The sequence below is a fragment of the Triplophysa dalaica genome, chromosome 1 (assembly GCF_015846415.1).
Source record: "Triplophysa dalaica isolate WHDGS20190420 chromosome 1, ASM1584641v1, whole genome shotgun sequence".
In the NCBI taxonomy this organism is placed as follows: domain Eukaryota; kingdom Metazoa; phylum Chordata; class Actinopteri; order Cypriniformes; family Nemacheilidae; genus Triplophysa; species Triplophysa dalaica.
This window is the reverse complement of record NC_079542.1, coordinates 30,506,194-30,628,089: the sequence shown is the minus strand read 5'-3', so window position 1 is coordinate 30,628,089 and position 121,896 is coordinate 30,506,194. Positions and strand designations below refer to the sequence as shown.

The window sequence follows — 121,896 nt, the reverse complement described above, 5'->3', positions numbered from 1 at the left end:
ACAAACATAGCCTGGTGTACTTTCAGTGTGCTGTGCACTGGAAAAGGAGACACTGTCCTTCTAAAGATGCCATCATACCATGCATTATGAAACAAATATACAAGCTGATTAAACATTTTCACACCACAAACGTGTGGAGTCAAGGGAAAGTAATGTTAGATTATGTGTTTCGCAGTTTATTTCCCTGATGCATTTGGTGTTTATTGATTTGGGGCAAAGAGAGTTTTTCATAAGCGTTTCATTCACTGATGGCTTCACATTCTATCTTTGAGCTGCTAGTGAAGACATCATTTACTGAATGTAAGAATCGCCTTCATAACCAGTGTCCTTTCCTTGTTTTAACTGAAAACAGGCTTTGAACATCATGCATTTGCCTCATAAGAAAATTGTTGAATTAATAATATTTTAGAAACCGACAGATATTCATACTACATAATGAATATCCCAAAGTTCTCTCTCTCTCTCTCTCTCTCACTCTGTTTGTCTCTGAATCTCTCTGTCTCTCAGGCCGTTCACCTCATCAGAGCTGTATTTTTTATTGCTGTTGTAAAACTGCATGCTGCCCTCTGTCTTAGCTCATTATTAACTTGTCATACTTAAATCTGATTCATTCAAACTTCCAGAAATGTCTCGAAAATTATAACGCACACACACACACACACACACACAGACAGACAAACACACACACAGCATCTGATTACTGAACAAGCGGCTTGCCTCGTGAGTATTTTCCGCCTTGTGTAACACACACCAACTCACCTGTACTGTAACCATAGCGATTGCACAGAGCTTATTTGCATACTCTATTGCTTGGGGAATGGGGAGAGAGAGACAGAGAGAGAGAGAGAGAGAGAGAGAGGGGGGTAGAAAGATAGAGTAAAGACGATCACATGCAGGTTTGTGTAACGGGTTGCCGGTTGTCTTGTGTGTAGATAAAGTACCTGTGTTTGGATGATATTGAAGGGAAGCATGAGAAGCTGACAGGCAGATCTGCTACAGTTACGACACAGGTGAGTGTTGAGTTCCTGAAGTTTCTGCCTCTTGAGATCAGATGTGTATCTTAGTACTGTACACACTGTGTTTGGATGCCTGTTAAACAGTTTTTACATTTATTAGTTTATTTAATTTGTTGGTGAACACACAAACATCAAAGAGCTGACAAATAGCACTTTACCACATCTACATTTTTTATATATTATTTGACAACATTCTGTGAGGAAAACGGGTCTTGTTATGCTATTTAACATATCTTTAAAATTATATTTATTTGTAATTTTTTTTCATTCTGAAGTATGGGACACAGTTTAAACAATGATATACAGTATACACATGAATGGGATTTGAAAAGTAACAAAATTCAAGCTATAACGAAGACGTCCATAAAATACAAAAATATTTTTCAAAGAAATAAACCTCTGGGGCGTATACTGTATGTGCCTGTAGTTGAAGCAACACCCATGTGTTGATAGTTTATTGACTCTAAATATTATTTATTTATATAAAAATGTATTTAATAACACAGCTCTGTCTGGCTGGGAAGTGACGTTGAACCAAACCTATTTCTGGGTTGATTGATGTTTGCTTCTTTTGCGTATGTCAATACATTCAGAGAGATTATGCAAAACTACGAAAAGTTGTTTATCTAACGCAGCAGATGTGGGGTAAAGAAATCTAACAAAATGAATATGAACAGAGCTGAATGTTTCTACTATCTCCATCTGTCATTATTAATGTCAAGTACTGATTAAACTGTTGTGAATAAAACTTTTGGCCCTTTCACACTTGAAATTGTTAACCCAGGGTTATTCTTAAACCTGGGGAAGCTTAATTCTGGTTTTATGTTTCATACTTTTCATGTTTAACATGCTAAATGTTAAAATCACTCACATTGTTTTTCTTACCATGATACGACGATATTCTCAAAAAATATTTATACATTTCGGTATTATTACTCATACGCAGAAAATATAAGGTACTGGCATAACAGCCAGCTCTAAATAACAGTTTAACTAAAATTTCATAACATCTGATCGTTTTTGTCTTTTATTGTCTCCACAAACCAAGTAACAGACGTATTCACCAATCATTGCTTCATCCCACCTTCCCTGTGCTATACAGACATTTCTAGAATTTTCTGAAAGTGACAATGGAGAAATAATTTGTAAAATATGTGAAGATTTTTACAGTTTGTTTATTTGCAATATAACAATGTATCGTAATAACTGAAGCTCAAAATGTACTTACGTAAATATAGCCCACACTAAAACTTTAATGCTACATGAAAATAAATATTACCACAACAAATTAACACCACAGAATTGTACAAGAATAAAAGGTGAAACGAATGTAAATTTGTTGCATTGTGTAATGAATCTTGGTTATTCTGATGTCACGATTCATGATTTCAAATCTACATCAGTGTTTCCTAGGTTAATGCTCTAATTGTACATTAATGAGGTCAATAACATTGACAAATGGACTCACATATTTTTTTAAATAGTTACTTGTCTGTTTGTAAAAATGATAGTCCATGCTGCTTGTTTATCTCACCTTAAACACTCAATAACAAAGCAACAGAGTTTCATGAACCAGGGATAAAACTGTGCCAATAACGTTCAACAGTGTGAAACGTTTCTTTATCCAGGGTTAAAAGTGGGGTTTAACAGAAGATAGGCCAGGTTTAAGTGCAGTGTGAAAACTCTTAAGTGAGATACGGTGGCTGCAAAAAGTATTTGGACACTGAGAGCACATTTGTTATTGCAAATGAGAAATCAAAAAGAAATAAATAATTTAAAGGGATTTCAACACACACTCTTAAAGGGATAGTTCAGCCAAAAATGTCAATTCCTACCTTATTAGGGAGAATTAAAATGGTTGTCAAAGGTGAACCAGAACTGTTTGCTTTCCTACATTCTTCAAAATAGAATTTGCCCACAAAAACATACAATATTTATAATAATAACTATGACTGCGATAGTGATATAAGCTATAGTATATTGTATTTTAAGACCGGAGCGCACAGCCATAGAATATATAGTGTAGGACCTAACGAAAAAGTAGACAGGAGACATTTTTTTGATTCACAATAGAGTCACATAATAATATAATATATATAATACACACGTTTAAAATAATGTTGTGTGAACATCTGGACTAACGGGGTATATTGTAGTGTAGATGTTTAATGTAATGTAGAGTAAATTAGTGATATGTATTGTCTAGATAATTAAAGGAAAGTGACTGGACAAATTTCTGAGATAAAATATAATACATTATATGCATTAAAATGTATAACGTGACATAAGCGTCCAAATGGTTTTGGAGCTCTGCATATATTTGTGTAAATTCAAGCAATTTCACACAGGCAACAATTTATTATGCCTATTTATCAACACAGCTAAGATTTGTCTGCCTTGATGGATGTCTGCTTGCTTTGCATGTGGCAATACATTCAGAGTGAATATGCAAAAATGTCAAGTATTATTTCCAACACATAAGATCGGAGGGACCAAGAGTAATGTAAACTGATGACGTGAGATGACTCTCTGTTTTGGCTCTTGTGTTTGTCATCGTTATTAATAATGAACCTAAGACAGAACTTATAGTTGCATCAGCCGATAATAAGGTCTTAAAATGAGAGGTATTTACACTTGGGGCCCAATTAGTATTATTGAACAGTTTGTTACTAACTCTTGTTCTTAAGAGCAAGTAGCTCTGGGTAGGGATAGTTTACCCAAAATTGAAACTTCTGTCATCATTTACTCACCCTCAGGCTGTTCCAATCCTGTGTACGTTTTTGCTGGATGCAGAGGAAGATATTTGGAAGAATGTCAGTAACAAAACAGATCTTATCCCCCATTTACTGACATAGGGGAAAATAAATACTATGGGAGTCAATGGGGGATGAGATCTGTTTGGTTACTGACATTCTTCCAAATATCTTCTTTAGGGTTCAGCAGAACAAAGACATTTGTACAGGTTTGGAATAAAAGGAGGGTGAGTCAATGATTATCAAATCTTCATTTTTGGGTGACCTTTCCCTTTAAGCCATTGCACTAGACTGTGACCAAGTGGTCAAATTTTGCAACTATACTTCCAGCCGGTGTTACCAGCTTTTCATTATGGTCACGCTGGTGCGACTGCCAAACTGATCAATATATATATAATTTTATGCATTATAAATGTAATGTGCAGAAATGTTATATTGCGCAATCGGTGCCTCCAGACATTTCATTTCAACTCCCCTCCTCCAGCTATTCGCTTATCTATCAGTGCCCCCATCCCACAAAGCCGTAACACACAGGTTAGAGGGACATTCAATGCATCGACTTCTGAAGAGAAGGACCGACATAGCAAACGAGTGAGGGTTCACTCTTGCAACTAAAATCGCAAGAGCGATACGAGCAAACTACTGAACTGAGTTCTGAGCTGGGCATTTGAGCCACAGAATGTTTAAATCTGTGCTCTTACCATGAAATCATTTTTACCGCTGGTTAAAAGTATTTTTTTTGCCTAATTGCCTAGGAGTAAAAGGCCAGACGGGACGGTTTGGGGTCAGGATAGGGAAATATGAGTATTGGATTTGAGAGTTGACAAGAGAGGCAGAGCTCTGCATCCTGACATGGGCTGAATCCAAAACAAGCACATACGATGGCCCTATTCAAATAGGACAACACATTAAAAATTTTGCATCTCATTGATTCTCTGTTGATTTTAGATTTAGAATTATCGACACGTGGGTAAATTATCTAAATTTTCACCTTTGGGTGTACTATTCCTTTTCTTACTACTAAAATTCATTTCTTATTTAAACCCTTGGCTCAGAGTATAATATTCGTAGAGTATACTCCAGGTTTTTGCATGATAAACTGCATTATTTGCAGTTATGAATTAGTTGTTTACATTTTGTGGATTTCAGATAAATAAGTTGTCACTACCTGAAGATTAAGGGTGTTACAAGGATGTAGTAAATCTGATTTTCGCTCCTGTAAATAACCAAAATTTGTGTGTCCAGGTCAGGATGAGATTAATGACAGGGTTTATCTGCAGTGTGAACATGATCTTAGATTAGCGCACTCAAAAGCTTGTGAAAGAGCTGCGTGTCTGGATTTGTGACATGTTGAGACGCTCTTCTCAATCATTTGACGATCATTTGATGAATTACTGCTGTCGTTAATAAAAAATGTACACAAATATCTCCTTTACAAACTGTTTAACATCTGATTTTAAAAAATGTGTGACATTAAAACTTTAAGACAGTACATTACGGTAAAGTTGCTTTAATGTGTGTGAAACCCGCAATATGACTTTGTGCTAAAAACAATATTTATATACAATGATTATTTAGATTTAGAATTCAAATAAGTAATCAAACTGAATTAATTTGTTTTCTTTTACCCACGCAATCTTACGGTAATTTACTTCAAACTTGCTTCTTTTCCACCAATCTTACGTTTTCTTACTCTGAAACTGACATATAAACACAAAAATATGTAGAAATTCCCACGTTAGCAAGTACCCTTGTAAAAGCAGTAGTGTTTCATGAACATAGTTGGGAAATAAATGCATGTGTCACAGTATTAGATCCTTATATCCCAATCCTCGCTCTTAAAGGGGGAGCAGCATAATATAGATCTCTGGTATTTTGTTCATTGAAGAACAAAGGACGTGCCCAAAAACACTTACTGATATTAAAGGATTGTTTTCTCTTATACGAGTTGTTCACAGCAGATGAATGAAAATAGTAGCATACAATAATTTATTTGTTAAAGATGTGGCACAGTATTTTATCCGTATATCCGAATCCTCTCCCTTAAAGGGGCAGCATAATAAAGATCTCTGGTATTATGTTCATTGAACAAGGACATGCCCAAAAATAGTTTTCTCTTATACCAGTTGTTCACAACAGATGAATGAAAATGGTAGCATACAATCATTTATTTGTTAAAGATGCGCCACAGTATAATATCCGTATATCCGAATACTCGCTCTTAAAGGGGCAGCTGCATAATAAAAATCTCTGGTATTATGTTCATTGAACAACAAATGACGTGCCCAAAAACACTTACTGATATTAAAGGAATTGTTTATTCTTATACGAGTTGTTCGCGACAGATGAGTGAAAATAGTTTTTTAAATAAGGTAGTGTTAAAAGAAAGCTTATGAATAAACAATAAAAATGTATATTAATTTACAAATCATTATTTATACATTTTTATTTTTGTTTGGATGTTTCTCTTTAGTCTTGTCTCACCCCAAGAATTAAGGGCTGGTGCCACTAGCTGTATATTTTATTTATATTCTTTATAAACACCAGAGCAATACCATATGTTCAGCAAATAACCATGGAATATACTTAGTAATAGGGCAAAGGTACTCTATACATTTTACAAACAGTTGTCATTTCTATTTCTCTCAAAAAACGGATATTTGAGGGTTAGTAAAGACTGCTTATGGCCTTTTATGAGTTTGATTTTGGATGTAGACACAAAGCCAAAGATCATCACAATGTGCCAGTGTTATATCACAGTTTAACAGACAATAGAAAATATTTAAATACCAAAAGAAAATGTTTTTAAGATATCACCTGCAATAATCATGTAACATATCAAAAGAAAACACAAAGAACACAAAATAAAATATTTTGAAGTGCCGGCAAAAGACCAATGCATGAGAATGATTGCAGGTTAACAACATTCTACAAAATATCTTCTCATGCAGATTTGTAATGACAGAAGCATGTGAAAATAATATTATATTAATATCATTAACATGATTTTCATTTTTGGATGAATCATCACTATAAGTGTCAAAATAGTTTTTGCACCGCATCTGTGATGTGTGGTTCAGTTCAAAACTGAATTTCTTTAGTGGGAGAAATATGCAAATATAGTTTATGTAAAGCAATAAACCATGGAGTAATGTCCTGTCTATCGAACACAAAGAGAAGTTAATCTGTGTCCTACGACTTTGATTTCAGTATTTGAATAGTGGTTGGGTTGAAAAATTTGGTCTGATGGTTGGTACAGTAGATTTCAGGACCAACTTAAAAATGGTTAGGTAAACAGCTAATTATTTAGTAGAAACTGCCAAATAATATTATATGTATGTATATGTAAAATAGAAGCTGGTAAAAAGGGCTGGTTTCTGCGTTCTTAATACAAAATACAGCATTTTTTTAATACAAATTACATTGGCTGTATTACAAACTAAGTGAAAACATTGAGACATTTTTTCTTAATTATATTATAAATTTTCTTTGGCATCAAACCCTGTAACTTTTTTTTATAAGGTTTTAAATAGTGTATAAAAATGTGACTAGCTTGTGTGTGCTGACCTTTTGTACACAGAGAATTACAGCTGTAAATGTTGTTTATATTTTATGAGTGACCTCGAAATTTTACTGTAAATGTTTCCCTTTATGTCACATTTTTATGTTGTTGTTTAATCCTAAAATTCCAGTATATGTTCTCTTTAATTTATTTAAAAATAGTAAATTTTTAACTGGAAGGCAATTCCAGCGTTATGGACGTGACATTTTGCGTTATGGATGTGACATAAAAGTGCTCAGAGTATGAATTTGTAACAATTATATTGAACTATGTTTATCTTTTACTGAACTCATGTTGATACAGTCTAAACATCAAAAAATGTCAGTCTATAAAAAAAAAATGGAAAAAGGAACATTAAATTGCATAATGGATGTGACGTTTTTGGGAGACGATAAACTTTGTAGGATTTCTGTAAAATAAAATGCACAAGCCTGAAGCAATAATACCCATTGAATGGAGAAGGGATGCTTCTTTATAGAACTTGAAATAGTTACTTTATATTAATTTTCATGTGTCCATTTATGAGGAATATGTTGCGTTATGGATCTGACAATCCTGATGGCACTTACCCGACTATGAAAAATCATGCACTAAAAATAAAACAAATGCTTTACAGATTTGAAGAGAGATCTTACATTAGGCATTTGGGCCACCGAATGTTTAAATCTGTGCTGTTACCATGAAATCATTTTTACCGCTGGTTAAAAGTATTTTTTTGCCTAATTGCCTAGGAGTAAAATGCCAGACGGGGAGGTGTGGGGTCAGGATAGGGAAATATGAGTATTGGATTTGAGAGTTGACAAGAGAGGCAGAGCTCTGCATCCTGACATGGGCTGAATCCAAAACAAGCACATACGATGGCCCTATTCAAATAGGACAACACATTAAAAATTTTGCATCTCATTGATTCTCTGGTGACTTTAGATTTAGAATTATCGACACGTGGGTAAATTATCTAAATTTTCACCTTTGGGTGTACTATTCCTTTTCTTACTACTAAAATTCATTTCTTATTTAAACCCTTGGCTCAGAGTATAATAAACGTAGAGTATACTCCAGGTTTTTGCATGATAAACTGCATTATTTGCATTTATGAATTAGTTGTTTACATTTTGTGGATTTCAGATAAATTAGTTGTCACTACCTGAAGATTAAGGGTGTTACCAAGGATGTAGTAAATCTGATTTTCGCTCCTGTAAATAACCAAAATTTGTGTGTCCAGGTCAGGATGAGATTAATGACAGGGTTTATCTGCAGTGTGAACATGATCTTAGATTAGCGCACTCAAAAGCTTGTGAAAGAGCTGCGTGTCTGGATTTGTGACATGTTGAGACGCTCTTCTCAATCATTTGATGATCATTTGATGAATTACTGCTGCCGTTAATAAAAAATGTACACAAACATCTCCTTTACAAACTGTTTAACATCTGATTTTAAAAAATGTGTGACATTAAAACTTTAAGACAGTAAATTACGGTAAAGTTGCTTTAATGTGTGTGAAACCCGCAATTGTTTTTATAAAAACAATATTTATAAAACAATGATTATTCAGATTTAGAATTCAAATAAGTAATCAAACTGAATTAATTTGTTTTCTTTTACCCACGCAATCTTACGGTAATTTACTTCAAACTTGCTTCTTTTCCACCAATCTTACGTTTTTGCACAATTCACATCACACATATTCATACAAATTTGTCTTCCGATAGATCTGTTTTTTTTCCATTTTGCTCCACTTACTGTAGCAACATTATCACACACAATTCTAAACGTTCTGTGCTTTCAAAAGTCCCAGAAACGTTGACTCTTGGAGAGTTTCCTGCGTTGGCAGAGCAATTGAATCTCCAAAAAAAAATTGCTGGCTTTTCAGTGTATGCAAATTCTGCAGACCCAACGGCCTTCAATTCGCTTTCTGACCTTTAGCTCCAACACATTCATACACCTTCTACTTCCGTGCCACGCGCCGTAATTGGCCCCTAAAATTAGAGATAAGTGTGTATGTGCGAGCAACCCCATTTTCAGCAGAAATAAATTCTCCGGTGGAGATAGAAAGGCAGACAGTGATTCATAAATAGGAAATTACTCCCTGCATATTTCATACAAGGTTCCTGTGCTGGTCATTTTTCCTGCATGACGTTCTGCCTGATGCCTGATGAAATATTTACTGTAACTGCAGACAATTACGAGAGAAAGAGAGAGAGACAAAAAAGACTCTTTCTGGGTAGCAAACAGGAAATGAGTCCCCCTTTAGTAGACAATCCATATGCACACTTTATGGGCTGCTCTGATTGTTTGAACAGGAACATGGTGATTCTTTCAGAAAAAAACAACTTGGCAAAAGGCTGATATGTAAGGACATGAGGGTGAGCATTCAAACAGAAGAGTGATGCATAAAACATGGCTCATCTAGCTCAAGTGATAGAGCATGGCCCTGGCAACACTGAGGTTCTGGATTCAATTCCGATTGAACAATCAAACTGGTCAAATGTACCTTTAATGCACTTTACATCGTTTTGTAAAAAAGCATCATTGACTAAATTTACATGCGCACCAATAATGCGATTATTTCCAATAATCAGAATAAAGACCTAATAGCAGTAGCATGTTAACATGACATGAGCGACCCTCTTCACTCCCATTAACATGAATGTTCTAGTCAGATTATTTGGTATCATACACAGCACAAATCATGATCTCAGATAAAGTAGTGTTACTTGCAATCATTTTGATATATTCACGTCAAAGGCAAAACATTTATGTGGACATATTTTGCACGTGTTACGATCGATTATGCTTACTGCGATAATGAGCTTAATCACATTATTTAGATCGAACTATTACGTTTACATGAGGTAAAGTGTAATCAACTTGACACAACATAAAAACATTAAAAAAATTAAAATAGTAGTATGTTGAAATGACTTGTAAAGTCAATTTGGTTGTACTTACAAACCTACGGCAATCACAGGATGCATGTGGGATAAAAATCCCGAGATGGGATTTTCCCCAATGAGTGTGTTGTGTCAAGAGAATTTTTTTTCAACTGAAATGCGAGATGCGACACTTGTTTCTTACTGTTCCAAATGTATTTCTGTTTTACATGAAACTGCACTTTCGTTTAACAAGTCACGATTCACCTACTGGGCTTTGTTGGGGTAGAACGTGTCTCCTGCTGAATTTGTACCTCAGAGATTAGAATTTGTCCTCTGAAAAAATACATATATTCCCTAAGCACAAAACTACAGTACGTATCCTAAAAAATGGAACAGTCCTTCGCCAAAGAACAGTGTGTCACTGCAAGAGATGCAATTGATCTGACAGCTGAATCGGCTGCGTTACAAGCGCGCACATGTCCTATGAAGAGATGAATATATACTGTAACAGAGTGAGTGTGAACTTTTAAGTATGTTATCTGTGTGATAAAGAAATGGGCTGGCGACCCAAAGGGTTGGAGGTTAAAAATCTTGAAATGGGTGATTCATAACCTGCTGGGTAACTGAGTTCCCCTGTCACCATTACGTCCTTGATCTAGGCACTTAACTTCAAGCAGATCCATTGGGACTATTCTGCGAATAATTGTACTGTAAGTCACTTTGGAAAAGACAAATAGCTAATTAACTTCGATGTATTCCAGTAGGGCAGAATAATCTCACATCTTTTTTATTCACCAGCCCACACATTTTCTTTAAAACAAGAACACAGTTTCAGTTCTTCATACAGAAATACAATACCTATTCAGAAAGGTGCATCATGATGTCACAGAAGAACCACTTTGACTGAAGGTTTCTTTGAAGAACCTTAAAGATGAGAATAACCCGTCAGTTTTACACAATATGGATTTATAGATGGTTTCATTTTAACAACATAAAATAACGATACTTTTTTGACCCCAACATAACATAACATACATTTAATTAAATATAAATAGTTGTATTGTAGATAGTGATGCATGATATTTTTTCGATATTTGATATTCCGATATTTTGCCAATATATGTTAAGTCATTTTAGGCAATAGCCGATATCGATTTACTGTAAGTCTATAAGTCTTGTGTGATGATGATAGAACAAAAGGTCTATCTTATCTTCTATCATGGCATTTCCAAAAGTGGTGCTCTAAAACGATTTATTACCCAAAATTGTTAGTCTATAATAAAAAAGCAATTATTTATTTATTTGCGTGTCTCTGTTATATTCTAACTTGTGTAATTATCTGCAAAACTGTTGTCTAGTAATATCTAATAAAACCCAATCGTCAAGAAATGATCAAAGAACTCTAGCTTAGCATCAGTGTATAGACTGCTGTTTTTACAGTAATGGGCGACACAGAAAGCCTTTACACAACAATGTGCCATAAACAATGAGCTTTTGTCCTATTAATATACAATCATAAATACCTGCTAACCCTGCATTCCAACTGGGACGTATCGCCCTCCGAAGGGCCCTTCGGAGTGACAACAATCATGGCCACCACACTGAAGGGTTGTTCCAAACCGAAGTGCACATAACTGGCCACTTCAAAGGGCCCTTCAGAATGAATGGTCTGAACTGATGGTCACCTAGGCCTCCCATGATTCTTTGAGCCGATTCTTTGCATGGTGACACCGCCTCTGAATGGGCGGGGGATGATGAAGCAGAAGGGCACTTCAAAATTTTGCCCAGTTTTACCCGAGAAACTATGCGCTGTTGGAAATCAATTGTGACAGATGTTTTTTTCACAAAAAATCCAAATCCAATGTACTCAATGGGAAATATAATCACACTTCTCTGATTTATTACATTTGTAGACTTAAAATGCAAATGGACGTTATATTGTGAATGTTTGGCATGGAGGGCTTAGCATTGTGAGCTCGTCTGTATTACTGAATGATGTGCAGTATCATAAAAAAGCGCCATATTGAATGATCTGATTTGCAATCCTCAGGCAAATTATTAAATAACTGCTGCCAGAGCATATATTTTATAAAACTGTGTTCAGATATCAATGCAAAAATGTGTGTGATGTAACTACAGTCATTGAACAAAAACACGTGGTACATTAAAAAGTTAAGAAAACAAAAATAAGTGGTTGGCTCTTATGGTCGCACATATTGTCGGAACACCAGCTTAACTAAAAACCTTGTGTGTGTTTTAACACAACCCTGTGTTTACATGACAATTCAGACGCAATAAGACACGGAAATTAACTTCAGTGCTCATGTGCTATGTGACAGCTGCTCACTTTGGCAAAATATCGATGCAGATATTTAATTTATAAGCCAATATCGGCCGACAATATCTGCATACTGTAAATGATAGAAAATTACATAATAATGCATCCCTAATTATAGACACAAACCAAACTAACAGGAAGTTAACTGATGGTCAGGCACTACAGGTCTATATTTAGACCTTTTTCCTCTTCTTATCTGTTATGCTTATTTATGTTTCTGATACAGCTGATATAAGTATTTTTCCAAAGTAAAAACACTCAGTACAGTACAGATAAGTGAAAATGAGAATAAAAATACTCTGGACTAGACCTCTGTATTAAAATATGTGTTTATTTTATGTGAAGTCATGAACTCTCCTGAACTCTCTCATCTGGAAGGTTGTTTTCCTGGACCAGTGTATGTGTATGTTTACATGTTTGAAGATAATTGTGTGCTCATTTCCAGATAAACAAAGGTGAGCTTGACTCTCACCTTTCCCCCTTGTACCAATTAGAGTGGAATCCGCCGCTCCGTTAAAGACGTTCCCGTCCTGCAGTGCGCTTGCATCTGTTCTTTAAAGAGCTGTTGGGAGTATTAGAAAAGATTTTAAAGCTCTCCTCTTGTGTGAAGTCTTGTTATGGTGGCTGTGTGGTGTGAATGTGTGACTGATTGTTGTTTTTGTATGGTGAGAATGAATGTGTGAGAATGGCTTATTCTGTTTGCTCATGAGCCGTACACGTCTCCACAGACTCATGTACTGTACATAGTGACATCAGAAAACAGCATGTAGTTATTTTAGCCTCGAGAGATAAATATCATTTTCAATGGATTTCTACTTAAAAATGCAACAGTTTGCAGCAATATTTTGTTGTGACAACTTCTAATAAACGTAAGTTCATCCAACAAATTACATTGAGTTAGACAGATGACTTTTTCTCTTAAACGAAATTCATTTTTAATTAACACCAACTTAAAAAACTTGTTAATTATTGAAATTATTAAGTTGTCCAACTAGTTTTAAACAACTGAATTTAGTCAAAGACACTGGTTGAACAAAACCAAAACCATCCCACTGTTCTTAAACAATTCTATGCAAATTAAAAGCGAGAGATCTTTTCTCTAGCCTCCCCAATGAGATGACTGAGTAAACAATGAGTAAAACATCATTCATGCTTATTTTCTTTGAGCCTAACCTAAGCAAATGCTCTATCCTTTAGTAAAATGTCATGAAAACCACTAACATACCCAAAACATCTGTAAATGCCAAAAGAAGCAAATATTAAACATTTTTAAGTCTCATGCTGTTCTGAGGTTGAAGAAAATCCTTAAAATAGCACTTTATTTCTAAATTTACTATCATCATATACTTCCATTCTAAATATGATGGGAACTCCTCAGCAATGCTACTCTAAAGAGCTTAATTCATGTAGCCTCAACATTAATAGGTCAACTTATGTGACTGAACATGTTGAACACATTTATTTTCAGCTTTTGAAAGAGCTGACACACAGAGTTTGAGTTTGTTTACATATTTTAGGAGTCTTGAAATCCTGAACCCAATTTCTGTGGAAGCATTAAGTTATCTAGCCAATTGATTTGAGTAAATGCCAAAAATAACACACAGTTAAACTACTTATCAACATTATTAAGTCAGCACAACTCGTCAAAATAGAGTTTGACACTTAAAGGAGGGATGAATTAAAATCACAATTTTAACCCAAGCTTTTGTTATATAAGATTGAATCGTAGTCACGCGAACATTATGTAGGTGTGAGAACTGAGAATGCCCTTGTTACTGAGACAACATCAGTTATTGACACCAGCCCAGCGAACGCCAGGTTCTGGCAACAAAATAGCAGTTTTTATTTCGTGGTTCTGTATGTTTAAGGGTGTATTTTACCTCAGCCATTTAGTTTATCAAAACAAAACAGACCGTGTGGTCAGACTTCTACTACTTGACATGTCTGAATAAAACAATATTGATTTGAATTAGATGTTAGTGTTTCTCAGTAAAATAATAGTTATTGATCAGACACCCACTCTAAAATCAGACTGCATGATCTGATTATCACATTCCCATCAGGTCTCCCATTGGTGGTCATTACAAGTTATAGTTAGTAAACACCTGCAGAAGGAATGAACCGGGCAAATGATATTGTATGCTTAACACAGGACTGATCTGTCAAGTTTCAGGACTGATGCATCGTTTTATTTTGTTCATGTTTAGCCTTAACTTTAACATCCTCTAGTTAAGTGATTCTTAAGAAGTCTTGGTTTCAAAGATGTCAGACCTGTTTTTTATGCTTGCATTGACATCAAACGTTAGGGACAGGGAATCTAATGCTTGAATTAAAGTTCCTTCCACTCGCATCAGGAGACAGGGCTCATGATGAGATTTGGGATGGTTTACTCTCTATTCATAAGAAATTTCTCTTTTTTGTCTCCATAGGGGTAACTGGTTGATTATTCCCATAGAAACATTTGAAGCTGATAATGGGTCTCCTGACACAACTACAACTGTTACTGTGGAAAAACTTTACCCTGCGGAGAAGACAGAAGGTACACACACACACACACACACACAGTGAAGCTCTGTAGTTAAATGGACTACAGTACTTTAATGATGTCTCGACTAAATTTCTGCACTTTTAGTGTACGTTGGTTTACCGTCTATGGGAGGGCAGAAAGCTCTCAGACCTCATTAAAACTTCTTAAAAAAAGCTTAACTTGTGTTGTGTCGCCTAAACTAAGTCGAACACACCTATTCCTTGAGCTCTGCAGGAAAGTAAGTGAAAACCTTTGGTCTGTGTCTAAAACACTGGACCAAAAGTATTTTTTTTTCCGTATAAAAATAAGCCACACTGCTTGAAAGACAATAATCTGACTGGTTATGTTGTCTAGGAACACTTGTTAGTTAAGTTAGATAAGAAATTGAAAAGCGATTGTTGGCTATAATCTAAAGTAATGTACTGTATATGGGCTTTGTTGTTTACACAAAATAAAGTTGGCTGAATGGTTGCTTATAAATATTGGTATATTTTACAGTATATAGTGGTATGTTAAGCTAAATGCATTTTGTGTTTGTTAAAATGTTTGTTATGGCTCGCTCACATTAGACGAAGCCTGCTGTGAATGATAGCTGGGGCTCCTGTGGCATCTTGTGTGGCACGATTTGACTGAGCTGAAAGGGTTGTAGCCTACAAAGAGTTTTTCATTTAGTCACTTACGTATGAGGTTATTTTTGATAAAGGATGTTGCTGTGGAAGGTAGATGTTTGCACTGTTCTAGATTATAGGCTGAGCCCCTGCCCCATCCCCATACACTTAGTAGTGCAAACATACAACTATTACAGTTGTCCCCTTTCAGATGACGGCTCAGTTTCTATTGTACTACACCATTGTAGTAAGTACAAAATAAAATGCAATGGTTTGGAACAGTAAATATGACGCACAAGTACACAGTATAATATTCATGTATCATTTACAATATACACAGGCTACACAATGAACATTCTGATATCCACACACACTGCACATACATCAAAACATGTGCAGTGCTGTATTGATTCTGGAGGGAGAAAAGCTCGACCTGACCTAAAACAGGTATGAGTGAGAGAATCCAGATTTCACCGGTCTCACCTTCACAAGGACTGTGAGACACACACACATGAGCACATGAGTTGTTCATCACCTTGGGCAACTGTTCTATCTCAGATCCTCTCTTTAGAAACCGACCAGTGATGAATGAACATCTGTGACATTTTCTTAATGAAAGGAACCCAGAAATCAAACACAGAGACCTATAGTGAGATCACAATCTAATCACCGTGTTCAGTTTATGCACTGTAGCGCTTGGTAGCTTAGTGTCATCACTGGGCATCAGATTGTCAGTAGTAAACTACAAATATAACAGGTATAGTAATACCAATGATGGGCAGCCTAATGCTAGCAGTGGATACTATTGTTTACTAGTTAACAATGGTGCTGGCACCTAATTCTGTACATTTAATCATAATGAAGCTATGCATCCTTCTAGAGAAAAATGAGAAGCCAATAATTTGACGGATCCGATTCAAAGTTAAGGGGCTTGCTTGCCTCCTTTTTGTATTTTGAGTTTGTTAGGGAGACAGTGTAATTGGACGATTTTAAGAGACAATGCACTGGCTCATTCTGAGAAACAGTAGACTGGATAGGCTAGAATACAGTATTGGATAGGCTTATTTTTGGAATTAGTTTAGCTCAAAGGATAATACGTATAATAATCGTCATTACACATACTTATTTTACGATTCTGATTAGCAGTATAGTGATAAAAATCCTATATGTATTCGTCCAGCAAATGCATTGATGATTTTTACACTAAGATTATCTCATGACCATAAGTAACGTGACTTTACCAAACAGAATTAAGAGCAGAGGTAGCATGGATCGAAACACAGTTTAAGTGACCTGTTTGTGAGCGTGAACACAGAGAACCAATCACAAATGCATTTATGGTTTTTATTAAACTCTACATGGTAACATAAATGACGATCGCATAAACACAAACAAATAGATAAGACATGTAACACAAACGCGCTAGGAAGCGCAGAGAGAGAGAGAGAGAGAGAGAGAGAGAGAGGGCATGGCTGCGAGGCAGGTAGAACATGTCTGAAAACCAATAAAATCATCTTTAACAAAGAGGCATGCTCTTAACGGAGCTATTCTATATATAGAATTGGATACTTGTTATCTCAGTGTTGGACCAATATTCATATACACGTGGATGGAAATCTTGAATGGTTTCAGAATTCTGTCCTGTTGAAACGCTGAGTTTAGGTTCTGTGTCCGAAGTTCCATGGCCTAATCGGACTCCCCAGAGGGAATTCCTAATTCCAAAAAGTTATATTCGAAGTGGATCGGTGATGGTGTTTTAAATGCATACCTGCCCTGGCCCAACATGGTCTGTGGGCCAATGCCATTAAAGTGATAAGTTTGCCAGAGAAAGTTCCTTTGTTTCTCATGGCGCCTCATTTGCATAGCTCTGACAGGATGGTCAGTTTGTATTTAATACCTAAATTTAGTTATGGGCATAGTATGATGCATCCTATGTTTTTATAACATAGCTCATCATATAGGGAATTCAGAGAGCTGTTGTAAAATATGAAACATGCAAGGCATTGAACTGTGAATCATCCCAACGTATGAATATATCAAAAGAACCCTAAATCAAACTTGTATATTTAATAATTACACACGAGCGCCAACACACAACCTAGACATTTAGATACATTTACAGGAAAGGATATTTTAAATCACATAAGTTCCTATGTGTTAGAGAAGTTTATCTGGTTAGCCTCAGATGTTAAGTTAGAGATGAGAAAAAAACTTATCACCAATGCTTTGAAGCCTATGAGTCGAAAATATCCTACAGAGAAACCAAATGGTTATCACACTCTAGGTGAGAGTTCAAAACCTAAAACCAGAACTCTGGAGGCAGGCTTGCTGTGGTCTTTTGATGATGGCAACTAGAAACCAGGACAAAAGGGAGTGAGGGGGTTTATGGCTTTCCTCTCAATGATCCAGTCACTACAGGGTAAAGGGTGATAGGACACGCTCATTTGAGGGGACAGTAAGATTAGACAGGGTCATTTGATAGCGATTGTAATCAAACAAGCACATTTTGGTGCTTAGACTGATTTGACTGGGTCATTTTGAGAATCGTAGTTGACAGGCTTAAAATAGGATACACTGTGTGACTGGACATGCCAACACCAGGACACAGTGTGACTGGATAGGCTCATAATAGGACATTATGACTGGACAGGGTAATGTTTGGACACAGTGTGGGAGGTTGTGTATTTGGACAAGTTCGTTTGGTGGAACAACGTGACTGAACTTGGTAACTGTTAGGAAAGCTGTGATTAAACAAACTGATGTTGGTGGGACAGTGTGATATAGAACACATTTAAAAGTGTGTGATTGGACTAGGGATGAATGTAATTAATAGTATGTAATACTAGTGATGTCAATCAATTAAAAAATATCAGATTAATCACGATTCACAGTGAATCGCACATAATAATTATACTAATAATTCATTACATTTATATAGTGCTTTCATGGAAGGGGGAATCTCATCAACCACCACCAATGTGGATGATGCAACGGCAGCCATATTGCAACAGAACGCCCACCACACACCAGCTTATTGGTGGAGAGGAGACAGAGTTACAATGCCATTTAGTACATATGAGGATGATTAGGAGGCCTTGATGTACATAGGTGAATGGGCGAATTTGGCCAGGATGCCAGGGTTACACCCCTACTCTTATTCAAAGGACATCATGGGATATTTAATGACCACAGAGAGTCAGGACCTCAGTTTAACGTCTCATCGGAAGGGTGGTGTTTTTTTACGGCATAGTGTCCCCGTCACTATATTAGGGCATCAGGACCCACATAGACCACAGGGTGAGCATCCCCCTGCTGGCCTCACTAACACCTCTTCCAGCAGCATCCTAGCTTTCCATTAGGTCCCCCATCCAGGTACTGACCAGGCTCAGCCCTGCTTAGCTCTAGTGGGCAAAGAGTCTTGGGCTACAGGGTGATATGGCTTCTGGCATTAATGTTTTTAAATATTTAACATTTATGTATATTTAACATTCTAATACTTTCACATTTATTCACCAAATTAATGTAGAAACAATCGATTTCTTTAACAGCATCATTTTATGAATGAAAGTCAACATTCTAATATTAGTAGTACTGCAACTGTGGTCTCTATTAAATTGATTATTCTTTTAGTAATATTAAGATTAATTATAGCCATTCAACAGTAGAATTGAGAGCAATCATATCTAACAGGAAGGAAATATACAGACATTGAATGAAGTTCTCAGAAATTTACTGAAATTGAATTAGATTCTCAAACACTTTAAGGTCTTTAAGGCAAATTTTCTAACTAAGTTATCTTTATACTATATTTTAACTATCTTATATCACAATTATCACTGACAAAAATAGTGCAAAACAAACACAAACTAAATTATTGTACTTATATTTCGAGGTAACGTCAAAATCCCACACCATATTTGTTTCAAAATGCATCGCGAGAACTCGTTATCCAAGGTCACGTGATCACAAACCACGCTCACTTCCTTGAAGTGACCATGGCATGTACCCTTCGCTAACGGAATTCTGAAAGGGCCCTTTGCGAAGGGATTCAGGTGTTCTCTTTCGTTTGAACACCTCTACAAATGGCGTCCCCGAAGGGCCCTTTAAGGGCGCATAAATGCCGTTTGGAAAATGCTCAGTCTTTTGAGGCATTTATAATGACTAATCTGACCAAGGATGTGATTGGACAAGACTGTAATTTGGCAGAATTTGTAATTGGACAGTTAGAGACTTTGCAAGCATCTGATTGGATGCGATCTGTTTAAGTGGCCATGTGCAGGTTAGAATCCTCGCTCACCCATGCTGCCCCAGGTGGGCAGAGATTGTACTTGATTTAAAAATACCCTCGGCTTGGCTTTCTGCTCAAGATTCTGCTCTGATCTGCAATTATGAGATTGAGAGAGACATCTACAGTGTGCAAGTAATGAATGTGTTGAAATGTGTCCTGATGGTTCAAAAATATGAATGTGTTTAATGAAAGACTACACTAAGACAACAGTCATATTACAATTTTTTAGTTTGCAAACTAGTGAACCCATGAACTCCTCCCCTGTAACTCAGCGTCATTGACCATACAATACAGTATGCATACTGACCAAATCATTCATCTTAATTATCTCATATACAACAGAGAGAATCTGTTATGACAAGAGTTTTGTGTGTGGTACAGAAGGAATTCTCTAAATGTGTGTAAATGATGTCATATCCAGGGGATTTATCCAGATTTATCGTGGGTGTGACAAATATTCACCAGAGCTGTTTTAATGGTGTTTTGAGCGTGCTCCCGCAACACCACTTCCATTGTTTTCCACCGGCTAATAAAACGGAAGTGTCAAGACAAAAAAGTACGTCACATCGTTTACTTCTGTGTTAAAAAATTAGGTGGATAGAGTCACTGAACCACTGTGCTCTTCAATAGAGAAAGAGACTTGTTGTGTGTGTGGATGTATTGAGCCGGATGTCAGTGGATTTTGCACTTGAGGTAGAGTAGACTCTACAGAACTCTAATAGAGTGCCACATCTCAGATAAAAGTATTAGCCACATCTCTCTCCATCTATCTCTTCAGGCATCTGTCGTGGTTTATTACTGTCTTCTATTTATTCTTGTTACTGATCTGATATAGTAAAAATATGGAGGGATTACATTAGAGTGCATAGCATTGGCACAATTTATTTGAAATAACATTAAGGTAGACAATTGTTTTATATAGATTTTGATAGAAAATACAAGCTTTTCGTAAAGCCATGAATAGGGATGTAACAAGTCACCACAAGCTGGTTGAAAATCAATTATAATATGTGACCATTTAAGTCAGTTGAGATGTTAATTGAAATGCAGTATGTGTTTTGAACACCAGGGGCCGCTGTGTTTACTGAAAACTTGGTAAACGTTGAAGAAATGTGGAGCATTTGAGAAATAATACAATGGAAAAAAATCTTGAAAAATGTTATCGCATTGTGAACATCCCTAGCTATGAAAATCAATGTTTCTCCAAGACATCCAAAGAAGTTGTCAATAACCGTAATAGCAAAAACATAATTATTGGTATAGGTATTTTATCGTCATGATACTTTTATTGTGATTTATCATGGACATGATAACCACATAATGAAAATCTGTTATTGCATTTACATTTACGTTTAGGAATTTGGCAGACGCTTTTATCCAAAGCAACTTACATTGCTTTACCCTATACATTTTACATAGTTATTTGTAATCCCCTGGGATCAAACCCACAACCTTGCGTTGTTAACACAATGCTCTTACCACTGAGCTACAGGAAAGCTATTGTGACAGCCAATGGTGTAGTCTAGTTTTTTGTAGTGGGTATACTATGATTTTTCCCTACCAACCTACTCACCCGTCCTAGATCGACAGCCCATGAGCAACACCACGCTCACGAATGCATAGAATATTTATTCAGCTGGCCATTTTCAATGCACATTTGGGATACTATTTCTATATATAAACCCTGCTAAAAAAAAGAAACCATTACGTAAATTCTAGTGATTGCATTAATATACCATTTTGAACCACAATTTTTGTCTAATATTGGCATTAACGGGTGTTCTATTGATTCCCATCTGCATCTATTTGGGGGTTTTTTTCAGCAGGGTAACCAACAAAATGTAAATAATATACTGTGAAAGTATAACCTTTAGATTTTTATTTAGTTTTATATTGACTGAACAAAACCGTGTCAAAGACTTACAGTAATTCACACACTAGGTCCCACTTATTAGTGCAAGTTGCCCCTATAATTGAAATTGATAACTCTAATGATTAACTTTAATAATTAAAAATTAAAATTTGTGCCGTTTTCCTAAACACCACTTGGACTTACTGATTGCTGGCAGTCAGATCTCTAGCCTTACTTTCACAAGGCTGGCCATGAGTTCTCATCTCTTATCATCTAAAACAATTATATAGACTGTAGTATAAGTTATCTCTCCCTTTGTATTGATTCAACACACAAATAACCTTTGTGAAGTTGACAAGCTAGATACAATTTAGTATGTCAATAATCCCCTTACAGTTATGCTAATTTTATTAAAGAATACTCACTGGTTTTAAGAGTGGGGGTGCAACCCCGCGACACTATTCCAACATAGGCCCACGTACAGCATAGCATGAGCCTCGTCAGGCTCATTTTCTGTAACACCTGCTGCAGCTGTATGGGATAAATTACCCACCAAAAGTATTGCGCGGATATTGTAAAAATAATAGGAGTAAATAAAATGACAAAAACCACGAGTCAGAACTTTAAACAAATTTTAATTCTTTTAATTTAATTTTTAATTCATTTTTGCAAAAAATGACTACATAAAGACAAAGTTTTCCAAATCGCACACAATATAATATTTTATAAAAAAGTACTTTCTTTTTTGTTTTCGATCAGAGTGAGGGGGTAGAAAGGAATCAATTAAACATTGTATTTCTTTTCACTGGTGATCTATCAATCATATTCAATATCTTCAAAACATTTTAACTCATTAACCCCAAAACAATAATATTTGATTTATAACCTAAAACTTTACATTTATGGATATAACTTTGTCCAAGCAAGCACAGAATGCTGATAATATTGTCCAATGTTGGAAAATAAGCACAGGGCAATTTCATTTTTAGTATCAATCAAATTGTTAAACAAATTAAAAATCAGTAAAGAAACCTCTCGCACCCCTAAAAGTGTGTGCCATTCATTAAAACAGTCATTCATGGCACACATTTTGATCACAAACAGTCCATCTCAGTGACTTATTTGTCATGTGTGCTTTTATAGATGATTCAAAAGAGGCTGAATTAATTCACAGGGATGTACTTTGAGTACAGGAGACCAATTTAGGACCTGAGTGGAATTTTGTCCTTTCCCTGTGCATTTTTATTAAAACTGTACCGTTCTTCCTTACAGTGAATTGGCTATATCAAAATATATCTCATCCATCCTTACATCAATAACATCAGCCAGCGTACGTGCATTACATCAGAGTATAATATTCTATGGACGATGATAAATTACTTAAGTGTATAAATAAAGTGCATGAATAAAAAAATTATTAAATACAGACATACATTCATGCAGAAATAAAGCGATAAAAGGTAATAAACAATTCATTTTGACGTGCGGCCTTCAAAGTCTAACTTTGCACAAGAGTTTGATGTCTTACAGGTGTCCTATACACCATGATGTCTCATTTGCATAACTAGAGCACTCACGGCGAGTGAGATTTTTATTTATTTATATATTTCTGTTGTTGTTTATTTAATGATACATTTATTTGATTATTGGTACATTTATCTATTTATTAATTTAAACTTAAGTCATTTTAAGCAAATAAGTAAGTCCCCAGTATGCAGAGCAGAAAGTGTGCCTCACTCTCAAGTGCTTTCTGCCGCCATGTTGCTTTTTTGGTGCTGTTGCCATGGTGAATCGTAAAAAAAGAGCTCCACTGATGATGGTTTTTTATAGTCATGGTGCAAGCGCTTAACCCAGGGTAAGCCTACACAGAGTAAATAGGCTGTTCTGAAACCAAAAACTCAAAGTTTCAAATTTCTAAGTAAATTAACTCTGAGTTCAAGGTTTAACCTAGTTAAATAACCTATATTTAACCTTTATATTTATTATATTGAATCTCCTTATTGAAACGGGCCCCGGATGTAAAAGGACAGTATTGAAGGGTACATTTGTTTCCATAAAACCGTTGCTTTCTGTGTAATACTATTTGTACAAATGAATGTTTTTCTGAAATGCCAATTATTGCATTTTTATCGCACAAGTCCAACCCACCTATCATTTTATGAGGAATTTCTTCCATTAACCGATAATAATGTAGAGATGACTTGACAAGGTGTAAAAGTTAGGAAGTTATTCCTTTAATTACCCTCAAATATTCTATAAGAGTAATATTAATTTGGTTATTTTCAATACATTTACATAATTTATTACGTAGATTAGCCCTATGCCAGGATAAAAAATGATTTATTTTAGATACTTTTAGTTACAACATAATTCCTATAAAAACAATTGTATTACTTAATGTTTTTGATGAGTATGCTCATATTCAAAAACTGGAAAAGTTCAATAAAAAAGTTAGTGAATGGAACAGAAACCCAGCGCAGATTGAGCATAGCATAAACATCGGGTCCTCTTATTTTAGGGGGGTACCAACATCCAGTGCCAAAAGTGTTTTATTATATTACATAAATAAATGGTGACAGAGCTGCCTATTGGTAAAAATTATGAGCAAATGTTTTGCATGTATTGCTAGTTTTTGTGTCTTTTATAATATTGTTTTTCTTACAACCATTGTAAGAGTACTAAATTAACTCAATTCGGTGAGTTTGGCCCTGTACTTGCTGGATACATCAATATTTTAAATATCACAACCAGTACAAAAAGGTTTTTTTAACTGGTCGATTGGAAAAAACAGTCCAAAGCTTTTCAGCTTAAAAAAAATCCACGTTTCAGCATTACAAGCAAATTACTGAACAAACACTCATGTTCACCAAGTGCCTGATTTGAAATTCTCTTCTCGCACACACATTTTACCATCTGATGTGATCTATTATTCTCTCTCATTCTGCCTGCAGACTTCTACAGTATAAATAATGTAGCTGACAGAACAGACTTTCCCATTCAGAGTCCTGAAACTGTGAAGTCTTTACACAACACGCTCACACACACATGCAGTTCTACTGCGTCAAATCAGGGACCTCGTCTCATTTCGAACAAATTTATTTTCTTCCATTCGTTTGACAAAAGTCTTCAGAATCATTCTTACCTCACAAAACATCAATGATGTGTTTGTTAAAAAGTTTTGAATGTTTAGTTGATTCGTTACATTTAGCATAGAAATACAATAAAGCTTCTTACCTTTAAAGTCCCAGTGAAATAAAAAATTACAATGCTTTTTTGCATAAAATATTGTACTGTTTATTGTCAATAATTTATCAATGTGGGTCATTCTCTTTTTAAAAATAGTGTGTCGTCATAATCTTTAGTTAAAATCTGAGAATGCAGTTCCATCCTGTAGTGTATATCCATCTTAAATGACGTATGTTAGACTGGTAAGAAGCATCCAATAACTGCTTCAACTGGTGCAGGTTCTATTTCAAAACGCAACAGCTGTTTTTATACATCCAATCAAATCGCAGATAAAGACAAAATTCATGCGTTAAAATAAGGCAGTAAAAACGATCGCAACTCCCAGTTCACTTAGACTTTAAACTTGTAGCACTTTTCGGCGAGTCCTTTACAATATCTGCTTCCAAACATTCTGCATTTCTATCTGATGCACGCTCTTCAACTTCTGTTCAGAAAATCTGCATAGGTTCATCTCAGACTGGATTACATTAGTTTAATTTTAGAGTTAGTTAAATTAAGAGTTGCTATTACAATGTCCTTAAAATGACATGCCATGCGGTGTGTAATGTTGCTGTGCGTGAATGTAAGGAGCCTTACAATTTGTACATCCGAAAGTGAACGAATAACAAAGTTATTGGCTTGGATGCGACTCTGAATCACGCAAACGAGTCATCTGTTGTTCCAATTTCAGTTCCGGTTCGGATTTGCATCACTGTGTGTAATGCCGGCATATGTTCCAAATTAAATAACATAATAAAGTAAAACATTTAACAAGTAGGTCTTTGAGCAGATATAATCTGTTTATAATACAGTGTTTTGGGAGTATCGGTGTTTATCTCACTTCACACTCCTGGGAAATATCTTTTCGCAATATTTTTTACACATTATTGACTTTTGATTAGATCAAATAGGTTTTATCTCCTATACAAATGTAAAAGGTTAAAACAAGTCTAATGCTTTTTTAAAGCAACTATTTTGCTATTATTTTGAAGAGCATGTTCTCTGTTCATTCTGTCTGATCAGATGAGTTGTCATATGTCCAATAATCTGGTTTCACTTTAACTTATGGTATCTTGTGTAGTGATAAAGAATAACTTGACCTGGTTACTGCTCACATAAATGCTAATGCCATAGTTATTAGGGTAACAATTATCTCCGTTTTTAATGATGGATGTTGTTGTGTGTAAAAAAGTCTTTACTTTGCCAAAGCACTGAAACATTAAATGTATATTCTCTGTCTTGTTAGGTGCGGTTGCTGGTGGAGTTAATTTGGCCTCTGTTTCTGTTCTTCATTCTTGTGGCGGTCAGATCCACCAATGAACCTGCTTACAAAAGCCAGTGTAAGTACAGTACACCTCTACTGTACATTTCCAGCTGCTTCAAACACATATTTCAATTATGTTAATTAAGAATTATGAAAAGAACTGTTATAGATTACAAGAATCATGTTATATTTGTTATATTTATAATACCAGAATTATTCATTTTCCATTTCACCTTTTAGGTCACTACCCCAATAAGCCCCTCCCCTCGGCAGGTGTGTTGCCATGGCTACAGGGCATGCTGTGTAATATACAGAACCCATGTGTGGATAATCCCACGCCAGGTGAAGCACCAGGAGAGGTGAACAACTTCAATGACTCAATGTAAGTGTCAGAATTCAAAGGCACAGATAGTGACACATATTCAAATGTACCTTTTGAAACATGAAACGTTGTTGTTTCTAATGTTTGTTTAGACTCACAAAGGTTTTGATTGAGGTTCAGTCGCTCCTGGCAGACCCCGCCCTCCTTAGCAGCCTCAAACTGCTGTCCGGAGATGTTGGCCAATGGGCTTCCATCCTGCAGAATGCTAATCCAGAGGGAGGTAACTATATCACTCACTTCTTCCAAAGGTGGAGATGTACTGTATGAAATGAACGACAGTGTGTTTCTCTTTCTGAAAACAATCATGAAATACTAGAAAATAATACAACTGTAATAATCATTATAATGTCAAATTAAAGGGATAGTTCACCCAGAAATGACATTTATGTCATCACTTACTCACCCTCAGTTAGTTCCAAACATGTAAAAGTTTGTTAAATTAAGTTAAAATTTGGAAGAATGTTTGTAACCAAGCAGTTCTGGGGCACTATTTACTATACCTTAGTAGGACACTACTCTAGCAGTCAATTGTGCCCCACATTTCTTAAAATATCTTCTTTTGTATTCAACTCGACAAAGTATTTTATACAGGTTCGGAACAACTTGAGGTTGAATAAATGATGACAGAACTATCCAGGTAAATAATTTACTTTAAAAAAAATGAATCTGGTGTTACACTTCTTTACATTTTTAATACAATTAAATGGACATTTAACAATTAAACTAAATATTTGTATAACAATTGGCTTTTTTTTACAATAAAACAATCACATTTATGACAGTACAGGCCATTTTATGCAAGTCAGATGGTCGATATTTTTGTCAAGAACAGATTTAAACAAGCCCTCTTCTTGTCTCCTTGATGGAAGACACTTATTTGACAGCATCTGTCGCCAAGATGTCCATCATTTCACAGTAGATTCAAACCCAGCTCATCCAATTATATTTTAAATCAAATATACAACAAAGTATAATTCAACTGATTGTTGAAGTCCTTTCTGCTAATTAAAGTTCATGCCCCGCTGTTTCTTCAAAACGACCTCCTCACAGAGCAAACGCTGACTTGTTTTCAGGGTCGGCTGACAGCAGCGCCTGAGCAATTTACAGCTGCGTTTTGATTCGGAGGAGCAGGCCGTATATCTCTGCTTTCCGTTGTTTGTTGGTACCGTTTAGTCTAATGATATTCAGATTTGAGAGCAAGCTCATTTGCAAATAGGCTGAGGTGCGTCGTGTTGTCGGGACACGGCCACCGCTGCAGGCAGATTTGCATTCTGGGGTCTTGAACTTGTATTATACGAGATTAAATTCATCAGGAGATCTAAGAGGAAGTAATTAACTCGCACTGCTGCCAGATACTCCGAAACGTGGGGTCGTCGCTCGGCCCAAAGAAGCGGCCAATCGGCAGGAGCCGGAGTACAGCGGCCAATCGGAACGCAGGGAGCGTGAGGTGACACGACGGCTGGCAGCGATGATGAAAGCGTAAGGTGATGACTTCAATCTCTCTCAAACAGAGCTCAGCGTGTGTGGCCTGTTTAAGAGGATTGTTGATAAGATTGGGAGTGTAATGACGTGACCCTGGTAATCAGTGCGGTGGTCTGATAGCAGTCACATCCGTCGTGCTCGCGGGTCCTAATTAGTGCTCTGGTGTCGCAGCGCGTTACATATTAACCGGGTCAGGTTCTTTCTGTATTTGGATATCCACACTAAGCCGTCCATTCATGTGAATAAAAACACCTCTCTCTGGGGGGCAGTGAGACCTCCATCAGGCCGTTATAGGCAAACACACAAGCTTCAAAGGCCTAATTGGCTTTCATGGTACGGGGGTGTGTGAGATATTTGTAGTTGCACGAAGATGAAGCTGTGCGCTTCATTATTGCTAAATGAGTGTTTAACAGGCTAACACGTGTTTTATAAGCCTTATCCTATCCTTCAATCACCACATCAGTTTATACAAAGATGCGGCGTACACACGTCTAAACTGATCTCACGGGAGAGCTTAATTGTTTTACAAGGGGACAATTGTGCAAGACTTCCTAGGATGTAAATCGTACAATTATTTTTATTAGAGAAAATAAGCATGAAAGTCGAGCAAGAGGCTTTAAAATATAAATGTGTTTTAACCTGTTCTCGTTCTGTATGTCGTGACTGTTAGACAGTTCCCTATTAGAAGGAAGACTCATCAAAAATGAGATCCTTACATATTTCACACTTTATATGATCCTACATGCCAACCATTTGGATTTAAAATGGACTTTTATTTGAAAACCCTAAAGACTGTTCTGTGTTAATGTCTTTGTTTCCATCTCTGTCTCAGGTCAATCCATTCCACTGCGCAGTCTGCTAGGAAGCAACGAGACGTTTTCAGAATATCTGATGAACAGCTTGTCCGTGCCAAACACAACAGCCGCAAACCTGATGAGGGTGAAGGTTCGCCTCGGACAGGTAAGTCATGATGGAGAGAAAGAGGACACACTGCATTTCGGGATTTGAATTGTGTGTTGAGTTACTATGCAGAAACACACTTTTTTGAATAAGTTCAAATGCTTTTAAAAGTCTGGTTTTGCCAGAGATGTTTGTCATTTGGCGTGTGTGCTTTGTGGTTTTGTGCGGATAATAGCATTCATTTCTAAAATCACATTTATAGCAAAATGCCATGCTTAAGGGGTTTAAACCTAAACTCAAGACCAGACCAAACCAAGACTTATTAAGACCCAGAGCAAATAGCTGGATTATCTTTATGAAGATCCTTGTTGAGAGTTACTGGCCTGGGTCTTAGGGTTTTTGCGGTGAGTGGTGGGGTTTTTCTGCCGGGTCTTAAAGATTTGCTCTGGATCTTGAGTCTTTTGCTTTGGTTCTCAAGTATGTCTTGGCTCTTGGTCTCGCTGTTTTTGTTTTTGCTTTCAGTATTTTCTACACAAGCCGCGAGGATATGGGTACCAACCACACCATCTAGAAAACAAATTGATATTAAAGAGCGAAAAAAGTTTCTATGAAGCTGTATTTTCTAAATTGTATTATTATATTTTTGTAATTTCTCCAACTGAAAAGGTCACGCTGTGGTGTGTCGATCTTCTATTGTTCACACATCATCACATGACACAAATTTGCAGGTCAAAGTTCACCAAACTAGACCTTGGAAACGCAGTGTGAAATGCTATCGTGACCTTGCGCTTCTGGTCCACTGCATTTGCATGCAACTTGAAGTAAATGTAATGAACGGTCTCGGGTGACTGCAGAATTATTTTGTCTGTGTCTTGACAGGACACAGCATGACCGGACAACAAGTTTAAGAAGTGTTTTTCCACGTTATGAGTTACTGTTATTTATATTTTATTTAGAAAGACTCATTTATTTCCATGTTTATTTAATTAATGGTACTAATTCAATTAAAACTACTCAACAATAACTCAAATCAAATACTTAATTGATTGTTTGCGGTGATCTACTGGAAGTTAAGTTTGGGCTATATATTGTTTTGTTTGCTCTCTTTCTCTAGATCCCTGCGCTGTCAGGTGGGGGTGATTTGCGCTCTGTGCTCTGCAGCGCATCTGTTGACCGCATCCTGGAGTTTAATTCTGACTCTCAAAAAGAAGAGTTCAACAACGTCACATGTTCAATGACAGCCGATCAACTTCGCACAACCTCACAGGTTTTCGCGCAGAACCTCGACAACATGAAACTTTTAACAGCTGTGAGTGATTTTCCGTCTATTAAACAAATCTTCATCAGTAAACTTAATTTTAGAGCAAGCCCGTTCCGTTTTTTTTAATCCAGTCCAAAACAGGAAGAAGATTTGTATTCACCAGCGCCACATAATGTGGCAAAGATTTAAAGTCTCTGACTGGGTTTGGAATTTTATGACCTCATTTTTTGGACACGGGTGAACAGATAAAATCAGCTTTCTCTCTCTCTCTCTCCCTCCCTCTCAAAAAGCATGTGTTTTTGTCTGTGAATTAATTCTCTTTTATTCTCTTGAGTGTCTGTTTTTCAAAGCTGTAATAATGCAGGATGTTTTAGGGATACAGGTTAAAAATGTATTTGTTGTTTTGACCTCCAAGACACTGGACCTGGTAACAGCACTGTGCTATTTCTTTTCTGTAAATACAATTTTTAAAGTCTTGGAGAGAAAACACTCAGCAGCTCTGGTAGAATAAAAGCCATTAAAAGAAATGAAGCTTCAGTCTGAAAGGGTCTAAGTAAAGCATTCTTATCCTCAAGGGAATGAGTTTAAGGGTTGGGAGCAGAGAGACTAAAATATGGGTACAGCCCATGGTACTTACAGGGAAACTTTTCCCAAAAATGAGAAGTTGCCTACTTAGCGAAAGTTGCAAGAATGCATTTGTAATCTAACACAGGTTGTCTATGTATTGGGTTTTAATATAGTAATCTGTTATTTGTTTCTATCAGTGCATAAAATTGACATGAAAACCAGGGCTATTAATATCATCTTAACTCCACATATGTGATAATATCTTAAGCAAGTTTAAAGTTTTAAAGTTTAAAGTTTTGACCTAAAAGCCACAATGGTTCCAAACTCTCTCGCTAATCCTATGACTCAAATTTTAAGTTAATTTGTTGTCTAAAAAGGAGAAAACACAAAATAAAGACAATGAAAGAGGAATTTGACTGATAGCTTTATTCCTTCATAAAATATTTATATATATATATATATATGGCAACTTCTGTACACTTTTTGCAGCAGCACAAAATACGCACCATCAGGTACATTTTGCAACCCGCTATCACAATTTCGCTAAAACTTTAGAATACTCATCCATTATTAATGAATAACTGCACAGGAACAAATGAGTAAATAATTATCTAAGAATCTAGTAATTACTGTTAATTACCGGGAAACTCTGATTAACAAACAAGTTAGTTATAGCACACAGATGAACGTGGTAGGTCACTAATAACTAATCAATAAATACTATTTTGTTCATATTTCCCAGAGAACTACTGAGAAAAGCACGTAACCTGACCCTGCCCTTACACCTATAACAGTTTATATATTATACTAAATAAAAGAAGGAAGATGCAACCAAACGTGCTGTTGATTAAAAAAGTGCAATTAATTTGAAGCAAGGCCTCAAAAAGCGATCCCCTTTTCCGTCCACCACAAAACTCTGATCCGGACCCCCTGTGATCAGTGACAGAATTCAAAAAGTTTACAAAGGTTTGATTTTCCTATGAGACCAGGTTGCAAGTAATTTTTTGGTCACAATAACCTTGCAAGTGAAAATCTGATTTCTTGACAGCCCTTCCGAGTAGCGACACAAAAAGACTTGACTGTGTTCTGCTTTAGAATTAAATGATCACATGACCATTCATGGACCTTTCTGTTTTTACATGGTTTGGGACAGATATTTTAATGGGAATTCAGGAATAAACCAGCTGCTAACGTGTAAATATATTTTTTACTGTGAATTTAACACTGCGATTGTGCAGATGTCACCACTGAAATTGGGAGCAGAATAATTTCAATAAAGACGAGCCATTTGTATTTTAATCCTTTGTGCAGATACAGACACGCACACTTATTCCTCTTCCTCCTCTTCCCGCCTCTATCTGAACCCCCTATACTGTTAAAGTAATCATTATTGAGTGTGTGAAGGTCAGGCAGATAGACGCAGAGATAGCGTCGGTTGTAAGGACAGTGAATGGGGTTTATTAAGGTTGTTTTAACTGCATGACATCCTGACTCAGAGAATAAGCTGGGAAAAATTAATGACCTTTATAGATTTAACTGCACTTAGCTTCACTTCAGTTATAGGGTCTTAATCTTTGCCTATGTGAAGCAGCGCCCGTGTAATACACTATTAAGCTCAGCAGAAATGGCTAATACTGAAAATGATTTCTTTCTGCTTCAGCTTCCATTAGCGCTGGATCTGAACCGGTTCGAGGTGGCCACTCTTATGGCTCAAACCAGCGGTCACATCTTTCCGCTGTTGGCTGGGGTAAGTTTTCTTCAGTCATCTAGAAATCTACTGGTTTTCTCATTTGAAAGTTCTGCTGTACTTTCCACTAAAAGGGGGTTCAATTTTTAAAGCATTTGTCTTGTTAGTCTTACAGTGAGAACTATGTTGGACAGACTGGCTTAAAATTGAGATAAGAAAGTAGCTTGTCTGACTCAAATACCAAAAACCAAGTATTTTCTAAAGAATTTCAGGAAAATTCGTTATTAAATAATAAAGAAATAAAACAAGCTGTTTTAAACAAGCTGTTGTATTGATGGCCTTCAGCTGCAATAGCCTATATAACCTTTGACTCTCTATTGCCATCTCAGTATGAAATATAAAATTACAGACATCTTGACTAAACTCGTTGAAGTCAAATGACATCAGACTGATATTTCCCAAAAGATCATACCCGACAGATAATTATTCAAAATGTACAGCTTTGTTTATTTTTTCTGAAAAGTTAGAAATTGTAGCTTTAACCTTTTAACTTTTGGACTCCTTTTTGACGCCTGCACATGACAGCGACCAAAATGGCGGTAACTCATGAATTCTTTGGATTTGTTTGAAAAAAGAAAAGTAACTGATTATTGCTAAAAAGAAAAAATCGCACACTGAATTAAAGGTATGTTGTTAGGTTTATTGTAAATAATATATGAAAAAGTTTATGTTCTTCTTTGATTAAAAAATACATTAAAAAATATGGGTCGCAAAAGGATAACAAAGTATCTAAGCACACTCTTTATAAAAAATAATCAATTACTCTCCCTACATAAATTGTAAAAAAAAAACACCATAGATATATGTATTCTAGAGTCTTAGACCTTTCCAATGATATATAGTTTGTCATGATTTGATTAGAAATTACTTGTACAATATTGACGCAAACTTTGGTGTCCCGTTTAAGGAACGGGTGACAGTTAACAGCCAACCATGTTTCAAGACACCCTCATTATGCAAAGTGCCTTATATTTTACTTATTCAAATATTATTTTTTGCTTCTGGATATGTATTCGACCTAAAACTATTTTATTGTTATTGGTAAATGCTATAGGGTAATAGGCTGGTTAAAAAAAATCGCGTTTTTTTATAAAAAAAAATATTTTTGGCAGTGATGTAATGTTTTGATACATCTCAGACTTGGTTAGTTTCCAGGGTACAAAATCTTTAATTGGAGAATGTTAAGAAGGTAATGAAAGACAATATTTCTTAAATCAATGGAAGTGTCAAATAATAACACTTTTTTGTATTATGGAATTTTAACAGTATATGAGTTTTTTTTTATTATTTTGTGTTGACTTGTGTTAAATAAATAAAGAGGCAAAACAATGTTGAGTTAAAAGTAACACAAAATATGGTTTCCGTAACTAGACATTGAGATGTGTTAAGTTAAGGACAGATTGTGTTGTTTTTACACAACCGTTTTTAGAGTGTAGTTTTGTCTGAAGCAGCTGTATAAATAAAATGTACTGCCAGCTCAAAACTAATGTACAGCATCATCTGATATTAAGACATCAACAGTCGTCTCTATTCATAATCTAAACCTTGTTAATGTATAAATTATTGTTAATTCAAACTACAACATAATTTGTGTTCCGATCACGAAGGTGTTATTTTATCTGTCATGCTCTGAAAAACATTTTGCAGTTGGCATTAGCCGGCTTAGCCATCGGGTGAGCAGATGCAGAGCACAGATGGACTTACATTGCGTAGACACCGTGAACTACACATGCCTCTCATTATTATTAATAAGCATCACATGATTATCTCTTATGGGGTTGTCAGTTTAGGTGGTCCCTTGAAAGAAATGTATTTACTTTAAATTTGTGTGTAATTTGCTGTACATGTGCATGAGTGTTTGCCAGATATTTAACTTGTGGTTTCCTAATAACATTTGATTGGGTAAGGGGTAATCTTCTGTCTAAATGGAAGGAAAAATAAGATTAATAAAGTGAATATTAAAAGTCAACTTCCCCTTTGTCATGACTTTGTTATGTTGTTTTAGGGTTCTGTTCTGTGTTCTTGTTTGCCTGTTTTCATCCATTAGTTTCCTTGGTTGTTAACTGTTGCCCCACGCTGGTTTCTGTTCTCCCGATGAGACTACGTTTTCTTGAGTTCATTGTCCGGTATTGTCTTTATGTTAACGTGTGTTTCTGTTTTATACTCCTGTGGATTTATTAAAGATACCCTTTTTGGAATACTACTCCTTGGTCGTGCGCTAACACTACACACGGGGCTCCCTTAAACTGTGCATAGTTTGCATGGTGAAATAAATAGGCTTTTCAACTATTAATAGAAAGAGAAAACACTTCCTTCAGCATAGAAAGTTTACATAGTAAATACAAGTCACGACTTGATGGAAAATAAATATCTGGACTAAAAGTTATTTGTTATTATTTCACTGTGGTTGAAAGTACAAGAAGATTCTTATGTGATGTTTCTACACAGATGTCTAGATTCCAGACTTCAACACTGCTGAGTGTGGCAGATAATTTAGACTTCCAGTCGGATCCATTCGGTGGCTTCAGTTTGCTGATGTGTGGATCAGGCTTTAACTCGACGTCCAGCAACACCAGCAGATCGGTCTTCAAAACTGAGTCACTCAACTCAAACCAGCAAAACACACGTGCTGCAACAGCTGAGAACTCCAACACGACCAACACCAACGGCAGTAAGAGACGATTCTGAATCAAGTAACACAAATCATGGGGATTTCATGGGTTTGTTATAACGTGTCCTTCTGTGAAATTACTTTAACTCGTCTATAAATGTAGAGTTACATCAGCAGAAATATATGCTGGAATCAACAACATAGTTTTAATAAAAGTTTACATTATGATGAAAGACTTTTTTAATTTGAAAAAAGACATGTACAATTAAGCCAGAGAATTATATAATAATACAATCAAGTAAAGCCCAGTCTCTATCTATTCTAACAATATGCAAGTATGCAGTATGCACAAATGCAGATGCTTTTAGACATGCAACTTCAATTTCAATAATTTTCCATTCCAAAATTGTGTCAAATATAATACAAATATAAACACTTGAGGTCGCTCGATATCAATGTCACCAGCACCAAGCCTCAGACAACTCTTTCAAACTTCATTAAAAATGTATTTGTATTTGTAAGTAATTACTCCGTGAATGAATCCAAATCTACGTTTTAAAAGATTTGTGCCCATGTTGAGATTTGTGATCTTTATATGCACAATGATTTCTAACCTCCCCGCCAAAGGAAGTAGTTGCTTTTGACAACTTGTTAGCAACCGCCGTTTTAAGACCCAATAAGGATTTAAAAAACCCTAAGCAGGTTATAATTGGTGTGTTTTATGTCATAGAATGAAACGTGAAAATATTTAGAGGTTTTGTTTACCACTGACCTTATTTTAGGCGATTGACCAAAAACCCATTCAAAAAACCCATAGACTTTTAACTGCTAACTGGCTTCTGGGGTTTGCGTAGAAAAAAACATCATATCTGAGATACTGGATTCCAGTAGTTGCGTATACTGTATATACTTTCCCATACAAACAGTACATAGTGTTGAATTTGGGCATTGTTTGCTAGTTTTGATGCAGGATGAGTCTCTAGTCCATCGCTTTACATCCACGATAAAATACAATTAGATTGATTATTTTTTACTTGTATTTTTTATTGATAGGGATGCACTGATAACAGTATCGGTATCAGCTCCGATACCAAGCTCACGTACTTGTAAAATGCACCGATACGAAATGCCGATACCTCATGTGATAGAAATGACTGAGATTTGTTTTAAAATTTGCATAGGAAGTATGTGACAAGCATATCAAATTTATGTTTTCATAATACATTTAAGGTGGAGACGTTTGTAATTATGAAGTTATTCTATTTGTCTCACTGAGTTGTGAAAACGTACAGGCATCGGCGTACCAGAAAAATACTTCTTCTTTACAAAATGGTGTAGTGCATCCCTAGTTTTTGATGTCAGACATCTACTGGCAGTAATGTGACAAGTAAGCCCTGCACATATGCGTTCCTCTCATCAGCCCAGGTCAAAGATATTGCTGACGCGCGGTTTGTTTGTTTGTTTACAGTGTCTGCCGCGTTTTTTTCCGAGCACTACTGTGTTCTGAATATCAGGAGGATGGAGTTAATGAGTGACTCTTTTGGGCTGTTCTGTTAATTACCTTCTCTTTGATACTCCAGTAAACAGGATTCGCTGTTTCTCCCCGAACGATGCCCGGCCCTGCTGTGGCTTTCTCTTCTTCAGACTCTACAAATAACAAAAAACATGTTCCTTTCTCTTTTTAATGGCTTTCCGGCCCCGTTCGCATGCCAAAGGGATTCTGCTCTCTCTGAATTCTGGGATTGTACACAAGCGTCTGTGGGAACTCAGAAAGGGGATGAGTCATTCATGGAGCCAATGAGGAGACATCCAAGACTCTCTAGTGGGAGTGCAGATGGTTGTGTTGTGTTATACAGATTGTGTGTTTGTGTATGCAATGATTGTAAAGGGGTATTTAATTACAGTAGGCTCAGAAAAATAAAGGTACTGAAAGAGTTCTGCACAGAGATGCCATAGAAGAACATATTTTTTGTCAGAGGCTTTAAAAAAGCCTTTCTTACCATTTTTACGCGTAAAACCTCCTTCCAAAGGTACTAAGTATGTTAAAGGTTCGTTATGGAACCATTAAACCCAACCTTTTAGAAACCTTTATTTTTAGGAGTGTGGAAGGTTTGGAAATAGTTGGACAGTCAAGTGCATATGCCATTTGAAAGAAAAAGAAAGTTTAGCAAGTTAAAGACTTTAAGATTATCTAATTTTTTTTGTTTTATATAGTTTAGAACGATAGTTCACCCAAAAATCAGTCATCATTTCTCACCGTCAGACAGTTACAAACCTGTATAAATGTCTTTGTTCTGCTAAACACAAAGGAAGATATTTAGAAGAATGTCAGTAACCAAACAGATCTCATTCCCGGATGTCTCTTATAGTATTTATATTCCCTACTATGGCAGTATATGGGGAATGAGATCTGTTTGGTCACTGACATTCTTCTAAATATCTTCCTTTTTGTTTAGCAGAACAAAGTCAAAAGGACACCTTAGATTACCAAGTTAATACTGTGAAATAGGTTAATGGTTCCTAAACCAAAGTACTAAAGTATTACTGATCTGATGCCATCAGTGTTCCACAGCCGTAGTACTTCTCACAGTATTTGTCTCGCTTTCACTTTAAGGTCATTATTTAGCAATGAAATTCAGTGATGTATGTTGTTTTGAATCTGTAATTGTATCAGTGTTTGTTTGTTGGAATGATTTTGTTATCTGTTCTCTGAGTAATGTCACACGGTGAAGCTTTGAGGAGAACTCATTTCATTATAGTCTAATGCAGGTTATTCAGTTTGTGATCCGTCCTGATGTGGTTGTGCAGAAGAGTGAAGGTGGTGATTTGTCTTGCCGTGATGCGTTTCCTTTATTCCGCTTTTATTTTCAGAAGGTTGAGTTCTTTTCAGATCTAGGCTTTTCTGTGAGTCTTCTGCACTGAATAGACGAAGGAAATGTGAAAAAAATGTTTTAGGTACATTGAGGAAATTATTACGTCACTGCAGATCCAGAAGATGTCTTTTTCTAAGACTACGTAACCCAGCAAACCTGAATGTTTGTCCTGAATGGTTCAGTCTCCTTTGTCATCTCTGCCGGGGGCTCAACGTGTATTTTTTCAAATGAAAGATGTTTTAAACATGACAGCACAGTGATTATTGGCACAGCAAAAAAGGAAAATAAACATCTCATCATAAGATGAAACTGACTGGTGAGAACTGTGTTCTGAATTCTTTATTTAAGTGAAGGTTAAATAGCATTAGGTTAAGGTTAAGTTCTCAATCCCATTCTCTGAATAAAAGCCTAAATGTGAACCCGTGCTTCATTCTGGCTGTGATTCTTCTGCTCAACTGATTTTGTAACACCACTCTTCTGTGTTCACAGGTGATTTCTGTAAAAATCTAACGGACACACTGGAGAGTTCGTCCGCCATGCGTCTGTTCTGGAGAACCTTCCGTCCCTTCTTGCAGGGAAAAATCCTTTATGCTCCTGACACAAACGTTACGCAGAGAATCATTTCAGAGGTACACAAACACACAGAGGAACTTTGGAAAAACATGGACCTTTGAACCTGTTTAAAGGGAAGGACTTAGTGGAATGAGAAGGCGTAATGGAAATAAAAGTATAAAAGAAATGCAAGTGTGTATATGAATACAGATGTTTGGACACCCCTAGAAATAAGTGTGATGAAGATTAAAGGGAAACTTAACCCCAAAAATAAAAATTCTGTCATCATTTACTGACCCTCAGATATCTTTCTTCTGCTAAACACATAGGGAGATACAGTATTTGTAAGAATGTCAGTCCCCAGCAGATCTTAGATCTCCCCTATTGACTCCCATAGTATTTTTTTTCCCCTACTATGGCAGTAAATGGGGAATGGGAACCGTTTGGTTACTGACATTCTTCCAAATATCTTTCTGTGTTCATCAGAGCAGAGAAACTTAATGCTTTGGAACAACCCGAGGGTGTCATTTTCGGGTGAACGATCCCTTTAAATATGAATAAATATTAAGCTCCTCAACATTCCTGCACTTTAAGAAAGATGAAGAACTGTCTAAACACCTGTTTGTTTCTTGAGCTGTTCTTGTGAGATTAAATGAAGAAGCTTCTCCCGAGCATTAGGAACACTATATAACATCAGTTACAGCAGTGACCAATAGGGCAGACAGAAACATTTTAAATAATGATCCCTGACTTAAAGAAAAGAACTAAAAGTTTATATAAACTTTACAACACATAAAGTGATTTATATAGCCCAGCATACAGTCCCTCCTGTGTGCACCTGTTAGAAGCTGTACGCATGTATCATCCAGACTGAACACATTGATTGTTTGAACGCATTGAGTTGTGTACATGAGGAATGTTTTCTTTGGAATCCTCAAGCCTTAAATGTAATTCTTTCATCAGGCCAACCATACGTTTGACGCTCTGGCTAAAGTGGGCGAACTTGCCGAGGCGTGGCTTCAAAACAAAGCCGAGATCTGGGATTTCTTCAACAACAGCATGCAGATCAACACGCTGAGGGTGAGACTCCTTTTAAACCTTTACGTGACCCTTGGGTGTGGATCCAGCCAGAAAGGGATAATTCGTCCAAAAATAAAAATAAAGTTAATTCGTATCGCATTCAAAACCTGCATTTGACACTTTCGTTTGTGGACACAAAAGAAGATATTTGAGAAATGGGAGTCAATGGGGGTTAATGTTTTTTGTTTAGCGACATTCTTCAAACTATCTTCTTTTGTGTTGTGCAGAAAAAAGTTTGAAATGACCCAAGGGTGAATAAACAATGAAAGCATTTTCTTTTTTGGTGAAATATCCCTTTAAATCCAGCAGTAATATCCACTATATCATGAGGAGTTGGTTTATTAGCACATTGAAGGATACGCAGGGTTTATCCTTCATTGTGATGTCCATTATTGATGTGGATGACTCACCTCTCCTGAGAATCAAAGCGAGTTTCTCTCACACCCCTCATGAAGGAGAATGATCTTAAACCCGCCGTCTGACTCGCAGGTGTGTCTGAGAGTGTTTATGGCCCCTCCTCTGCGATGGGCCGCATGAAAGGAAAAGGTAATTATGGGTAAGTGCAGGATCATTTTCACCAACAGCAGGAAAGGGATTAACCAGCTGCACACCTTCAGACAATCCCTCTATCACTCCATTACCCTCTTCCCTCTCTCTCTCTGCTTCTCTATTACTTTGACGTCACTTTAAATGAGCTTAGAAAGAGAGACGAATCAGGACAAGTGCGGTTTGTGAAATGATCTATGCTTTGACTTTCTTGATGCTCTGGGCATGACCTTTACACAGTACAATTTCTCTTGGGCTTCGTTACAAAACCTAGCGAGTGACTTGCAGGCAGCATGTTAAGGGATCATAGGGATGCAAAGGTTGTTCCAAATTGTAGGCATGTAGCGACGTTCTAAAGGACCTAGTTTTCGAAGAAGGCATTCCAGAGTGCATTGCAATAGCTTGAGGAACAAATTAAAGGAATGTACATAAAAGGTTCTTTGATGCCATAGAAGAACGTTTTGGTTCCATATAGAACATTTAACATCTGAAGAACATTCTGTTTCAAAAAATCTGTTCTTCAGATTATAAAAAAGTCAGAATGAGATGGTTCTTTAAAGAACCCTTGACTGAATGGTCCTTTGGCATTGTTGTGAAGAACCTTTTAAGCACCTTTATTTTTAAGAGTGTAGTGTATGATTATACATTAGTTTTATTAACAAAACCCATATTGTCAAATTAATACTATTTCTTGACTCAAATTAGAAGTTTTTTTCCTCGTTTTTGTGTGCAAACTCTGTTTTTTATGCTTATTAGAATATTGTGTTGTAAGCTAAGCAGTTTATTTGTCAAAATATGTATTTTGTGTGCTCTGCCTGAGGAGAACTGCATACATACACCATTCCAAATCTCTCTGTTTCTTAAATAAATCATTTTAAAAACTACCTTTTTATTCTTTAGCGGGATATTTTAGAGGTCTACTCTCCACCTCCATATTCTGGCTATATTAGCAAGTATTTAATCGGATGCACATGCTGGCCTGAAGATAAATTCTTATTTCTTATAATACTTTAATCTGTGTTATAACAGAGAATTTTGTTTAACAGATCTTGAAATGTCAGCCCTGTTACTGTGATTTTTGTTTTACTGTACAGTAAACAAATTATCGAAGACGATGATTGTTCAAAATATCAGCATTAGACTCGGTCCCTGAGGTATCTGATTTTACACTAGTTTATCAAGTCAGATTCAACATAACATGAAAGTAACAAGAAAGCAACACATAACATGAAAATTTTAAACGTATTAGTTTAGATTAAGATGGCACAGTTCAGTATAATAACCCCCCAGACAGATTACGTGAATACATTTTATTCCAATGAATGACAGGTTTCCTTAAAATTTGCCTTAGAATGCAGTTGTCTGTAGGCAGTACTATAGTGCTACTGTCTCACTCTTTTAGTTCTCCATAGAGTAAAATAATCATTTAAACTGTTTAGTTGTCTCTCAGCATCTATTGTCTAAAAGCTGAATGAATTACATTTCTACTGCCATGTGGTTTGGCACAATGATTTAGATTTATGGCTGTAATATTTTATTTTGCATCCATTAGCATCAGTACCCTAATGTGTTCATTTAATGTTTCATATTAATATTACATCTTTAATGAAAAAACTGTTTTACTGTTTTATTCATTTACAAATGTATACAATATACATTACAGTATATATGCTGTATGTTCAGTCTTTCCATCTGTCTTGTTTGTCTTTCTCTCTACCTGTCATGATCTCTCATGTGAGACATGGTTGAACCCAATTGCAGGCAGATAGGACAGACAGTGGTGAAGGGGTTAACAGATATTTATTAACAAGAAACAAGACTGAACAAAACAGGCAAAACAAAGACCCACGATGGGGGAAAAACAATACAGGGATAAATATACTTTGATAATAAACAAAGGACACCGACTTACTTCTACCTGCCTGTCTGTCCGACCTGTCCGAGTTTTTGAACTCCCGATTTATGGTCAAGTCTTGAGCTCGGCACGTTTGCACATTATATAATCCGTTTCTTTAGGGCTTATGCGTTTTTTGCTGGGTTGTGCTTAACAGGTTTTGGAGGTTTTAATAAACCTTTAATCATGAGAAATAAGACTTTAATGATCATAATGGCTCAGTTTTATTAGCTATTTCTGATGCAGGAGAGATTATATCACTGTTGTACACTGATCATCGAGATGCACCCATATACACTCTTTTTAAAACAATCTACTTAAAGCAGTGCAATGCAAATCCATCTCGATTTGATTATGTCTGTGTACCTGTGTATGTTTAGTTTTGTAGAAAGTTTGCAGGGTTTGTAGTTGCTTTGTTGTTTTTTCAGTCATGTGCATTTACTGTATGTGTGGGTTTTTTGTTGTTTTGTTATGTGTGTCCATATTTTTTTGTACGTTTGTGTACATGTCATGTACATTTACTGTATGTACATTGTTGGTTTGTATGGTTGTTTGTGTGTGTTTATGTGTTTACCATATGTGTTGGTATTCTTACATATGCTTGTGTGTTTGCGTTTTTATGTTTCTATGTGCGTTTGTATTCTAATGTTTGCTTCTCATGTTTGCGTTTGTAAATGTTGTGTGTAGGTATTCTCATGTGTGTGTGAAAGTTTGTGCACTCCAGTGTGCAGTGACATGCGCTTTATCCTTGCAGGTTAGGACAGGGAATGATAAAGGAGAGGGTGGAACTGCAATTTATGACCAAAACGTGTGAGTGCGGCTGTGGGTATGCATGTGTGTGTGTGTGTGTGTGAGAGAGAGAGAGGACGGTATAGAGAGGGCGCAGTGCTTGATTTGAGATAGTTGAAGAGCAACAGTGCCACCTAGCTTGGAGAGGGAGGAGATATGGTACACTACATCATTCCATGATTCTGCTGCATTATTTTTTTGTGGGATATATACTCTGTAAAGATTTCCACTTCATTTTCAAAATCTTATTACGTGTTTGTCATGGGTGCGCCAAAAGATTACTTTAGTACAAAGTCAATACTCAAACAAATAAGAGTTATCGGCCTTACAACAGTTCGGACTCAGAGTACAATTTTTAGGTTCTGTCTGACAAAATAGACCTGCTGCTGTCCGTCTGAATAATATTCACAAAAATGAAGGAAATTTCATTGTTGCCTTTATTTCTTTTATCACTCACTGTTGACGTAATTACAGGGAAAATCCTGAAGCAGTGTTTACTCGCTACATTCTATTGTTGTAATTTAATTAGGTGTTATTTATTATGCTTTTTGCATTCATAAATAGTGGAGTGTTTATTAGCATATTCATTTTTGCGGAGTTATCAAGAATATTGTTGGTATTATTATAAACTGAAATGTTAATGTTGTCACAGCTGATTTGTTGCATAAATCTGTGTTCGTTCTGTTTTCAAAGGTTATTTTGAAGAACCCTGTGTTTGCAGTAGTTCTCGACCAATGGCTTGAGGGAAACAGGCTCTCCACAGCGCTAATCTCCAACTTCCTGTTTAACGGTCCAGATTCGGAGCGTCCTCCAGGAATGGCACCGTTTGATTGGAGGACCGTCTTCAATGCCATCACCCAGGTGGCAGAACCGCTCACTCAGATTTTAAAGGTTTGTCTTTCTCTAGATGTCAGCAGACATTGTGTCTTTTGTCTTTTATTTATCCAGACACTTACTGTAATGTGAGGTTACTTCTAGTAGACAGATACTGTAAAAATACACTTTTGTTCAGTGGTTCTTTAGGATCAAGGGTAAATGGAGAATCATGTTTTCTTCATTTTCTCACTATTTCCTTTCGTCCATCAGTCTTTTCTGTCTTATTCTGTCTCTCAGCACTTGAGCTGACAGTCCTGCTTCACAGCTGATTCTCTGTTCCGCCTGCTGCTTCTCTTCACCCAACACCACATGAAGCAGCTTCTTTAATATCAGATTCAGATGGAACCGAGGAGCTGAGCATTGTGTGTGTGTGTGTTTCAGTGTTTTGATCTGGATAAGTTTGAAGGTGTCAGCAGCGAGCCTCTGCTGGTCGAACATGCTCTGAAACTCTTGGCTCAGGACAGGTACTGGGCTGGAGTGGTTTTCACGGATCTCTATGCAAACGGTAATGACCCCAGTGACCCCCAGCCACCGACACACATCAAATACAAGATCCGCATGGACATTGAAGACACAGAGAGGACAGACAAAATCAAGGAGAGGTAAGATCAGATCACCACACCGTAAACACACCAACATACAACCGCAACACAATCAACATATAAACACCAAAATACAACATTAAAACCACGGCATACACCTCCAACATGAAATCAAGACAAAAAACGCTAAAACATAAAGCATCACATTACCATCCTTATATATATATACACTAAAATTCAACACTAACATAGACAGCACAATATCTCCACGATTCAAACATACAAACACCAAGTCACAACATTAACACACCTGCAAATAATACACAACACCTTCACCCCTAAACATATAAACACCAAGTCACAACATTAACACACTAGCAAATAAACACAGTATTGACACAAAAGTACATCAAACACAACGTCTTAACCATGCAACATATAATCACCAAGACATGGCATCACCTTCACACATCAAAACACCAATATACACCTCCACCACATCAGCGTAGAACACCAAAACACAACATTTACAACATATCATAGTTTGCCACCGCGTGTTCTCCACGATCTGTCTTGATTCACATTATTGGTGTAAATCACTCATTTGTATATGTGGATATTGCCCATCCAGAATGCCAATCACTCGCGGGACGCCCGCGATGGCATGGAAGCCTTGATGTGCCTCCATCACGTCGTGCCTGGCGAAAGGCGAAACTCGCAATAACATTCATTCCCTTTATATAGATTACGCCTTCCTGTCAAATGGTTTGCCAGCTGATGTGCCTTGGGATAATAGGCTGTAATTAAAAACGCTCAGTGTATGACAACTTTATTCATGAAAACATTTCAATAGCCTACACGGAGTGTATAAAACCCGAATATTTTAAAACTAAGTTAAAGTAAAAATATTATTTTATTACTAAATAGAATTTTATATTAAATTTAGTTAACCCTTTAGTATAGGGACCAATTCTCACTATTAACTAGTTGCTTATTAGATGCCTAATTTTACCATATTGGCTGTTTATTTATTTATAAAGCACATATTCAACATGACCATATTCTACTTCCCTATACCTAAACCTAACAACTACCTTACTATCTATTAATAAGCAACAAATAAGTAGTTTACTAAATTAATTACTAAGTTACCTAAATTTGACATGTGAAATTAAACTGCGATGTAGGAAAGCTTTTTGCATAGCGGTATGAACCAAAGGGGATAAGGTATAGATAGGACTGGTCCAGACAACCTTAAAAAAATATGATTCACAGAAGGTATACTTAACTGAGAAGGTTTCGGGAAAGCAGCCTTGGTGTTTGTTAGATCAGTGTGAATCTGCCTTTAGAATGGAGAATTATGGTCCATGCTCACTTTTTATCTGTGTTAAGTAATCAGCTGGGTTATTAGTAGAGGTAATGAGCACAATTGTGCAATGGGAGCTCCTTAAGGGTGCACATGTTCAGCTAGGCTGAGCTGATGGGCAGTTAAGGTACCCTTTATGTGATGCACTTTACTGGACTGAGACATTGTGGTGTTAAAGAAAGATTTCGCTATTCCACTGAAAACCTACAGTAGAAGCAGGTTTGATGCCGTTGGAAGGTCTTTAAACTGACCTTTGATGTCTAGCATGTGGGCAGTACCGTGGATTTTTAATGTGGAACGATTGTATAAGTATAAAAATGCAACAGAGTATTCATTTCTTGAAGGATTTACATTTTCTTAATGTCAAGAACAAAATGCTTTTATTGCTTCATGATGCCTGTATCCTGTATTACCTGTTGGTACAGTAATGCTTCAAAAGCACTAAGAAATAATAAAGGAAAATGGTAACAATGGCAAGGAAGTAGTCAGGAGTGATCTTACCCAGTATAGAGCAGCCTTGCAAAGAAAAAGCATCAAAAGAAATATAACATAACGTGTGATGAGATATAATCAGATTATATTTTGCTAACCCCTGCTAATGTTACTTATGTTATAGTTTTTATACTGTAGGTTCTGAAGAATGCTTTGAGAGTATGACGCCAGTCAGGTCATGCTCTTCATATTGTGCAGGAAGGTCTTATCATCCTCGGCAAGCTGTGACGTCTTTGCTGTTGTACTCCCTAGTTTTAGACTTGCTTGACAATAAAAACTCTTTTTAGTAGGTCTTAGTTATCCTCCTCCTTTTAGTTAAAGTTGAATCTCTGTCAGACAGCGCATCCGAGTTAAGTTCTCTTTCATGCTTGAATGGATAAAACCACACGGGTTTATGTCAGAAAGCACATTTTCTTAAGCACAGACAGTACTGAGACAGCTCTTAAAGGGGCCACGTTCTTAAACATGCTTCTGTGACTCATGTCACTAGTGTTGATAAAAGAACAAAAGAAAAGAAAAAATCAATGTAATTTATAGCTATAATGAAAAAATTTTCTGCATTTAATTAATCTTTTAATTAAAGACCTTAAAAGTGTTTGAGAACTTCCTTAGATGTCTGTATATTTCTTATACGATAGCTCTCAATTACTGTTGAATGGTTATCATTAATGTTAAAATATTAAATTTAATAGAGACATCAGTTACAGTACTAATATCAGAATGTTTGCTTTCTGAACCATTAAACTTAGTGATCTTAACTGTATGTAATTGCATTAACGTATAGCTTCCATCTCTGAATCCTGATCAACTGTAGGATCTATACACACTGGTTCATCAAAAGATGAAAGAACAACTGTTTAAACAATATTGGACCGGTGATTCTCAACCTTTTTCATTCAAAAGTCCACCCATTGCCCACAACAAGAATTAAAGGCACCGACTTACAATGTCTACAAATTGTCTATATTGGTAACACATTAATTTTCAATATATAAAAAAACTTAGAGAAATTGCTTTTTATTTAATGGATTTTTAGTTCTTTTAGCTTTTTTCAAAAATTGTTGTCTATTATTTTAAGTCATCTTGAGGCCCCCTCGGAAGGTTGTTGAACCCCCTTATTGGACTGCAGCCCCCTGGTTAAAAAACTCCACTTAAGACATGAAGAGGTGCAGGGATGACAGCTTTTTGTAGGCCAACCACGAAGTTAGCTCCGCATTGGTTCCCGCGACTGGAAGCCTACACATTTTTCCCATAGATGTTTGAAAGATTGCAAAAGATAAGCTCTGTAAATAACAAAGGTTTATGATGTGTACACGTTTTGTCTATCAAGATATCTTTACCAATTGACACAAAATGAGTTGCTTTTGAAGACTAAATACAATCTTGAGAAGTAAAAAGCTAACAGACTAAACAGACAATATCAACATCACCAATAATCAACTATCACACTATCACACACACACACACACAGACTTTGGCCCTTATCCCTCCCACGCCTCTGTAGCTTTGAACCGCCAGCCTGACAAGCGGGTCTGTGATCGGCGCCGTAATGGCACTGGACCGGATGGCTGCTTGACGGGCTGGATTATCTTACCCTGTTGTAAGTCTTGCCTATGGTGTATTATGTGTATCTGTTTTTCTCTCCACTTCCCTCATGTTATGCTGTATTTTTCTTCTTAAATCCATTTCGTTACACTGTACTTGTTATATGTGTAATGACAATAAATTGAATCCAATTTCAAATCCAATCACCACCACCACCAAGCCTCCGACATCTTTTTCAAACTTTATCAAATGCGTGTTCCCTGGTGAATAATAACTCTGTGAATTAATCCACATAACGTCATGTCAAAGTAGTTGCTTTTAGCAAATTGTTTGCAAACACTGTTTTTAAGACACAAGAAGGCTTAAAAAATAAAGAGCGGGTTATAATTGGTGTGTTTCAGGTCATAGAATAAATCGTGAAAAAATTTACAGATTTGGTTAACCACAGACCTCATTTTAGCTGCTTTACCAAAAACCAGTTTAAAACCTCATAGACTTTGGGGATATGGAACAAGTAGTGCTAGAATGCACCTGTCATCTCTGAGGTACTTTTTGTCATGGCCAAGAAATTGTGGTCTTATTACACCAACATGCAGTATGTGTGACACACTTTCAAGATCAATACCAAACTGTCAATTAAACAATCTTCTTGAATTGCATTGGGCTTATTGAATGTGTTATGTTTTTATGTCTGTATTAGGTCCTGGTACCCGTCAGCCCGTGACAACCCCTTTAATGACCTGCGGTATGTGAGAGGGGGGTTTGTGTACCTGCAGGACATGTTGGATCGTGGAATCATTCGGGTCCAGACCGGAATCAGCCAACCACTTGGAGTATACGCACAACAGATGCCCTACCCATGCTATGTCGACGATGTGTAAGCTCACAACAGTGTGTGTGTGTGTATAATTCTTCTTAGTTTAATTAAATTCTCTTTTCCTCTCTCTCCTTCTTCTCTTTGTGCATGGCTGTGAAGATATTATATAAACACAGTTTGTTTATTATAATATTAAAATGCTGTTTTGACGTTGAGAGTGTGATGGTAAACCATGCAGTGAGAACGGAAATGTTTTTCACCCGAGCTCACAGCATAATCAACGGTTCACGGCGGCTGTGATTCATGGCCAAAGTAAATGTCAAATTAATGTGAGCTTTGATTGGCTCTCTCTTTCTCCTCTCTTTCTCCTGGCCTGAAAAATCCATCTGCCATGAAAAAAGTGTGTTTTTAATCAGATCTGTGTTTATAGTTATATATGAAGTGATATGGACATCATCGGCACTGGAGCGGGCTACTCTGTTGTACATGTTATGTTTTTATCGATTAACCATGCAAAACCCATCGCGTGAAACCTGTCACGTAAAACGCCTGCTTCTGTGAAAGTGAGACGTGAGTGTAGGGGTCTTAAATGCAAATTACCTGGGGGCAACATGCATGGAGGTTTTCTATATCAGGGCCACAGTAGTTGTTTTATGAACATGGATTTACAGCAGCATTATTGCACTTTTGTCTCTCTATCGCCCTCTATCATTGGTGGAGGAAAGTATCTCTCTGGCTTCATACACTCATATAAGAAGAAAAACGCATTATTTTTTATTTTTAGAGCGTGCAAAACATAACAAAAACAGTTATAAAAACAATAACAAATCGACTTTGATTACCATGTTATAAATCTATGCTTAAACAACGACACATCTGTCTTTTCCTTATAATTTCTAATCATTTTTTCATAACACATGTTTTTATTTGTATGTTTGTGTTTCACGATCCTAAATCTCAGAAATTCGGCAGTGTCGCAGCAGAATCAGTCAGACGGCGTCATTTACTTCCACTTGAAAACTCCCAAAAGTCCCATTCTGTTTATACTTCAGAAAGACAGAGAGAAGGATAATGGAGAGAATACTAATTTGTTTTGCAGCGTGTCTGCAGAGTCATTTTTCAGGCCCGCAAAAAGCTTGAATCTAAATTTTAGATGTAAGAAGCCAAAGCACTTCATGTTTTAAATGCCTCAGTAAATCTTCCAGAAGATTCTGGCACGACTTGAATGAATTATCTGCAAATCCATATAAAATTCTTCTGTGTTTGAAGAAGGCAGACATAAAAACTGAATTTTGATGAACAGAAAGCCAGTGTTTTCTCTTTAAAGTATTTGAAGTTTGGTTCAAGGAAAGTGTGTACTGTATATGGAGACAACCGTCATTTAGCAATACATTTTTTCTCAATGGCAGGTGCAGCCCTGAAAGTCCACAGTGTTTTTTGTTTGTTTTTATGTTTAGACCATTTATCAAGTAAATAGCCTTTCACAAAAGTACAAAAGCTTTGTATCTCTCCCTTTGATGTATATAGACATTCCATTCTTTCTCACATTTACTAAATTCAGTAAATCTAACTGAACTCAGACAATTAAATGTCATTTACCATTTAGGGCCCAACACAGTAAATTCAAAATGGAAAACGACTGTCCGTAACAACAATTAATTTCACAAGTTCCGCACTACAAACAAACTGCGTTGGCTGGTATATATGCTTGAGCAATCATTGGTCCATGGCGTTTGCATAATTGGGGGTGTGTGTTTTGGAGCCCCGCCTGCTCTGTGGGATTTTTTACACATCATTTCATTCTCACATTTCATCCTTGATGACGTATGCGGTCAACAAATGCAACCTCCTAAGTACGCACCTGAAATCCTGACCTGGACATGTCTGGGAAAAATGGCACGTATGGTCACCCTAGCTTTGCAGACCTGGTACAGATGTACCCACACCTCTATGATGACTCTTGAACAGATTATAAAGATACAGAGAAAGTGTTCAATACATGCAAAGAATTTGCGAGAAAGGTTTGTGCTGATGACCCGGTGCAAAAATACCAGGAAAAACTTCTAGAATTCTAACATCCTGTGTACACAGGACGCGACCGGCACGACACGACAAAAGACATCGGAAACGTATTTGAACCTATTATAAATTTACATTTTGTCCACACTGGTCGTCCCTGTCAAAAACAATGAAGGAAAAGATTGGAGAAATTACTTTAATTGAATAAACTTAATTTTAGACATTTCACATTACAGTTGACGAGATTTTTGTGTGTTTTTATAATTATTTTATCTGCGTTCCTGAAATAATTGAAAACACTAAAATGTAAAGTTAAATTAACTTTTTCATAGTTTTCAGTCCAGTTCACTCATTTTAATTAGGTAGTTTGTACTATTCATACTATAGAGAAATTGTGTTAAAGTATTTATTTACTCATAATCTTAAACTGTTACCTTGAGGAATACTGTGCCCGAATTGTTGAACCGGTAAACTGAATTCACTTGATCAATCAATCTGTGATGCTTCAGACAAGGACATGTAATATAGATATGCCTTTTTAAACTTGACAGACTTGGTCATTGTGAAACAGCAAATAAAATGCAAGGAAAGACAACATTTCGTGTTTTTAAGAAAGCAACATGAGGGTGGTCTATCGCTCTAATGTGTTTAAAGAGTTCGCCGTGACTGTCTTTTTGCTTTTTCTTCAGTAATTGTATCTCACTCCAGCTGTATTTATGAAGAGTAAGCAGAAACAGTATGAGAAATCTATAGCCTGTCAGATTTTGAGAGCTCATGATATATTTGAGCTGCCGGCTAATTGAGCGCAGACAGCACTTTGTTTCCGAAGGCGTCTGCTGCGGTATCGACATGACATTTCAGTGGCCTTATGAGAGGACTTTAATACAGGCTTACTGTATTATAAAAACGAGATCAAATGCTAAATCACACTTACAGTCGACCAAGCGTGTGTGTGTGGGGTGTCAAGATATGGATCCTCCTAACAGCCACCCAGCAGGTTTTATTCAGAACAATATCTGCGGTATGTGTGTATTTGTACAATCAAAGCGACATTTACAAGCCCACAAGCTCATTATTAATGTTATGATCTACTGACTCTAAATCGGGTAGACATCACATTACGTTAGCTTATATTGTTACATGATTTGTTCACTCAAAAATGAAATTTCTGTCAACATTTCTTCACCCACACCTTGTTTGAAACCAGTCTTTTATCCGTGGAACACAAGGGAAATGTTTAACAGAATGGTAGAAAACTTTTTCTCCTACAATGAAAGTGATTGTTGTTACTGAGCCTCTAGCATCCATAAAAGAAACAGTTTGAAAATAATATGGTCATCTCTGATCTCTAGTAAGAAAAAAATGTTGTCTTGTCTTATAAGGATAGTTCACCAGAAATTATCTTTTTGTGTTGAAATGCGGATGAGGAAATAATTGGGACAACATTGTTGTTTTGTAACTCTTGCTTTAGGTTGAAACTGTGTTGCTGTATTGGTCCAAAAAGGACAATATCACAATGGATGCATGTTTTGCTATTGTTTAAAATTTTCTTTTTTATTCATATTTTCTTTAATTCTATTTTAATATATTTTATTTTATACTTCAGTGTTAGGACCTTAGCCCAAAAAATACAGTTCTATAACAGCCCAATACATTTTTGTTAGCTTTTGAGCTGAGACAAAAATAGAGAACGAGGGATTAATGATAGAACCTTCTTTAAGACCAACCACACTGCTCTGAGATCAGCTCTACTCATTTCTACAGTTTCGTTTCATCCATTGCCACCATCTTGCCCATGTTCCTGGTGCTGGCGTTTGTGTACACCGCCTCGCAAACCATCAAGGGTTTAGTTCTGGAGAAGGAGCTTCGGCTGAAGGAGGTTCTGAGAGTTGTCGGGGTTCGGAACACAGCAGTCTGGTTCTGCTGGTTTATAGAAAACATGGTTCTGCTGACAATCCCATGTGTTTTTATTAGTATAATGGTGAAGGTTAGTGAAGCCGAACCGCTGAGATGAAAAATCAGATGAAAGGAAATCAGACAAATAACCAGACAATCAAATGACCACAACCCTCCGAGCAAAAGTATGATCGAAAGACGTCTTTTCTACAGCACGTCTCTGTTGACATTCTTACTGATTCAGTTATTTTCATGTGAAAACTGAACCATTGCATTTTAAGCAGCTGTAACTTTGTACTGAGGTCCCCTGGACGACAATTTCAGAAAGACGTTTTAAAAATATTTATTCTTGCGTCCTCAGGGGACGTCTTTTTAACGTTGAACAAAGATGTAGAAAAGACGTATTTCAGACATATCTTTTCTCGGTGGGAAAACACTTGACACATGTTATTCACAGCACAACATCCACAAACGTCACTCAATATTGTGTTCTGCAGAATAAATATTCTATACTTAAAATGACTCTTTATTCACTTCCAACCATACAAAAATTTAACTTTAAGCTTATTTAAATACATTCAACTTGAACTATTTTCTGCTATTTTAAAACATACAAGAACGCAAGTTCTTTGTGTTGTGAGGACACACATTCATGTAGTCAAAGTGCCTCGTGGTTTTGATGCTTGTGATCACAGCCGATGTAATTGTAGGGAAATGATTCTCGTAAAAATTAAGCGAATCAGGCTGACACCAGTTGATCTTTAATTTCTCTAAATTGGGTTATTATCCTAATTTGTTATGCACAGAATCAAACTGTTACTGAGCCGTTTTGAGCCGACCTTCTCCGTATCTCTCGTCACCTCTCTTTACAGTTGCTTTAAAAACATTTCTGCTGCTTCTGTGGCTTTTTACAATCTGCATGGAGATAAAGTGCTTCTTTGTCTCCTCTAGAGTATTCTCTTAAAATTTGTATACAGAGTATGTTTTTTTTCATGCGTATTTTATGGAGTTAATATGATGGCAGACACACATGGTTGCAAAGGTTCAGGTTTGTCTTTTGAAGCAGTAAATATCTGCAAGGAAACACACAAACGTGACCGGACATGGATTTCTGCGTGAAAGTACGGCACAAATTTGTGTTTTCGCACAGGTTAAAATGTGCGAATGCGCTTTTTGCCGCTATTATCAATGTAAATGATTACTGACAAATAAACAAAGTTGTTAAAACTTAAACCTGAAATTTATACTGGGCACAACATATTTTTTATTTCAGTTTACTAAAATTAAAACTTTGAAAGGGTTTTTGATTTATTGATAAAATTTAAATCAAAACTGTATTAACTATATATAAATTGGCCTGTCGCGACATTTGCAGGTTTGTTATTCCAAGATAACAACCGCTCAAAACTAATGACACACGGTAACCATGATGCTGCAAATCCTTTTTCAAAGTTAAATATTACACACAAAAAAGGATAATATGTCTTTTAATAATATTTGTGACATTATATTTACAAATGGTTAAACCAAATCGCCTGTTCGGGACATTTGAATGTCATTTCTTAACTTAAAACTGAAAGTAAACAGCTTTTCCTCACGGAAGGTCAGCATTTGGCAAAAATTAGCTTGTAAAACAAAATTCAAAATATTTCTCCTGTGGCAAGTAACCGTGTAATAAGCGGGATGATATAAAAGCAGCTGGCTGTTATGCGAAAAAGGATCTCCATTGTGATACTGATAACACTGTCGGCGCTTATTTCTGCGATAACAACCGACTGCCTGTGCATTATCCCTTACTTAAAATAACGTGAGGGGGTATGAAAATAAAATATTACAATATTGTACAACTATGCCCTCAGTAGATAATAGTGTTTAATTTTTTACTGGGCAAAAAATACTTTTTTAGAAAATTAAAAATAAACACAAAAAATAAATAGCATGTTAATATATCAATAGTTTATATATAAATTATACATTAATAATATTATACATTTTGTCCCTTAAACAAGCTAAAATGAATTGATAAGTGTTAAAGTTTGTGAGAGTTTATATAAAGAAGGGAAGAGTGGACGATTTGTTGCTTCACTGTGTCAAAGTCCGCATACGAGTCCTGTAGACTGAGAGTGGATGATCTGAGGTCAGTTCTAACTTGACAGCAAGATAACCTCTGTACAGTCTCCTGACACACCGGATCATGTTTTAAAGTTATTTTCTGAACTCTGCTTGGCTGTAGCGTGCTTGTGAGTAAGATGTTGCCCACACTGGGGACTCGGGATTGTGGATGTATAGTGCTGTCAATCAATTAAAAAGATTTGTCTGATTAATAACACATTTTTTTACATTGATGTTTTTAAATAATCTTTTACATTCTAATAATTTCACCTTTAGTCTCCAAATTAAATTATGTTTTATGAACAACGTTCTGGAGGAGCACGTGCAGATAACTAACCCTTCTGGCTTGCTATTGGCAATTTCACCAATCAGATAATTAACTTGGCCGTCTTTCCATGGGTTTCGATTTTACGCAGCATCCCTCCTCCATCCCCACTCCTCACAAACAGCCATTTTTACCCCTGTATAACGGGGAGAACGACCGGGGTCCGGGCACACACCGGGACTGGGGCCCTCTCCTTGGACAAGGGGTGGGCGCTTCGAGTTCGTATGAACTACCAAGCTTGGAGCCCTCTCCCCAGGACAGCACGCCAAACACGCATTCAAGTTTTATCCGTACTTATTATCTGCGAGGCGAACTCGTGATTGTAGAAACAACAGATTTCTTAACAGCATGAATGAAAGCCCACATTCTGATATTGGTAATGCAACTGATGTCTCTGTTAAATGTATTATTTTTTCCTTATTTTAACATTAATTATAGTAATATAACATTGAAGTAAGGTATTACCAAGAGCTCTCATGTCTAACAGGTAGGAAATATACAGAAATTGAATTAAGTTCTCAACCACTTTACAGGCTTTAATGCTAAATTCTAAAAAAGAATTAAAGCTTCCAAACTCATTGATTTACCATTAGTGACAGGAGTCACAGCAGCAGATTTAAGAATGTGGCCCCTTTAAGAGCTGCCGCTCTACGCAGATCTGCGCTTTCCCATTCTCATAACACTTTGCATTCATTTAGGATTTATTAAGCACATTGAAATCTGTGCTTTCGAAAATGCTAGACAAACATAATCTTGTTTGTTTCTGTTCATCCAAGCATGAAAAGAACTTAATACTGGTGCGCTGTCTGACATATTCTGACAGAGATTCACTGACGCAGCCTCTAGCCTGTGACTGTATACACCAGACTGGGCCGCTGCCGCGATGTGCCATGTCCCACAGCTAAAAACCGGATCGGGAAGGAGGTCTGGCCGCTTAATGGTTTAAAGGCCTTTACATGAATGAGAGTATAATTATATAACGTAACACTGGACGAAAAATGTATGCTGAATTAATTGCGTAAACATTTTTAATTGAAAAAAAATCTCATGTATTAACGCATTCACACGGTACGCGGCAGTCGCGTTTGTCTAGTTCATTTTCAGAGGGTTTTCAAAGAATCCTGCCACTTCCACAGGCACGGCTCTTTGCAGCAGGTGCGGCTGAAGTTAAAATATTTTATCATTTTGTGAATGGCAACGACAGCCACATCGGCTTAAAAGCGGCTGCCGCGTGGCAATTTCACTGCTCATCGTGCACCCTGTGAATGGCCCATTAACGTTGACAGCTCTAATAAAAACTGTATACCAACAGTTAACTGGTTCTGCAATTTTGTCAATACAACCTCATTGCAATACCTAATTATGTTACATTTTAACAAATTGTTTTATTTATATAATGTCATATGCTATTTTATATGATCTTCTTTTACCTCAAGTGATGGTTGTGGTTAGGGGTGGACCTTTACTTTTTTTGGTGGCTTCAATGGTACTTTTTTAGACATGCAAATACTATGAAATGCTTTTCAAAACGTGTGCACTAGTTTGCGAGAAGTATTCCTATGAAAATGCCAACTAGGTTTGAACTGCTTTGTGTGTGTGATGTTATTGTTTTGATGGGCTCCATACAATATTCAGAAATGTGTGTGCCTTGGTCTCAGTCTCATCTTTACTCTTGTGCTTTCGACTGTGTAACATAACAAGGATAGAGTAAGTATTTGTACGTGTGCACAGGTTCCTGCGGTCTCTGACGCGCTCCCTGCCTCTCTACATGACCTTGGCCTGGATCTTCTCGGTAGCGCTCATAATAAAGGGCGTGGTTCAGGAGAAGGAAGCGCGTCTGAAGGAGACCGTGAGGATGATGGGATTGAAGAGCTCCATCTACTGGCTGAGCTGGGCCATCAGCAGCACGCTGCCCCTCAGCATCAGCGCCGCCCTCCTCACTCTCATTCTGAAGGTGATTCGCTGGCGTTCACAAACACTGTACAAAACTGGATCCGGAGAGCCCAGGATCAGAAAGCTTTAGGTTTACTCTTATGGTTGATCCCAAGGTCCCATTGGGACACTGATGGTTAACAGACAGAGGCATAGTTAAACCAAAAGTGAATCTGTAATCATTTATTCACTCTAGTGTCATTCTAAACCTGTAGGATTTGGACACAAGATATGACGTTTTGAAGAACGTTGGTAACCAAACAGCAATGAACCCATTGACATCAATTGTATGGATGCAAAAACAATGAGACATTTTACAAAATATTTACTCTTGGGTTGCACAAAAGAAGGAGTCATAAATAGGTTTTGACTGAAATGAAGGTGAATAAATGATGACAGAATTTGTATTTTTTGTTGAACCATGTCTTTAAGATAAGCACCAACTTAGCATCATAAGTATAACCAAATTATAGCTGCCATAATGGCATTCTGAAGTTTATTAGCTTAACATGATCGAAGGGGAACATTTTCTCCTATTTTCAAATCTTCATGTAGGGAATAAATAACTCTGAGCCACCGCTGTAGAGTTTAACTGATCTGATCCGAGATCCATTCATCTAGGTGAAGTCCAGTGTTTGTGCAACTGCTGTTTTGCTTTGAGCAGCGTGACTCTGTGTCGAACGAGCAAAGCATTCGCTAGTGCTTAGTATCACAGCTTTGTGCTTTATAATATAGCAGTGCACACAGATTCCCGCTGCTCGCCGCCGCTTATCCAATCACAAAACATGTCTTCTAATCGACTCCTCTCTCTTTCACTGCCTTTGACACATGTAATCGCTCCTCTCGAGCGAGGGGGCTATTCAATGTACATTGTTGTGCTTTGTAATGATCAGGTTGTGTTATTGATGCATCCATGGTAACTCAAACTCAACATTTATTAGATGCTCAAGAAAGCTTTCACATTGATACGCCTGACGGCTTTAATTAATGTCTTTACGCCCCATAGACAAATCCATAATGTTCTTTTGCAAATGTTTGACAGCAGATTACTAGAAGAATGTCGTCATCATTTTTCTTTCATCCCCCCTCTCTCTCTTTCAGTATGGAAAGGTTTTGAGATACAGTGACCCTTCGGTGATCTTTGTCTTTCTGCTGGTCTTCTGCGTGGCCACCGTCATGCAGTGCTTTTTCATAAGTGTGTTTTTCTCTCGGGCAAACCTGGCAGCCGCCTGTGGGGGTCTCATCTATTTCCTCCTCTACCTGCCTCATGTCCTGTGCTACGCCTGGAGGGATGTCATGGGGTTCGGCACCAAGCTTGCCACGGTGAGACATTCAGCACACCTCTGCTCCACCTTGGAGAATATATATCCTCAATACTCCAACAGAGTGAAGGATGAAAGGAAAGAGAAAACAAAGGAGATGTGTGGCTAGAAATTGAAAAAAAATACATAATGAAGATGTGTGGAAAGGAGGTAGAGTAGTGGCCAAAAGTGATGTCCGACTTTGGACAGTTTTCCTCTTCGATCTTTAATCAAATATTTTGTTAAAAAGGCAGAACATTTTTTGTATGGATATAAGCTGAAGCTCATTTTGAGAAGAATTGAAGAAGATCTGGGCAAAATATTAAACACATGTCCAAAGTTATACGGACGTAGCCTAGGAAAACATCTACGAAATGTTAACACAAAAATATATCAACACATTTTTGAAAACATATAATAGTAGCCTATGTTGATTTATTTTCTGTTAACATTTTGTTTTCTGTGCATCAAATAAACTTTTTTTGTGTTTTGCATATTTTAATCATGTGACAGTACGTTTTAACACAACTTCTGCATCAACTATTGTGAAATTGGCACTGAGGAAGGTCACATGTGACCAAAATATTTTCCATTTTTTATTAAAATGATCCTTTTTTACAATACTTTTTGGTCCACCGCAGGGCCGGGTCCTTGGGCCCCTCCAACTTAAAAGATGTCCAGCAAATAAAAAATATGAAAACATTACTGCCTATTTGTATTATCTGTTGGATAAAAAACAAATATTGTAAAATATGCATCACATCAGGACATCACTTTTGGCCACTAGATGCTTTGCTTGTCTCAGGTGAAGGAGCCGTTTATGAGCCAAGCGAATCGAGCTGTGGTTCTGTCTGTCTGTAGGTCTGAGCGTGCTTGAGGAAATCCAGATCTCCTCTGGAGATTTCTATATATGGAGAGTGATAGAGATGACCTCACACCTTTGGAGAAGAGCAATGGAGGAGCACTTTTGCCCTTTGAGATAGACGTAGAATGACTAAATGACTTACAGCTGAACTTCCGTCATTGTGCCCAATCAGAGTGACCTTTATCTCACGCGAGAAGATTTGCTCTGTTCAGCAGTGCAGATGGGATCCTCGAAGTGTGTGTGTGTACGTCATTGCATTCAGACGCCTCTGTCTAGACTAGATGAATGGGACCGCAGAGCCATTAGAATGAGCAATATTGCACTACCCACACACAATGTTTGCTTTAAAATGGTAGCTCATGTGGCCATTGTTTTGATCTCATATTCATACCAGAATAAATATACTCGACGGCGAGAAACATTTACATTCATATGAGTTATATCTCAGGATGAAGGCGGTATATATGACCTCTCATCTTAATCTCTGATAGAGTCTGCTGTCATGTGTGGCCTTTGGATATGGTTGTGAGAATTTCGCCCGGTATGAAGAGCAGGGCATTGGAATTCAGTGGAGCAACATCTGGGTGAGTCCGCAGGAGAACGACCCCTATTCCTTCATCGTTTCCATCTTCATGATGCTATTAGACGCGCTGATCTACTGGATACTCACCTGGTACATTGAGAACGTCTTCCCTGGTAAGACTTACAAACATGGACCTCTATTACAATACTAAATCGTCACAATCGAAGAAAACCCAAGAAACATTTTAAGAAAAAAAATGATTTTGTTAGATTTTGCTGCTTTTAAGGCAGCAGCTATTTGCATAGATGCTATTTACACTAATTGAAAATAGCAACAGATGCTTGTTGGAGTTTAAATATCAGTAGGTTCTGTTTACACCAAGTAAAAAGGCAGCATTTCTTAGCGATATGCTAATTACTCTAACCGAAAATAGCTGTATTGTCATTGGATTAAGTACAAATAGTAGTTAGTTGCTATTGGTACTTAAAAATAGTGGCATTTAACCTTATTATTTGCACCTCAGGATTGTTGTGCATTTAACATTATGCAATAATAACAGATTGTAAATCATTATATTTATTAAAATTATTAAAATGATGGCAACTTATTGAGATATTAAAGCCTACCCCAAACCTTACCCTAAACCTAGACTTTATGAATAAAAACAGCCTTTACACCTACACCATTGGAGTCACTGTTTAACATGGTGTCATTCTTACACTTTCTCTATTCCAATCATATATTGGTGGGCAGAGCTAGTGCGAATAGTCTATGCTAACAAGGCGGGCTATTTGTACTCACTGTAAATAGACCCTTCGTTCTTTTAAATAATAGTTTGTCATGATGTTTATGATCACAACCAGCTGAATGTACATGAATCCCCCCATAACATGTATTTTTATCAACTGACTATATATTGATATTTGATATTAATTTGAATTGTTATTACGTCAGAAAATAAAAATAGAGGCAGCTGTGTGCATATAAAATACATTTTCAAGGCAGAAACAAATTAGTGTAACATATAATTGTGCATTTTTAGTTGATGGCACAACAAAAGTGAAGAATACATAAAAAAATTGCTAGGGAAGGTTACTTATTTAGCCGTATAACGTCGAACAGCCTTGAGCATCCTATTTACCTTGATTATCATTCTCTTTGCACTGCCAATGATAAAATACACAGATAAAGCACCAATTACACAAATCAAAATCATGCACTATACTGATTACATTTAGACCTTGTAAATACAAACGACCTAGAAAGAACTGAACACACCTCATCAACTGACCAAGCTATTCAGCTTTCAATAATGGAAACACAACACAGAACACAACTCAGTAGGTGTAAGTGCTCCTTGAAATAAAATATACGTTTTACTTACTTCTAGTATGAACTTGTTAGACTTTGTGATGCCTATGATGTCTTCCCTAACTTCCTGTTTCAATTAAAATTGTGTTGACCTATCCATCAGACCTATGCATATCAAGGCACTTCAATGGGTCTTTAAGTTCAGCCAAAAATAAAAATCACACTTTTGATAATTCAATAACCTGTATGACAATTTTTCTTCTGCAAAACACAAAAGAAAATATTTTGAAGAATGTTGGTCACCAAACAACGGTGGTACACATTTACTTCTATTTTAGGGCACAAAACCAATGCAAGTTAATGGGTTGCGCCATTGTTGTTTGGTACCCTGTTCTTCAAAATACCTTCTACTGTGTTCTGCAGAAGAATAAAATAGATGTCCTTAGTAGAGGCTCAGATTAATATGAGCCAAATGTATCATTAAAATAAACGTTTTATTAATCCCTGTGTTCCATAATAAACAAAATGTAATTCTACATCTAATTCTTTCTCTTTCAGGGCAGTATGGTATTTCAAAGCCTTGGTATTTTCCCTTTACTTCCTCATTCTGGTGTGGAACTCCAGTGGGTTCTGATGCAGAACCTGACCTTCTCAAAGAACTGGAGGAGCAGAAAGGTACCACACGCACAAAACATACACTCACCTAAAGGATTATTAGGAACACCGGTTCAATTTCTCATTAATGCAATTATGGAGGTGGTGTAATGGTGTGGGGGATGTTTTCTTGGCACACTTTAGGCCCCTTAGTGCCAATTGGGCATTGTTTAAATGCCACGGCCTACCTGAGCATTGTTTCTGACCATGTCCATCCCTTTATGACCACCATGTACCCATCCTCTGATGGCTACTTCCAGCAGGATAATGCACCATGTCACAAAGCACGAATCATTTCAAATTGGTTTCTTGAACATAACGATGAGTTCACTGTACTAAAATGGCCCCCACAGTCACCAGATCTCAACCCAATAGAGCATCTTTGGGATGTGGTGGGAATAGAGTATCTTTGGGATGTGGTGGGAATAGAGTATCTTTGGGATGTGGTGGAATGGGAGCTTCGTGAATCCCACAAATCTCCATCAACTGCAAGATGCTATCCTATCAATATGGGCCAACATTTCTAAAGAATGCTTTCAGCACCTTGTTGAATCAATGCCACGTAGAATTAAGGCAGTTCTGAAGATGAAAGGGGGTCAAACACAGTATTAGTATGGTGTTCCTAATAATCCTTTAGGTGAGTGTATAAATTGTGTATATAAATCATTTGTACCTCATGACTGTGTTTGTGCGTTGACAGGATACCTGGAGAAGCCTCCGGCAGACATGAAAGTCGGCGTGTGTGTCCGTAACCTGGTGAAGGTGTATAAGACAGGAAATAAACTGGCTGTGGATGGACTCAGTCTGGACTTCTATCAGGATCACATCACATCATTTCTGGGACACAACGGTGCCGGAAAAACAACAACCATGTCAGTGCTATTGATAATAATCATTCAAATCTAGGGTTTATGTACGAAGCTATTTGTAATGAATTATACTGTATGTAGGCCAATCTAAACCCTACACCATAACCTTACCTGTCTAAACCAACTAAAAAAAGATTTGCTTTGCTTAAGTGAGGTTTTGTCCAAATGAACTTGCTTCTGGGAAAAGTTATTTTAAGGAAAAACATACATTATGCATGCCTACATACATTATTACGCACATGAACACAAACACGCACATACATATTACACATCTGCACCTTAGATGTTGGCCATGAGCATCCGAACTGAGCAAGAGCTGCTTTTGTCCAACCGATGATACAAATGACTTCAGAGGGAAATAACTGTTTTTTTAATGATTATTTCTCATTTGCTTTCCAGGTCAATTCTGACAGGCCTCTTTGGTCCTACCTCTGGTACAGCGTATATAAATGGATATGACATCCGCACAGACATGGACACAATCAGGAAACATTTGGGAATGTGTCCACAACACAATGTCCTCTTCAACGAGTAATAACTCTTAGATCTTCTCTTTGTTCTCTTTCTTGCTCTATTCTTCTCTGTACTGTATTACTGCTATACCATACGATTTAAATTTCTTGTCATTTGTTTTAAAGTCCCAGTGAAATTAAAATGTAATTTTTGTTCATGAAATATTACAGAGTTTATTGTAAATAGTTCATCAGTGTGGGTCATTCTCCTTTTAAATTTGTGTGCCCTCATAATCTTTAGCTAAAATCTGAAAATACACTTCCTTCCTGTACTGACTATACATCCTAAATGACATATGTTGGAGGACTTGGGCGGGGGATCTGTTAATTCCTCCCCTTCAACTGTCAGTCTGCTGCCAGTACCATTTCAAAATGCAACATCCAATCAAATCACAGAGAAAGATAAAAGCCACGACCACTATTTCCCTCGTTAGAAATTCCTTTTCTCTCAGAAATGTGTCAAAATTAAAAAGTCAAAACTTCTGTTCATGGGGACTTTAACAGCGTTAGAAGGGCCTTTTCTGTTCTGAAATGACTGTAGGCTTGTGTAGAAGTGATGAGTTTGGAAGATAAGTGTTCAGCTGGGGTAAGTTCTGGGCTTAATTAAGACCAGTCAAGCTCTTCCAAACAAGACTGAATCAATCATATCTTTTTGAACTTTGTTTAGTGCACAAGGACATTGTCATGTTGGAATCGAAAACTCCCTGAACAAACTGTTGCTACAAAGTTATAAGTACACAATAATTTAGAATATCTTACAGCATTAAGATTTGTTCTAATGGAAATGTTGACAAAGTTGACGTTCTATTACGTTTGTCCATATAGTGTATATTCATGGCTGTTTGTTTGATTCAGTTTGACAGTGGAGGAACACATTTATTTCTACTCCCGTCTGAAGGGGCGGAGCTCTAAAGAGGTGCAGACGGAAATTGATCAGTTGATAAATGATGTGGGTCTGCCTCACAAACGCAAAGATCTTGCCAAGAACCTCTCAGGTGTGTCTATCAGCAGTCATGGGGGAATATAACATTCTAAACTAACTTACTAAACATAATCACAAATAAAGAGAGGAAACTTATTCAGCAGGCCATGCTCAGTAGAGTTCTTTGAATTCATTTTAAATCTTTTTATTTTTTTATTATTTTTTTGAAAGTCTACCTGAATATCAAACGACTGTTAACTCTGTTAATATATTCAGAATGAATTGAATACTTTGGTTGAGTGTCAAATTTCTGTTGTAAATATACAGGTGGAATGCAGAGGAAGTTGTCTGTTGCGATAGCGTTTGTAGGTGGGTCCAATGTTGTGATTCTGGATGAGCCCACTGCGGGAGTGGATCCATATGCACGCAGAGGCATCTGGGAATTGCTGCTCAAATATAAACAAGGTAGTGTGATTTTCTTTGCTACAGCAAATGCTCCCATTACAGATTATAAAGTACACAACACTACACAATAGATTATAAACACTATAGCTAAAATAAACACTTCATGTTATCTGTGTAATGTTTGTTAAGCAAGGCCCACTCTCAGCCGAATGAACTGAAGTAGTACACATCATTTAATTTTTCTAAATTATTAATAACACTTTAATCGCCTTCACTAATCAAATAATCATCAGCCGCTTGCTAATTACACACCCAATCTAGCTGAAATGAGCTGAATTAGTTCTTTTAGTCCCAAGAGTTCTGCAAGACACATTAGTATTGACTGTATAGCATTACAAGTGAACGGAGTAATAATTGTATTCAAAGTATAGAAGCTTGGGCTGGAGAGTTTCACACTACCGATACCTGAATAACTGTCAATATATTTATTTCTTCATATAGCGTTGTTTACAACATTGTTATGGTTTCGAGCAAATTGGAGTTTGAAGCATGCACGACAGTTGCGTTGCTGGAAATGATTAGTTTTCCTAATGATAGCTTCACATAAAATGCCATTAAAATAGCTTTTACACGGAAGAAATGCACCAAATTTAATGATTGCATTTAGGTTTTTAGAGAGTAAAAAATGCATGAAGTCTTACTTAATTATGATGATCTTTTGTGAAGAAGAAAAACATTCGGACATTAAGTGGAATATCATGTGTCTCACGAACTCCTTTACATTTTCTTCATCTTTATTAACAAAAAACATATTTACAATTGCAAAGTGTAGTCGTGGCCTAATGGTTAGAGACTTGGTCTTGTAACCCAATCGTTGCCGATTCGAGCCTCAGTATCAGCAGGGATAGTAGGTGGGGGGAGGGAATAATCAGCGCTCTCCTCCACCTGCGATTCCACGGCTGAGGTGAGACCCTTGAGCAAGGCACCGTTTCCCCCCAATTGCTCCCTATGCGCTGCAGCAATGGCTGCTCACTGCTCTGGGTGTGTGTGTTACTTGCTGCTGTGTAAGTGCACTTGGATGGGTTAAATGCAGAGCAGAACACCATACTTGGCCTCACATCATATTATCTTTTTGTAAAACACTTTGAATACCTACTACCTATAGTTTTTTTTTGCCAACTATATTCGCCATACATTTAAAGTTAAAGTTATAAAATGTTTAAAATATATTCATTTTTTATAAGATATATTTTTAATATCTGTATATGAATATTAATATGCAAATCCCAGAGACAAACATGAAGGTGACCAATAATCATGTAGTAACCCAACCCAGTCGTCTATTAGTTTTTCCCTCTTTCCTATCTATTTATTTATCTATCTGTGTTGCTATCCGACAGTCTCTAAAACTGTTTCTTTGTTTAGCTGAATGTCACAGAGTAAGTTGACACAGATCCATATAAATATATACCGTGGACTAGCTATGTGGTTCAAACCATCTTTGAACAGTTCAGCGTTTTATATCGAACAGACGCTGACTGTGTCCAGATATCTCCTTTAAAGGGCCCAACATCAACAATTCTCAATATAAACATGAGATTCTCTGTAACGTTCCGCTTCTGCCTTTGGGGAGCTCAAACGCATGATATTTCATGATATTTCTACTCTCGGCAAATCAAATAACAGAGGCTTTGAACTCCTACTGACTCGTCGCAGAGACAGAGCAGAAATAATGCCGCCATCCACCGCAGAGCCCCACGGGTGTCTGGCTTTAGCGAGAGCTATAGCGAATACCAAAGGGCTAAAACTTTTCTCTAAAGAGAGGGAAGAGTGAGATCTTAGTGCCATACGACAAGCGCACTTGCATGTAAGCGTATAAAAGCGTGTCTATATTTAGAGCTTCCTGTTTTCCACCACTCCTGCACGCCGCAAACATCTTATCAGATTCAAATGAGACCCTCAGAAATCAGTGCTTGCTACTGAACTTACGCTCGTGATATACGTGTGTGTCTCCAGGTCGCACTATAATCTTGTCTACCCATCACATGGATGAGGCGGATATTCTGGGTGACCGCATTGCCATCATCTCTCACGGCCGAGTCTGCTGCTGCGGTTCTTCTTTCTTCCTCAAGAAAACATACGGCAGAGGATATTACCTCACCGTGGCGCGGGCCAATCAGGAACAAGTGACATCACATTGCACCCCCACATCTAAAGAGGTACACTGCCCCAACACTCAAAGTCATGCCAATATACAATATATACGCTACATAAAATATATATATATATCAAAGGTCAGACCAGCCTGGTCTTACAAGAATTCATCACTTTTATGAATTCGTACTAAGTGAATTGTACAAAAATGTTTGATAGAAAAACAAAATACTGAAGCCCCTCCCCTAACCCCACCCCTAAACCTATCATCGCTGGCACTAAAGCAAATGGTGCAAAAATGTACAAATTCATTCGAATGAATTAGACACTTCATTGTTACAAATTGCTGTGAGATTGTGTTGGTTTGACATACATTACTTTTTTGTTTTATATTATGCATAAAAAAACTAAGTAGAGGAATTGTGTAGTTACATTTCTAAACAATCAGACCAATTTGACTTCAGACTTTAAAATAAATGAAGAAATGTAATGGACATGTATTGCAAATGCTACAGTAATGTGTTTGTGTATTTAATACAGTATATTTTATGTTTTTTTGTTTGTTTGTTTATTTTTGTGTCCAACAGAGTGATAAATCAAGTGTCGACGAGGGAATTTGTGGCGACAGCATTAGCAGTCTGGACCCATCAGGTTTGAACAACATGCGCTATTGAACGCACATAGTGTCATGATCTTCATCTGCGAATGCATTTTAATTTTCCACCTGATCAGATTTGGCAGATTTGACTAGGCTGGTGCGACGGCACGTGCCAGGGGTGGAGTTTCTGGAGGTCATAGGTCAAGAACTTGTGTTTTTATTGCCATACACAAGTGCCACAGACGGCAGCTTCGCTTCACTTTTTAAAGAGTTGGACCTGGAGAAAAAAGCTCTGGGCATCACCAGCTATGGGATTTCAGACACCAGCCTGGAAGAGGTATAGCGCTTTATCCAAAAACAAGCAGGGATGTGCTGTAGCTATTAGAAAACAAGCATCTCCACCTCCCAATCACATGTTGTCATGTTATTGTTATTTTTGCTCTACTTAAATCACAAAATCCTCACATCTAATATAGATCTAGTACTAACACAGAGTTACATTTTGGTTTGAGCAAACAAAACAAAATTCAATTAAATATATAAAACATTTTTTTTAACTTACGTATTCATTTGGGTGGTCTTAGTCAAATCATACCACAAACTGATGCAGATTTGAGGGGGTGTGGTTACACGAGGCGTTTCAGGCAGGTCTGGGTGAGCATTCGCTTATAAATAGAATGCATCTTTTGTTCCGACGCTTTAAAAATTTAACCTGTCTAACCGAAGACACAGAAAAACATGTGTTCACGCCATATGACACCTTTAAACATAGCTATTATGCGCAGTAGGCGGTGTGTGGGGAAGGTACTGAGGTCTCTTGGTGTGAAGATATTGTGACCAGGGTGTATAAGGGGACTTTACGTAATGATTGAAATTACCATAGAAATTGTATTCTGTAAATGTTATTTTTGCTTGAAACTGTCTTAATTGACAGCATGTCACATGGAGTTGAACTTGTTTTAAATCTACAGTTAAACATTGTTTTTTATATTATTGTTAGTTTTCAGCTTTGAGAGAATGTGTGGAGTGACTGAATTTCCTGGTGTTTGATTTCACAGATCTTTCTAAAGGTGGCTAAAGATACAGGTGTTGACGTGGGATCTCATGGTAACAACTCAATTTTTTTTTCTTTTTTACACATTCATGTCTCACTCTCTCTGACAAGTTTATGTGACAGATTTGAAAATATCGGCTAGGAAACTCAAAGTAACAATTTGTGAATCTGCACAAGTACCAATCTGTAATATTTTTTGCCAAACGCCCCAGTGTAAGACAAAACCTAGTAACTAATACTAAATTACTAGCAAAGAATAGTGACTAATATGACCAATACTGATGAATTAAAGAGATAGTTAATAATAATTTCCTACCCCGCAGTTTGTATAAATGTCTTTGTTATGCTGAACGTAAAGGAAGATATTTTCATTGATGTCAAAAATATCTCACCCCCCATTTACTGCCATAGTAAGATTCAATGGGTTTGAGATATGTTTGGTCACTGGGATTCTTCCAAATAGTTTTCTTTGTGTTTATATACAGGTTTGGAACCAACTGAGGGTGAGTCAATGACAGAATTTTCAATTTTGGGTCAACTGTCCCTTTAACAGTCTTTAAAGGAAGACTGTTAAACAGCAGTCCCGAACTAGTATATTTTAATTCAATTTTGTTGGTCTGAGCCACCATAGTCATATACACATATACGAAATGACACATTTTGCATGCTTTTTTTAGTGAAGTGATGTGCGATTTCTGAGGTGAGATTCGTAGGTTACGTAAATAACAAAAGAATAATGAACATAACATTCTTTCATCATTTTTTTCAGCCTTATGTCATTCAGAATAAATTTAGTTTTCTGTGGAACACAAAGAAAGATTATTTGAGGAATGTCACAGTGGTTTTGTGTCCAAACTATGGAAGCCAATGGGCAGCAAGGTTCTTTGGTTACCAACGTTCTTCAAAATACTGTATCTTCTTTTGTGTTCTGCATCAGAAAATAAGTCATACAGTTTTTAAATGAGGTCGTATAAATGATGAATGATTTTTCTTTTTTGGGTGAACTATCCCTTTAAGAAGTAAGGTGACCTCTGTTTGTTAAAACCGTTCTGTCTCTTTGGGGGCTTTATGATTCGTCTCAGATAAGAACAAGCCACTTGAATAAGAGCTGGAAGAAGTGTTGCACATCTGAGTGTGTATGTGTTAATGTTGTGTCAGATAAGAACAGACTCGTTGAATAAGAGCTGAAAGGATCGCAGCTGCACACTCCAGACTAACCTCTGCTCTGTGTGTGTGTGTATTAATGTCTTGCAGATAAGAGTGTGACTCTTGAAGAAAAGCACAGAAGCCTCTCAAGGATATCAGGAATACAGACCATCAACTCTGCACTGGAATGCAAAGATGGCGACGCTGTAAAAAATGGTAAACTGTCGGACGCAGGCAAGAGCTTATACTGTATATAAACAAACATACTGAATCATTCAAATGTTATAGAAAGTCCGATACAGAGAATGTCACGACTTTGTACAATATCACTGTTCCGTGTTGTTCGGTTCTGACTGAATCTTTCATTGCTTTTGATGCAGACGTGAAAGTTCGGTTCACTAGTCGAGTGGAGGGTAAGTAAAAGTGTTTTTCAAATTTAAAGTTCACCCCAAAATGAAACTTTTGTCATTTACTCATCTTCATTTTGTTCAAAACCTGTTTAAATTCCTTGTTCTGTTGGACACAAAAGATGTGGGGAAACCAAATAGTCTGGGGTTCCTTTGACATCCATCTAGTTTTTCATACTATGGTTACTTCCTATGGTGCCTCAGAAGTGTTTGGTTACACACATTCTTCCTGTTGATGACAAACCTTTCATCTTTGGGTGAACCATCCGTTTAAATATTACACTTTTATATATTGACTGATCTGTCTGATCCAAAAATAATTTGTTGTTTATTTTAAAGACACCCAGCGGCCCATGTGTGTGAACGGAAAGGGGTCTTCTGTCATCACAGGCTGGTCTTTGATCAGACAGCAGTTTTTAGCTCTTTTTATCAAACGCTTCCACCATGCCCGCAGAAGCAGGAAAGGAATCATTGCTCAGGTAAAACCCTCGCCACAGTACTCGGCACAGACATCCACCAATTGATTTCAGTCTCAAACAGAGCAAAACAGTCTCTTCCTCTCACTCGATGTCTCCATCGGTTTTCACAATCTGCAGCTGTCTGAAGGGGCTGTAATGGGTTTAGGCCGGTCTGAGTACAGCATGAATTCGAGTGAGGCTGTTTACCACTCTATGCACTGGCCCATCACAAACAACGCTTGTTGAAAATTGAAGCGTGAGCTCATGTAATGAATATTCTCCACAGTGAAGCATGAGAACGTGTCCCGGTATCATTTCAGTGAGTTAGGCCTGTGGCTCAGTAAATGGAACGTACGCGTTGGAGTCGTCTTCTGCCGTCTCGAGTTATTACACAGGCTTACGGTATATGGCAAGTTAAGCCTAAGGGATAGTTAACTCAAAAAATTCTGGCACCATTTGATCACTCCTTTGTTTATGACTTTTTCGTTTACGAAACAAACAAAACAATTTTTTTGAGAAATATCTTAGTGTTTCAAAATGGAAGACAATGGGGGTCAATGTTGTTTAGTTACCAACATTCTTCAAAATATAAAAAAATATTTAAAAAGCACTTGAACTCATTTTTATTAATATATTTCAATATTTCATTTTCTTTCCATCATCATTCATTGTTTTTTCTTTGTCATCAACTCTAACCCAAACCCCTCAGACAAACACAAAAAGGTTGGAAGCTCAAGACTTTATAATCAGGGCCCTTACAGGAATCTCTCTGATGTATTTTACTTTACAAAACTCAAAACTTTGAAAACAGTTTATTGGAATCCAATCAAATATTTGCATTAAAAATATTGGAAAAACTTCAACTAAACAAAAATTGAAATGTTGCCCCAGAAATAAAATGAATGAAGTTTACTGCGCTAAAATTCTAATTATTATTTTAAAAAAAATCTTATATAGCAGCATCACACATAAATAATAAAAGACAAAAGCATATAACAAAATTGCTAAATTAACATAAAAAGTTCAAACTCATAAATTTAGAAATTCATAAAACAAAACAAACAAATATGGATTTACTCTTCTCTCAAATAATTTCCTCTTAAAGTGTGTTACATGCTGGCTTGTTTTCAGAGAGATCACCATTGTTTAGTACATCAAATCACTTACACTTTTGAATATCAAGTTAATCTCAAACATTGTAAACCAAATAAAACCTACATGAAATTCATGTTTTGTGAACCTCCCAGTATTCAAACACATTTATACAATTCTACTGTTTTAATAAGTCACTTTGGTTTACTCAAAATGCATATTTTGTACTTTTCATGCGTCCAAATGCACAACCACGCTTAGAACCACATGCTATACGTTATGAGATCGTTCTGAACATGATCTGAGCTTAAATCGGCATTATGAAGGTTGCATGTCCAAAGCACAAAAACTACGGCATTGTGCACAGTTTTGGGTTTTACGTTTTGGCCTATGCTCATCGCTCTCTCCTTTTCTCTCCAGGGAGAGATGTTCTATTGTTTTCTCCTTCAATATTCCCGGTGCGTTCGCTCACTGCGGCACATTTACATTTTTCTCAGTGTAAACAGAGAGTGTTTGAATTGGGTGTTTGAATTAATTGGACAATCATGGGGTGTAATTAATCAGCTGGAGTGAGGCCGTGCCACCGTCTCTCTCACTGCGCTGGATTCGCTCCGGCTGTCAGTAGAGGAATGGAATGAAAGAAGGACATGTAGAGAGATAGAATAGAGGAAGAATAGAGAGAAATTAATTATGCTGGGAATGAAGGGTGACAGCGCCAATGTTTAAAAGTATTTAATCAAACCCTTTTACACATTTAACCGAGCCAACCCAAGCACGTGCAGTACACTGCCAGATAGAGATAGAGTTTGCATTGAACGGTAGAATACTACTCCAAATATTCAATACAGTCTTCTATAAAATCTAAGCACAAAGATAAATAGTTTACAATCCGTAACTATACGTATTGTGCTTTTGACAAACTTTCATACTGAGAGCTGTGTGTATGCATACTTAATAGAATGGAAAGTGGGCATTGTATTATGTTGTATAAAAAGAGATTGGTCTTAAGTAGGTGCAGATGTATTAAGCGGTGTGTGTATATACGTATTTATCAGGTGGTGATGCCGGCGTTCTTTGTGTGTTTGGCTCTCATCTTCTCTCTGATTATTCCTCCGTTTGTGGAATATCCCAATCTGGAGCTTCAGCAATGGATGTACGGAGCGCCACAGAACACCTTCTACAGGTACACACACACCTTAGCAGTCTATAAGTGAACCCCTTACGCTGTTTTTATGAGCCAAAATTTGAAAGTTCTTTTAGAAACAGGACCTCTAATGTATCAAGTCTTGTCTGCGCTTTAGTTTTGATGATGCAGGAGTAGTTCAGGTGCAGAAGGTGACAAACGCTTTGCTTAGTTCTCCTGGATTTGGAACACGATGCATGAGCAGCAACCCCATCCCGTAAGTACACACACGCTCATGCAAACACACACAATCATACACACACAAACACACATTCACGGTAACGCTTTCTGTTCCTGTATTAGAAAATACCCCTGTAATCCGGCGGGAGGCACTGATTGGATGACTCCTGTGGTAGATCCGTCTATCACTGAGATCTTTGAGAAGGGGAACTGGACCATGAAGAATCCATCACCTGAGTGCCAATGCAGCACTCCTCAACGCAGCATCATGCTTCCAGACTGCCCGCCCGGAGCCGGAGGCTTACCGCCACCTCAGGTCAATAATCACTGACATGGTTACTATACCTTCGCTAAAGTCAAACCATAGTTTTTATGTAAATTTTTTTTTCAACTATAATTTAAATGTTTTTCAAATGTATGCATCACAAATGCCTTTACAGACGTGCCTGTGTTACAAAGACCAGCTAGTGAAGAGCTGTGCAATGTGTTATCCTCACTCCCCAACCTCAGGAGGCGCTCTAGCGACCGACGCTAGATGCTGCGGTCTTTAGCCTCCTCGTCAAAGCACCCGACTCCCAAGTCGGACTGACCCGGTTTGGCGGGGCCAGTAGATTGGGTTTCACCTGGTCGGTTATTCTCGCCTTCGACTTGTTTATTTTCAGATTCGCTGCCGCATGCAGTTACTTCGTGAAACTTTGCGATGATGACATTTATGTTTCGCGCACACTACTCTAGTTCAAACTACCTAACAAAAATTCTGGCCGAAATTGTCATGGAATGTCAAGGAAACACTGACATAAGTATACACGTAACAAAAAACACTTTAATAAGGGAAACAGTGATAGCGAGATGACCTGAATTATCTAAAAATGCACCAGGTACATATTGTAATTTTAATTGATCCCATGGTGATATATCCACCATAATATATCAAGCTTTTTTTAACATCTGTTTAATCTAAGAGTCTCCTGAAGTTTTCTGTGCAGTGGTGTTGTGTCAGCAGATATGTTAATCACTCCGCAACTCTGAAAAACTCAAAAACTAGAATCCCTCCTTCAGAATCTTTTTGTATTCTCTGTTCCCTGTAAATAACTTTCTTTAACTGAAAACACACTCACACACTGCGCTGACCCAGTTTACAGAAGGTCTGCTATTACTAAACTATGATTGTTGAGCACTCTAAAGAGGAAGAGTCCTACACACACACACACACACACATAAAGGAGATAAATCATAGATGTATTTGGGGTGATGGGGGCTGGATGAATCTTATCCCCTGCCTGAGGGCTTCCGATATATCAAGTAATGCTTTAATTAGACCAGCAGCACAGAGATATATAAACCCTTAAGGGTTCGCTGAAAAGAATCACTTCTTGAGTCTATTTCCCCCTTATTTATTTTTTGACTGTGTGCAACAAAAAAAAATTGTATGGCATTTTTAAAGAGTTCATGGTTTTCCTGAAAAGTTCTCTGAACAGATGGAAAATAATAATGCACTTACTGTGATTTACTGATACCATAGATTTTCTACAGTATTGTCGCACTAAGGACATACGAGAAAACACTGAACTCACCGAGATAGACACTGCTATAACTTTCTTTCGTTTCAATGAATAAGCTTTGCAGAAATTATGTCGGTCACAAGTATTCTGAATCGATTGGCACGATGCATATAACCACTTATGTTACCACATAAAACCTGTCTTTGGACCAATGTAATGTCTTAAGTTAAGCCACGGACATGTAACAACGGGCGCTAAAACACTAAACACTTTATTTAAGAAAGGCAATTTAAAAACGATGCGTAATACTTACTTCTTCCTGAGATGAAGCTTTATCGCGAACAGCTGGTACTGAACCATTCATGAGATTTTTTTTTTGCCGAAACCCATGCTATACTGACACACGTGGACTCGCTGCAACCCAGGGAGCTGGAGATACATTCGGCGGAAGACGACTGGCCGGAGCCTGGTCTACCGGGCATTCCCGCCAAACGAGCCGCGTCGTATTGCCTCGAGCCTGGGCTCATTGGGAAGGTCTCGGCCGGGCCATTCGAATGAGACCAGTCTGGAGCCGCTGGGCCACCGGGTCCCGGAGCCTCGATTTTTCAACCTACCTGGATCCACTCGCGGTCACCGTCATTCGAAAGCCCCGCCGGAGACCTTTCCAACGAGTCCAACTGGAGTTACACCGGAGATACAGACCGGTGAATGTTGGTTTTTCGAAAAAGTAAATTCTTCCCAAATGGTAACGTCGGAAAGGTCTCCTCCTTGCCTTTCCAACAACCCCGGTGGCCGGAGCTACCGGCCTGCAAACCCATCGAATTCTCCATAAAGACTTTTATGTTCCATTTTACATCCGACAACAGCACTCCTTTTTTGTTTCTTAAACATTTTGTCACTGGCTAAATCTGCTCTTGCCTGAAAATGGCTGACAGCGTGTCTCTGGCTGAAGGTGGAACTACGCACTCATAAGGCAGTGTATGTGAGCGGTCATGGGTGGGTGTAAATCAATGTGACATCAGATTGTTGTGGGTATCGCCAATACCCTGTTTAGTGTCACTGTTGTGTTTTAAAGGAGACTACAAAATGAAGAGTAGATGGATTTGTATAACTACAGGGTGTTTCTGCACACACGCTGGCTACTCAATTTCTGGTAGATAAACATTTAAAAGTTCATATTCTGGGAGAACAGCCCTTTAAAAAATTATGATATATGATAAATTATGCAAAGAATGGCTAGACAGCAAGGTCCAAATTTAGAATAATGTAACAAATAAGAGTTATATAAATGTATTACATGACCTGATTATTAAAACGTTAGTTGACCCAAAAATGAAAATTCTGTAATCATTTACTCGCCACTTTGTCATTTCAAACCTTCATGACTTTATTTCTTCCACGGAACACAAAAGAACATATTTGCAAGAATGTTGTTAACTGGCTCCCATAGACTTGCATTCGTTTTGTGTCCATACAATAAGAGTGAATGGGGGCCAGTATTCTTTGGTTAACAACTTACTTCAAAATATATTCTTTTCTGTAGACGAAAGAATGTCATACAGGTTTGAATTAATGGTGATAAGAGGGTGAGTAGATGATGACAGAATTTTCAATTTAAATCTCTTTAAGTCATATGAATTATGTGGACACACACATATATCATCTCCTGAACCTCTGACATGTGCGTATGCATTCGGATACAAAAGCAAGACCCAAATCAAGTTCATCAAGAACACATCTGATATCACACAGTCAGTACAGACGATTCTTCTGGTCGGCTCTCGTTCTGTCTGTCTCGCTGCGTTCTTGATAAGTTAAGAGAGGAGGCAGACACACCATACACGTTTCTTAATGAAATGCCGGTTTCCATGGCAACGGCAGGCTGAAGTTACGTATTGGTTAAATCTGTGAAGTGAGTTAGCGGGGTTTGGACTGCAGGATGTTGGTGTTTTAGAGAGTTGCAATAATCAACGCAATGTTTACTGCACTGCATTCTTTGTTGTTTTGTTCTTGACGTTCACAGAACATACTTAGTCTTTCCCGTTGTATTTACTTTGTTTGCAAGATGATAGTCTGAGGGCTCGCCCACAGACTGCCCGTGGTCTGTTGTCTGTCTGTAAAGCTGGCAGGCACTTGTGCAAATCAGAAGCTTTTATTCGATGGCCTAAATGTTATTCAGCATCCGAGAGTAAAAGTCAGCAGGTGATTAATGGTCCTAAAGAAGTTGGAACATCTACTGACTCTTGTCAGTAAATGTGCCAAAGTTTGGGCAAATGCAGTTTTGTTGTTTGTCATTACTAAAGCAATTTGAAAATGAATTATAGGTTTTTTTATGAAATTTCCAAATACTTTTATGATATGTCCTGTTTCTTGCCATTATTTTATTAAAATCCTCCAATTGTTAGAAGACTGAATGTTCATTTTTAGCCGGGCACAGGAAATAGTTTTTGGAATACTCAAGTGCGTATTTTGAGTCAAACACAATACAATCAATGTTTTCAAACAGGTTTTCGGAACTTTTAGAATTGCACCAATGATAACTAAAGAGACTTACAATTTTAATTTCCTGATGTCTATAAAACATCTTTCTCTCATTTATTGATCTGTTTCAAAATCTAATAGAAAAAAAGCTGATGAGAATCAGACTGTTCCATCTCTCAGAATCAGCTTCAAATAGATGTTCATTATACAAATCATTGCCTCTTACAATGTAACTGTGCATGTGCGTGCATGTTAGTGCGTCACAACTCTTTTCATTTAGAAGGCTTTTTGTGGAACTGAGCCATTGTCATTAGATTCACGCTGATAGTGTATCTCACCTGCTCATCTGAGTAATACACAATGTGTGTGTTTCTATTTATTCTTTTATCCTATTCTCATAATTAATTTGATCTTGCAATTTATCATTGGGAACATTTAGAATACATAAACTGTGTAGTATTGTTAGTAAGCACATCATTCTCATGCACTTGGAGTTACTCATTTGTACTCTAGGTTAGGAGTCTTAAAAATGAATGTTGTTTGTTTAACCCAATGTTTTCAACTTTTCTCTAGATAAAACTCCTCATAAAATTACATTTGGGCTTGAATTATATTAATCAGGAGTCAGATATTATATGTTTGTATTTTATTTCTTCGTTTTTAAATTTTTGCAGAAGTGTGACTTGTTTATAATTTTAGTTTGTTGTTTGTTTCTTTAGAGAATCCAAAACACCACGGACACCCTCCAGAACCTCACCGCACGAAATATGACTGACTTCCTGCTCAAAAACTACCAAAAGTCTGGCAAAACACGGTGCAGAACCACTTTAATGCATCTCAGTAGAGTAAAAATACAATAAAGAATTAACCGTCCAATCTGTTCTTTAGTTTAGATATAATCAAACACACACAAAAACTATGTACTGTGTGTGTTTGTATGTATAGGTATGGAGGAATATCTGTGGGAGGTGTGAACCCACAGGTCAAAATGAACGAGTCTGAGATTATGGCCGTGATCACTGACCTCAAATCGGTTTTCAACATCTCGCAGGTAAGACCAACAGATGTTGCGAAGTTCAGATTTTATGCATTTTAGTTTTTTACACAAGAACAACATTGGCGTATCAATCCCACTGAGGTGAGTTGGATGAATAGCAAATCTTCATTTATATTTGAACAGAAATCATAATGCTGCAATATGTATCTTTGTTTAATAGACATCAGCTATTGAGCAGGTTAAAAGCAGTGTTCAAAACTGTCTCCGTACCTCCTTACCTGTCGCGCAAAATTTCATGGGAAATGTCTGTTTCGTTTGACCTCCATGCATGTGAAGTTAAGCATGTCAATTAACTTGCAATTTCATAGTTCAAACAGAGATGGCGATAGAGAGGCAAATGTTACAAATTAAACCTTTCACAATGAATATACACAGCCAGATAAAGAAATAGAGATAAGATTTATTCATCTGGATCATTACAAATGCTATCACACATCCCTGTCTTACATTAAACATGTATAGAAGAATAAGTTGAACTTTTCACTCGAGTCTGAGAGGTTTTTTAGCAGTCTGTAGAGATGGCTGATGATTGAGGTGTTGCCAAAATGATACAGCCATTTTCAGGCTATAAAGACTTTCTGCATGGTCTGGAGGGAATGCAGGAACTTTGCTTTGTGTTTGGTTATTTGGACATCACTAAAGGATATCAATCTATTAAACAGTAAGAGGAACTTACTTCCTAGATTTATTAGTTGAGATGTCTGGTACAATTTTCCGGGAAGTGTCAGTTTGACATAAGACGACATTGAACACAAATAAAAAGAAGTATGTTGAGTAACATGCAATTTAGTTTTTCAAACAGAGATAGTGACAGGGAGGCAAAAGTTATGAATTGCAGCTTTAAGAATAATATTCATGGTCTATTGGTGGAAGCTAACATAAATAAAATTTGCTTTCATTTCTATGGAATCCACTTCAGGCGTCGTGTCAGACTGAAAAAGCGTTTGTTTAGCTATCACCACCTTTTATGTCGGTCTTAGTAACATCCCATTAATTTTGATTCACAAGTAACAATTACCTATAAATTTGCTGCATTCGGTAATTGGGATCATTTGCATACAAGTTTATCACGTATGCATCAAAACAAGAAGAAAAAAATCTTCATTTAAATATGCATGAACAGCTTGGTGCACACGGCAGTGATGTCCTAACATCGATGTGAAGTGTGCTTTGGATTCACTGCTCTGCATTTGTTAATAGCGTGTGAACGATTTTCAGGCCTTTGAATCCATAGTGTGAAAATTCCCCACAGCCCTCGGCTCTGCATTTATCATACATTTAAGCAGCAAATATAGAGATAATGTTTTTCTCTCTGTGCAATAGTTGAATTTATGAGGAGTTAGAGAAGCATATCTGTTGCTCTCCTCAAATTCAAATCACAGTTTATTACCCTTGATATGTTCGCTCTTCTGAAGATGGTGCGTAAAGAACCGATCAGATTTATATATGATTTTTCAGGAACAGGAATTACGTTGGAGCTTCTCAAATGAATTGATTCAGGTTCCTATAGTAGGGAGTTTATAGGATTTAAGGTCATTATGTCTATAATAATTAATATATTTCAGACCTGTTTAGATTGAATAGATGTACAGTTATGTTATTCACTTATTGAGGAATACCACTGTTGGATTGTGTTTAAGACGTGTTGATTTCTCAGAAAGTTGCATTCAGGTTTAAGTGTTTATTTATTTAGTTGCTGTCAATATTTTGATATGTTGTTGTGTCGGTTTAAAGGTACAGAAAATAAATGTACGTAGAAATACCTACAAATACGACTGAGATGGACCAGTTTTGTAACTTAGGCAAAGTGCCAGTGTCTGCTCGGTCTAATAGGATTTTAATGCTGCTTAGCTCTGTGATGGACGGATGTAATGCTAATAGCAGGACATTATCGCCCTCCACTCCCTCTCATTCAGTGGGTGTGTTTGTGTCAATTTGGGCAAGATTATTTGTGTTCGTCTTGTTTTTATAATGTAGCCTGGGGAGCGTCAACCATTAACGTTTATATCTGATATCTTTCAGATATTGTATGTGTACTGTAAGTGTTTGTAAATTTCAGATCCCCTCAGGAGGCCCAATGATGACCTCTGTCATCTGGTGCTTTATACATACAGTGACAACGTTACCCATAATTCTTCACATAATTCGCAAGGCTGTGCATGTGTACATTAGCTAGATTTGGGGATCTGTACATTTTGAGTTAAAGCTTTGTAAAAAACATTGTAAAAAATGCGTTTGTCTTTTCAATTTTATTTCTGTGTTGCCCAAAGATTGTAGTAATAAGAAATTAAATAAAATTGTTAAATCACCGGTTGCAGTCATTTTCATTTTCCGAGTGACACTGCATCCTTTTTCGAAAATAAAAAATCTATTTTATTTCATTTTTCATTTTGGCAAAGATTTTGTAAACTTGTTTCAATAATGAAGTAGACCACTTTTCAATTAGATTTTTTTATCGACATTCCTACCCTGTGCTACTAGTCATGCTCTTGACGTGAGGGTTAGCGATCCCAAAATGCTTTAACAGGGTTCTGAACTGAAGTATTTTCATATTTTCCAGCAACTTCACAATTCTACACAATTCTATACGAGAACACAAACATACAACTGGAGATGATTCAACCTCCCTGTTGCTTTCTCTCTCTTCTGTAGACCAACTTGACAGATGGACTTTTTCAAGCTCTTCAGTTGATTCTGGTTGAACTGGGTACAAGAGACAATGTCAAGGTAAGAAACAAATTACTGTAAAAATAGACTAACAAAACCATGGGAACAGGCCTGACTTCTTACATTATAAAATATTTTTTTAAGAAAAGGAGTTTGATTCTGATATTTAGATAATTAATATTCTTTAGACAATCAGTTTTTATCGGTATAGAGACTCATGGCAACAGGGTTGATATTTCAGTGTAATCCCCTACGAAACATGTAACCTTTTAAAAATCCATTTAAATATTTAAATCTACAACTTAATCTTAAACAAAGAAAAAACAAGCACAGCAAGTACATGTACATTATGTTGAATAATCCATTATGAATTGCTGCTTTTCATGTATATTGAAAAAATATAAACCCTTGGTTCAAGCACTCAATAAAATTATTTGTTGGATTAACATAAAAGTCAAGTGTTTGCACGCAAATATGTTGAGTAGTTTCTACAAGTAACAATTTAGTTGTATGAACAAAAGAGATGAAAGAAAAGTTGTCAAAACTTTTGAGAAAATTACTGGTACAATCTGAATGGTTTAGATTTAAAGTTCATTAAACTCAATATTATCGTTCTTAATGGTACATTTCATTTTCATACATAAATTATTTACAGACTTATTGCATGTTAGTCTAAACACAATGAGCAACACATATGAGAGGCATCTCAGGATTGGCATCAGACATTTAATGCTCATTGAATGATGCACAGCCTAAGCACATGTACCCCTTCTCTTAACAATGGTAACCCTAAAACTCAAATACAACAAACCCTTTTAAAAAGGAAAGATAAATGAACAGTAAGCACAAAGAAGTCTTTTTCTTTACTGAAAAACACTTAAAATAACAGTACATTTCGAAATGTACTGCCTAAATGCAGTCTTATGCAAAGCATGCTGCTGAAAATCTACCTCAACCAGTCATGTTGAATTAACTTGTTTATATTAAGTAATCTCAACAATAGGTCCAATATTATAGGGTTTTGCGTTTTACTCAACAATGTTAAGTCGACCAGTCAAACACTTGTTAGGTAAAGCGGACAGTACTACATCTTTCATAGGTAACTTGCTTTTTAATGTAGTTACTTGCATTCTTTATGTACTGCGAACAAGGATGGGTTTAGAAAAACTAACAGTGACAGTTCATTTTTTTGAGTGAATACATAGAAATGTATTTGTTGTAGTTATTATTATAAGTTTAAACATAATTTACCATATCGCATTATATGTTCAAGAATATTTCCATATAATATTGTTTTTGTATAAGAGCGAATTGCTATTCAATCAGGTGTTTGTTCGTGTGTAGGTGTGGTTCTATAACCAGGGCTGGCATTCCCTCGTGTCATTCCTGAACGTGGCAAATAATGGGATTTTAAGAGGAAATCTGCCCACGGGACACAGACCAGAGGAATACGGAATCACCACGTTTAACCACCCATTGAATATGACTAAAGAACAGCTATCATTCGCGGCCATGTGAGTCCCACACACACATACTGTACACAAGTCCTTTACGCAGACAGATAGGTCACGTGCAGCTGTGCATGTAGACACTATTTCCGTCATAAGCTGTATTTATCAGTATTATCGACCTCATTAATATGCAAATAAGAACCAAATGTTTATCATTTGCACAATATAATGAAAAGGTTTACATGTAACCAGGGTTCCATATGTGTGTGTAACTCGTATTTGAATATTAAGGCATTTTTTAGAAGTTTCTTGACCTGATTTTCTTTTAAATCTTTCATTTAAACTTTTGTTTATGAGCGTGTGCACATGCAGGTGTGTGTGTATGTGCACAGAAGTGTGTTTACAGCTTATTAAGCTCACCCTGTGAAGGCATGTTGTTAGCAAATTATTTGATATTAAGATAAATGCTTGGAAACGAGAAGAGCGAGGGGTCAAAAATGGACTACAGTCAGACCACTGATGCATCACACACACCTGCGGGGCTCTTAAACACACAGGAGCAAGACTCTGATAATGCTGTAAATGTGCGCACGTGTGTATTGTAGAGTCCACGTTAATCACCATCTTCCTGTCTGTAATGAGGTCACCAGGAAGAGATTGAGCAGTGTGTCGTTCCTCTAATCATGAATAATACAGTCCTGAAACTCAATCACCTTCACCGTGAGCGAGTGTCTGTGTGTGTGTTCTGCATCAGGCCTCACCTAAAAGTCTGCAAGGAAGGGCGAGGAAGGAAAGAAAGATTGAATCTATTAAACAGAATCAGCAGGGTATCTGAACACATGAAAGAAGGTGACCAGATTTCCCAGAATGCCCTGTGTAAGGTGTTTTTTTCTTCAGCTTGTTGCCTGTGAAATCTTTTCATTTCTCTCAGAACCCGTTAAAGTTCCTGCGGAAGTTTTTGAAAGTTTTAGATGAAGAATTGCGCACAGGTTGAGCCGTACAGCTGTACCCAGATGGCAACGCGCAAGCTGCTTAATTATATCGCCATTTAAAGACCTACTTCACATAATAGATATAACATCATTTTACTAAACCACGGCACTCGGTTGATGCTTTTTATGAAGAAATGATGATGAGTTATTAACGTGCGGATTACGTAATCACTTACAAATATATCAATACTTGCCTAGAAAGGTTCCCAATGAAATAAAAGGCCTGAGATTATTAATGTAGACAGAATAACGACAATATCTTGAGAGTGTGATTGACTTATATGTATAAATATAAATAGTAAATTTGACATTTACGTCTGACATCACCTGTCCATATCCTGTTGTCAAGGGCGACGACATCTACGGACGTGGTGGTGGCGATCTGCGTGATCTTCGCCATGTCCTTCATCCCGGCCAGCTTCGTCCTCTTCCTCATCCAGGAGCGTGTCAGTAAAGCCAAACACCTGCAGTTCGTCAGCGGGGTGAATCCCACCATCTACTGGCTGGCCAACTTCGCCTGGGACATGGTACACCTGCAGACACAAAAACACTTACTCTAGCCCTGCGTGTGGACATGTGTTAGCTTAAGCAACAGTCTAAAGTTCTCAGCGCATCCCATCATGCAGTCTCTCTCTTTCTCTCTCTCCCACTCTCTCTCACTCTCTCTCACGGCACAAATCGCCTGAGATTTCATCCAAGATGGATGCATCATTGACAGGCCAAAGGGAACTAGAGGAGGAGCTGAGATAGCTAATTAAAACTCTATTAAAACTCTATCAATTACCTTAGAATTCTATTCATATTCGTCCAGAGAGAGAGAGAGAGACTTTTTTGTTAAATTCTTGTGAGATGGCTTTATTTCTCATAAAAGTGAACGAGATACAGGAGAAGTGAGTTCAATGAATTTACGATGTTGAGTTCTACAATGTTTTTCCTGGGCCAACTGCACCTGCGTCTGTATATCATTCATTTGTTGGTAGATTGCACTAAAGCACGTAATGATTTGTCTTCGTTGATAGCAGTGTTTATTTACACAAACAATGCGTTGTTTAGTCCCCAATGCAGTAAAGAACGTTTATGCAGATCAGGTAACAGCGTGAAATAGTATGACATTACAGGTGACTGCAGTTTGCACGGCGCATTTCTGCATTCTGTAGGTCGGTCATGAGTGGTACTTCAGGATGTGAAGTAAAAACTTCTCTGTTATTTTACTGGAACTTTTACGGATCTTAAACATGCAGAAAGTGTGCACGTCTGGTTTGCGCACGCCTGCGTTGTGCACATACTCTTATAATGTGCTTGTCTAGCATGCCTTGATCTAACACATGCTCGTCTTACTTGTGTGTCTTTGTTATTTTAATATCACATGGGCAATTCCAGCATTATGAATGTGACATTTTCAGTCAAAACTTGAAATTTAAATCCTCAGAGGAGGTGTTTATTCCCATTAAATTATCTGTTTAAATTGTACTAAACCCCTGATGATGATAGAGTACAGACTTCAGAAAAATATCTGTCCATGCGTGAGTTTTCTCATTTGAAAAGGGGAAAAAATAATATGCTATGGATGTGACAAAAAGGACACGTTTTTTAGAGAAAATTATGATTTAAAACGTTCAAACCAGAAGCAGTAATACCCATCAAATGGAGAAGGGATGGCTCGTCAGAGTTTCTTTCATTATTACATTTATGAGGAATATGAAGCGTTAAGGATATGACAGTTCCGTTATGGATGTGACAATTCACTTACGTTCCTATGGAAAACTACACCTTAAATGCTTTCAAAACTTTATGAGTGACTTCACATGAGTGTTTAAATGTTGATCTTAAGGGACCATTCACATTTCTCGTCTAAACCCGCACCGCTTTCTCTAGTCAAATGATCCGCGGCACTCTGAAAGTTGATCTATTTCCATCTCGATGTGGCGCCTACGCGCCTTGAAAAATGTGCGCCTATACCATGTTGCTCCCTATTTGCGTGTCTACTTTTAAAATAACGAACTTGCGGCGCAAAAAACGCGGAATGTGAATCGCCCCTAAGTTTACATTTGTATGAAATTGCCTATTTGAGGAGTCATTGCTTACATGTTCAACAACCTGTATTAAATTTGCCTCCATTAACATTGTGCATTTTGTGTCTTTGTGTGTTTCAGTGTAATTATATCGTCCCATGTATCATTGTCATTGTCATATTCCTGTGTTTCCAACAAAAAGCCTACGTCTCTCCTCCTAACCTCCCCGCCCTCATCCTGCTGCTGGTGCTGTACGGGTGAGTGTGTGTACTGTCACTGCATTATTGTGTTGCTCTGTTGTGTGTCTGTTGTGTTGAAGAAAGTTTGAGTTGTAAGTTTGTATTGTCAAAAGAGAATTTATGTTGTGTGATGCATATCCATGTTTTTATGGTGTCTTTCGATATGAAAACACTTGTTTTGTGTGGTTTGTGTGTTGTTACAGATGGTCCATCACTCCGATGATGTATCCTGCCTCTTTCGTGTTCAGTGTCCCTAGCACAGCCTATGTGGTCCTTACCTGCATTAACCTCTTCATTGGTATTAATGGCAGTGTGGCCACATTTGTCATGGAGCTGTTCGACGACCCGGTAAACACACACACAAAATTCACTTTTTGTCCAGTGAGAAAACACATTTGTCTTTATTGTGCATATTCAGAATGTTGTTAGATATCTTTAGTACTACTACAAATAAAATGTCTCTATAAACCGTTGTTAGCCAGAGGCTCTTTAGGCCTGTGTGTTACATTGTTTTCTTACCAGCCGTATTAATCACAATAAAAGGATAAGCCATTTCTTCAATGTTAATCTTAGCTTTTGTTCTAACCACAGAATATATTGTTTGTCTCTTGGTTTTCATTTCCTCAGGATTTTACGTTTTAGCGCTGGCCACAGCGAAATTAGTCCGACACCTCATTTCACATAACTGCATATTTAACATCAAATATTCAGGACGTTTCGGGTGACAGGACTTTTGCTTTCATTAAGCAGGGACAAATGTCTCTCGAATATTTAGAGGATGACGTTAGCCAATCAAATGGGATCATTTGGGACATTCTGCGCCCAACTGCCCCGTCTTTCTCCACAGCAAGCGTCTGTCAGTGTTCTTTCATGTGTTTTACTGTAGTGTCCGAGGATGAGTAATTGTGTTTTATTGCTTTATATCTCAACTCTGAATGCTGTGTGCTTGTTTGAAGAGAATATTTTGTACGTATGTGACACTGTTAAAGACGTTACTTATTTCTAGGGATGCACCGATATATCGGTCAATAATCGGTCCATAAAAGCACTTTTCACACTGATATATCGGCCAAGAATCGGTTGAAATGAAAATGCAGTGAATTTGTGCACTCTTCATAAAACATTCAGGAAACATCACCAGTTTGATGTTTTATATTGTTAGTCATTATGTGATAAAATTACATATAGAAATATTAATTTAATCTTCAGAATAGATATCGACAGATATCTCAGAATATTTGGCTATCGGTGAGGAAATTTGGTATTGGTGAGTCTATACTTTATTACTGTACACGCGCTTATGCATTTTGCTGATGATTTCAAATCATTTCTTGATCTTGACATTTACATTTAGTCATTTTACACTTTTATCCAAAGCAACTTACAGAGAGTTCAGGGAGCAATAATACGGGTAATGGATAAAAGGAACAGGCACTGTCCTCGGAAGGGTTCGAATAAAGAAAATGCAGTCAATCACGTAATATAACTTTTGATTACTTTATTAGCCGAGGTTTCTCCTCATGGGGACATCAACGTGAACTCCGCCACAACGCCCCTTGCGCATGCGTGCCACTCCAGCTCAACTCATCATCCCAAAAATCACAATAAATCTCACAAATAAATCTCACATTCCCTTAGAAAAAAGAAATATCCTCATTTCCTGTACACAAAACAAAATTGTATTGAGAAAAACTATCACATTGTAAAAAAACATACTTTTAGGAGAACAAAGCAAAAGGTACATGTTTCATAACCGTGTACACAAAACAAAATTAATGACATTTTATAAACACATTTGCCCTCTGCAACTCATGATCAAATTTTGTTGTCCAAATGCCATACTGCATGAAGCAAAGTAACTACAGATTTGAAGGTCAAAACAAAAAAATACATTTACAATAACCTATCAATATCAATAAATGAATAGAAACGTGTTGGTTACGGATGTAACCTCAGTTCCCTGATGGAGGGAACGAGGCATTGTCTCGAACCGACTGATGGGGTTTGTCTTGAGAACCTATCAACTTCTACTAGACTAAAGAAGAACAATGAATTGGCAAATGAATTTGCATGCCAGACTCCGCCCCCAGATATCTGGGTATAAAATAAAGACACTGTGCTGCATTCATTCACCTTTGGGCTGATGAGCCTGAGTTCCTCTCACAACTGCCGCCGCGGGCGGCACACTTTGTGGCATGAGGGACACAGTGGCTCGTTCCCTCCTTACATCCGTAACCAAGACGTTCCCTTTATGTCGGCCCCTCGACGTTGTGTCGAATTGACAGATGGGGTTCCTATGGAAATGGCGCTGTGCCGCGTCACAATCTCTAGCGATGGTGACTGGCCTGGGTGTGTCAGACATGAGCGCTAGTGCAATATTGTAACCTTCCAGTGGATAGGTAGAGGGTCAAAGAGCTTTTGGAATGGTGGGAAGCCCCTGTCACGGTACCGTAAGGCCACTGGGTAAGCGCTATTTCCTCATTGGGGGAATGCACTACAGAGACCACTTCCTACCGTAGGGGAGATTTCAGTAAAAATACCAACATGGTCTCGCCGTTTAGAGGAGAACTCATGGAAGGAATGTGCAGACTGAAGAAGTTAACCGCAAGGTGGAGGTCCATGGGGTTATTGGGTCATGGTCATGGGTTGCCAAGGCGGGAACCAATCATGAGGATACATAAGACGGAACCGCCCTGCTGTGGGTAGATAATTCAGCTGGTCCCCGGCCTAAAGGTGCAGGGCTGCTCTGGCCATAGTGATGGATGGAATGCCTGTTCTTCACCCAGTGGGGGAAGAAGGGAGGCGAGAATAGCATGCTGACCCACCTAGGAGGGGGGACCCACCTAGTAGGCACTCTACCGGACACCGGTCTTACCTCTTGCCAATTTCATTGGCCTTTTCGAAGTATTGTCGAAGTTGATAGTTTCTCAAGACAAACCCCATCTGTCGGTTCGACACAATGTCAAAAGAAAGTTCAGTGTGAGACTGTTATATTAGTACCTGTGATCTCATAATCCTTACAAACCTCAACATGAACCTTTCTCGACCTTTTACTAACACGCCCTGAGCGGGTCACTACACTATCTAATGGACAGTTGTCCCTAACCGCCGAAGTTGCATTTTCAAGCAATTGAGGTGGCTGTTGTATTGACTGAGGAACCTCAGGTATGCTCCCTGAAGGCCTAGGCATGTGAGGAACAGAAGTAATGACCTGGTATCTCTTCTCACCAGACTCAAGCCCTTTTAAAATCAAGGGAAGAGCCTCTGACATAGCAGTGTATGTTGGGTGCGCTCTTTGACACTTTTCCGCAACACCCTGACCTGCACCTGAAGGGGAGCGGACTGGTGCACTCCAATTTGATCGGGTTTCAACCGATTATAATGCACCACTTTGGGCCCTGCATTAACCCTTCTCCGGTTCAATACTCTGTATTTGTCAATATCCACAGAAATGACCTCATACGGTCCTATCCATTTTCTTTCTTTGTGTGGTTGGATCATTCGTTCACAACCGGTCTCCAACTTTAAAAGTCTGAAATTTTGCATGCCTGTTAAAATAATACCCACGCTTAAGTCTATGATCTGGACCATTGTTTAGTACTTCTTGAAACACAGTTTCAATTCGACTGACTAAAGCGTAACCATAGGTCTGTGGAGTTTCCAAGTGACCACCCACAGAATCAATTTGAACAAGCACCAGCAAGCGAGGATCTCGACTATGAACTAGGAAAGACTGTGAATAACCAGTGCTAGAATGAGGGGTGGTGTTAAGGATAGTACCACTGCAGAAAGGTACTGATCCCATTTGGACTCATATTGACAACCCTGATCTCAAAATTGCTCCTCTGGAACACCTTGCTCTGGTATGTACTGTTCACAAAGTAACTGTGCTACTGTACCAGCTTTCTGATCTGTCATTGGATATCCATTGACATATTTTTTTTTAAATGATCTTGCACTACCAGACCATACCTATTTACTTTGGAAGTAACAGGCATTTCAATAATATCATTACACACCAGTTGAAAGGGTCTCACAGCAGAAATAGACTGTAGCGGTGCATGACGCAGAGGAACAGGATCCCTCCTGAATTCACAAGCAACACAAGACTCAAAAAATATTCCTCCACCATAAATGTCTCGTTTTCCTGTGTTAAAGACCAGGCCTCTTTTGCTTCTGAACCCAATTTTAAACCTGTGAGAGAACGTGATCTCTTGTCTAGTATTCCAACATATCTTTTCCATCACTACACAAAGAAGCATGCCGTTCGTTTTCCCCCGACGCTTATTTGTGACAATATTACCTTCAGTTAGGCAAATCTGAGGCTGTAAACGAACCTGAAAATCTGTGCAGCTACCCTTAGCAGAAACAGCTATCTGAGAGATGACACTTAAGTCATCTGTTTGAGTACACACCGACTTTGTTAGAGGTTCCTGTGGCTTCTGTGGCCCTACCGGAATTCTTGACATAGCATCTGCATTTGTGTGTCTCTTTCCATCTTTGTGTACAATCACCCATTCAAATGGGTCCAATTCCATGGCCCATCGACCTCTGTTCCCTGTGGAATCGATGTCAAATTTCAACTTCCTAAAACCAACAAGAGGCTTTTGATCTGTGACTATGGTAAAAGGTCAGTCACTCAAATAATAACGAAAATGCCTGAATGACCAAATTATCGCCTACAATTCTAACTCTACCTGCCAATAACCAGAAGACATGTCCATAATAGAAAAATACTACTAAAATAGACACCAGCTGCGTTTACATGGACATATCAGATTTAATCAGATTGTGCAATCTGAATGATGTGCTTGTTTAAATGACAAGCTTCAAATCTGATTTAATCTGCTGACATGCACACACTGCACGATTGTTCACCTAAATACCCACTAAAAAAGTGTTTTAAGGCAAATGTTGTGAATATTTTATTGTACAAGCGGCACGAAAAAAAAAAACAGTTTATAAAGGCAGAGTAACGTCTCGTGCCAATGAAGCACGAGCACTTTTGAGGCTGTTTTACCATGCTAATCATTTTACCATGGTAAAACCATTACAAAACTACCAAGACCCACAAGAGTATCTGCAGGCAAACAATAATTAAAATAAATGTTTAGCAACAGTACCGAACATTAAAAGTGATAATATGCGAATTCATATATCAGCATTAACGTTTTTGACCGACAGTATGTTTTTACATCTGCAAATGTATCGTGTTTTGAAACTCACTCCAGGGAAACAGTTTAAACGCAGAGACATTTTAAATGCAAAGAAACATTAATATGTTCATTTAGAGATGACAAGAATATGGATATTTGTTCCGCTTTCTCAGATTTATGGTTTCTTAAGCAGCAGCTGCTCTGTTTACTAGCCAGCGTCGTCTTTGCTCATGCGCACAACTTCCTACTTCGGTTTTATAACTGATCAAGTGTTTACACATGTCCTATCAAGTGGATTACAAACGGCATAAACCACCCCTTAAAATCCTACAGATCCTACAATTGGTTCAGGCATTTTTATCTGATTGACATGTTTATATAGAGCATTCTCATTCGGACTGGAGTTTTAATCAGATTACATTGGTACATTGTAAACGTTGTTACTGAAACACTGATTTACAGTCAAAAATGAAATGGAGTCCCCATTCAGTTTAAGAGACATGTTCTGGGCATTAATTACAAGCTTATGAGCAGACAAAAAGTCACAGCCTTATATAATTGACTTTGAGCAATTTCTGATCACTTGAAAAGAGTGTGAGACTGAATGCAGTCCCAAAGTTACATTTGCTGATAATGTACCCACTGAATCTAGAGCATCCCCAGAAATAGATTTTAAAGGAATGAACTTCTTCACTAATGGTCTTTGACGTAAAATGGCAGTAGACATTCGGAAATCTTCACTTACAAGAGAAACATCAGCTCCACTATCCACAAATGCATGAACTAATGTGTCCTCAATTACAAGTGGCACAAACTGAGTCATCAAATCAACAGAATCAGAAATCTCTTGGGGCTCACAAATGTCACCAGAGGGCCTGACTTCATAAGCAGTTGGCAACTGGCCCTCATTGTCAACTACTTGTAGTTTTCCTGGCGTTGGCTGGTCTGAAAGGAGACTGAAAGCGTACACGTCCTGGACTTGGTGATCGGTGACTCTGACGCTTTGATGAGTAGCTGTCCCATGCACTGTCACACTGACCATGGTCATGACGAGATAAGCGTTCATGTGAGTTTAGCTTTTCAAAGTGTTGTCCTTGTTCATGTGACCTCGTGGGACTCCGAGCACCATAGTCGTCACATCTGCGTGATTCCTAGTATACTCTATCACCACTTGTGCCTCTAGGAAGATCTGCATCGACCATAGGAGTCACAGTCATTATATACGTGTCTGTCACACCTGCGCCGTTCAGATGTGCTTCCTCTGTCACCATCCGGTGATCTCAAGTTGGAGATGATCCACTCTCTCTGTCATACTCTCCATGGTCCCCTGCAGTTTTGTGACATCACTTGATGTAGCGGAGTGGACCGTAGGAAGTGCTTTAGTAACAGGAGTACAAGAGAGCCAGGTAAATTTCATGGAGGGACCCTGTTGCTGTTGAAGTCCACTGTTTTGAGTATGATGGTAGCACGACTTTGCTGGCTTGATGTTCTTGTTCATTTTGAAGAGCAAATGTAAGTGCAGCATCCAATTTGTCCACACCTTGTTCATGTATGCAAAGCTGGAGATAAGGTTCAATACAGCAATAAAAGGCCTACATGTTCCTCCCTTCTTACACGTCGCCCCAGTTCTGACTGTTATTTTCTGTGGAAGTAGTGTTGAAGTTGAGTTTTGCATCGATTACCATTGTCATAATTGAACAGCAAGGTGCCCAGGTTGGGTGGAGTGTGTGTTTTGAAGAATATGGGTCAGTATGAATCTTGTGAGATTACTCTCTCTGTTGTATGTGCAATGATTTATGAGCATCAGACTCCGAGTTGGCGTGGTAACTGTCCCATGATTCCTGCAGCCGTGTGAGAGTGTGTTTGATGAATCACACACTGCTGGAGACAGCCCCCCTGTCTGCTCAACCGATATCTGCCCACTTTTTCACGTGAAGGAATCTGGGGTTTGTCTGGTCTCAGGGATGTGGATTCGATGCTCGGGTTCAGCTCTATGTAACCAGTCATAAATAAATAAATTCAGCTATTGTGTAGTTGCATTCAGAGACCAGTTGCCTCCGGTCGTACATGACAGTTAGATTTATTAAAGGGTTAACTCCTTAAAAACTTAAAAGTTGCCAGCCAGCGCCAGCGTTTTTTAACATTTTCACAAAATTTTGATGGCTCACGGTACATTTTCTGTAATTAATTTATGGACAATATATCATTTAAAAGAACCAGGTCTCAGCATTCAAACAAAATAAACTGTATTCTTCTATCTTCATTTGTTCTTTTTTTATCACCCCTCAGATGTGGGTAGGTTTCTTCAAAAGAATATAATATATAATATTTTTTTTGGTCAAAGTAATATTTATTTATATATATTTCAACACTTAACTAGATGAAAAACAATTTATGCAATATAGAACTTTGACATTATTCTTTATTTTTCATTGTCATTAAGTTAGCAACATGAAGGGATATGTTAGCATATTTTTTTAAATACCAGTAGGTCAAACATTCCAGCTATGCACTTTGCCTAAAATTCTATACAGACAAGATTAGGTTTAGATGGGGAGGTAAAGTAAAAGTTTTCGACACGATTTTAATCCAGACCGAATAGGCCGTGTCAGTCATTTTTACAGACCCCTGTCCCCGTAAAGATTAATGCATGCTGTACCTTCTATAACAGCAGCGGTACCTATTCACATCTGTTGTATGGACACAAAACCAATGCAAGTCAATGGTTACCAAAATATCTTCTTGTGTTCTGCAGAAGAAAGACAGTCATACAGGTTTAAAATAGCAAAGGCGGAGTAGTTGATGATAGTAGTTTCGTTTTTGGGTGAACTTCCCCTTACTGAAATTGAGAAGCAGCATTATTTAACATCGGGTCACATAGAACACCAAACATACAAAATTAAACCGAAATGATGATGAAAATCTAAAATGTTGTGTTAATATCTCCTCTCTCTGTCTGTTTGTATCTCCAGAAAATAACACGTATCAATGACATAGTGAAGCAGGCTCTGCTGGTGTTTCCTCATTTCTGCCTGGGCCGAGGGCTCATGGACATGGCCAAAAACCAAGCCATTGGGACCCTCTACAAAAATCTGGGTAAGCTGTTCACACACTCACATGTATATGTGTTTATGTTTTGTGTCATAGACACTCATTCTCTCTCTCTCTCAGGTGAGGACCGCTTTGAAGATCCGCTCAGTTGGGATATGGTGGGCAAGAATCTGTTTGCCATGGCCATCCAGGGAGCCGTAATGTTCACCCTGACTCTGCTCCTTCAATACAAGTTCTTCTGCAAGCCTTTGTAAGATATTTAGACTCCTCTATGCATCTATAAACAGAAGTCTATCAAAACAACTTAAATATGAATATCTGCTCATAGCTGGATTTGTCTTTTCAGCATCACACTTACTTTACATATATCATTTTTTTGGTATAGGTCAGTAAAGGCATTACCAACATCTACAGCGAAAGAGGATGAAGATGTCGCTCGCGAGCGTGAACGTGTCCACAAGGGTGGAGCTCAGAACGACATGCTCCGAATTTGTGACCTCACTAAGGTAACTTACACTTGCTTTGACGTAATCACTGCATTTATAACCCCAGTAAACGAAATGTCAAATCCTGATGGGAAATCTCAACTTATTGAGTTGAAGCTTACGAAGCTGCTTTTACATGATCCTGGGCTTATTTGTGTTCAACCTCTGTTGACGTATTGGGAAAAAAGGAAACAGGAAGTATGACGTACGACAATTTTTCATGATTTGAAGAAATAAAAGGTCGGTCAGTTTCTACCCCAAACTGTGCCAGAAGGGGGAATACAAGATAACCATTTCTTTCCTTACTGTGTACTGTTTATATATCTGTTTATATTCACTAAATACTTCTAATCCTAAATTACTACATCTTTCTGAATTATGTGAATATGTTGAAAAGTTCTGTGTGTTGATGAAATAAATGTCAAAACCATTTATTCAAATAAAATATGTTGGTCGTAGCGACGCAAAGAATTGTGGGTTATCTCTACGAAGGATGCATCCTCCGAATTCCTGGGAAAGAAGGTCGCATTTAGAGTGTCCTATTAAATAACATCAGTAAGGGTTTTCCAGCTTTTATATAACTTCACTGAGATAGTTCCTGCTTTTATATAACTTTACTGAGGTGCTTCCAGCTTTTATATAACTTCACTGAGATTGTTCCTGCTTTTATATAACTTTACTGAGGTACTTCCAGCTTTTATATAACTTCACTGAGATAGTTCCTGCTTTTATATAACTTTACTGAGGTACTTCCAGCTTTTATATAACTTCACTGAGATAGTTCCTGCTTTTATATAACTTTACTGAGGTACTTCCAGCTTTTATATAACTTCACTGAGATAGTTCCTCCTTTTATATAACTTTACTGAGGTACTTCCAGCTTTTATATAACTTCACTGAGATAGTTCCTGCTTTTATATAACTTCACTGAGGTACTTCCAGCTTTTATATAACTTTACTGAGGTACTTCCAGCTTTTATATAACTTTACTGAGGTACTTCCAGCTTTTATATAACTTCACTGAGATAGTTCCTGCTTTTATATAACTTTACTGAGGTACTTCCAGCTTTTATATAACTTTACTGAGGTACTTCCAGCTTTTATATAAATTACTGAGGTGCTTCCAGCTTTTATATAACTTCACTGAGATAGTTCCTGGTTTTATATAACTTTACTGAGGTACTTCCAGCTTTTATATAACTTTACTGAGGTACTTCCAGCTTTTATATAACTTTACTGAGGTACTTCCAGCTTTTATATAACTTCACTGAGGTACTTCCAGCTTTTATATAACTTTACTGAGGTGCTTCCAGCTTTTATATAACTTTACTGAGGTACTTCCAGCTTTTATATAACTTCACTGAGGTACTTCCAGCTTTTATATAACTTTACTGAGGTACTTCCAGCTTTTATATAACTTCACTGAGATAGTTCCTGCTTTTATATACATTCACTGAGGTACCTCATTCGTTTATCCAACTTCAGTGAGGTACTTGCAGCTTGTGTATCTTCACTGAGGTACATTCAGCTTTTATATAAATTCACTGAGATACCTCCTGCATTTATATAAGTTCACTGAGGTACATCCTGCTTTAATAAAGCTTCACAGAAATGGTTTCTGCTTCTAAACAAGTTCACTGAGGAACGTCCTGCATTTATCTAACTTCGGTGGGGTACTTTCAGCTTTAATACAACGTCACTGAGATAGTTCCTGCTTTTATATAAGTTCACTGAGGAACCTCCTGCGTTTATCTAACTCGGGGGAGTTACTTTTAGCCTTATATAACTTTACTGAGGTGCTTTTAGCTTTTATGTGACTTCACTAAGATACTTCCAGCTTTTATATATCTTCACAGGTGTACTTCCTGCATTGATATAGCTTCAGTAAGGTAGCTTTGAATTCACTAATATATAGATGTGTATTGAAGTGTATTGAAGTTATTAAGCAGGATAGTTTGTTGGGTTTTTTATCTGAAGCCCTTTTTAGAATTTTAAAGGGCGGCAAATTTTAGAATTTTAAGGAGCCCATTTTGTTTGTGTCTTAAAATGACTCTCAGCTCTGAGCTAAATTGGGCAGAGAGCATTACTCAAGGATAAGTGTATGTGTGTGTGTTTATCCGGCAGCTCAGCAGGTTTGAATCTGTGGTTGACAGCTGACAGGAGTGTTAATGTATGTGCCTCAAATGAGTCAAATGATGTTCGTATGAATTTTATCTCAATGCTAAGTAGAGTTGTATGGTTCTAAACACACTGATCAAAATAAGTTTCAAACGTATATGCTGGGAAGCAGCCTGAATAGTCGGTCCTGTCGATCATAATTACAAGAGTTTCAAACATCTGCCTGCCTGACAGCAGTGAATATTCATCTGACGTCTCTCCACACTGAATCCTCCTCTATTCTAATTTACTTTATTTCATCCAATTCTGTGACCGCTTAGATCTTGAGTCTCTTCAAGGACAGTTTCCAGATTTCCATTAGACCTGGATGTGCAGTTGAATATGTGAAATGTGATTTTGAGCTGGTTGTCTCATCAGGACTAACAAATTATTTTAGCTTATGAAGTCATTTATTTTTCTATTTTTTCTCTGTCTGTCTGTCAGATGTACCGGATGAAGCTCACTCCAGCCGTGGACAAAATCTGTGTCGGCGTTCCTGCTGCAGAAGTAAATACACAACATATTAAAACATTTGTTTATTCATATTTTAATGGACTAACAAATGGTCAGTGAAACTAAGGATTTAAGGGAAAAGTTTTACTTGAAAATAAAACATTTGTTGCATTTTGTGAAATATGTCAGTATTAAAAACGTTTTTAGTTAATGGTGCTGTGTGTGATATTTAGCAGGATCAAAAACGTGCAACATTATAATCATGTGTCAGCCACCGTAGCGCTTCAAAAGGGAGGTGTGGAATGAGCCGTTGTTTGTAATTCGCAACCTCACCACTAGTTGTCGCTCTGATCTCCACATTTCTTCTTTAACACTGATTTTCATCACTTTTTTACTTTGGGCCCTGTTTGTAATTACCAATAAACTTAAATACTCTAAAATGCAATTCGTCTTTGTTTATTTTAAAGTGTTTTGGTTTGCTGGGGATCAATGGAGCAGGAAAAACGACAACATTTAAAATGCTAACCGGAGACATCAGTCCGACAGGAGGTGACACTTCCTGAATGGAAACAGGTACACCATGACAGGTTGACTTATGTTACGAGATTATTTGTACAACATTTCTATCAACCAATTCCATTGTATGGTTATGTTTAATGGGTTAATACATTGTAAAAATGATGTGCTAAATAAGTCAAGTTTCCATGTTTTTTATCACTTTAAGCTTGATTTTGGGGGGTTGGTTATGGTTAGGGTTTACTTTAGGATTGTTTTTTGACAAAAATGTTATTCCAAGACCAAGGTCAGTCGTTTAGCATTGCTACTTCTAAGTAGGTAGGAAATGGTCATTTAATAATGATGTACACAAAGGTGACCCACACATGTCTTCACGTGTCTCCTGCTCTTCTGATTTCTCTCTCACTCTCTCTCTCTCCCTCTCTTGATGATTTAATCTGTGAGACGCACATGAACAGAGAGATCATAGAGATGAGAAATAAGAAAAGACATCATCCTTTCCTCACTGTCTTCAGTCCTTAGCATTTCTCATTCCCGCTTCGTCTCTGTTTGTCCTTCTTTCTGTCTGAAACGCGAGACAGATGAAGTCCGAGAGGCGGGGACCAGATCTGTCTATCAATTCTGGGTTTACTTTTCCAATTTCACATTCTTCCTGTTGTCCTGGGGATGTGTGTGTGTGTCTGTCTGCTAAGCTTTCATCAAACGCAGTGTTGCGCTTGTAAACACTGTCACTTGTCACCTCACAGTGAAGACAAAGAGGATTTTCATTGTCTCGCTCTTTCTGACACACACACTTTTAAAAGTTTAAAAGTTTATGTGAGAGCTGACATGCGATGACGTGTTTTTTTTACCCCAGGGTTTGGTCTGTAATTCCAGAGGCATCTTCTTTTTGCGGTGGGTTTTTGGGGGATGAACAAAACAAATTGGCACAATAATAATGTGTTACTATGCGGTTGCCAACGTATTCTAAATTTTCATTTTTGCATAGTTACCCTTTCTGAAATAAATGTGGTTAGCTTGGAGCTAATATCACCCCCCATTTTTAAGAGTCACACCTCAAGTTTCATGAAGAGATGTGATAAGGAGATGAGATGCACTTTTGCCCAGCTGAAAGACAACTGATTGACGAACATGCTTAAATCCATGAAAGCTTGTGAACTCAGAAATGGTTTAACTTGCATTTCATTTTCCAGCATCCGTACTGAAATGCAGTTGGTTCAGCAGAATATGGGATATTGTCCTCAGTTTGATGCCATAGACGACCTTCTGACGGGACGTGAGCACTTGGAGTTCTACGCTCGACTACGAGGCGTTCCGGAAAAAGAGGTCGCCATGGTAACAAAGACCTTGATCTTTATATCTTAGAATGTCTGTGTTATTATACAGGTTTACTCATCTTGGCAAAAACACAAAGTCAAGATGTAGAATGATATTCTCTCTCTCTTTTGAGGTGGCTGAGTGGGGCATTCAAAAGCTTGGCCTCGTGAAATACTCTGAGAAATCTGCTGGAACCTACAGTGGTGGGAACAAACGCAAACTGTCCACCTCAATGGCGTTGATTGGCTGTCCTCCTCTGGTCTTCCTCGTAAGTCACACCCACCATAGCAAATCACATCACATCGACTGTACTGTAAACACAGTCAGCATTGTGTCTGTGGCATGCGTCTGTTGAATTACACACACGTTTAATAGAACAACTGAACTGTATGGAAAAAATTGTAAAGTGTGTGCTACGTTATTTTATCACCAATTAATGTTTTTATTCTTTGTTTCAATTTAGGTTTTTCTGAATTCTATGTTTTACATTTTTTATTTTAAAATAGTCATATATTTGCCAACATAAATAAGGCTGTTCAATTTCATAGTATTTATCAGCAAAGTTTACTGTTTTTTAACATTACTAAACATTAAAATACATACTAAAGTATTTCATACAGTTTATCAATTTATTGTAGTTGCAGAATTCTAAAGTATTCTTTAAGTATGGAATCCTATTATTGGTTTAAGTAAACTAGACTTTTATTTCGGCGGATCATTGTGACGACCTTTGAGTGTTTCACAGTAGATTTTCTCAGATGGAACAGAAAAATTTGCGTGAAGTAAAGCTCTGGACATGTTTATGTTTGTGTGTGTATAGTAAGACACAGTTGCTGAAAACGCCTAGTACATTGTGTAGTACATGAAACAGTGTCACTCATTCACTCAATGAGATCATATATTTTAAATCATCACAAAATCCAAATTGACAATTATTACGCCCCCGTTAACACCGCCACTGACTTGCATCGACAGATTGACATGATCTCATTCATTTCAATGGTATTTTAGTGACATCCTCCAACAAGAGCGAAAGTGACCATTGGCAACAAGAAGTGCGCATGTATAGTGACACAACACAGTTGAAATTTGCTCAACTTTATGCAACCAAAGCTGGGAACGCCTTCTAACGACATAGCAGGAGATGGGCATCACACAGCGACAGTCTTTCTGATTAATTCATTTGCAAGGTCCAGTGTGTCATTTTTATGAGGGATCTATTGACAGAAATGCAAAATAATAAATATAAGTATGTGTTAAATTTGTATGTGTTCATCACATCAACCCAACTCAACGTCAACATGTGTTCATCTCATTTGGGAAGGAAGCAAAAACCTGATGACATCTTAGTCCTGTGTCAGCCTCTGTAGTACTTCGAATGGGAGGGTTGGAGTGAGCTGTTGGTTGAAATTGCAACCTCACTGCTAGATGGCACTAAAAATCACACAATGGTCCTTTCGCATTTCCCATATTTCATGATATTCCAGAGTAAACAATGACTCACATCACAGAAATCATGAATACAATGCAGAAAAACAAATCTTGCCCATCAGGCCACCCATAGTTTTGAGTTCTAAACCAGCTAGCTATCTAATAGAGACCTAGCGTAGGTGATTTCGTATTAAGGCAATTTTAACTTCTACATAGAAACCCCAAACAACTGTGCGCTGTAAGAATGAAAAACCTTATCTTTATAAATTGTTTCACTTCTGAGGACATCACCAACGGGAGGTTTTGTCAGATATAGCCAACTTCTGCGGACAGTTTTGTCCACAAAGTAAAGCTAAGTAAACTAGCGCACATACACAAGAGCTTGAGTGAACGTCCTTGAGGATTAAGGATAAAATGAAGAGCGGAATAATGATAGAGAAGATTAAAGAAGAGCAGAACAGAGGGCTGAAGGTGACTCTTGGGACGTTTTTAATGTATTTCCAGCGAGATTTGAAATTCCACACACACCCTCTTCTGTTTGCTGGCATTAAAATCTCATTCTGCCTGACGGAGGCTCATATGAAATAATCCGCGTTCATAACCTGCCGAAGAACCCCTGAATCACCCGCCGACGATGCTAATTAACGACTAAATTACAGGCCTAGCACTCACAGCGCGTCCGAGAATCGACAAGGAGAATTGTGTTCTTTCATCCGTTTCGTGATTGTTCGGTGATACAGAGGTCAAGGGTTGCTTGTGAAATGTGCAGCCCTAGTGACTGTTTGAAATACCTTTCAAACCGGACAATTTTTTATGTTAAGTACGTAAAGCCTGCTTGAGAAATTGCGAATCGCCATTACGCAATACAACGCTATTAGCATATTCATGATGGCATTGAGTCGTATTGGCATTCTGTTTATTGCAGGCACTTTGTTTTGCCTTTGACTCTTAGTTTCTGTTGACAGACAAAAGAACAATTGTGAAATGAAAACTAGGTCCACTAATGTACACTGAAAACTGATTCTAGATTCCTACGTTTACTGTTTCTGCAATACATTATTATGTAACACTATAAAGTATGCATATTTTCAATATGCATGTGATGTCTGGATGATGTATTACATTTGTCAACATGCAGCGAAGAGCACATCACATATTGCATCTCACAATGCAGTGCGTTTTCTTTTCATTTCCAGTGTAACAAATAAATCAAAAACAGTATTACAATTTTGCTCTGTGTAAAACAATAAAAACATTTATGCTCTCACATGAGTAAGCAGTACACAGTACTATAGTATGCATTAAGCAGTCAGTATCATGTGTAATTGAGTTCACTGGTTGTGATGAGTTTTTTTTTCTTGACAGATGACCAGTCTATAGTTTGTAATTTAAGTGGTTGTGCGTGTTTGCAGGATGAACCCACCACAGGTATGGACCCAAAAGCCAGGCGTTTTCTCTGGGACTGTATCCTTAGTGTCATCAAAGAGGGGAGATCTGTTATACTCACCTCACACAGGTAACACACACAGAGTTGTTTCTACTCATCCATGAAAATCGCTTAATCTATTTTCGGAAAGCTTTGTCATGTTTGCTTGTAAAATGCATAAGAAAGCCAATGTGCGTGAAGTCTGAGAACAGCTAGATCTGTTTGAGGACATGCTAATGTGTCCATTTGGTTTGTGGTTAGAGAGGAGCTTCACTGTGAGGACCATCCAAAATTAGCAAAAAACAACCAGCATTAAACCTACGTAATGCTTTCTTTCTCTCATTTCAGTATGGAGGAATGTGAAGCGTTGTGCACTCGCATGGCCATCATGGTGAATGGCCAGTTTAAATGTCTGGGCAGCATTCAGCACCTTAAGAGCAGGTTAGTTTTGGTTGTGTCTTCACTTTTTAGAGGGTGGTACTTGTTCTACCTTCTAGAATAGATGATTCCCCCGGCTGTGTCTGGTTCCTCCCAAGATTACTCCATCATCTACCTTTTTTCGCTTGGCCGACACAGGCCCTTTGTCTTGCTCACTAAGGGTTTTGTTCACTGAATGTGATTTCACTAAATAGCCCATGTAGACTGGTTAACCAATCAGAATTAGGTTTTTCGTTAACCTTATGGTTTCCTTTACACATAGAAAATACATTTTCCTATAAATTAACACTCTATATAAAAATCATTAAAAAAATAGATTAATACATTATTTATATAATACAATATTATAACACATTAAATAATACATTGCCAGTTTTCATGCATTTAAAAATATAAGCACTTCCGATATATGGACATAATTCGATTATTTAATATGTTGCTTTATAATGTTTTGATGTTTTAACAAAGATCCAGGATTTCATCTTACCAGGCATAAATGCTGTGACTGGGAGACGTTTTTACAGCATTTTTTTCTGCCTCTTTGAAAAGGGGTCGATGGTTTAATTATGATATTAGACTTGTTTTTTACCAACAATCTTGGATATATTTCCTAACTGAGCTCATGTCAATGTACCAAAATGCATACAATTCATGATGGGGCATCATTTGGAAACTTGTGGAAGAGGGTCAGTGTCTGAAGCGCATAATGTTTTTCGATTCTGCCTTTCCAAGCAGTTCGCTACATTTTGAAACCGTGTCAGTTTGTATTTTACAAAGTAACAAGTGAACAGATGATTTAAATTCTGTTAGGATACCTATTGTGTCTAACAGATTAGATTGGTGGTATGGTTCTGATCTGGCAGCATGCATGAATAGATAACAGATGCTATTAGTTCACATTGACATTTAAGTGTTAGACATAATTCAATGTAATTGAGACTTATTAAGATCAGTATTGGAAAGTCGAGTCACGATTGATGAAATGAAGGTGGAGTTGGGGATGGAGGTGGGTTATATGTTCATGAGCAAAGCCATAAACTGCTGATCGCTGAATTAATTTTAAACGGACTGGAATTGACACAATCCATGCAGAAAAGCTGATTAAAGGCAAAACTGATCATTTTTTTGCGTGGCTGTATTTATATACTTCACTGTTCTCTCTCTTTCTCTGTTTTGCGCTGTAATGAATGATTCTGGAGGAGTGGTCATTAATGAGTGAAGAGAAAATTAAGAACTGCTCTCCCGATCCGGCCCCCACTCTCCCCTCGCTCATCTTTTCTTTTTCTTTTCACACTGTCTAATGAAGCATAGCAGTAGGACAAGATCTACATTCCTCCATCAACCCATCCCTCTCTTTCTCTCTCCCTCTGTCCCTCTCTCTCGGGACATTTTTCATTTTGCCTGATGTGTATGTGTGTTTATTACATCACTTTATCTTCCTCTGTGTCCTTTCTTTGTTCCTCCTGTGGCGTGTTTCTACCGCCATCTTTAGGGCAACAACATTCCATCTGTGCTCCCATTAATAGGCTCCCTGTGTAGTGATCATTGCTCCCTGCACACTGAGCAGGGGACATATGCATTCGCTGTACTTGACAAACAGTGATTTTGACGTTTGGCATTATATATAAAATACAAAAACACAATAAATATTCATCCATAGTCTACATGAAATACCAAAGATGTTCTGTGCCTCATATTCATCTGGAACTATCAAAGAACATCGTACACTTATTAAATATGAAAGCTTTGCAGATATTATGTTTATTTATGTAACTTATAAAATGATAGCAAAAAATATGCATGTGTATTTATATGATGTAACCTCTGAGGAAAATAATGGTACTATAATGGTAAGGTGACCTGGGTCCACACATACGCACACACGCACGCATAAACACAGTCCATTATCATTGTATTTTTATTGCTCTAAGAGCGAGCGCTAGCTCCAACAAAATCATAGTGATGCCGAGTGTGTTCATAAACTTAAACATTTAAGTAAACACAACCGCCTCCATCAGCTCCTAAATAAACAGCTTTCTAATAAAGACGCCTGTAAGACTGTCAGTCACCAATCAAATCGCTCCATTACTAGAGTCATGCTGCACTTACAGGAGTCTATGCAAGTGTCTCATCCACTTAACTCCGAGCCTTTGTGTACGTGTAGAACTTTTGTGTCTTTGTTCTTTTACGGGAAGTTAAATGCAAAGCTTCTAATGCACTGCGGTAATGTAAAGAGGCGAGAACGTTTTTATGAGACCCCGCTACATTTTCCCAACAATCTACTGCTTCACACTTTTCTCAGAATATAAATTGGCACATTTTTTATCACACATATGCACTGTGTCTGAGGGACACAACACATTTATGCATTCTATGTTTTTCTGTGCTGTTTGTTTCTTGTAGAGCATTGAATACTTCACTTTTATATTAAATCAAACAGCGTTTGCTTGTTATGATTTGTTAAAGGGACAGTTCACCCAGAAATGAAAAACTATGTCATAATTTACATCGTTTGTATATGTTCTGTTGAGCACAAAATAAGATATTTTGAATAATGTAGATAAACGCACGTCTGGGACACTTTTGACAACCATTGTCACTGGATTTATGTCTAATGTAAGATCTATTTTCTGTCCTGATAATGGTGCAAATTTTTCACATTTTTGAGAACTGAAAATTGTATGTTTGCAGTGTACATAAAGCCCATTGGGAAACCCCGGTGCCTGCGTGGGAATGGTGGAATAATGGTGTTATTTTCTGCCGAGAAGGGCAGTATGACCTCCGCTACTATATTAAGACTGACCTGTATTCAACAGCATAAAACACACACAGAAACACTGATGTAGGACATTAAATGCTCATAACCGTTGACGATAGAGAATATAAAATGATTTAGGAGCTTTAAGAACAACATTAGAAGACTAGTTCAGTCAGTGTGTGTCCTGCTTTAGACACAGATGTCTCCTGGGTTTGAGTACAGTAACATCAAACAAGATTTTCATTATTTATTCCAAACTATATAAACTTCGAAATGATCAGTGTTTAAACTTTGATATAGACGGTTTCATCAGGTGCACGCGTCTAGTCCAAAGTTCATTTCTGGTCTGTGTTTGGTTGTAATTTAACTATTTATTTTATATTTGATTATTATGAGTTTAATTCCAATATGAGATAACGTTTTTCAAAATAGATTTTTTTGTGCATTCCAATTAATATCAATCAAACTGCAGTTATTTTGTTTTGATTTAAGCCAAAATAACTAAAGAAATACAGTAAACTAACACAATATAACTTGATAACACATTCAAATACAGCGTAAATATCACTTTGCCTGTCTGAACGTCCCGACAAACAACACTGATCACATTTGTTTGAGGCAGACATAACTGTTTGTGACAAATTTAACAAATGTTCAATAAGGTGTGAGAAACCTGTTTTAAAACATTTCTTTTATAATCCCGTGAATATTACAGCCCTCACCTGTAAAGTTGACAACTGTGCTTGTTGCAGGTTCGGAGAGGGTTATACAGTTATCGTGCGGGTCTGCGCAGATCAGACCGATCTGGCCGTGGTGGAGACGTTTATGCGGGACACGTTTGCCGGGAGCGTTTTGAAAGAGAAGCATCACAACACGCTGCAGTATCAGATACCGCAGGAAGAGGGTGCTCTTGCAAACATCTTCAGCCAGCTCAACAAACACCAGCACACTCTGGGTGTGGAGGACTACTCGGTGTCTCAAACTACACTAGACCAGGTAAAACACACACACATCACACAGTGCATCAGCCTGACGTTAAGAGCAGCAGCAGATGGCTGTAAAATGAAGCTTCAATGTGAGCAAGATCTTTGCAGAGATCTTTCAAAGGTCAACCGTTCTCTGTACTAAAACGAGAGCAGCCCTGAGACGACAGAATAGAAATACAATAATCTAAAGTAAATGACTAAATTATGAATGGTAAGAGCATTGCGTTAACAATGCAAGGTTGTGGGTTCGATCCCAGGGGATTGCAAATACCTATGTAAAATGTATAGGATAAAGCAATGTAAGTCGACAAATGCCTAAATGTAAATAAATATATATAATATAATATATAAATATGAATATTGTAAATGTTCCCAGACACAGAACATTATAAAACTTGTTGGCTTGAGTGTGTGGATTTTTTCAACCAATTAAATGTATTTATTTATTATTCTTTTAACTCAGGGTTACTGAAGGTTTTTACAGTAATTTTGTCATCAAGCGGTGTGTCCACCCTGTAATGTCATGATGCTGCCACTTTAATTGAAGATGTGTCCAATGTGATGACATTACTATTTTGAAGGAAAACACTACTTGGTGTAAAACTGTGTCGTTTAATGTCTTATAATAGTTTTATGATGCATAGACAAACACCGTGTCCACCCTGATAGACATGTTACATATTCAATTACATATTAAAAAGACAAAGTCATGAGTATAAATTCAGATCTATTTTGCCATGCCAAATGACACAACAGAGTATGTCCACCCTGTCATGTCAGTTAATGCATCAACAGGTAATTCTTCTTTTTTTAGGGTGTCGAAATGTTATATTTTACAACCTCTTGTTCTCTGTGGCATTTTTTTTTCTCATTACTGATTTCCCTTCCTAACTCTGTCCATGTGTCGCTCTTTCAGGTGTTTGTAAGTTTTGCACGGCAGCAGCGTGATGAGGAGGACGGAGGATATGAAAATGATGTGGATATGAGTGATGAGATGCAAACATCTGCAACTTGATTCAAACCAGCATGGGCTGCTACATGCACTTTAAATCATTTATTTATTTATTTAGGTTAGTTTCAGAATCTACATGAATGTCAACATTAGATTGAATGATTTTGTTCAAAACATCTCATACAGGAATAGAGCCATCCAGAAAAACTCAGGGGTATTTTTTAGGAAATATTTTAACAGATATTTAGACGAAGGTTATTTTTATGAAAGATTCAAATGTTTAACATTAATTTCTCCATATACATTTAATATTTTTGCTAAATTGTAAGAGAAAAATAAGCGGTACTGTAATGGTAATGTTTGGACAAACCTTTCTTGTAGACACATTTAAACTGGGTATATCTAATATATGAAATACTTCACAATACTATTTTAACTTAAAACATTTAAAGGATTGAGTTGATGCAAAAAGTCTGAGCATCACTTACATATTACATTTAATTACATTACACCTTTAAACTAAAGATTTGTTTGCTTTAACGGTTCTCGACTGGTTTTGGTTCTGATGTGATACAGTACAAAACCTGAACTATTTAAAATATTTTGTGTGGTAATTATTCACAGACTATGTTCATGTGGACTGATGTCAGATTGTGCTCATGAGAGTGAGGTCGTATATGCATTAAGAAATAAAAATAACATTCATACCTCACAGCAAAAACAGATCTCGGCACTTACCAGCTCTCAATCCTGTTGTTTACTCTGCATTTGTTTTCATTCCCAAGTCTCTGTGTATCTGCTACTGAGATATTAGTTCTGCTCTTTGCTTTATGAACACATTAAACGTATGCACACTCTACTGAGCCCCCCGAGTTTTATTTCCCAGACCCTGTGTGTTAGTCTTTTCTACACTTCAGTCAGTTACAATCATTTCACCTCTGTCTTACTGGAACTTCTCCCTTCTCCACTTCATACTGTAATAATAAATAAACATGTTTCTTATATTAATAATATGTATTGTTTGTGTCATATAAGGAAGTTGTTCTATGACATCGCTACAATGGCACTTCATGCAGCTCAATAAGAGCATTGCGTTCGCTCAAATACATACAGATAAGGATAAAATGGATATCTTGAATGGGGTGTGAGTCGCTTTGGATAAAAGTGTTAATGTAATGCAAATGTAAATTTAAACAGCACGGAAAGAAAGAGTAAACGGGAACTAGCTGAATACAGAAAGTGATATTTCAGACACGTTATGAATTATTTTTCAGCATCATTTAATGTATAGAAAAGAGTATGGCTGTGAACATTCTGCTAAAAAACACCTTTTGAGGAAAACCCCATACAGGTTTTGAACGACATTTGGATATATTTTTACGTTTCATATCATTTTAGATGAGCATTTCTTAATGGGTTATTTTTTGGGATAAAGTAATTGTGCATCAGTCTTGCCAGATAAAAAATCACTATTCTGCTCTCCTGAGACTTCATGTTAAAGGTCTTTCACAGTTCCAGAGCATCGGCTTTTAGGGCCGTTATTATATCCTGGTTTTTGTGGTGCCGAAGGTTTTAGGTCTCGGAGCAGCCGCAGACCATCCTGTCGGCTCCAGGTCGAGATCAGAAGTCCGCAGATGATGGGTTGAGAGTTATTCACTCTGCATGGATACGAAAGTTATTTGGTTCTCTGTTGTTTATCCGAGTCGTTTTGAGTATATGCTAAAGAAATCTATCTGAACTCAACCATAATGTCTGTGACACATGTGGTGGATTTTGGATGACTGCCTGCCTACATCAGGGTTTGTCATTTTCTAGTGGCACACATGTTTTATATAAAGCATATTACTTTATTACGTTCCTCTCATTGAGCTGTGCTGCTTTGAGAGAGTCGCTTTACACTTCACTTTTATAATTTATTTGTGTATTAAGTTCATTATTTGTGGTGTAAGACAAACTTTTCTTTACAGCTAGAATTAATTAAAATGTAAAATAAGGTCTCTGAGAGGATTAGGGGATAGAAAAATATCATGACTTGGCATACTCCTTTCTGTGTAATGGTTTAAGTAACAATATGTTTGTCATTCAAAACTGCTGAACGAAGACAGTGTGTGAATATTGTTGCTCCTGAATAATGTCCTTATTATTAATTGAAATGTTTTCAATTTTGAGTTATATTTAAAGTCTCAGGAGTTATAGGGTGTCCTCATGTTGCTCATATGACATAAAGAACAGCTATTGGAATAATGGGAAATTGGGGTGTGGAGTTACGCACAAAGTCTGTGTGCAGAACATGTTTTGTAGTTTAAAAAATGCCAATATATTGAGCCAGTAACAACACTAATAATGATTTCGGACAAAATATTTGGCATTATAATGATTTACCTTAAGTTCATCTCTCGCTCTCTCTCACAGTAATTTATCTGGTGAGTAACACCAACAAACACAAATTCAGACATCAAAAGGAACATACAGTATGATGCCACATGATTTCTTACTGCTCAGATCTGCTCGAATGGCGTAAATAATTTGTATATGTACACTCACTGTGATTTGTTATTTTCAAGCGACTTATTTGTGCAGTTTAAACATTTTTTGTAATGTTTGGAGTTCAGCAAGCTGTTCATGTTTCTCCCTCCTGTCCTCTCAGCTCTGTATTCCAGTGCTTCTCAGACAACCTACTGACACACACAAACACACACATAAATATACACATACAGTACACACAAGCACACAGCGTATTCTGCTGTCCAGCTGAACACAGGGCATCAGGTCTGCTTCCTGCCGCAGGGACAGACCTTACGCCTTAGAGAGAAGCTCATTACAGCATGAATTTTCTCTCTTCTTTTACTTCAACCTTTGTGTCCTTCTCTCCTTGGAATTTAGACAAAGCACAAGTTTGAAATAAAAGCAGCTGATGTTAAAGTATAGCTCACTCAAAAAGGAAAATTCTCTTATAATTTATTCACCCTAATGTCAGATATTCTTTTTTTATTTAACTCAAAGATGTTCAAAAAACATCTGTGAATGGGTCCCAAGAAAGCCCACAAAAGCACACAATCCATGAATAAAGTCATCCAAGTGATTCAAGTTAGAAAACGAATGTCATGTGTGAGAGAACATGACAAATATTTTGAGCTTATTTAGTGGAATAACCCAAGAGGAAAAAGCTAACTTTCCTATCAGCGTTTTTTCAACCTCATGTTGTTCAAATCCTTGTATGACTTTAATTCATATGTGGCACACAAAAGAAGATATTTTTAGACGTCTCTCGGTGGTTCTGAGTCAATATAATGCAAGAACAAAAGTCATACAGTTTTGAAATTACTTAAGGATAAACAAACGATGAGAGAATATTCATTTTTGGGTGAACCATCCCTTTAAGAGCAGAAAATTCCTTCATGTCTCATGACTAGTTGTATAAGATATTTATGGTATTCAGTCACGAGACACATAGGAACCAGTAAAATGTTAAGTTTTCAACGTGTTTCCTTTATATTCCTTTAGGTACATTAATGTTCATCCGAAGATTTCTGGGATATTTAGTGTTACAACAGAAACGTGTTGAGGAGAACGGGGAGTTCTGTAAAATATTGATAAGGAAGTGATCGATTTCATGATATTTTATGCAGATATTGTGGATCATTGGAGTACAAGTTTCTGACTGACAGCTTTGTTTGTGGTCTTTTTTGTCTATCCTTTTGGGTACTGAATCCCCTAGTCCCCGTATTGTGCAATCCAGCAAAATAATAAAGACTATAGTCAGTTGTGGCCATGAGGGAAAGTGAGTAATAAATAAGCTAAAGGATGTTCGAAAATGTAAAAATGTGTATGAAAGTTTGGTTTATAGGCATGGTTAGGGGTTGGGGATTTAAAAGACCATTAAATCAGATAAAAACAATAGATGTCTTTGGCAAGTCCCCACAAAGATACAAAATAAACTGTGTGCATGTGTGTGTGCGTGCGTGCATGTGTTTAACAGCTGTGTTAGTGTGTGCTGGCTGCCCTTCTCACAGCAGTCCCTTTACCCACCTGCTACTGTGGTGTCAGGGTTCACAGGACAGGAATGAAGGTTTCCAGAGCAATCTGTTCTCTCTCCCTGCCTCACATTCTCTCTATCATTTGCACTTGTGTTCCATATGGATGTAAAGAGACTAATTTCTTGTCCAGAGATTAATGTGGATAGAAGACCAGACAGAGGAGAGAGAGAGAGGGGAGGGGTTCAGATAGGTGACGATGTCCTTGACCTGTGATGCCTGTTTTTGTTTCCATCCTGTTATAACCATTTAAAATGTACTTTCCCTCTACATTATTTCCAGACAGTGCAAAACCAGTTGGAAGTGGTCATTGTAAAAAGCTTTTAAAGCAACACTATTTAACTTTTTCTTCCATGTGGTTGACAAGCGCAATTGTTTGTTACAAGAGTCTTGAATAATGGCGCTGTATAAGCTTCCCCGTGGGCAGCACAATACACATGAATTTGTTTTCTAAGCTAATAGAACTGGCGGATGCAGTCGTTTGGAAACCATGTCGCACTCTTCCATCGGCAGGGGATGGACAGGGCTGTGTGTACCGACCCGAACACAGAACTGTGGTTAACTTCAGGTAGACCTAAAAAAATATGAATATAAATATATATGAATATAAATTAAATATAAAATACATTTGTATATCACAAGCCAAAATTCTTCCCTGCACTGTGCGGGAGGCAGACACACTATGTCAGTTTAAATCCAGACTAAAGACGCATCTTTTCAATCTGCATACACTACAATTCCATAATATTAATCCTCAGAGGATTTAGGCTGCATTATTTAGATCAACCGGAACCAGGAACACATCCAACAACAAATTATGTACTTGTTGCATCAAAGAGTGCAGAACAGCACTCTACTCTCAGCCAGTCTTGTCTCTTTGTTCCAAAGTTACCACAGGATGCAGTTCATGCCCAGACCTGATGGCAGAGCTGAGAATGGGAAGCGGTGACCTGACAAGAGCTGAGATGATAGAGCTGGATAAAGGACGCGGCAACTTGACACGATCTCACTACAAAATTTCAAATGCTATTAGACTGTAAATGATAATCTTAAATCTATAATGTACCTTATTAGTAAGTTTATTTGTTTATTTAGCCTTGTTGTGCAAGCACTGTTGAGCTTGTGCAGAGGCAGCAGCTTTTGCCAGAGGGGAACTGGAATCCCCTGGTTGGTCCCGAATTCTCCCTAGGTTTTTTTTCTCGATTGGAGTTGTGGGTTCCTCGCCACCGTTTGCATATTTTTTTTGCACTCTATGCCTGGCTGGGGGGGCCGCTTTAGAATTCAGAAGTTTTACATAATTAATATTGCATATAGGAATCTATAGTCCGTTTAATATTTGACCTGTGGTTCTCTATGCCTTATCTCAAATGTGTGCTTTCACTGTCCGTGTGTGCGAGTGTGTTTGCGTGTGTGTCTATGGAGCATTTGTATGTCTGTCTTTTGTGTTTTCAACTTTTTCATGTTTTAACAGGTGTATGACTTTAGTTGTTTTACTTGTAGTCAATGTGCCTCATGTACAGCTGCTTTGTAACAATGAAAATTGTAAAAAGCGCTATATAAATAAAGTTGAGTTGAATTACTTATAAAAAAATTGTAATCTTAGTTTATATAACCGACAACAGTTTATCTGCTTATTATGAATGATAAATATTGAATGATTAAACAATAAATATGACTTATTCAGAGAAGCTTGAATTGACCTAAAAATGGTCATAAACAGGAGAACACATCAACTGGTTTTATTGACCAAATAACAAACGTCTACAAAACCTCTTTTTGACAATGAACACAAGATTAATTTGATGTCACTATGATTGTGACCAGTGTTCACTTTAGTTGAGCTCTAGACTCTTGCAGGTAGCAAACTTACTTCTCTTTTATCAATCACAGCTGTGTTTCACGTTCCACACTTCTGTGTTTCTAACAAAAGAGTTTGTTACAGTAGTATAATATGATACATAATATGAGTTAATGCCGATTTTATATTTAAGCATTATTTAAAGATTTTATGAGTTTGAGAAATATTCTACAATGAAATGACAAAAAGAAGGTTACCACGACATGTGCCATGTAGAAATGTTTGTGTTCAGATTATACTTAGAGACCAACATTAATCATATACACCTCAACAATGGTGATAATCATCAAACTAATTCAGGTAAACTTCAATGCATGCTGGGAGTCATGAATGAGTTTAGTATTATGATTTTACCCAGCATGCATTGCAGCATGAAGCTTTCTTTTGTTGATTGTCACTGTTGAGTTTCATACACTGATTCTTCATGTGTCTGGGCATCTGTGTGATTCAGCAGCTTTAAACTTCTCACAATCACTTATAATTTATTTGGCAGGACTAAAGATATTAATCGAATATAAAATCGACTCCACTCAGTCATGCTCCGAAAGTCACAATTCCACAGCTAGTCTATTAGCACTTTCATTTGCTACAGTAAATATGGTTATTTCTAAATAATATCTAAACAGTTAGAGATGATCGAGTCTTAATGTGTAATAGTGTGTGCTTTCAATGTGTGCTTTTCTGTGGCTCAGTGGTAAGAGTATGGCACTAGTAACGCCAAGGTCAAGAGTTCAATCCTAAGGTGTTGCACAGACTCAGATACAATGCATAATATAATGCAATGTAAGGCATCTAGCAAATGTACAAATGTAAGAGTCTAGAGATCAAATAAAATGAACACTGGTCACAATAATGGTGACATCAAATTAATCTTGTGTTCATTGTCACAAAGGGGTTTGACGTTTGTTATTTGATCAATAAAAGCAATTGATGTGATCTCCTGTTTCTGACCATTTTTAGGGTCAATTCAAGCTTCTCTGAATAAGTCATATTTAGTGTTCAATCATTCAATATTTATCATTCATAATAAGCAGATGAACTGCTGTTGGTTATATAAACTAATATTACTCCATTTTTATAAGTAATTCATATTGAGAAATATATGATAGACTTTTTCTAATATATTTTAGTGTCTCATAACTCTTATCTGATACATTTAGGTACTCTTTACTTAAAATAATTGAATAAAATCTACTCAATCTAATTGAGTGGAAATCCTTGCCTCAATTTTTGTTGAGTAGATTCAGGAAGTTTGAATATAGTTTACTTTTGTAACATATTATATGTGAGTAACATTTAACTGATTTGCATGGATAATATTTACTAACCCTCAATAATATTTTTTTTCAGTGTAGAATGCAGGGTTTTCCTTGGCAGAGTGGTTTTGTTGGAATGTCGGAGAAAGGTACTCTTAATCTTACTTTGATTTCATAGGCAATAGTGAGAAGGCTGCAAGATAACAAAACGTGACAGATGTGATGGGTTTTGAATAATTTCTGAATGCGCATCAACTTCCCGCTGAGGAAATGATCCCACTGACCTTCCAACAACATCTAGTGTTTTTAAATGATACCTGGCGCATGGACAGACTCTCGTGGCCTCGGTAGTAACCAATGAGCTTATTTTAAACAATGAGGAACTGACAAGTCATTGACCTACTCAGATCTAATCCAAAGACACATATAATTTATGCAGATTCTCAATGACAATAGGGAAATCATACAATATTGATATAACTAAATATTTGATTGGCTAATTCATAAAGCTGTCAACGTTTGCTGAGAATGCAACACATGAGCACATTTTAGGGTGCGTTTACACTAGCAGTTCGATTCTCGTGGTTCTTTAGTCTGGACCACAAAAGAAAATTATACATTTAGTCCTGGTCCTCTCAACCTTGACACTGACATTTTTAACACTGAACCTAAGTATATTTAATCTAATGGCGTACGATAAAGTCACAACCTGATTGCTCATCTTTTATGACATACTTTGCAACAGAACTTACCAAAGATCTAAAACAATACTGTGTGCTGGACTAAATGTGGCATTATACTTGTCCATGCAGAGATCTCACAAAGAATGTTTAGATTGTGAAACGATTCCATTCTTTGACACAAAACTAAGTTCTTCTGCAAGGAGACAGTGATTCGCGTCCCCCTTAATTTTGATTTCAGTCCATGTTGCATTCATATTTCCATCAAAACACACCAGAGTTTGTTCAGATGCAGACAATCTTTTTAGTGGTCTCAGTACGGTTGTTTGGTGCACACCAACATTTTGATGGCAGCATACTTTTATCCAAAGCGACTTACAAACCAGAGGGCATTTGTAACATTTTGTCCATGAACTATAAACAATACTTGTAGATCACCAGGCGAGGCAAGGAAAAAATTACCAACAATAACAACCCTTTTGTTTTTAATGCTGTGACATACACAAAATAGGTTATTCAGTTTTGTTCGTATTTTTGATTTGTGTTCACATTCAGTTAGATGTCTAAGCCTACTCACACTCCTTTGTGACTGTGATGCCTCGTTAGCGTGCCTATAATCTGCTGAACATAGACATACAAAAACTTGAAAGTGCTACTTCATGCTTGAACCTCGCTTGAATTGTGAAAAATCCCCTCGCACTAATTTATATGCATCCCAGAGCACGTTTTTAAATAGTCCTACTTAATTAATATGTCAAATTGACAGCCCTACTAATAAAACAAGAAAGCATGAATTTAAAATGTGTTTTATTTATTAAATTGTTTCGTCCTTCTAAAACCTTGTATATCCACATTTTTCAGGAAATGAAAAACCACTGTACTTTTTAAATGATTAAATACTGTTGTTAAATAAAGTTTGATACTTTTTATTGGTAAGATATTGGAAAAACCCAGCGACATACATAAGACTGAATACTAAAAAGATTTATATAAAAATCACGAAATATTCGGGAGGACAGTTTCTCTGGAAGTCACATGCGTATATACTTTCTACAGCTACACAAGAGAATCAACTACACAATCACATACATTGACAGCAAAGTATCTCATGAACTGTGTCGTAATGCAGTTCATGTTTGCAGAGCTTTTGTTCATATTTCAGTGAGTGTCACATGACAGAGAATGTTGGAGACTGTTAGTCTGTCAACTCTCTCCTGGCTTTCAATCTAAGACTGTGACACAATTTCTGCAAAAACAGAATGGTGCCTCAACCAAAACTGAGCTGTTTCAAGTCACATAGTGGGATGACACAAAAACACAATTTCAACCCCTTGTGTGTTGAGGAACAGATGAGGAAAGTTTGACAGATCAGGGTGGAGGATGAAAGGACTGACTGATCAGGTACTGTACACATTATTGTGTGTTGTGTATTTCAGGAGATCTTCTTGTGATGCACTGTGTGTTTGATCTGTGTGAGTCTGTGTATCAAGTGATGTATCACTGTAGCTGTACCTACTGGGAGAGAAATGAGGTGTGTGTGCTCACGTATGTGTCTTGCATTGTAATTTGGTCTTTGTCGCACAGATGGCAACTTGGCTCTGACTGGGGAGGATTCCTACTGTTGCCAGGCGACCGGTGATGCAAGGTCAAAGGTCATACAACTGTACACAGCCAAGTTGGGACAAGCCAATCAAGGTTAGAGAACTCATATGCTTAGTTTGGCTTCAGTAAACTAGCTCCAACACTCATTAGCATGCTGCCAAGAGAGAGATAGCAGCTGCCATTTTCTTATGTTTGGGTTGTGGAACAGTGCCATCTAGTGGTGAATGAGGAACTTTGTAGTAAATCCTTTTGAGGACTGGTCTGTGCCTCATTTTGTTATTAAAGTTTCGGGGTTTTTGTAATAAATATGTCAGAATTATGAATATTCTATACAGTGCTTCAAAACGTTTACAAAATTCCCATTTAGAGAATGTAAACATTTAAAATGAGGATCAACAATTTGTATCATCCTGCACTGCAGCTTCTCATAAAAATCCAGGCTGTGGAGAAACAAAATGTTATTAGCTGTTTTATAAGGGGGAGGAGCCACTCAATATGCCCTGTCCTAACTTTCTGTTTCAGGGGATATTACATCACATCAACTCATCAAATAACTTCAGTGGGTCTGTAAAGAGTAAATATTTTGTGATTTTTAAGGTCCTACTTTGGTTTATGGTTATGTTGTCCAACAAGTTTACACACATACATGGTGTAAAAAAACACTTTCATTTTATAATCATAGGCAGTTATTATTACCTTTGTTCTTGACTGACTCTCAAATAATTTATCTGTCTAACCCCCTCCTTTCTGTCAACCTACTCTGATCTGATTGGTCAGATGAGCTAGTCTGCTGTGATTGGTCAACCACGTGTAAAATCGCAAATGGAACGTAGGTGGGTATGACACGGAGTGACGCAAATCTGCCCCGGAACTGAAATTAGATCGACAGACTTAGAGTCAGAGATTCAGAGTCGACTCCTTTACCCCAAGCCAATAACTTTGTTATTCGTTCACTTTCAGATTTACAACTTGGCAGACTGCTTACATTCACACACAGCAACATTACACACTGCATGACATGTCATTTTAAGGACATTGTAATATTTACTTTTTAAATGATTTAAAATCACCACATGAAGTGTCATTGCATCACACATTTAATAAATTTTAGATTATGGTGATGTGATGTATATGCTCGCATCCACATATTTATGGAGATAGATCTTACAAATGAATAATAATAATAAATTATAACAAAGATTAATTTACTCGTAACCATTATAGACAAGTGAAAGAGCATTCTGGTAAATGTAAAAAGAATTGGAAATAAATGATTGACCTGGTAATCAGCTCTATTTACATTTATAGAACTTAACTTCCTGTAAACATCCTGCAGATTATTTCTGGAAACAAGCAAGAAATAACAAGTAAATTACATTAGCTAGCAAGTTAAAAGTATGTTACCGGTTGAAGAACCGTTACTTGGCTAAATTTAAATGTGACCAAAATACCCCACCTGTTCAACATTATTTAATTAGATTATTATACAATGAAGTTCATCAAAATTTGTACTGCTTAAAATTTACATTAATATAAATGAAGATAAGATATAAATAGTAATATTATAAGACACTTGCAAGACAGATAAACAAACACAGACCGGAAGTTAACTTCAGGCCAGATAAAAAATCCTGGTAGAACATTCTTCCTTATTTGGTCCGGTCAACCACATCTCTCCAATATTCAAAAGAAAACTTAAAACACATCTCTGCTGTGAATACTTGCCAGACAAATGAGAAAAATAATCCTCTCTCTTTCTCTCAACAGATTGTGTTCTATCTTTGTTGAAACTTGTAACTTTGTATTAGCACCTACTGTATTATTGCTCCTGTATGACATATATCTTATTAATCCCTGAACTTTGGATAAAAGCATCTGCTAAATGACTAATTGTAAATAATCTTTCAATCTGAATGTTGTTTTACTTTACATGTCTGCAATTACTTTTGTGGACGAAAATATAATTTTACATTAGAAAATATAGAAAATAAGGAAGAAAAGCAGCAAATAAGAGCCCATAATAGATGGAAATTACTTCAGCAGTTGTTAAAATTCTCTTGTGGTTACTTGGATGACGTGGCTACATTTTATTTTTAAAAGAAAAAAATCATTTGAACAGTATTTTAACTACATGTATATATAAATGACACAGCATTTACTCTCTCATCTCATGCTTTTTCAGTTTGTCATGAATTTTTATTCATTTTTTATAACTATTATTTTGAAGGAGATCCCCTTTTGTCCGTTTTGTCAGATTTCACTTACAGGGACAGAAACCAAAACAATTCTGGTTGTGTTAATGTAATTCCTCTATAAGGAAAACACACACTTGTCACAGCAGGTACTGCAGATCAAATCGCACCTGTGGTGAAATAAAAACTGCTTCCTCACAGCTCACACACTATTTACCACACATGAGCATGCTCAGTATGTGTGTGAGAAAGAGACTTATGTTAAGCGTCTTTTCCAGACATCTTTTTAAAGAGACTGTTATATTTTCAAGAAAGTGCTTCATAATTCATGGTGTAAGAACAAAAGTCTGAAAATGTAAACAATCACAACATAAAATAGTGTTTCAATACAAATTTCTTTAGTATAGAAAACGAAAATGAAACAACACCATTTAAGATTATAAGCAAATTATTGTTAAACAAACTGTTATATTTATTAATGCTGAACCCTTAATAAATCAGAAGCATTATTCATTATTACTGTTTATAAAAAAAACAAAGGGCTTTTGGTTTTTAATTTTTATTTATTTAATAATGAAACTATTTAATAATCTCCCAATTACGAATAATAAAAAGCAATTAAGGAATTAGTCAATTATGATTTACCTCAAGTAAATGCAGTTATAACAATTTAATATTAAATCTTTCATATTTTATATAAAATTTCTTCAGACCTATTTTACTTTAAAGTTAATGGTTATAATAACATACTTATAATAACATAATTATTACTGAAATTAATAATAATGCTAAATAACTTTCAGTACAATGTGAACTAAAGCATCACATGTTTGTTGTCAGTTAAGGAGAAGTTGAGCCTTACTGATGGTGCTGTGAATGTATAAGGGTAATGAATAATTACTCAAGAACTAACTGATCATTAGGAACTAAATCATTTTAAAAATAAATGAGGATTATGTTTCGGGAAGAATGAGTTGATCATTAGCTGAGTATAAAAGCAAATGAAGAATGCAATGACCACTATGATATACAAGTTAAACCTGAACACAGACTTCACAGAAGTGTCTGGAGAGCGCCGTCTGAGATTAAATTGAAGGATTACTCTGCTCATATCTGGGTGTGTTACTAGGTAAAGTTCCAGCAGATGATTCTGTAACTCATTAAGAGGGAATACCAGTAATCAGGGACACTTTGCTATTGACTCCTCATGTCAGCAGTTCTGAGCACCTAATAAGATTTCTCTAATGTTAGAAGATGAATATTGTTGTTGTCCAAATCAAGGTTATTTCCTGTTCATTGAAATCAAATAAAATATTGACCTAAATCGTTTTGGAAAAACTTAATTGAAGGAAAATTGTAAATTTTGCCTCAAATATAAAGTGAAGTTAGCTTGAAGCAATAAAAGTATAATAATAAACAAAACCTAAAAAATAAATAAAAAAAGAAACCAAGAAAAACAAAAAACATTTTTAACCAAAATTGCTAAAAAATAAAAAGCTAAAAATAAAAGCAAATTTTAAAATATTGAAATTTTACAGACTAAATAAAACAAAAATCAAAAGTATAATAATAACTCGGGTAAAAATTCACAATTTTTCTTTGATGAAACTTTTTTAAATTATTTAATACTGTGTTGTCAAAGATGACAAGCACTTTTTACCTCTTATTGGTTATATTTGCAAAACCCTTTGAAAAACATAAAGATTGATAAATTATAATGATTTATGACAAAAATAAAAAGTCATCTGATCTCAGAAGGACAGCAGCGTTGACATAGAAACCAGTTGTTTGGACATGAAACATACCTAAATGTAAATGTTTCTTATGTCTCTGATTCATCGCACATTGGTAATGTTCAGTGTAAATCATAAAACTGTTTATCACAAGTCTGAAAGACATCTTCATGGTAATACTGATTTGTTTGTGCTTTTTCTTTGTTAGTTAAAACCATTACCGGTAATCTATCTATTTTCCCAAATGCCTCCGTCTCAGATTATGTAAAAAAGTCTTACATTTTTAATTCACCATACTTATTATAAAACCACTTCAATGTTAAAGATATTTTAACAGTATTTAATGCTTTATTTATTTTTAGTGTAGTATGTGAATTAAAAGATCTGTAAATAGAACTTATAACATTCGAAAATGATAAAAAAGTGATTATTAAATGTTGTTTATATTTTTACTTCTTAAAAATAACTTTGAAAGGAATAAAGTACAGATGGATGACTTTTTTATTTTTGTTAGAACTTATTACAGAACACAATAAGCATAACATGACGTTGATATGAGAAAGAAAATAAGTGAATAAGAGAATACAAATATTAATTTTCAGACTGAGAAATAAATATGTTGCTCTCATATTATACAATATCGGCAAACATTCACATATAAACCTTACATTAAAAACCCTTTTTAATTTAAATGGGTTCTAATATAAATATAAAATAATTACTAAATTATTAGACTCAAACATTTGAATAATTTGGAGAACATAAATGTACTTAAAGGTTACTTATATTTATAAAGAAATGATACTTATAAAAAGGGTTATACATCACATTCATCTAAGTTTTGAAAGAGTTAAATAACCTTTTTAACATCCTTATTCATCAACTGCAAACACAATATGTCAAACTTTTAAAAGATTAACTGCCAAGTGATATTTCTTAATAATCAACATCCTGGACACATTTCCTTGGCTGTGAAGAAAATGGAAGCAAAAAATGGCAATATGGAGGCATAGCAGGCCAGTAAACACAAACAGCTATGCCAACATCTTGCCACATTTTCTCTTCCCATATGAAATCGTTCTAATTTCTTCCTCCAATCTGAATGAAACTTGAAAAAAATCATATTAAAATCACCTCTCACAGTAAAATGCTTTGTCAGTATTTATAAAGCATTTAAGCATCATTTTTCCCAAGTCAAGAATAAGTCACACATGTGAGGTCATACAGACCGTAATGTTAAGGGTCAGTTGATACAGTATCCAATCCAATCAGCAAAAAAAAGTAAATCAGCTAAAGTATGTATATGCTGAGAAACACAAACATAAAGCCACGAGTTACAATGTTCTAGTGTAAATCTGAATTCTTTAAACTTATTTTGTAAGATTTTGTCATGTTAGTTTTAATGTACTTTAGTGGTGAGCTCAAAAGTGAAATCAAAACTCTTACCTGTTCCATTCGAGTCCAAACACAAAAAGAAAATCTTCTTCTGTTATATTAATGTCGTTCCCTTTGTCAGCAGTGCCTCCAATAATCTCTGTGCTGTTCTCTGTCTGAAGTTCCAGCGAGACTGAATGAAGCCGCTTCCTCAGAAGTACATTTCAAGTTTAGGTGAGTCAGCAAACTTGCTGCAGCCTTCAGGTGTGTTAAGGTGTGTTTGAGCGCCAGCGCGTCACTGCAGGACCGCGCCTGCTGTGCCAGGCAAGAATAATGGAGTGCGCACGTCAGGGCAGCCGGCATTCAGGTTACACTGGTGTAGCACATTAGAGAAAGATGCTTTTAAATGCAAAGCCCTGCTATAAACACATATGTGTGTACTTATGTGTGAATCACGATGGGTCTGATCTCGGTCTAGACGGGGGTCGCACATCTCCCGGGACGGTGAGCTGGACACTTGGAGAGGGGTGTGATCACTCATATGTGCTGAGTCAAAGTCTTGATTTTATGAATGAATCATCAAACCCACAAAGGCCCAATTTTCCTTCTTCTGCAGCTGACCCGATGCTTTATCACCCACTTTTAGCCCTGAAGATTTCAAGACCGAACTAGAGCTGAACATGCATACATGTCACATTATAAAAGTGTCTTTTGAATTATGAAAATTGGGGTTATGGGACTATCTGCTTGTCCAGCCAATAACAGACTGATCTAGTGTTCAGGACAGCTGAATGAAAATGGTCAACATGTTTGAAGTTGTAATGTCAGTTGTGTTACTTCTGTCATACAGTTTTTTTACCTTAAAATTTAGGTAATTTCATTACAAATAAATGAACAATGTGTTTGAGCACTTTCTCGCTATAATATTTTGTGTGTGTGTGTTTGTAATGGGGGGCTAATAGTCTTTTATATGATTATGAGAAAAATAATCAGACTGGTGGCCTGATTTCTGAGCTCTTCCCCCGAGCAGGTGATTCACTTCCTGTGGCACACCTTCTACCTGGATCACACCTGAATCCTCCCACATTACAAAC

The 121,896-nt window shown here is 37.1% G+C and overlaps 1 protein-coding gene across 1 annotated transcript; it reads left to right on the top strand.

Moving 5' to 3' along the window:
• The first annotated feature begins 876 nt into the window (after positions 1 to 876).
• Positions 877 to 106,930, top strand: LOC130440397 (phospholipid-transporting ATPase ABCA1). The gene is given in 52 exon segments (XM_056729435.1): positions 877 to 1,010; positions 14,972 to 15,081; positions 26,289 to 26,382; positions 26,547 to 26,688; positions 26,781 to 26,908; positions 29,003 to 29,130; positions 30,185 to 30,379; positions 32,559 to 32,645; positions 35,094 to 35,316; positions 38,619 to 38,758; positions 39,645 to 39,761; positions 43,684 to 43,881; positions 44,248 to 44,468; positions 48,512 to 48,688; positions 56,712 to 56,934; positions 58,014 to 58,235; positions 59,570 to 59,774; positions 61,471 to 61,587; positions 62,267 to 62,438; positions 62,835 to 62,966; positions 63,803 to 63,942; positions 64,197 to 64,334; positions 66,291 to 66,493; positions 67,016 to 67,079; positions 67,161 to 67,363; positions 68,085 to 68,133; positions 68,566 to 68,583; positions 69,335 to 69,442; positions 69,607 to 69,639; positions 69,973 to 70,112; positions 72,239 to 72,366; positions 72,485 to 72,583; positions 72,670 to 72,862; positions 77,249 to 77,343; positions 77,475 to 77,580; positions 80,239 to 80,313; positions 81,598 to 81,767; positions 83,046 to 83,223; positions 84,850 to 84,965; positions 85,151 to 85,295; positions 93,076 to 93,199; positions 93,275 to 93,404; positions 93,540 to 93,660; positions 96,241 to 96,303; positions 96,717 to 96,801; positions 96,804 to 96,822; positions 97,959 to 98,100; positions 98,216 to 98,350; positions 100,926 to 101,029; positions 101,288 to 101,380; positions 104,888 to 105,131; positions 106,038 to 106,930. Coding segments are annotated over 51 exon segments (6,747 nt in total). The 5' UTR covers positions 877 to 1,010; positions 14,972 to 15,015; the 3' UTR covers positions 106,137 to 106,930.
• The last annotated feature ends 14,966 nt before the right edge of the window (positions 106,931 to 121,896 follow it).